We start from the raw sequence: 143,329 nt of genomic DNA, 5'->3' as shown, positions 1-143,329 counted from the left end.
CTTCCCCGAGAACTTTTAAAATCGTATTTTTTCTCCCTCTCCATTTCTGAAGGGATGTGAGCCCAGGTTCTTGCCTGGGGAGAAGCTGCTCCTGAGAGGGGAGGAAGCAGGGAGGGAGAAGCAGGGAGTGAAGGGGGGAGGTGTCGGGGTGCTCACCGGGGCGGGGCACTGGGAAGATAGCCCTGAGGGTGGAGGGAGTTCTGGCGGGGACTCTATAAACAAGAGGCAAAAGAGCAAATGCAGCCCCATCTGGCTTCCATTCACAGGATGATGGCTCCGAGCCAGGCACTGTGCTGAGAGTTGGATGTGGGGACCATCGCCCTCTGTCATCAATTCTAAAACAAACATCCATTGCATATTTTTGTATCACCACAATTTGGATGTGTCTGAGTGTTCATGCCATCTCAGTATTGACTCAGAGTTCAATTGGCAGCACTTTTAGAAATCTTTCTGCAGTGGTACATAAGATCATGGAGCATCTTATAACTGAGGGCACCTTACATGTGCACAAGTCAGGTATTAGCCCATCTCACAGACAAGACAATTGAGGCCCGGAGAGATTAGGAGACATGCCGGAGGAGGCCACACAGCCACTCTTTGGACTTGAAACAGGCTCTGCCTGGCTTTCAGTGGCTGATTTCCAGTGGGGCAGGAGTTGGAAGTCCCAGCCCTGCAGAGAGCAGAATGTCCCTTCCCCAGGCAAGTCTGAAGATGGAGAAGGGTCGTTGCAAAATCTGGCCCAGTCAGTTGGGTGCTAGGATGGGAGCGGGTGAGAGAACAGAAGGGCACAGGACTGGCTGGTCTCAGGTCTGTGGGGCACCTCCCACAGCTCATTTTTTTCTTTGGCACCCAGGATTCTCTTTTTTCCCCTGCTCATCCCTTAAACATCAGCTGATTTTCCCAAGCTGCCTTTGAGTTCCATGCATTTTAACTCAGAGTAACCAAATTGTTGAAGGATATTTGCATGGGGTCTTTGTCCTTTGAATCAAGAGTGACTCATTCTTTCAGAGAAGCACTGGGGAAGTGGAAAGAGGCTCAACTTTGAAGTCAGGTGCACCGGGATTGGAATCCTGCCTTTTGCTGCTTTTTTTTTTAGCAAGTTGAGAAGTTCCTTAGACTCTGAGCCTCAGAGTCTTCATCTGTAAATGTGAGTAATGACAAATACGTGGAAATACTGTTGTGAGGATTTCATGTATGGAAAGTACCTGAAGTGTGGTAGGAGCTCAGTAAATTCAAGGTACTCCTCTATTATTAGTAGCAGTAATATTGCTATGGTGATGATGGTGATGATGAAAGACACACAGGACCTTTCTCCCCATTGCCTCACAACTTTGACATTCTCCCCAGGCCCTGACACCCCCTGTGCTCTTGGCTTTCTAGTTTCTGGGTTGAGGTCCCCTTTTCTTGTCATGGGTTCGGCCCTGACACTGTGATCGACACAATCCCTGCTCTCACCCGGCCCTGCCCTCTCTTGGGATCCCCTTGAGAAGGAACAACTCTGCGTTGTGGGGGCCATGACTGCCCCCGGCATCGGCTCCCCCATCACCCTCCCTCCAACATCCGTTTTAGCCCCTCTGCTCCCAGCTTCCCTGGACTAAGGGTCAGCACTGGCGGAGAGAACTGTTCAGCCTCCCCCAACAGTCTCTGGGCGTGCTTTCCTCACTGAGGCCCCCATGCTGGGGAGGGAAGGCACTCACCTTCCCCAGGAGGATCCCTGGGCAGATTAAGCTATGGCCCTTGCCCAGGTGTTCCTGATACCCTGACATGCCCTTCACGATGCTCAGGCATCCTGGGGTCCAGATCCCAGGCCCTCACTTGGGACTGCAGCTCACATGTACCACTGCAGGTGCTCAGCATAAGCCTGTGAGGAAAGGACTCTGATTCTCATTTCTCAGATAAAGAAATGGAGGCCCAGAAAGACTGAGCCTCAACTCCAAGCTCACATAGCCATGGTGTGGACATGACCTAGATTTGAGCTCAGGGCTAACCTCAGAGACCTCATGACCTTATACCCAGAGGCTCAGATCAACTGCCAGGGCAACTGTTCTTTGACACAGAATCTCCCTAAAGCAGGAGAAAAAGGGGGAGGGGTTGAAAGACCACTTTGGAGAAAGAGCTCATGGAGGAAGAACAGATTGGGAAATCCAGCTGCTCGGGGACTGGACAGTGGCCGCTTTTCCATGCTGAGAGCCGGGCCCTCAGCCGTCTCTGAGTGTGGGTGGGAAGTGCACCGAGAGTCCCCACCTTGTCCCTTTTGGTTTGTTCCAGAGGAAGGTCTGTGAAGCTTTTGCTGGGAGCTCCCACAAACGTGCTCAGGAAGAATATAACCATAGGAACTTTCTAGAAAAGATGGTTCCCACTGCTACCCTTTAGCTGGAGCTTGTAGCTCCACTCCTGTCTCTGTTTACAAACCTGAACAAAAGAGGCGGGAAAATCCCAGGATTCTTCATATAAGGATAACCATCAAATCCCAACCCCTGGAAAGTAGTAAAAAAGATTCACTTCCAGGCCAGGGACTTGTGCAGTTCCAATTCTCCTGTTCCCTTTGCCTGAGATGCCCTCTCCCCAGCCTTCTCTATATGGGGCAATCCTAGACTTCCTTTAAGGCCCAACTCCCATGTCACCTCCTGCGATGCCATTCATCCCAGGCCCTTCCAGGAAGACGCGAGTGCCTCCTCTGAGGTTGCAGGTGCCTTTTAGGAGCCTGCAGAATTCTCACTTTACTTCTCTGTCATCCTCAGCAGCAGCACAATGCTTGGAATACAGTAGGTGCTCAATAAATGCAGGTGGCATGAATACATTTATGAATACAAACCCATTTAGCTTAGTTTCTGTTGGAAATTGCAGAGAACCCATAAGTTAGCTCTTCGCATCAGCCGTGCAGTACATCTCAGCTGAAGATTTATGACGGTGGCCGTAATATCAGTAGAGGAAACGATTGCGACCAAGGTCTCCACTTGCTTCTGAGGCCTGGATAGAATCTGGTGAGATTTGGTCCTGGTAGCCTTGTCTTTACTGCCCTCTTGTGGCCAAAATGTTGCTGTCACATCTGAAAAAGATTGCACTGCAGCCACAGAGAGGGAGATATTTTTGTTTCCTGGAACAGTTTTTTGGATCCCTGAGCCTTTTTGATCCAGTCCCACATACCCTGTATGTATCTGTGATCCTCCTTCCAATGGCTTGAAAATATGTTAAGATAATGCTAGATAGATAACTAATAGGGCTTGTGAAAGTGAAAAGTGAAAGTCTCTCAGTCATGTCCAACTCTTTGAGAACCCATGGGGTATACAGTCCATGGCATTCTCCAGGCCAGAATACTGGAATAAGTAGCCTTTCCCTTCTCCAGGGGATCTTCCCAACCCAGGGACTGAACCAAGGTCTCCTACATTGCAGGTGGATTTTTTTTACCAGCTGAGCCACAAGGGAAGCCCAAGAATACTGGAGTGGGTAGCCTACAATACCTTCTCCAGCGGATTTTCCCGACCTGGGAATTGAACCAGGGTCTCCTGCATTGCAGGAGGATTCTTTACCAACTGAGCTCTCAGGGAAGCACTTCCAATGGGCTTGATTGGCCTTAAAGTGAGCATCAGAGACTCCAAGCGTCCACCAGCTCTGGTTTAGCACTGTGTTGAGTAGCTGGCTGTTGAAGGAAAGGAAATGACACGGTGTGTGTGGCAGATTTCTGCCCTCAAAGACCCGACAGTCTATTCGTAACACGCTCACCGAAAGTGAGCAGTTCACCGCACACTGATAAAATCATAAAAATGCCCGTCAACCTGCCAGTCAAGCTTCGAGATCAGACAGCCCTGGGTGTATATCCTGGTCCCACCACTTACTGCCTAGGTGGGCTTGAACAAGTTACTTCACCACTTCAGACATTTCCTTGTCTACAAAATGGGCCTAGTAAGAGTTCCTCCTTCACAGAGTCAAGATGATTAATTGAGACAATGTGTGGCAAAACCTCAGCATGGGGCCTGGCACAGAGCAATCCCCCGTAAGTGTTAGCCATTATTGTCATAGATAAGATTTTTAATTGTCTCATGCAGATAGAGAACAGGGTGGGATGTAATAAAGAGTGGGATAAATACACTCCTAATCATAGCCTTCTCAAGGGCAGATCTCCTTAGTGTTTTTAATTCCCAGAGCCCTTTGTAATAAGGTGTTTATTAATATGATAGTGCGTTGATTGCAAGATGACGAATAGGGTTGCCTTGACACAAGGCTGCATGGAATAGGCAGGCTATCATCTCTGGCTCTCGCCAGAGCCTGTGTGTGCCCAGTTGCTTCAGTCATGTCCGACCCTTTGGGACCCCATGGACTACAGCCTACCAGGCTCCTCTGTCCAGGATTCTCCAGGCAAGAATACTGGAGTAATGGTTTGCCATGCCCTCCTCCAGGGGATCTTCCCAACCCAGGGATCAAACCTGCATCTCCTGTGTCTCCTGCATTGTAGGTAGATTCTTTACTGCTGGACCACCGTGAAAGCCTAGCCAGAGTCCACTGGTTTCAATTTTTCCCTTCTTTCCTGTGGCAGACATCACTAATTGATCATTTGGGCTTTCACACTCATGGCAGACATTGCTAATCAATCATAGTGCATGCAGGCGCGCGCGCGCGCACACACACACACACACACACACACACACTCTCTCTCTCTCTCTTTCTCTCTCTCTCTCTCTCTCTCACATTGACCATCTATATGACCTCAGAGTTCTCGTTACAGAGCTCCAGGCAGTTACAACAATTAAGCTGAGTGGGAAATGGAGTCTAACTTCCTTTTCTAAGACTTGACACAGGGGTGGTTGAAGACCACCAGGGAGGGGAAGGGCATCTTCGCCAGAGGGCGTGAAGTGAGCTAAATTATGAGTGGGAAGATAGATCTGATAGGAAAGAGGGGGCACAGAGGGTCTGCTCTCTGGGACTCTGAGAAGACTGCCGCAGTTGGCAAAGGGACTCTCAGAAGGTTGCTGGGCAAGTGTATGCGATCACGTCCCTTGAAGGCAAGGCCTCTCTGGCAGCTCATGCCAGCCAGCTTGTGAATGGGCCTGGGTCCTGAGAGGAGGTGAGGATGTCTGGAACTCAGGACAAGGTGCTGATGGAGACAAAGGCCCGGGATGCTGGGAAGGCAGCTTTTGTGGGCTTGGTGACTTCTGCTACATCAGGAATGAAGGAAGTGATGCCAGGAAAGCTGCTTCACTGACCTTGAACTCTGCAGGCTGGGAGAACAATGGCACCTCCAGCAGGAGTAGGGGTGGATGTGCTTTATTTGGGGTGAGGGGTGGAGTCGGAGGGGCCTTCAGGACTGCCAGTGGCAATTTCCTGTGGCCAACTGGAAAAGAGAGATGGGAAACAGAGCGGCAGATATTAGAAAGGAAGAGAGAAAAAGGTTAATGCTTTACAGGTCCAGCCTCATTTTCACTCAAAGCAGTTTGGGCAGAAAATGAAAGCTTTCATTCAGAAAGAAGATAAACTGGGTAAAGGTCATGGCTTAATTAAGAGGCATTTGCGGCAATCCGGTTTATTCCAAAAGATAACTGCGTATCTGGGTCAAGTGTCCTTTTCACAATATCACCTAAAATGAGGAGGAAAAAAGTATTCTTTGGTAATACAGTAAGTCTCATACACAGGACCCTGAATGTCCCCGTTGCTAAGAAAGAAAGTATGTATTTAACTGAAATACTCCAGTAATCAGAAGAAAGGTCAGAGGGACAATTCCTTTATTAGGAGACTCCATTTCCTAATGTGAAATAAAGTCACTTGGGCTCAAAGGTCAAACAGACCTGGAATTGAACCTCAGCCTCACCACTTCCTAGCTGTGTGACCTTGGACAAGATACTTAACCTCTCTGAACCTTGGTTCCCTCCTCTGTAAGATGGAGATGATAATAGAGGACCTAGTTCATAGTGCTGTTGTGGTAATCAAATGAAATGATGTATATGAAGATTTGGCCCAGTGCTTGACATGTAATAAGCACGGAATGTACAAAAGTTATCTTTTTAGCCTATCACCTATCTTTTTTTAGGAACAGATTTTAAACAAGCAGCTATCATTTTTGCTTCTGATATGATTCCTGGGAAGTCCTCCAAGGGGACAAAGACACCCCATGCTAATAGGAACCAGGAGTGTATATTTCTTCATCCATTGCATTGTCCAAGAAGTGGGAGAGGCTTCAGGAAGTCTGTAGGAGTTTCATGGCTCACAAGTCATGTTCCCTGGGCTTGTGCCCCAGGGGGGGTCTGAGGGCTCTTCTGTCTGCTCTCATTTCCACACATCTCTGCACAGCACAGGTGTTCCTGAGGGGTCACCTGGACTTGTGCTACGGCCCCTTGACCCATGCGTGGGGATGCCCTACCAACGCCAAAGGAATGTCCTTGACCCAAGGCCAGTAAGCAAAGACAGATTCCTTACTTGACCCCGGGCCTGTCCCTGAGGAGACCTTGGAGAATTCCTACCACTGGTGGCCAGTAGCAGACTAAAACTGTGAGGTTCTGAGAAGTCCTAGCTCACAGGTGGGAGTGTAAGGTAGAAAGGCAATTTGTTGTTGGAGGGTTAAATTCACAGTGAAATAATGCTACCTGACATTTACTGAGCAACTAATGTTGCTGGAAACCATCTGAACCACGTACTAGTAATAACTCGCTCCGTGCTCATTATGGTATCTCCATTGTATAGATGGATCACTGAGGCCCAGACATGTTAATAAACTCCTCTGAGGACTTGTAGTTACTAAGTGGCAGAAGAATGATTTGAACCCAGGAATCCCGACTTCGGAGCCTGTACCGTTAACCACTGTGTTATATCAATAGCTGTGTCCCAGGCGGGGCTCCATACTGGATGGAGGGGAAGGGCCCAGTCCTCTGAGGAAAGACTCTGCTGGCAAAGAAATTGCCCAGAAGTGCGGCTTGCCCAGGCCTGAGCCCACCTCGGCGGAATGTTCTGCCTGGTGTCAGTCTGCAGGACAAAGAGTCTTTCCATCAGATGTTCCCGATAGTGAGTCACCCTCAGGAAGCTGCTGGACTCCCTTCAGGCTCCTTTCCCTTTGTTCCTTTGTTCCTTTCCTGGGCCTAAATAGGACACATTTTCTCCAATTCCTATATTTACTCGTATGATCGTCTCATCCCCCAGCAATTTTTAAAGCGTGCGTGCATGCTCAGTCCCTTCAGTCGTGTCCGACGCCTCACAACTCCCTGGACGGTAGCCGCCAGGCTCCTCTGTCCATGGGATTTTCCAGGCAAGAACGCTGGAGTGGGTTGCCATGCCCTCCTCCAGGGAAACTTCCCGACTCTCCTGTGTCTCCTGCATTGCAGGCAGTTTCTTTACCCACTGAGCCACCTGGGAAGCCCAACAATTTTTAATAGGAAAGGTTAAAGTTCCCTGTGACATCCTCCTCCTCCCAACTCTAGGAAGGCAGCTGGGAGCATGGTAGCCAAGGGGTGTGGTAAATGACTCCTTGTTGAAAGTGTCACCCAGGGGCTTGACCTGTGTTCCCATCTTTGCATCTGCTCTCAGGAAGCCTGGAGGAGGGGAGGCAAGGTTGGAGTGAGGGGAAGGGAATGATGCTCTCAGACTCTCAACTTCAGGAGTAGGAACAAAAGGGTTCCTTCCTGGCTTGGGGACACCCTAAGAATAGTATTTGTAACAATATTCTCTTGCAGCCACTGGTATAAAGGTATGATGTTGATTCAGGGTCTTGGGGCAAACTGTAGGGAGAAATGCTAGACACAGAAATATGGAAAGGTGTCTCAGGTCACATCCTGTTGTGAACTATGCATACAAAGCCCAAATGGACACAGTTCCCAGGGAACCTCTGGAAGACAGCAGAGGTCAGGTCCCGGGCTGGAGGCCCATACAGCTCCGGACTGCTGTTTGGAAGCTCACGGAACCACGGGGCCTCTTCCTGCTGCCCACACTGGGATGACATTGGCCAGGTGACCCCCCTGAGGGTTTGGGAGGAGGAAAGTGGCAGCAGGCACCACTCAGGTGCCCCCACCAAGTGAACTGCCTGATGACCCTGAACCCAAGTTCAACCAGCCCCATTTCTCTGCTCACACCAGTTCTGGACTGGTGTGCTGGGTGGGACTTGCCTAGGCTGAAAGTGCAGCTCCACTCCTTCTTGGGACCCTCATTCCCACCATCACCCAACCTACTCGAACCACACTGGGTCATGGAAACAGGGGGACACTAGGCCCTGCCTGCCTCTGCTTTGAGGGGGCAGGCAGCATCTCACGGAGGCCCTCATTGGAGGCAGATCCGTCTCAGGAGGGTGGACCAATCGTTTGTTAGCATCAGCTCATGTTCTCCTCCGAACAACCTGGCCAGGAGGGGATACCCATATCCCCACTGTCCAACTGATGCCTGGAGGAGTGGACAGTTACCAAAGGTCCCAAAGCCACGGTGTGGCTTTTTCATGAAATCCCACAGCAGATATTTGAATCCAGGTCAATCTGACCCCAAGCCAAGCTCTTAGCCCCATGCAGAGTTGAGCCCAGGCGGACACCTAGTATGTGCATCTTGCTTGCTTATTTCTGATTTCCATTTATCCCCATCTCACACCTACAAGAGAGGACACCATCCGAGAAGTCATTAATCACACCTCAACAGCCTTCTTTAACATCATGTGGGCTCTGAGTTCACGTTGGTGACCACTATGGGCACAGACTCCGTCCTCTTTCGGTCAACAGGTTTCTGAGCATCTAAGGGGGCCAGGCCCTATTGGAGAAGCCGGGACTTCAGCAGTTAATTTAGTGGACAAGGTCGTGTCCTCAAGGAATATGAGCTCTGACGAGGAAGATGGGCAGCAGGTACAGAATGGGGAGGGGTACCATGGGGAGAGTAAGTCAGAATGACCATGGGGTGCCCTTTAAGGTGAAAGGTCAGGGAGAAGATGTCTCCAAGTGACTGACATTTGAGCAGAGACCCAAATGGGGGAGGAAATGAGCCACATGGATACCGGCGAGGGGGAGGTGCAAAGAGCATTTCAGGCAGGAGAAAGGGAAAACACACAGTCCCTAACCAGGGAACAGCTGGGGCACCCGAGGACCAGCAAGCGTGGGGTGAGCAGGGGAAGAAATGTTGGGTGAGGCGGGATAGGTGGGTGAGGAAGGAGCTGGGGTCCCAGTGGGCTCTGAGTGAGACTGGAAGCCATTCTCTGTTCTGGTGACTTGGCAGGCACTCCATCTCTCCTAGTATAGACCAGTGGTTCTCAAGTGGGAGCCATTTGTCCCCCATCCTGGGATGTTTTGTCTAGAGACGTTTTTTGTGCTAATGGAATCTAGTGGGCAGAGGGCAGGGAAAATGCCAAACATCCTAAACTACACGAGACAGCCCCCTCCGTCCCAGCCTAGGATGATCTGACCTAGGACATCAACAGTGCTGAGGCTGAGAAAGCCAGGTAGACCCAGGAATGAGCAACATTCTCTTAGGAAGAGGACAGGGACCCACAAATGCAGCATCTGAGTGCCCCCTCCTGCATAGCCCCCACGCACAGTCACTGTCCCCTGCATCACTGCCCGTATTTTCTTCTCAGCTCCAAGAACCACTTCTGGGCGGGGACACACTCCAGGCTACTTCCTGTTGCTTGGTGCCTGCTGTGTGTCTGCCCCTCAGGATGATGAATTTTCTGTGCTCAGGGCCATCCGCCTGAGGACGCAGCCCTGCATCCTGCATTCTGAAGTGCAATTTATTAGACCTAATCCCCGTCTCTGGGTGAACTCCGGGAGCTGGTGATGGACAGGGAGGCCTGGCGTGCTGCGATTCACAGGGTTGCAAAGAGTCGGACACGACTGAGCGACTGAACTGAACTGAACTGAACTGAACTGAATCCCCTTCTGGGATGACAGTATATCTTCCCAGTAGAAAATGCTAGGGAGAAGGATATGCCCCATTATTATTTCATTAGGACACCACTGGGTCTTCCAGAGTCCCCGAGTAAATACCATGCTTCTCGGGTGAATTAGACAAGAAAGAAGGGGACCCTGAGAACTCAGGACAATAACCACAGATTTCCATGCATGCATCTCTTCTTATGACTAAATTCCTCCTTTCCACCTCTTGCCAATTTTGTTCTTCCATGGCGAGGGAATAGAAAAAGATTTTAAAGGAAGCATCAAACATGTACTCTTCTCTCAACAACGTGAGTAGAAGATTCAAACACTAGTGTCAGCAGCAAAGGTTTCTACCTCAAAACTGGTGATTGCGGTTTGCCTCTAAAATCAGCATGATGGAGCAGCTAAGGCAGACATTCTCTTTGCTCCTTCAGCTCAGCCGGTCTACTCACTCAGGGTGAGGAGAAAGGCATGGAATTAGCAAGACACTTCAGCCTCTGCTCCCCCAGGAACAGCTGGCACGCTCTCAATCACTTGACTTTGCCCTTAATTTTCTGCTCCCCCTTCCAAGTGGGTGGGTCAGCTCCAACAGGCTCTAGATGGTAGCTTGTAAGGTCGTGTGGTGTGTGTCCTCAGTCACTCAGTCATTTCTGACTCTTTGCAACTTCATGGACTGTAACTCACCAGGCTATACTGCCCATGGAATTCTCCAAGCAAGAATACTGGAGCAGGTTGCCATTTCGTTCTCAGGGGGATCTTCCTGACCCAGGGATCGAAACTGTGTCTCTTGTGTTTCCCACATTGGCAGGCAGATTCTTACCACTGCACTACCTAGGAAGCCCAGGTTTTAAGGTCATTTTAAGATCACTGGACTCTAATTCCCCAACTTGATAAGGTAAATTCTGTGTTCATTTCGAGTGTTTGTTTCAGCTCAGAGATACCTTCTTCTGGGATGTTTCTTTCCCATCATATAGCATGAAGTCTCCAACTGATTTGATTTGGGAATGACCCATGGACCTTTTGGAGAAGGCAATGGCAACCCACTCCAGTACTCTTACCTGGCAAATCCCATGGACGGAGGAGCCTGGTGGGCTGCAGTCCATGGGGTAGTGAAGAGTCGGACACAACTGAGGAACTTCACTTTCACTTTTCACTTGCATGCATTGGAGAAGGAAATGGCAACCCACTCCAGTGTTCTCGCCTGGAGAATCCCAGGGATGGAGCGGCCTGGTAGGCTGCCGTCTATGGGGTCACAGAGTTGAACACGACTGACATGACTTGGCAGCAGCAGCAGCAGCAGCAGCAGCAGCACAAACCTTTCTTCTTCTATTAATAATACCATGAAGGACTCACACCTTGCTCAATCACCAGTCATCATCCATTTTGCAGCTTCACTCATGGCTATGGGAAGCAGCTGGACCAGGAATGCACAGCAAAAGGACTGTGGTTTCAGAACTGTGGGTTTGATCCTAACACTACAGCTTAGTAACTGAGATACTCTGGGTAAGTCATTTCCCTTCTCCAAGCCTCAGTCTTCTCATCTGTCAAATGGGTATCATTGTACTTATGCCATTGCATTGTGGTGAGTGACAAAACGATGTATGTGAAAGCAGTTTTCACACAGCAAGGGGCCACTTGGATGTTAGGATTCCACTCTGATATGCCATTTTGCTGTGAACTGTTAAAACAAGAAGCAGTAGGATGATGTGAAGGGAACTAACTCTTCCTCCCAGGTGAAGGGCACACGGAGGGGTGCTCTCTGCATCGCTCTCTGCATTGCTGCCTCCATAGCAGGTTCAAGCTTCCGTGTTTGAACATTCCAATGGCCAGTCTTTCCCCAGAAAGAAGATATCCCACAACATAAGACAATAGGAGGGAGAACCCATGCCTTCCCTTTTCACTCCACATCCGGCCATATAGTCACGGAGGAAAGTTCACACAATAAGTTTTGAAGTCAGTTCTGTTTAGCTCATCAATAGTTGCTTCCTAGGAACGATTCCAAGCCTGAGAAGCACTTTAAGCCTTTTTAAGCTCCAAAGATTAGGATGAAACGGGGACGGGGGTGGGAGGGGGGGACAGATAAACAACAGCGCGGAGAGCATTCTCCATGTAGACAGAAAAGGAGATTCCGTACTTGGGTGAGATTAATCCCCAAATTGAAACCTGCCCTGCAATTCTTTGTGAGAAAGGAGAGTGGAGATAAGAGAGAGTCCCCCTGGCAAAGCCCCGCATTGAGCCGTTTGTGGAAACAAGACCGTCCTTTCCCTGCAGCCAGAGGACGGTGAGATGCGCCCACAGGAGACAAATAGAGGATGATGCTTCCTTTGGACAGTTGGGGCAGCACAGGAGGAAGAGGAAAAGGAGCAGCCTCCCCAAGTGTGATGCTCGAATGTTCTGTTGCACCAACAAGGTGTCTTTCCTTCCCAGCCTGGAGGCCACGGACCTGCCTGATTGCACACCATTCAAAGCATAGGCACTGGGTTCTGCCAAGACTCAGGGGCAGGGTGGGCTGGCGTTGAGCAAAAGAACACTCACAGAGGATCTTAACACGTGCACAAACAAGCCACTTCTTGCAGTGTGCCTGATCCCAAAACCCTGGCCATTTCAATTCCAAAGAAATCCAAGCCCTGCTTGAAGGCTGAAGGTGGCCATCAGAGGCGCTAACAGGATGAAGCATCTGAAGGGGAGTCCCAACAGGGTGGATGGCATCTGACCCAAAAGGAAGGAGTGGTTCCCTGGGATTTGCAAGAGAAAGCTGAGTGCTTCCAAGGGAACAGCGCACATTCGGAGACATGGCTGACTTAAAAACAGTCACAGGAGTTCACAGTCATTCCCATATAAGCTGGACTGTCACGTCTGCAGGTAGGAGCCTGCCAACCCCAGGTCTCAGGAGCATGAACGGGACATGACCCAGCTCACAGAGGGCCCTGCAGAGCGAGGCTGAGGGGGAGAAGGTCCAAGGATGGCGCAGGTGCTGCTGCTGCTGCTAAGTTGCTTCAGTCGTGTCCAACTCTGTGCGACCCCAGAGACGGCAGCCCACCAGGCTCCTCCATCCATAGGATTCTCCAGGCAAGAGTACTGGAGTGGGGTGCTATCGCCTTCTCCGTGGCACAGGTGACCTGGCCCCAAATCAAGAAAGAATAGGAGAAGAGTCATGGTCAGAGGGGAGGGAGATGGCTCTTGGCTACAAGAAAAACTGCTGTTCCCCCTTCTGCGTGAGGCTTTGAGGACTGCCAGGTGGGATTTAGACCCACCCAGGAGCCCCACGCAGACGCTGGGAGATGGGAACCTGGTCTGCAGGTCTGGGCAGGGCTGTAGGAAGGAGAGAACCAGAGTGTCACGTCAAGGACCATTCGGGGAAGGTAACCTGAGATGCTCCCGTGTCCTTTCTTCTCCAGGAACCGGGCGCACAAGGAAGGACAGCTGCTGATGGGGGTTTGGGAGTCTCAGCGCAGGTCCATTCTGACCCGGTTCAGGGTCCTGGGCTTCTCTGTAATTAATTCCCTTCCCAGAGTCTTATGGTGAGGAAGGGCTTGCACCCCTGTCCCCAGTCTGAGATATTCCCAGGAGTACTAGGAGAGAGTGGGATGGGAGGCGGTGTGGAACACACAGAAGAGGCAATGATCTGTGCAGCTAGCCTGGGAACCGGGAGAAGTACGCTGATGGAGAGTTATACAGGCTTAACTTGGTTTCCAGCATATTCCATCTGACCTAGTTCCCCTTCCCCTCTGCAATTTTACCTGTCTTTATCTTTTGAAAAACTAAATATATGAATATTTTAGAAAGCATAAAATATTTTTAAATGTTTATCAAAGCCACTTTTTTAATTTTAAAAAAGTGTATCATGTCATGTATCAGAGTGACTTGGATACAACTAAAAAAAAAAATAGCACTCAATGGCTTATGAAATACAACCGTCCTCTTTCAAGCTCAGAGGCGACTTCTTTTTTAATTTTAAAAATTTTCTCCTGCTTTTAGTTCTTCTGATGACCTTCTTCAGATATTCTGCTTCCACAACCACTTCTTGTTTTATGGATTATGAATCTGTTGACCTCCTACTCAGATAGATGAGGGTTGGGTTTTTTCTCTCAGGACACACTCATCCCTCCCTCTTCCTTTTCTCTAGTCAAACTAAATGAAAATTCTTGTTTCCTCTATTTGTCACATTTATCTAAGTAACACATTGGTTTAAACTGTCTATATGTATATTGTTTAAAAATATGTACTATTTACATGGAGCTTCTCTGGTGGATCAGTGATAAAGAAACTGCCTTCCAAGCAGGAGACCTGGGTTCAGTCTCGGGGTCAGGAAGATCCCCAGGAGAAGGAAATGGCAACCCACTCTAGAGTTTTGCCTGGAAAGTCCCATGGACAGAGGAATCTGGCGGGCTACAATCCATGGGGTCACAAAAGTTTTGGACACGACTTAGGGACCAATGGAGAAGGCAATGGCACCCCACTCCAGTGCTCTTGCCTGGAAAATCCCGTGGACAGAGGAGCCTGGTAGGCTGCAGTCCATGGGGTCGCTGAGAGTCAGACACGGCTGAGAGACCTCACTTTCACTTTTCACTTGCATGCATTGGAGAAGGAAATGGCAGCCCACTCCAGTGTTCTTGCCTGGAGAATCCCAGGGACGGGGGAGCCTGGTGGGCTGCCGTCTCTGGGGTCGCATAGAGTCAGACACGACTGAAGTGACTTAGCAGCAGCAGCAGTAGGGACTAAACAACAGCAACTATTAATATTTACACACTCACGTCTATGCCTGTATTTGCTTCAGTGTCTTTTTTTTCTGTTTCATTGGTTCTTTCACCGTGTCTTCATCTACATGATCTCAAAATAGTTGGTTGGCTGGGTGGAATTGTCACGGTTTTGCTACTGTCCCACAGGGAAGTGAGAAAGAGAGAGTGACGTGCGTGGGGAGCTGGTGGACCCAGGTCTAGTAACTGGCCCAGATAAAACGAAAGGATCATGGTCCACCCCCGCTTTTGCTGACACACGCACCTGCCAGAGGATGCCAGGGAGGCGCAGTGGTGTAGACCTCTTCTTGCCCATGTGGACCCTCTTTCAGGATTTTCTCTCTTCGACAGCCAGCTCCTAATAGCTGGCCTTTCGTCCCCATTCCCTCCGGGAATAGCCACCTACAGGCTAGTCGGGAAGTCCCCCTTCGCTTTAAGAAGCAGCTCTCTGCTTCCTGCCCGCTTCAGTCATGGGTTCATCCAATATTCACTGAGCAACCACCTCTGCTTAGACACTGAAGACAAAGATGTGTAAAAGACACACAATGCCCCTGAACTTTGGGACGGGGGCTTAAGAGGCCAACAGATAAACAAACTGCATACCGTGAAAGTGCCATAAAGCAGGCATCCCCACCCTCCAGGATAAAATGCCCGATGATCTGAGGCGAAGCTGATGCAGTAATAATAGAAATGAAGTACAAAATAAATGGAATGGGTTTGAATCATCCTGAAATCATTCCCCTCACCACCACCCCTCCCAGTCTGTGCAAAAATTATCTTCCCTAAAACCAGTCCCTGGTGCCAAAAATGCTGGGGACTGCTGCCCTAAAGGATGTTGAGATTGAAAATCATGGACCTTTTCTTCTCTAAAGAGACATGCCACCAGGCATCTAAGCTGAGCCAGAGCTTACAAAGGAGCCAGGTTCATAAAGAGCAGCCTGTAGGGGGACCCCAAGAGAGGAAAGTGAATGTGCAAAGGCCCTGTGGCAGTGATGAGGAGCAGAGTGTGTTCAAGGAACTGAGAGGAGGCCCTTCCGCTGGAGCTTTGTGAGCAAAGGGGAGAACGGTCTGAGATGGGGTTTCCAGAAGGCTTAGGCTGGCCATGTAGGGCCTGGTTAGACAAGTGAGGACTGGATTGTAATCTAAGTGCATGCAGAAGGCGTGAATATTTCAGCAGGGGAGAAATGTGATCCCATTTTTGTACCTTACAATATCCTTTCTGGAGAACGGACTGGAGGTGTCAGTGGGTTCCTCTTCATCAACCACTGGCATGGACATCCCGTCTTTCTTGGGGCAAGGAGTCCATATGGCCTTCAGATGTTTTCATCTGTGGCCAGCAAGTGGTTCAAGGATCTAGGAGGAAGGAAGATGCTTGATGGAAGAGCCATTCAAACCAGGGTGTCTGCTTGACCACATTTAATATGGCGGCTCTCACATCACACATCAACGAAAGGTGTGCCAGTCTTGAGTGGCATTGCCCCAGGGGAAGTGGAGTCCTCTGGGTGGGAGAGGCAGCAGCCTGACTGCCTTCTTTCCCCAGGATTTCAAACTGGGAATCAGAAGACTTGAATTGCAGCCAAATGCATTTCAGTCCTCTATTAACATTTTTTTTTTTATCACCTGAACTTTCCTGGGCTCCCTGGCTCCACAGTAGGGGTCCCCATGTGATTTCTGCCAGGATCCACCCCCACTTTCAGGGAACGGGATTTGAGGCGCTGCCCCTCCACTTTTCAAAGCCTTTCTCCTGGTCATCAGAGAGTGTCTGGTCGGGGCTGGGCTCTGTGAAATCGGGGACTTTCTCCCCCGCCCCCTCTCCCTGCCTCTCTCCCTCCCTCCACCCCTCCACTTTTTCCTCTCCTTTATATTGAGTTATCTGTTCAGAGAAAAGCCATCTCCGGGAGCTGCCTGGATGGGATCTTGTCACCCATCAAAGCTGCAGAGGCTTTCTCGGGCCCAGCTAGTGGTGTCTGTCAAAACTTTAACAGCTGCAGCTTTTAGAGGCAGCTCTCCCCTCCTTGGAGCTGTAGTGCAGGAAGTGTTTCTTGTCAAGGCCCAGTGTGGGCTGGTGTCAGCCTGCTGGCCTGGCAGTTAGGGTCATGGTTTGCTAATGAAGTAAGACTTGAACCAGCCCTCAGTTCTATAAGGCTCATTCCTTGGTGAGCAAAAGCTTTAGAATCAAACTATGTTAGTTTACATCCTGGTGACACTGGTGACTAGTGGTGAGATGGATGGCAGGCAGTTTAACCTGAGACTCAGTATTCTCATCTGTAAAATGGGACTGATGATGGTAGCCTCCTTGTCACAGGGGCCCTGAGAGGATGAAATAAGTTTAAAATATATGTAAAGCACTTAACATGGCAAATAGATGGCGGGAAAATGGAAATAGTGGCAGATTTATTTTCTTGGGCTCCAATATCAGTGTGGATGGTGACTGCAGCCATGAAATGCTCCTTGGAAGAAAAGCTATGACAAACCTAGATGTATTAGCATATTAAAAGCAGAGACATAACTTTGCTGACAAAGGTCTGCAAAGTCAAAGCTATGGTTTTTCCAGTAGTCAAGTATGGATGTGAGAGTTGGACCATAAAGAAGGCTGAGCTCCGAAGAATTGATACTTTTGAACTGTGGTTTAGAGAAAACTCTTGAGAGTCCTTTGGACTGCAAGGAGATAAAACCGGTGAATGCTATAGGAAATCAGTCCTGAATATTCATTGGAAAGACTGATGCTGAAGCTGAAGCTCCAATACCTTGGCCACCTGATGTGAAGAGCTGACTCACTGGAAAAGATCCTGATGCTGGGAAAGATTGAAGGCAGGAGGAGAAGCGGGCGACAGAGGATGAGATGGTTGGATGGCATCACCAACTCAATGGACATGAATTTGAGCAAACTCCAGGAGACAGTGAAGGACAGGGAAGCCTGATGTGCTGCAGTCCACAGGGTCGCAAAGAGTCAGACACGACTTGGAGACTAAACAGTAACAACAACCCGCCTTTACCTCCCTGCCTCCAACCACCACCCTGGGGCCAAACCTGCCCAGAAGCCAGAGGGCAAGAGAGTTGATCAATGTAGTTCCCTTCCTGGAAACTGAAGCAGGGGAGGCCCAAGGAGTGGGCGTGAGAACAGGCACATCCGCAGGCAATGTGCATATGGGCGCGTGTCTCCACACTTGGGGTGTGTGCAGTCTGAGCTGCAAGCTTGTAAATATAACATCTCAAGAAGTCACAGCAAGACCCTTTACATAACCTACCCTAGTTCATCTTCCCCAAACCCTTCTCTATAAGGTCTGGGGAAGCTGAGGCTCCTAGTGCTTGATGAATTTAACATCATTCAAGTCCTAACAAGTGAATTCAGAACAGCAGGCGGGTCAGTCTCACCCAGAACCAGAGCTCCCAACCACCGTACCACCCAGCCCTGCAAAAGCTTGAGCTCCTCCTTCCATCAAGACCAGGGTTGCATTGAGAAGTGGTTGAAGGGGCCCATGTCAGGAACAAAGATCTGTTCCTTCAGGAAATGCCCCAGGGCAGCCTCTCCCCCATCCCTGCTTTCATTCTTTCCTCTCTGTGTTCTTTACCACTTGAAACTGCTTCCTCAGCATCACTCCATCAGGTAGCACAGGAAAAGTATGAAGAATCAATTACCCCCCCAAATAAATAAATAAACGGTGGCTCTGGGGAAGACAAAATATTGAATCCTGTTCAGATAAATGCAGCATAAATTGGTTTCTGACAACAAATCCAAATAATTGCCCTCCTTCTCCCCCGCCCCTCCCTAAGGCTCCAGGCAAGTCTGAGCAGGTCCTGGGCAAAACAGTGAGGGAGTGGGAAGGACCGCAGCCATTCCATCAACCTGAAGAGTAGACCCCCCAGCTGGGCCTGTTCTTTCTCAGCATCAAAGACCAGGGTCTGAGATGGAGTCAGCAAGCTTTTGGCAAGCCAGCCATCGAGACAGCAAAATATGCTCACTTTTGTTTTCCTTTTTTGCCGAGAGAAAGGGGATGGGAGGGGAAGGATGAGCTCTTGTCGTTTTTATAATGAAGCAGTTGGGCCAGTACTAGCAGGAAGTCCAGACTCTGCCCACCTTGAGCCCTCCCACTATGGAATTGTGTAATCTTCCCGGAAGCTTACTCAATCCAAATTGGGAATCAGCACAGGATCCAAAAACCAGGAGGAGAAAAAGCTGGGAGCGGAAGACAGAGGTCAAGAGCTGGCCTGTGGATGCGCTTTAATGGGACACAGACAACGATGACCAACACAGGTTTAAAAAAATCGTTGAAATATCAATGTACGGCTAAAACCACTACAACATTGTAATTAGCCTCCAATTAAAATAAATGAATTAATTTAAAAAAATCATTGAAATAGTTGTCAACATTTAGAAATCAGAAAAACTCAGGATTTCTGGCTTCTCTTGAAAAAGCTAACTCTCTGGCCACACCAGGCCCATAGTCCTGCTGCTCTAGGATGCTGACCCTGGGTGGGGTTCCCCCTGTTCCCCCAGTCTCCACCAACCATTTTGCTTCCCATCCTGAAGCTAAGTGTTAGCTAATATCCATCGCCATCCTCAGGCTGTTTTCCTTACACATCCCTCATTCCATTCATTTCAGATTTCCTGCCTGGTCTCTGCAGGCATCTACATCAGTAGCCCCAGACTCATCCTGTTACTGCGGTTCCTTGCTTCCGTCCTCGCCACTTGCCAGCAGTTCCTGAAGGGCCACACAGAGCCCTGGACCTGCCAAAGTCTCTTCCCAATCTGATTCCACCGGAAGCCTCCATGCAGACAAGTCATCTACTCTCGTTCCTTGAAAACGCGTTGCCCCTCCTGCCTCCTTTGCTTGGGTATCCATACTTTCCCTACTTTTCCTTTAGCCACTAAATGTTAGGCTCACTATCAGTTTTCTATTGCTGCCATAACAATCTGTGGCTTAAACAACACAAATTTATTCCTTGGTGCTTCTGTAGGCCAGATACCCAACATGGGTCACCAAGGGCTACATTTAAGCTATCAGCAGGGCTATGTTCCTTGCTGATCCCTACTTTTTTTTGCTAGCTGTCAGCTGAGGATCATTTCTCAGCTTCTAGAGGCCACTCATATTCTTGACACATGGCCTTTCTCTCCCCTCTCCTCTTTTTTGAAAATATTTTTTTGATGTGGAGCATTTTAAAACTTTTTGATTTTGCTGTAGTATTGCTTCTGTCTCATGTTCTGGTTTTCTGGCCACAAGGCATATGAGATCTTAGCTCCCTGACCAGGGATCGAACCCGTACCCCCTGCGTTGGAAGGCAAAGTCTTAACCACTGGACCACCAAGGGAGTCTTAACCACCAGACCACCACGGTAGTCCCCTCTTTCTCCATCTTAGACATCTGACCTCTCTCACAACTTTGGGCATTTTTTTTTTTTTTTTTTTGGCCCATCCCTGCAGTGTGCAGGATCTTAGTTTCCCAACCAGGGATCAAACCTGGGTCACAGCAGTTAGAGCCCAACTCCTAACCACTAGGCAACCATGAGACTCTTTTCACACTTTGAATCTCTCCTTTTTCTTCTGTTTCATCCCTCTGACCCAGAAAAGAAATGTTCTCTGCTTTTTAGGACTCATGTCTTTAAGAAATTGGGTAAACCCAGATAATCCAAAATAATCTCAGCACCTCAAGGTCCAAACCCTTACACACATCTGCAAAGACTCTTCTGCCATACAAGGTAACATATTCACAAATTTTGTGGGATTAGGGCATGGACATCTTTGGGGGGGCCATTATTTTTTCTATCTTTCCATTCTATTCTATTTATTTACCTTAGAAGCCTAATTTGTCTTACATGTTCTAAAAAGTCCTTCTTAACAATGTCTCTTCTAAACTACTGTGCTGTGTGACTTTGAGAGAGTCACGTTATCTTTCTATTTCTCATTTCCATTGGGTCCATGATATGCTGGTAAATTTTTACTAGGTGACTCTTGAGTGTGGGGGAGAAGCCCTGATTTATGGCGTTTGCCAACTTCTGTGATCTAGTTCTGCATGGCTGATTTTAAGCTACCAATGTGATGTTACCGAATGCAGAATTGGCAAGAGATGTGGACAGCCGACTCTTGTGTGCTAGTGTGAGTCAGCTTCCAGGACTCCACTCCTTGGGTATAAAATGAAGAATTGACTAGCTGATCAAAATGTCATTGATGAGTCAATAATTTCTTAGAATAGGGAAAACTTTTGATATCTCTCTGCAAGTGTTTCCCTCTGTGGGGCCGGTGCCATCTCCAGTGTAAATGTTTTAAAGGTAGAAGAACATATCAGAGAACTGATTTTAAAAGAAAGGGCTGGGGAGAAACCACCTAGAAAGAGACCCAGAGACCTCTGGTATCTGTTGGCCTCAATGTGATCACAAAATCCCAAATCCAACCACAAAATGAGTTTGTTTTTAGAAAATGTATGATTTTTTTCTATAAACAAATTCATATTTATTATTATTGTTTTGTGATTTCTGTGAGCACATATTGCCAAGTGAAGGATTCAGATGACCAGCCTCAGAAAAGAATCATTAGGATATTATACAAAGAACCTTAATAATTTTCTCTTGTAATATGTGCATTAATTTATGATTGTTAAATTTATTGATTTAAGGTCGCCTAAGAAATAATAGCTGCATTTATTGAGCACTTACTGTACAAAGAGCTTCTGTATATTATCTAAGCCCTTATTGGCCCCAACTGGTTGAATAACCAAACAATCTCAGATCACTGGGTGAGAAAAAATAAGTTATTGGGATCCAAAACCCAACCCCTAGCTCCACTGTTCAAGCACATGAACGTCAGCCCTCTAGAGAGACTCAGCAGAGATCTCCATGGGAGCCAGCGGGAGGGTTCAGGCTGGAGCCAAAACCAGCAGGAGCATGCGTACTGACAGCGGAGACCAGCCTGCTTCTGAAAGAACCAGTTTCCATGGGCCCACTGACACATGCTCCTTGTATTCATTTGCTGTTGCTTCCGATTACTCAGGGATGAAATGGACTCAGACTGGATCTGGGGCCCTGGCATCTCCAGCGGCATCACTGCTTCTTTCTAAGCCTGCCTTCATCTCTCTTTTCCCTTTCTTGTCCCTGTTCCTAAATCCTTGTGAGATCCCATGCCCTTAAAGTGACAAAAACACATTAACTTCATATGGAAAACAATTATTGAGCGCCTGCTGTGTGCCGTACACTGGAAATGCAGAAGTGAGAGAATCACAGGCTCAGCTCCAGTGTCCCCAAGAGTAACATATGCTCACGCTCCATCGCATCTGACTCTGCGACCCCATGGACTGCCATCCTCCAGATTCTGTCCATGGACTCCTCCAGGCAAGGACACTGGAGTGGGTTGCCATTTCCTCCCCCGGGGGGATCTTCCTGACTCAAGAATTGTACTGCGTCTCCTGCTTTGGGATTCTTTAACACTGACCCACCTGGGAAGGCCCAAGAGTAACACACCAGGGTCTTAAGGTCATAAACTTCAAGATGCCACAGAAATCCTCAGGGTAGCAGCGGATTCCAACTTATAGGGGAAGAAAGCTTCCCCTAGGAGGTCTGTCAAGCCGAGATATAAAAGAGAAAAGGGTACAGTTTTCCAGGCACCAGAGGTGTGGAGACTCTTCTGGCCAGGGAATCACAATTGTAAATAAATGAAGGCATGGGCACTTCTGTGGCTGGAGCTTAGGGTGTGTGTTTAGGATGGATATGAGGGAAGTGGGATAGTAGTTGGGAACAGAGCAGGGAGGTGAGGAGAAAGCGAGTTGCCAGAGGCCAGTTTAGCAGGGCATCCTGTGTCACGTGACTCATCCTGACTTTGTCCTGCAGCCAATTAGGCACCACTGATGACTTCTAAGCGGGTTAGTGGCACAACCAGATCGGCATTTTAGAAGGTGGCTCTCTGGCTCCATGAAGTATGGATTTGAGGGCTGGGCTGAGAAACCTGATGGATCAGCTGGTAGAGGATCCACCCGCAATGCAGGAGGCCTGGGTTCAATTCCTGGGTTGGGAAAATCCCCTGGAGAAGGGAAAGACTTCCCACTCCAGCATCCTGGCCTGAAGAATTCCGTAGACCGTATAGTGGCAAAGAGTCAGACACAACTGAGTGACTTTCACTTTCACACTAAATTAAAAGAGAAAGAAAATGTGCTTTGGAAAGATGTCAATGTCAGGCAGGGTCTAGAAAATACACATTTTGGAGAAGTGTTCAGAGGTCTGCCTTCCCCTAAAGAGAAAAGGATTTTGAAAATATAACTGCACCCTCTATTCAGAATACTGGCAAGTCTATACAGAAAAGAACACCCAAGGATCAAGATCCCACTTCTCTTTCAAGCTTTCTGTTATGTTGAAGGGTGGAGAAACCTTCCAACATGTAAAATGTATGCAGAATTTTATTCAAAAATGTCTAATAAATCAAAGATGCACTTAGAGTAAGAAGCATTACACAGCCCAGGTGACAGCTCTTTGCGAGGCTGGAGAGTCAAGGGGCATACTGTGTTTCTGTAGAGCTGATTGATGGAATGGGAGAGATTGGGGGGAAAATACACTCTCTGCCATAGACAGCCACTGAACAGAGGAGATTTAAAATGAAAGAGGAAAGGTCGAAGCCTCAGTGAAAGACTAAAGAAAGGAAAGAAGCACAAATAGATCAGCTGTTCTGTGAAGACCTTGAGGTGTTTAATACTTAATGGGTTGCATTGTGTTTGGAGGGTATACAGTTGTACTGCATCTCAGTGGTTTTACATTTTTCCAAACCTTATAGATCACAGGAGCCAGAACTACCAATAACCAAAGACCAGGGATCCCTCTGGCAAGAGGGAAGGAGCTCTGGATTTGGAGTCCATGGTGACCCCTTGCCAAAAGAGAGGCTTCTGGCATCTGATCTGGCATGGCTGCCCACTGTCTCCACCAATCCATTCACCCATTCAGCCAATGAATAAATACTGACACACCATACCAATGGATGTGAGAGTTGGACTGTGAAGAAGGCTGAGCACCGAAGAATTGATGTGTTTGAACTGTGGTGTTGGAGAAGACTCTTGAGAGTCCCTTGGACTGCAAGGAGATCCAACCAGTCCATTCTGAAGGAGATCAACCCTGGGATTTCTTTGGAAGGAATGATGCTAAAGCTGAAGCTCCAGTACTTTGGCCACCTCATGAGAAGAGTTGACTCATTGGAAAAGACTCTGATGCTGGGAGGGATTGGGGGCAGGAGGAGAAGGGGACAACCCAGGATGTGATGGCTGGATGGCATCACAGACTCGATGGACGTGAGTCTGAGTGAACTCCGGGAGTTGGTGATGGACAGGGAGGCCTGGTGTGCTGCGATTCATGGGGTCGCAAAGAGTTGGACACGACTGAGCGACTGAACTGAACTGAACTGATACCAGACTCTGGGGCAGAGGATAAGTTAGGCCAATAAACACGACAGTCACATGGTCTTCTGGAGAATACTGTGTGTCTGAGATGAATGGAGAATACTGTGTGTCTGAGAAGAACCCACAATGAGGCCAGATCAAACAGTATCTCAGTAAGAATTTTGGCTTTCATTCTAAGTGCAAAAAGAAAATACCCAAGAGTTTAAAGCAGGGGCATGATGTAATCTAGATTAGGCTTTTCTACAACAGTGGTGCGTATATGCTCAGTCGTGTCCAACATTTGTGACCCCATGGACTGTATCCCACCAGGCTCTTCTGTCCACAGAATTTTCCACGCAAGAATGCTTGAGTGGGTTGCCATTTCCTACTCCAGGGGATCTTCCCAACCCAGGAATCAAACCCTAGTCTAGCATCTCCAGAAGTGGTGGTGGATTCTTTACCACTGGCCACCTGGAAATCCATTTTCTACAAGACATACTGTTATATGGTAGAGAATGAATTTAAATGGAGTGGGCTGCAGTCCATGGGGTCACTAAGAGTCGGATCCGACTGAGCGACTTCACTTTCACTTTTCACTTTCATGCATTGGAGAAGGAAATGGCAACCCACTCCAGTGTTCTTGCCTAGAGAATCCCGGGGACGGGGGATCCTGGTGGGCTGCTGTCTATAGGGTCGCACAGAGTCGGACATGACTGAAGCGACTTATCAGCAGCAGTAGCAGCAGCAGGAGTGAAGACAGAAAAAACAGTAAAGGGGTTTTGCAAGAGATTAGGCAGGAGATCAGGCATGCTTAGACTAGGGTGGGCGGTACTGGAAGGATTTGAGATGCATTCTGGAGGTAGAAACATACTGATGTTTTGGGATTGAGGAAGGAGAGGGAGAGACAAATGCTGATTTCCAAATTTCGAACTTGGAAAGTCATGTGTACACTGATGCCATTTTCTAAAATGGAGAGGATTGGGAAAAGCTGTTGATTCTTCCTGTCCTCCAACTGGCATTTCTTGGACACCTACTATCTGCTAGAGACACAACACCTGCTTCTGAGAGAAAGAAGCAAATCTATGTCATGGGTTCATCCAGACTCTTGGTTTGGCATGACAGACAGAGACCCTTCACGGGTTGATGCTGACAGACCACAAGAAATTCGAATCATCAGAGAGACCATGAGTTTCACCATCCCGTTTTCTTAACTCCCACTTGTGTTCATCAGATCATAAGGTTAAAAAAAAAAATTGACCTGGAATTGGTCTTGGGAATTCTTTTTAATTTTTCTTATGAAATTGATTTAAGTATCATGAAAATGATGCCAAATGATCAGGGCTTTCAATTTCCTTTGGCCAAGAGGGAGCTTAGCTATCAATTTGTAACTTGGCTTGCTTAATAACTATGTAGAATTTATGGTTCCTATAACAGCATTCTGGTTTTCTCCTTGATATTGATTAGCTCAACTAAACATCTGTCATTGTCTATCCCATGGATCCGGATCAGTGTGCCCATGTTTGTGGGTCCAGCCATCTCTGACTAAACCAAGTATTAACTAGAGATGTTCATTCAGAACTTGACTGGGCCATTCAGGTTTCCTGAATTGGATATTTGAACTGAGGGATATGGGGTAAATTCCCAGTTAATGATGGTAGAAGTAGGTGTTCTAGAGGGTACCACCAGATCCCCAGTTCCCAAATGAAGTCCCCTTTCTCTCAGAGGACAGATATTGGCTGCCAGGGGCTCTCAGCTGAGTTCCTCTCTGAGAGTTACTCTTAACCAGGGTTGCCTTGCCCAAGCTCAGCCCTCTTTCCCAGGGTTCACCCCCATCCCATGACAAGATGGTCCCAGTACAAAGTCCCAGTCCCCTTGGCTCATGGCAGGACAATGCTGAAGGCCATCCCAGCTCCGGAGCAGTTCATGAAATGGGTCTCTGTTGTGACTGCCTTACAGCCCAACCTTTCCCTCTGCCTCCCTCCTTCCTCATGGGTGTTGGTCCTAAGAGTACTTCCCAACAAACTCCCTGCCCACAAATCTCAACATCTCTGTTTCCCGGGAAACCCAACCTAAAACAAATGGCTGCTATTGCTAGTGGCAACAGTGCCATCCCTAAGAATAAGTAATTGTAAGGAAGACGCGAACATGGAAATTGGTGAGGCAATGGGCAACCTCTGCTTTTAGACATGTTGTTTTCATCACTAAGTTCCAATGTGGCTCAGGGTTAAGGGCAAAACCAGCACCCCAAGAGTCTCCAGTCCATGCAGTAGGGTAGGAAGAGCTTCAGACCTGGCTCTTCCTCAAGATCTGTGACCCTAGGTGCTGTGTTTAACCTCTCTGAGTCTCTTGAGTTTCTTTATTTGCAAAATGGACCAAATCACCTTGCAGGGTAGTTACACAAACTGTATGAGCTCAAGATTGTGAAAGCACCTGTAACACAAAAACTGCTCCATAAATGCTGGTTTCTTTTCACAAACAAGGTGGGCGGCACCCTAGTATCTTTCAGGTCAGAGAATGGGGTATGTGGTATCAACAAGTTTACAATGACCTGAACATACTAGACCATGGTAGGGGGTGTGAGGTAGACTGGGGGAAAGTTACTGCCCCATGACAAGTTAACAAGCCATCCCCTATCCCCCCAAAAGAGAGTGCCCCTGATAGTGAATGGATCAGGTAGATGTCTTCAGGAACAACAGGAAGGAGCAAGGACACGTCCCTGCAGGATGTCGTCTGTGATTAGGGATGACCTGAAGAATTTAGCCAAAGATCAGCCACGCGACTCTGAGCGGGGATGGTCCTGGGAATATAACTTCATGAAGCCGGCACCTGGTCTGTCATCTGGCACATAGTAGGTGCTCAATAACTTCTTGTAGAAGGAATGACAAATGATCTTTAGTCCCCCACCCCACAAAGAAGTTCTGATGATTCTGGGATTTGGGAGGAATGATTTCTGAGTAAACACTCTGACTTCCCTCGTAACCCAGTTGGTAGAGAATCTGCCTGCAATGAAGGGGACTCGGGTTGGATTCCTGGATTGGAGAGATTCCCTGGAGAAGGAAATGGCAACCCACTCCAGTATTCTTGCCTGGAGAATCCCATGGACAAAGGAGCCCGGAGTCAGTGGGGTAGCAAGAGTCAGACAAGACTTAGCAACTAAACCGCCACCACTAAACACTCTGAGGACAGCAATGTCATCAGCCTGGGGCCCCTCCCACGTTTACCCAAGTGTCTCCATTGTTTCCAGGGCCCCTCCAGTTGTGCAGTGCTCTGGCCTCATCTTCAGGGCTCTCTCCTAGGGTCGTAGTCCACGACTATGGTGCTCTTTTTTGTAAATACGGTTTTATTGAAACATAGTCTTGCTGTTGGCATTAGTACCATCATCCCTCAGTGTCTGGGGAGGATTGGTTCTAGGACCCTCTGTGGATAACAAAATCCATAGATGCTCAAGTATCCTATAAAAAATGGTGTAGTAGTTACATAAAACCTACATGTATCCTCCTATATACTCTAAATCATCTTTAGATTGTTTATAATATCTAATATAAATGTTGTTGTTCAGTCACCAAGTCATTTCTGACTCTTCGTGACCTGTGGACTGCAGCACACCAGGCTTCCCTGTCCCTCACCTTCTCCTGGAGTTTTCCCAAATTCATATTCATTGAATCGGTGATGCCATCCAACCATTTCAGTGGTTAATACAAAGAGCATGCTATATAAATAGCTGTCAGTCAGTCAGTTCAGTCGCTAAGTCATGTCCAGCTATTTGCAATCCCATGGACTGCAGCATGCCAGGCTTACCTGTCCATCACCAACTCTCAGAACTTGCACAAACTAAATAATTGTAGATGCTATGTAAATATTGATCATTGCTAGCAAGCAGCAAATTCAAATTTTGCTTTTTGGAATTGTCTAGAATTTTTTAAAAAAACATTTTTGATCTGTGGTTGGTTGAATCTGCGGATACAGAACCATGGGGAGTGCTGGATGAGTTAGCTGCAGCTGCTTCTGTGTAAAAATGGCAGAACTGAAGATTCAAAACATAAACTGGAAGTCTAGAAAAAAACTAAGATTTTTACTATCTAGCACTTTCAGAAGGTTTTTGACCCCTGTGCTAGAGAGAACAGTAAGACAAGAGTCCTCCCGAGGATACAGTCATTCTGTCCCTGGGTTGGGGATTAGATTCACTGAACACAGGTCCTTTCATCTCTGAGGATCTGGGGGCTCAGCAAGTAGCATCCTATGAAGATACTTTTCTGATACTAAAGCCAGTGTGTTTTGCAAAGTCTGCTCAATGCCAGACACTGCATTCAATGCCTTACCTTTATTCTCTCATGTATATTTCACGGTGATGCCATGAGGGAGGAGCTACAGCATCCCTATTTCACAGATGAGGAAACTGAGACTCAGAGAGAGTAAATGATTGGCCCACTGTCCAAAGCAGAGATGTGGCTGAGCCAGAGCTCAGGTCAATTTCAAGTCTGGGCTGCTGTTCTTACCCCCATGCCCACTACCTCCCCATCCTGAAGGCCTAGCAGGAAGAGCTATTACTTGTAAATAGTAAACATGAAGCAGGTCAGTGCAGGCCCAACAGATGTCATATAACCCAGTCCATCAAAGGCTGGGTCTCCAGCAAGGGCATTTTATGAGGGCTACTTCCCTTAGGGTGGAAGAACCAGCCTGCTAGAGAACCAGAGTCCCAAGGCCTCCCGGGGCAGGACAGACATTCTCACCAGCAACGTGTAACCCTACACGTGAGAAAACAGCCCCCAGAGCGCTAGAGAATAGATTGACTTGATCACATCTGAAACCTCCGCCGGGATGAGAGGTGAAGTCTCATGTGTTTGGACTTAAAAAACAGAGATCACAGATAGGTTTGATTCAACTTCCCCGATAAAGCCATATCACATGATAAACTAGGCCTTTTGTCCCACCAAATTAAAAGGATTAAGCATCTTCTAGAGAATTCTGTCTTTCAGGGCTACAAGCAGAAGTTTATTCGGTTTCACACTGTTGTGATAACAAAACTTTAGGGAACTGAGACAATATGTGGGAGGCCTGCAGTTATCACACAAAGAGCACAATTGTCCACTTTTTGCTTGAGATAAAAGGAAGGGTACATGTCAGGGAAATGAATCCAGATTCTATTAGTGAAGGTGAACAACAGACTCACCAGGTCACTTCCTGTTGACACAGGAAGAAAAGCTTCTGATTTGTTTTCTGGGAATCTCTCCACAAAGTCAGAAGGTCACTAGTTCACATGAGGCCGTGGAGGTTAACAGAAAAGCGTATGTCACGTGGGTGATTCAGTGATTCGACTTGTCTGAAATGTCCATTTCCGCCTTTTACAGTCTGAGCTGATACTATGAAGGCTCCAGCTCTGAGTCTGGAGAGCAGCAGCCTCTTTGTGCTCACTGCCTCTTTGACCCTTGCTCCATGACCAGACAACCAGTAACGCTGTCTACACCCTACAATGACCCACTTGGCCCCTGTCACTACCATCGCCACCTCACAGTCTGTGGAAGGCTCCAGTCGCAAAGATTTCTGTCCGGTCACCTTGTTTCATTCTTTTCCAGAATTCTTCTTTTCTTCCACTTATTAAAATTAACTTGCTTACCCTTTCATGGTCTGCCTAACTCTCCCTTCAGTTCAGTCAGTTCAGTCGCTCAGTCGTGTCCGACTCTTCCAGCAAGAAAGTTCCTAAGAGCAAAGTTCATGTCCAACTATCCTGTCCCGGTGTGGCCAACGCTTGCTCACAGCAGATCATCAGTGGGTAACTGATGAATATTCATGTAGTGTCCATGAATAAATTGAAGGATGTTTACAAGTGTGCCAATGCTTTGCCTTTTTTTTCATACCCTGTTTTCCTTTTCACGTTGAGTTGGCTATGCTATCTACAGTGACTGGGTTAAAAAGTGTCCAGCTGTCACTGTAAGAAGGTGGGTATTCCTTTCCTCATTCATTCATGGTGTATCTATTGAATGCCTATCATGAGCCAGGCAAGTGCCAGGCATCCCTACAAAGAATCCAATCTTGAATAAAACAGAGTGCCTACCACACGAGTTTTCAGTCCAGTGGGGGCGGTAGGGAAACAAATATTAATGGAAGAGTAATATAGGTATGCAATTGCAACCTTGATAAGTGTTGTGAAAGAAAAACGCACGTAGGGCTTTTGAGGAAATAATGTTTGGGACAGCCCTGTTGGCCCAGTAGGTCCCTGATTTGGGAGGATTCCACTGCAGAGCAACAGAGCCCGTGTGCCACAATTCTGAGCCCCCATGCTGCAACTACTGAAGCCCAAGTGTCTACAATCTGTGCTCTGCAACGAGAGGAGCCTCCACAGTGAGAGGCTGGCGCACCACTACAAAGAGTAGCCCCTGCTCACTGCAACTAGAGAAAACTCGCATAAACCAGCGAAGACCCAGGACAGCCAAAAATAAACAAGTAAATAAAATTAGGTCGAAAAAAATAATAAAAAAATTTTAGAAAGAAGTAATGTTTGGGCTGACATGGGAAAGTTGGATTAACTAGATGGGTACCTAAATGAATTCGCTAAAGAGTGATCAGCATTGGAGTTAGGATGAGAGTTAGGAGTGGAATAAGGCTGGGGCTTCCCCAGTGGCTCAGCAGTAAAGAATCCGCCTGCAATGCGGCAGACTCAGGAGACACGGTTCAATCCGTGGGTCAGGAAGACCACCTGGAGTAGGAAATGGCAGCCCACTCCAGTATTCTTGCCTGGAAATTTCATGGGCAAAAGAGCCTAGTGGACTTCGGCCCATAGGATCAAAGAGTCGGACACAACTGAGTGAGCAAGCAAGAAAGATTGGGGATGAATAGGGGAAGATTAGAGATCTTTCCCAGGAAACTGTGCTTGTCTTATAGGGATTCGATGAATGTTGACCAGGAATGAATTGCTGCCTGCCTAAAACAGAGTGGAGAAAACACAAGTGAGCAGAAGACAAATTACGGTTTGTCATTTTTTTGGTAATTTGCTCTTTTTCAATGGTTTGCTCTTCAAGGACCATCTTTCTCATGACTGGGGCACTGACTTTGGTCTTCTCCTGGGCTACAACCTGTGGGGCCCTCCATGACCAGCAACCTGGCTTCTGAAGGTAGAAGCAGCCACACAGGAGTCTAAGCGCATGTCCAAGTAGGGATGGCAGATGGGTGAACAGGTGAGCCAGGTGAGCACCTGCCTTGGTCATCAGCAGGATTTTAGACCCTGGATTTAGGACTCAGATGAGAGGATTCCTGGAGCCCTTGCATAGATTACTGTGGGCAGCTAGGTGTTTACAGAAGCTCACAATGATGCCTATTAAAGAGATCAATTGTATCCAAGAGCACCCATGCTTCACAGGCAACTGTTGCTTTATGATGCTACCTGCAATCAGTGTAGGTGAAAAAGGAGTGTAAGAAACAATTGGCCCTATATATGAGCACCATGGGCACTTTTTCCCCTCTCTTGATCAAAGAAAGACTCTAATGAAACGGAAAAAAAAAAAAAATTAAAAAGTTAAAGCCTTATGTAATGAAATTTAAAAGAAAACTTTGAAGCCAACTAGCAATCGTGGGCAATGCTTCAAAGGGCCTGGAATCAATGTTTGTCAATAGCAGTTTTGCATCCTTTAATTTATCTTTCATGAATATAAAGCGTGATGTTATTAGGAGCCTATCCATGCCTTAATTCTGTTTGCGATTTGATGAATCAGATCTCTATTAACATTCTGCTCAAGTCAGCAGTGTCAGAGGCCTGTGGCAGGAGCCTCACTCTGGCCAGGCTTTTATCCTGCAACCGAGATGCTAGTGAACTGTGGGGCCTTCTGCACTGAACCCTTGGCAATCCCGCCCCCACCCCCAGGAGCCAGGGGCACTTTATCTCTGCTGCTTTCTTTGGAGACTTTCTCTCCAGAAAAGAAACCAACCCCATGACTCAGCCCAGCCCCAAAGTTACCATTTGTTTAATCAAGATAGTTGGTTTGCAAAACATTAAACATTAAACAGTATTTGATGCCTAGTTAATAATTTGCATCCTCTTCATTTGTTCCTGAATCCTGGGAGACTGACATTCCCCCCTCCCCCCCAAAGGCAGAGACAACAAAAGAAATTGTATTTAGAGCAAAACAAGAGTTCTTAAGCTACAAAGATGTTTGCCAGAATGTCTGATCTCCGTGTTCTCCTGTTAATGGTTCTGGCGGGAAAGACAGCCTTCGGGGTAAGTGTTCTTTTCAAATATCTGGTGTTGAGAGGCTCTGAGGTTATCAGAAGACCAGACCAGCTGGGCCAGGAGCAATGAGAAACTTGAGTTGTGAAAGACTGCTGTTGCCAGGTCGAATATGTCCTGATTTCAAGCGCTAATGCAGGTCTTTCGTGTCGGTTGCTATTAAGTGGCCAGTTCTATGAAGCCATGCAATTGACTTGCGCCATCTTGGAGCAGTCTCCATGAACACCTTCCGGCTAAGGGAATCGGAGCCAAAAAATCCACTGAGGCAGCATGTTTTGTCTGATATGAACCCAGAGATCCCTTTGGGAAGCCACTGAAAGCTACCAACTCTTTCTCTGTACATGCTGACACGCATACGCAGTTCTCCAGCTTCTTTGGGGGACATTAGGGTAAGAATCCCCCTACTTTGACCCTAGAGGAGGATCCTGCTGGCAACAGCTTTACTTAAATGGATCGAATTTGGAGAGAAGCTTCGCAAGCAGGACTTTTTCTCGCATCAACCTGTGACTGTGGCTGTAGTTGACAGGGCACAGAGGTGAGCAGGGGCCTAGGAGGTTGTGGTGAGTGAAGAAGGAAAGTGACATCAGCGGGTCTCACACGGGGCACTCAAGACATTGGGGAGCAGATGAGGTGTGGTGTTGTCTGCTCCTGTTTCGTGCCCTTGTAGTCCAAGAGTGTTAGCTGGGTCTGTGGGCATATGAGAGGGGTCCTCACCAGACCTCACACCTCTTAAGTTCCATGCTGGAGGCGGTCTGAGGTGGGAGTGTGGGCTTGGAAGCCAGGGTTTGAATCTCAGCTTTGCCACATTCTGGGTGTGGAACCTTGTGCAAATAACATCATCTCTGTGAACCTCAGTTTTCTCTACTGCAAACCAACTGATAATCTCCCCCAGATTTGCAGAGGGTCGTGACTGATTAAGCGGGGCAATGCATGTGGCTTTCAATAAATGTGAGCTCTTTTCCCTTGAAATTTCCAAGGTGAACATGAGTTCTTTATAAAAATCAAAGAAGGCTCACCTTTGTTAGGGTGGAGGGGGGTGGTGAGTAACGTACAAGAAAGGGATGAGAACTGAAATAACAGTCATCATATTAAATACCTTTGCATTTTATTTCCAGTTTCACTCCATAGAGCTTTTCCTGCAGGAAGCAGATTAGATTCTAGGCTTTCTGATTAGCATGCCTTCAAAACAGCAGCTTCTCCTCCCCTTTTCATAAATTGTACACGGACACCTACCTTGGTACCATATTAAGCTGCCAATGACTCATCTCGGAAAGAATTTTCTTTTCCACTGATAACTTGTGTATGTGTGTGTGTGTGTGTGTGTAGTGTGGCTGGAGTGATCAGTCATTATCAAACCCTCTACATCACTGATTGCTATTGAATGTCTGAGGCTAAGACCCTACAGAAATAGCACAGGTCTAGAGAAAAGCGATGGAAATTATCAGAGACTCACAAAGGGTCCAGGGAAAGTACCACTCAGAAGAAATTAAATCCTAAAATTTGCAGGCAAGGAAGAGAGTGGATGCAGTCTGTTTGAAGTTCAGCAAAAGATAACGGTCTCCCCAAATTCTTATTTTGCAAGCCCTAGTGAATTTTTAGGGTTAGCAATGAAATTGTAAGTCAATAATGGATAAAAGAGAAAATACGAGAACTAGCCTTTAGGCAACAAGCTTAGTCAATTCCAAAGAGAGGATTCAGGGCTTTGGAATGTTTTCTTACTCCAGATGCCTGCCAGACAGGTGACTGGGAGAGTGGCTTGCATTCCATAGGCCAATACAGAGATACTGGGGAAAGTGGCCAACTCACTCAGATGTTTAGAAAGTCTGAGACATCACCAGGAAGAAAGGAACCACAAAGCCAGATGGATGGGGTGGCTTCTGCCCCAGTGTAGATAAAGTAAGAATAAACTGCCATTTAATGAGAAATCCTGTGTGCCGAGCGCTGTGCTTTTGAGGGATTGGTCCTTGAGTTCTCCAGAAGAAAGAACGAAATAATGCCGTTTGCAGCGACATGGATAGACCTAGACATTGTCTACTGAGTGAAATAAGTCAAACAGAGAAGGATAAATAGCATATTGCATCTTTTATACATGGAATCTAAAAGAAATGATACAAATAAACTTTTTTAACAAACAGCAATAGGCTCACAGACTTAGAGGATGAACTTATGGCTGCCAGGGGGAAGAACGGGGAGAAGGGATAGTTAGGGAGTTTGGGATGGACATGTACACACTGCTATATTTAAAATGGATAACCAAGTCCCTACTGTATAGCACAGAGAACTCTGCTCAACGGTATGTGGCAGACCGGATGGGAGGGGAATATGCGGGGGAACAGGTACGTGTACATGTTTGGCTGAGTCTCTTGGTTGTCCACCTGGAACTATCACAGCATTGTTAATCAGCTATACTCCAACACAAAATAAAAAGTTTAAAAAGAAAAGAAAGAAGTACTGTTATTGCTCCCACTTTGCAGATCAGGAAACTGAGGAACGTGTTCTCAAACTAGGAGGCGGCAGAGCTGAGTCTTAGACTACGGCTCGTTTCCATCTGTCTGGATAAGGTCTCTTGCCTGGGGCCCTGGCTAAGGATGAGATTTCTTTGGTCCATACAGCCTCCAGTATTTTTGTCTGGAGAATTCCTTGGACAGAGGAGACTGGTGGGCTATAGTCTATGAGGTCACAAAGAGTCAGACACAACTGAGTAACTAATTTTAGGGGGGGCTTCCCTGGTGATTCAGATGGTAAAGAATCTGCCTGCAATGCAGGAGACCCGGGTTTGTTCCCTGGGTCAGGAAGATCCCCTGGAGAAAGGAATGGCAATCCACTCCGGTATTCTTGCATGGGAAATCCCATAGACAGAGGAACATGGCGAGGCTACAGTCCATGAGGTCGCGAAAGAGTCAGACACAACTTGGTGACTAAACAACATATAGCCTTAGGGGTATGATCCTTCCTAGAGGGATGGGGGGCTTTTAGACCAGGGGCCCGTTGCTGGGTAAAGCTTCAGGCACAGATTCCATGTGCCTCTGAAAGTTTAAACAAAAGCAGTTGCAGGTCTCTCATTGCTGCCCACTGGAGAGATGCCCCGAAACCCACCTGTGCATTCAGATCATACCACAAATATTATGATGACTTCTCTGTGGGCTCATCTATAACTTAGGTTTCTATTCAGGTATCATGATCCAAAAAAAAGCGTGGTCAAATATTGCTATAGATTCCAGGGAATCCTTCATAGTGCCTTCCTGGTCTGGTCTAGATTTGTTTTCCCTTGCCTGTCAGTGTTGAACACCTGTCCCCAGCACAGGGGCTGCCCTGGTGGCTCTGTGGTACAGAATGCCTGCCAATGCAAGAGAATCAGGTTCAATCCCTGGGTTGGGAAGATTCCCTGGAGTAGGAAATGGCAACCCACTCCAGTATTCTTGCCTGGGAAATCCCCCGGACAGAAAGCCTGGTGGGCTATAGTCCACGGGGGTGCAAAAGAGTTGGACACAACTTAGCGACTAACCGACAACAACGAAATCCCCAGGACATCTCGTGTTGTTATTCCCATTTTCTGAAGGAGAAACAAGCCCAGAGAAGGTGACCTAACTTCCCAGCCAGAACTGAGACGCAGCTCTGTCCTGACTCCTCACCCATCACAGGAGGTTTGCTCGGCTATGTGCATTGTCCCTAGGCTTTGACTTCTTTTCCTGCTGTGGTTCTCAGGGTGACTTGGGGAGCCCCTGGGCTCAGCTGTAATGCAATTTGACTTCTTCCAGGGTCAGAAGCTAGAGGACAAGGCTTGTCAGGCTTGCCCTGTTTATCTCAGCTCATCCTCAACAGGAGGCTTTGCAATTAAAATGCATGTTTGCTCCCATTTATTAGCTTTTTAAACCCCAGAATTTAAACTCAAGAACTCTAGGGCTCCACAATCCTCTTAGGTAGAGAGTCACAGAAATATCTGCACAGACAAGAGGTTGCAAATTTGTGGCTTGGGATACATGTTGCTCACAGCCCATGTTTCATTTGGCAGGTAAAAGTTCAACCTGAAGAGTGTTTTCATTTCCTTTCGATTGCTGGTGACATTTGAGAATCAGGACACTTCATATAATAATACAGATCCCAGCTTTTCCTGAAAATCAGACATTCTAGTAACACAGGCTTCCATTCTTATATGACACCGAGGGGACAAGGAACTACCGCTTCTGGTATTAGAAACTGGAGACCCCGGGTCCCCCAGGTCCCAGCATGCTCTACTTTTGACACTGTCTTTGTTCAACGGGTGTACATTTCCTGTCCAGTTCTACCTTGGAAAGAGAGAGACAAACAAGGAAAGAAACACAGAGAGCAGGCTTGTCTGATTATTGTTCAGAAACACTGGATGCGGAAATATTAGTCAGTTTCGGGTGGTCAAGTAACAGGGCTCCTTGTCTGATTAATTCAAGAATCCATAACCACATGGCCCCCAGGACCAAACAAGGGCTTTGACAAGAAGACACAAACCGCCCTTTTCAAAGCCTCAATGCTCCAGAATGTCGGTCTCTTTCAGGCATAGGAGACATCCCTCCTTCATGCTGTAACCCATTCAAAGTCTTATGGAAAAGATAAGTACTGATTTGCACTGCATGTACTTATATATAAAAAAAACAACCTGATCTTAAGCACAAGTCCAACTCATTAGCTTTGGTAGTGTACGCTGGTATTTAGGGAAATCAGGTCGCAGGAAATCGTATGTGTGTGTAAGCACAGATATATTTATATTTTCAATTCATTAGAGTTTCCTAAATGCAAAAGCAATTCTGCTGTCACAGAGAAACAGCATGGCAGAATATTTGGCAGCCGGGATTTTAAATAAAACATGCTTTTTCTTCATAATTAATATAACAAGGTTTCCTGGCTTAGGACTTGGCAAAGATCCCAGGAAAAATCGGGGGAGGGGGCTGGTGTGACGTGCTTGTGACCCAACGAACAAATTCCAGGAAGAGTTTGTGCTGAGCAAGCTCTCTTCAATCACTTCACAATGTGGGAAAAAAAAAAAAAAATTAACATATTGACAACAATGGCTAATAATACTGTAGCAAGTATTTATTAAGCTTCTTAAGTCTTTGCTCTGTGTCAGACATTGTGTGGTTTATATTACCTCATGTATAGCTTCCCCACAGCCCCATGGGGTAAGCACTGCTGTCATCCTCATTTTACAGATAACAAACTAAGCTTTAAAGAAATAAAATAATCTGCACAGATGGCTGCCCTGTGAGGTTACAGAGCTGGGATTCAAACCCAGGATGGCTTGATGCTGGTCCCAAATTCATAACTTCCGTGTTAGAGGTTGCTGCGACAAACACTACCCTGAAACGACTGAGACTTTCAATGTGGAATGGGACGTGCCCAGAGGGACAGTGGCCTCAGATTGCAGCTTCAGGCAGGAGGAAAAGTCACTCCCACCTGGGAGCTTCTCCAACAATCCCTGAAGCTTTTCTTTCCAGCACGAGAGGGATCAAGTCTTGCTAGATGGCTAGCCCGTTTGCTCAGGGCTTTCAAACCTTTAGTCGTGAATGAATCCATCTTCAGAAATTTTGCCAAAGCCCAGGCTAGTTTCTTAATACTTTCTGTCAACCTGAATAGATTTGTTTTGAAAGGAAACTGTCACTACTATAAATTGGAAAATCAAAGAAAAGGAAACAATGATATTGAATTCCAACTGGCTACAGCTGTCATTCTTAAACTCTAGGCAGACCTCTGCTTTCTCCTTGGTAGGAGGGAAGATTAGGAAGAGTGGCTCAGATGGTAAAGAATCTGCCCGCAATGAGATAGACCTGGGTTCCATCCCTGGGTTGGGAAGATCCCCTGGAGAAGGGAATGGCAACCCACTCCAGTATTATTGCCTGGAGAATTCCATGGACAGAGGAGCCTGGTGGGCTACAGTCCATGATCTCACAAAGAGGCAGACATGACTGAGCAACTAACACTTCACTTCAGAGGAGAAGGACTTACCAGCACCACCCAAGTCTGTCTTTGTTATGGGATTGGGAGAGTTTACGGTAAAACTGAGAAGGAAATGGCTTTCTCACGCTATGTTTTGACGTGATGTCTCTCCCTGGCCAGGCACCACCTGAATCAACTTGGATACTAGCAGCAGTTCACATGCCACACCAGGGAAAACACAGACATAAAGACGGCTTCGGGGATGGAATTGGTTCCCATTTGTGGGAAGTTAGTTTCCTGGGAAAGTGAAAAAAGTGAAAGAGATAGTTGCCCAGTTGCAGCTGACTCTTTATGACCCCGTGGACTATAGCCTGCCTGCCAGGTTCCTATGTCCATGGAATTCTCCAGGCAAGATTACTGGAATGGGTTGCCATTCCCTTCTCCAGGGGATCTTCCCAACCCAGGGATCAAATTCAGTTCTCCTGCATTGCAGGTGGATTCCTTATCATCTGAGTCACCAGGGAAATCCACCTCCCTGGGAAGCCCTGGGCTTTTCCTGAGAACTGACTGGCGGAGGAGGGGAATATCGGGGCTCGTGCCCATGTGGTGGGCCTCAGACACAGGGCCAACCCACTCTTCTGTTCGTTCATTTGCCATTTCAGTGGGCTCCCAAGAGCATGATCGCATCCAGAAATGACTGTTTTTCTCCAACCTCCTTATACTGGATGGTCTCATGCCCGATCCTTCGGCCCCCTCCCTGCAAGCTCCTGCGATAAGCCATTTGCACCAGTATCTCTCACCAAGTGCTTATCAGTTGTGTCCGACTCTTTGCGACCCCATGGACTGTAGCCTATCAGGTTGCTCCGTCCATGGGATTTTCCAGGCAAGAGTGCTGAAGTGGATTGCCGTTTCCTTCTCCAGGGGATCTTCCAGACCCAGGAATTGAACCCGGGTCTCCCGCATTGCAGGCAGATGCTTTACCATCTGAGCCACCAGGGAATCCCATGAGAAGAGCAACCGACTGCAAATGCTGTGCAGTCCAGTCCGCAGCTACCTGAGCAGAGGTGCTGTAGGTGGCTCCGGGTCGGGCACAGGTGACTGCCTCAGAGTGAAGGGATCCGGCCTTGACTTCCTCCCTGGCCCAATCCACTCGTGTCCTTTCAGGAATGCATCATCCCACTGGGCCTGGGCTTCCTCCTGTGCATGTAAAGGGTCTGGGCCAGCTCCTCTTCACCTCCTGGCTCATCACTGTGGTCCTATAAGCAGCTTTGCCCAGTCTCCCGAGGAGGAGGACACCCAGAGGGGCCACTGGCTGCTGCTTCTCCTCTGGCCCCAAATTTTCCCATTAGGACCTTCCCTCCTTCCCTCCAGCTCCAGATGAAAGCAAAGCTGCAGTGAGGCCACTGCTAGGATAGCATTGCGCATGTGCAATGGATAGATTGTTCATGTGCTAAAGCAAGGATGAGATTTCCTTTGACCACAAAGGACGGAGTGGCACCACTTCACACCTATCAGGATGCCTGGGACCCTTTAAAAACGACAAATAGCAAGTATCGGTGAGGATGTGAAAAAATCAGAGCTCTCATTTATCGCTGGTGGAAATGTTAAATGGTGCAGCCACTGTGGAAGAGCATGGTGGCTTCTTAAAAAGTTAAACATAGAATTACAACGTGATCTAGCAATTCCACTTCTAATATCAACCCCAAAGAATGGAAATTAGGGACTCAAACAGGTACGTGTACACCAATGTTCAGAGCAGCCTTATTCATACAGGCAAAGGATATCACAACCCAAGCGTCCATCAGCAGATGAGTGGATAAACAAACTGTGATATGCCATGGAATACTATTCAGCTATAAAAAGCAGCAAAATTTTGATGTATGCTACAATATGGATGAAGCTTGAACATATTATGAATAGTGGTGACATAAAGCCAGTCATAGAAGGACACAGATTGTATGGTTCTACTTACATGAGGTACCTAGAATAGGTAAATTCATAGTGACGAAGTACAATAAAGGTTACTGAGGGCTTGGAGGAGGAAGGAAGAGTTATTTTTTCCTTTTTAATTAATTTCTTTCTTTTTGGCTGTGCTGGGTCTTCGTTGCTGTGCACGGGGTTTCTCTAGTCTTGGCAAGTGGGGGCTTCTCGTTGCGGTGGCTTCTCTTGTTGCAGAACACAGACTATAGCTGCAAAGCCTTCAATAGTTATGGCTCTTGGGCTCATTTACGCCAAAGTACATGGAATCTTTCCAGACCAGGGCTGGAACCGGTGTTCCCTGTATTGCAAGGTGGATTCTTCACCACTGGACCACCAGGGAAGCTTGAGAGTTATTATTTAATGGATACAGAGTTTATATGTTGGGAATGATGAAAAAGTTTTGGCTATAGATAGTGGTGATGGTTACATAATGCTGTGAAAGTAATTAATGCCACTTAATGGAATACTTAAAAATGGTTAGAATGAAAAATAGTACGGTGTATATATTTTACAATTTTTAAAAAATGGCTGAGGCTTTGCATAACTGTTCGTCTCAGGACATAGCTTATGTTTGCGGCAGGGGCCGGAGCAGAAGGATGGTGTGAGGGAGGCGGCAGTTGGAATGGTGACTGGCAATGCCTGTCCTCTGTCACCTCCACCTCGTACCCCAACACTGAGCCCTTGCTCCAGCAGTGGGGACAGGCTCTGCTGAGCTGTGCACTCCTGCCCCTGGCTCGCTTTCCAGCCCAGCAGCCTCACATGGCCACAATGCAGTTCTCTCCAGCTGCCTTTGGGAGCAATGCAAATCCTTCCCTGGTGCGTAGTGACATCTGGTCTACCACCAGGGCTTGGAAGAACATCCAAGGAGAAAGAGATGGCTAGGGTATGAATTCCAATCTTACCTACCAGGTGAAATGTTGTTCTGCTATTGGCTCATTCTAAGCCGAGGTTCTAGCCCCAAAGGTCAGGTCTAGCCCTAGCTCTTTGCTCTACTGCTTCCCAGTCGTTTGAGAACATATTGCTGTTGTTCTTGCTCTTCAGTCGCCCAGTTGAGTCTGACTTTGCGACACCATGGAGCAGCACACCAGGCCTCCTGTCCCTCACCATCTCCCGGGGTTTGCCCAAGTTCACGTTCATTGCACGAGTGATACTGTCCAGCCATCTCATCCTCTGACCCCCTCTTCTCCTTCTGCCCTTGATCTTTCCCCGCATCAGGGTCTTCTCAGTGAGTTGGCTCTTCCCATCAGATGACCAAAATACTCGACCTTCAGCTTCAGCATCAGTCCTTCCAGTGAATATTCAGGGTTGATCTCCCTTAAGATTGGCTGGTTTGATCTCCTTGCTATCTAAAGGACTCTCAGGAGTCTTCCCCAGCAGCATAGTTCAAAAACATCAATTCTTTGGCATCTGCCTTCTGAGAAAATGTCCTAATAGTTAATTCCTGGAGACCATCAACACAGACTTTTAGTCTCTGCTTTTTTGTTTTGTTTTCTAGAAGGTTTAGAATTGTAAAAGGTAGAGAAAGAGCCTGTGTTGAAATAATCACTAGATTAAAGATAGCACAGAAGAGATCAGACCACAATGCCCTCCACCCTCAAGAAGATTATGCTGTAAGTCACAGGATCCCTCTCTCTGCGCCCCTCCCCCCCCGCCACCTTCCCCTCCAGCCATCCTTAACCTAGAAGACACCATATTATACTCACTGGTGACTGGGTTAGGGGGTGAGATGTTAACATTGCTAGTAATTTGCTTCTAACTCAGTTTAGTTCAGTTCAGTTCAGTCGCTCAGTCGTGTCTCTTTGTGGCCCAGTGGACTGCAGCACGCCAGGCTTCCCTGTCCATCACCATCTCCTGGAGCTTGCTCAAATTCATGTCCATTGAGTCAGTGATGCCATTCAACCATCTCATCCTCTGTCACCCCCTTCTCCTCCTGCCTTCAATCTTTCCCAGCATCAGGGTCTTTTCCAATGACTCAGTTCTTCACATTAGGTGGCCAAAATGTTGGAATTTCAGCTTTAGGATCAGTCCTTCCAACTGGGGAAGGCCAAAGTCCTGAGGCATGGATCCATTGTGAAAGTCTGATTACAGATGGACCAGCAGTTGGGTCTCAAGGGGTCTCACTGAATCTACTGCAAAACGTCTACCTTTCCATGTGCCAGAAGTAGCCATTCCTAGCCCTCGCAGAGGAGCTGGGGCAGTTGTGACCACTCAGCCATGGTGAGAATACCCATGATGGAAGAAGCAAGCAGTAGCTTGTGTGCCTTTCGATCTGGGTGGAGATGTTTGCTGAGATGTGTTTGTCACAGTGAACTGGCTGAGGCTCCAGCTGACTTTTGTCCCTACCCTGGATGTCCCTGGAGCCTAGCCACCCTTTTTGTGTCTGCCGGGTCTGAGCTAGTCTGGGTAGGACCTGCAAAAACTTTCCAAAGACAGGGGCCCAGTCTCTTCGCCAGACTGAGTGCCCTGCCTCTCTTCAGATTAGGTGGCTCTTCTACTTTCTTCATTATCAAGCTTGCAGGCGGTGCGTCCCTCGTCCCTCACACAATGGCTCTGGCATAAGACTGGCTCCATTCTACTCTGGCTCCGGCATTTACTAGCTGAGTTACTATCGGTAACTTAACGTCTACAATGGACATAATTATAGTAGTCCAATTATCGAAGATTATGCGCAATAAAAGAGACAAAAGGCACATAAAACATTTACACAGTCCTTGGCAGCTGTCAGGTCTTAATAAACGTGAACTGAGATCATAGTTGTCCCCTCCTTCTCCCCCATTCTCCTTGTTTTGCACCAGTGATCTTCCTCTTTGGATTTACAAGTCCCAGGAATAAGAATTCTTATCCTTTCCCTGTCCCTCTGTAGAAACAGAATGGATTATTGGGATGAAAGTAGGTAGATGCTGTCTATTCACAATCCCCATGCCCTGCCATCACCCAGGTGAGTTACAGGATCCAGGTGTATGGCACAAACCACTGGCGATTCTTGTGGCCTTTCTGGTTTGGTCCAGCCTGGTGTTGTGACTGCCAGTAACCACATTTCCACCACAGCCTCTTTTCTGCGGGTGGATCCAGTGATTCACGAAATAAGTGGGCCTGCTTCGGACCCCTGGGACCCCTTGACATCAGTCCAGGGTGCACAGCTGGGAGGCAGCTGCTTCAGACTTAGAGCCCGTGGGATCTGAAGGGCCCCCAGCTTGGGAAGGTCCTGCTTTCTTTTTGTTTAGTTTCCATTTGAGCGCCAGGTCCGGTTCCATCTCCTGGGAAGGGCAAGTCTGCCACCTGCTGGCCATGAGCAGTGCAGCACCCAGCTGTCCCTCAGGCTCCAGTTTTCAGTTAAAATGTAGGGCTCTGGCCTGGCATAAGTCCTGCAGGTCTGGATGAAGGCCGGTAGAGAGGTACAGGCCCTGGCCTCCAGACAGCTTCATGGAGGGATGAAGAGACAGACAAAGGATTGGTTCAAGGCTGAGCTGACTGGCTGTGACGAGGATAAGATTGAAGGAGGGGGTGACATTTGTTCCAGGGTCCCCTTATTCCTCTTCTCTGGCACCTACCTGGCACCCAAGCCTGGAGGTATCAACGTCAGACACTCCCCAGGGCAAGAAACACCCTGAGCCCTGAACCTGTCATTCCTCTGCCGACCTGCCCTCACCTCTCCAAAACAGGCACACTCCAGGCAGCAAATGACCTCTGTCTCTGCATCCTTTCTCCTCCCCAGCTTTTTATTTTATAGTTTGTCAGACCTCTAGAAAAGTGGAAAGAATAATACAGTAAATATTGTTCACCCAGACACATGCAACACTGATCACTTGTCATAGTTGCTTTCTGCCCTGATTTTATGTACATACAATTGCTTAGGCTGGTTTGTTGGTTAGTTGGTTGGTTTGCTGAATCCTTCACAAGTAAATTGCAGCCATCCCACTCCCTGCTTCAGGACCTTCTTAGAACAAAGACATTTTCCTATAAAACCACACTTCCATTATCACACTCAAGAAATTCAACATTGACACAATAATACTGTCTACCCTAAGTCTATATTCAAATTTCCCGATAGTTCCAATGATATCCATCAGGGCTTTTTTAAAAAGAAATTTAGGATCTAATCAAGGATCCTTTGCTGCATTTAGTTGTCAGGTCTCTCTAGTCTCATTTAATAAGGAACAATCTTCCCATCTTTTTCATCTTTTATGACATGGACAGGCTCGCAGAGTTGAGGCTAGCTGTTTTGCAGAAAGCCCATGGTTTTTGTCTGTCACGTTCTTCACGAGATTCAGGATAAGCATCTTTGTCTAGACTATTGTGCCCTTCATACACCATGTCAGAAAGCATTCTTTCTGCTTATCATTTTACCCCAAAATGACGAAAGGGGCTACAGTGAAACAGAAAACTAAAGCTTCTGCTGGAGGTGGAGGAAGCAAATATACAAAACTGCCTAGACTGGGTACCAGGAAAACGCATCATACTGACAGCAGCTTCCTGGCCACTGAGAACCAAAGGGAAGCCTGTCAGAAGACAGAACTCCTGGTTTCTAAGTCAGAGGTCAGCAAACCTTGCCTGTAAAGTTCCAGACAGGAAATATTTGGGACTATACTGTCTCTGTCACAACTGTCTTATCATTATAGCATGGAAAGAGTTAAAGTCAGTATATAAGCAGGTGGGAGGGGCCATGTTCCAATAAAACTTCATTGGCAGAAACACAGTCTGGCTTCAGCCTCAGGGCTTTTTTTTTTTTTCTTTTAAATTTTAGCTGATCTCTGATTTAACTGAAAGAAAATATTCCACCTATTAAATAAATAAAACTTTCTCTTTTTTTCTGGTGTACTGCATTTTAAAAACAATGGAGACAACAGAGGATGAGATGGTTGGATGGCATCACTGACTCAATGGACATGAGTTTGAGCAAGCTCTGGGAGCTGGTGATGGACAGGGAGGCCTAGCATGTTGCAGTCCATGGGGTCGCAAGGAGACACGACTGAGCAACTGAACTGACTGACTGCATTTTAAAAGCAAAGCAAACACTATTCCTACCATTATCGATTTTTTCAGCAAAACTATGTTGAGGCATGCCATATGCCAAACACTGCTGGGTAATGGCTAAATACATCAGTGGTGAAACAGAAAGAGCCTTGATTTTCTAGAGAATCAGAGTTTGGTGTGAGCAACAGATAACATGCAAATAAACAGATATAAAATTATAAGCTTTAATGGGGACCGTGGAGGAAATGAATGGGTGCAGAGACAAAACTATTGGGGTGTGCCGTACTGATGGGGGAGGTGGGGAAGATGCAGAGAAGATGGCATTAAAGCTGACGTGGCGGCAGGGGAGGAATGGTGGGGCAAGCTATCTGGGCGGAAGGAACGAGCGCAAAAGCCCCAAGGAGGGAAGAGCTCGGCTGGTGCCATTTTGAAGCCAGGTCTGGTTGGAGCATCAGGAGAGAAACAACATTTGGAGAAAAGGGTCTGGGGTGAGGTCCATAGGTCATGGCAGGTGTTTCTATTTTGTTCCAAGAACAGTGAGAAGCAACTGGAGAGTTAAAGCGTCTGTCCATCTCCAACCTTAAAGAGCTGTTGTGTGAGTCGCTTAGCTGTGTCCAATTCTTTCCAACCCCGTGGACTGTAGCCCACCAGGCTCCTCTGTCCTTGGGATTTCCCAGGCAGGAATACTGGAATGGGTTGCCATTCCCTTCTCCAGGGGATCTTCCCAACCCAGGGACTGACTCTAGGCCTGCTGCATTGCAGGCAGATTCTTTACCCTCTGAGCCTCCAGAGAAGTCCACGGCAATCACCTAGACATGGGCGTGAATGTGGATCCTCTCACAGTTGTGTGACCTCTGGAACTCAATTTCCTCATTTGTGAACAGGCTAATAAAAGCCTCTTTGTAGGGTTGTTGTAAGAGTTAAATGCAGCAATGTATAGTCAGGCAGAGAGACACACAATACCTGGTGATCGGTGTAACTAAGAAGATGGTCAGTACCTAGGCAGCCAGGTTTCCCCATGAGAACAGGTAAGCGAAAGCACTCTGCATCCATCCTGGGGAGAAGAGTGATGTTTCAGATGCTCAGCCAGCACAGGAAGAGTGGGGAACATGGTCAAATAGGCCCTACCACTCTCTCCAATCCACACCCCCACCCCCCCGGCCATCGGAAAGTACCCAGTGCTGCTATGCCCTGGCTATGACCCCTAAACAGCCCCTTTTGGCTCACAGGAGCTCAGGAAAGAGCTCAACCAGCTCAGAGAACTCAACCTTGCTCTCTGTGTCATTTTCTCTTTCAGTTCTCCCTGCTGTCTTTTCTCACAGACCCGGACCCAGGTGAGTGTGCAGACTGCCCTGGGGCTGCCCACCCCACAGGCTGGTTCTGGGATGGAGAAGAGGGGTCTGAGTGTGCGTGTGCCCCCAGGGTTCCAATGTTTCGGAAGTGGCTTGGACCCCTTTGAGGATTTCCCCAAAGAAATATACTCCTGGGTGTAGATAGCCACACAGTGCTTCACACAATTTTTAGTTGACTGATGTTCCGTCCCAGGACTCCAAGAGCAAAACTGCAGAAGTAGTTAAACCCCTTCATTTCACAGAGAAGGAAACAGGCTCAGAGAGGGGAAGCAACCTGCCCCAGGTCACACAGCCTACTAATGGCTGAGATAAGACACTTTGCCTTGGCAAAGGGAGGATGTCTTGAGCAATGGCTCCAGGCAGGCCAGCCCTGTGCTACCTTACTCTCTCCACTCCATCAGTGGGAGGCCGGCATCTCTCTGTGGAGACGGTGGTGTCACGTAGGCAGGCTCCAGGCTGGCCCATCCCTGCTGATGGCCTCCCACCAGCAGCCCCACTGGGATGCTCCTCCACCGGCTTTGTTTCCTCAGTGTGCTTTCACACAAGCTCTTGTCTCACAGACACACCTGCCACCTCTCACCTTCTCCCCATCCTGTCTCCTCTGTCTGGTACCCTGGGCTGCGAGCAGAGCTGCTCCTTCCTGACATCTGGTCTGCTCTGGGTCTCTGTCTCCAGGTCTGAGTCTCTTTTGGCTGCTCTGAGACCCAAGGGAGTTAACTCCACTCACTACTTCACTGTGGGGGAGAACGCATCCCCCACTGGTAGTGCCCATGTTGGTCACCCGCAGAGGACACGAGCCAGGCACAAGGATACTACAGTCATGTCTCAGCTTTGGATCAAGGGTCTCTTTAGAGCAAAGATGGCACTGGGTCAAATTCAGCTTGACAGTCAATATTCTCTGGCAGCAAAGCCCCACATGGGCAGACAGACTTGTGTCGGCTCAAGGCAAGCTACCTTATCCCACCCCAGGTGCTTAGGGAATGTTTGTGAAATTGGTAAGAAATATACATGAGTGTGGCATGCGGGGGTTTGAAAGGATTGGGGTCTTTGCTCAAAACACAAGACAGTGTTGAATTCAACAACATGTAATTCCTTGGAAGGATCATATTTCAGGGAGGGCTCTCTCGGATGGCCAGACCAGCAGTGTCCACACGTGGAATCCAGGAAAGGTCCAAAGTCCAGAGATGGGACGAGCTGCCCCCACCCTAGCCTTCTGCACAAAACTGCTCAGGCACCACTGGATGGGCTGCTGTAGTCTGAGTGCCCAAGAGACAGAGCTGCAGAACTGAGTGGTCACACAGAGGAAGAAACAGGACATTTAAGACTCAAGGGACCTCACTCTCCATGTATTTGAAAAGCAGCCCCACCCTTAGTCCATGAGGTAGCCTTTGTGGGAATTAAGAGGGGTATTTACCTCAACACACTTTACTGCCACCTGCCAGAACGTTGCAAAAGACATCTACAATGACTCTAAGTTTATGATGCCCTGGATTGTGCAGTGAACAGCGTAAAGAACATGGACTATATGCAGTGGTTCTGCTGAACAGACGTCACAGAAAAGGGACTGGATACATTCTATTCATCCACGAAGCTCTCAGTTTTAATTAAACAGATTGGAAACTATAGTGTCAGATTTGATCTGCGAATAGTAGATCATCAGAGTTCTCAAAAAAAAAAAATCTCAATGGGCTTTGGGGCTCTTGGAAAATAGTGCGTTCTCCGTCCCTGGTGGTATTCAAGCACAGGCTGAAAAACCACTTAATGGACATGAATTTGAGCAAACTCCAGGAGACAGGAGAGGACAGGAAAGCCTGGCATGCTGCAGTCCATGGGGTCTCAAAGAGTCAGCCACGACTTAGCGACTAAACAACAAAAACAGGGAGTGGAAAGAGTGGAATTTAACATGCTGAGTTTCTGGGCTTTATAAGAACTCTGCCAATGGCTTCTGAGAGTTCAGTGAGTAGAAGAAGGGACCTTGGAGCAGGCCACCCACAGGTTCCCGAGTCCCTCTCAAGGTGTTCGGTCAGCCTGTGGCTGTGGAATGGGGTGAGATGTCGTGACTGGGTCTGTCTGCAAAGAACAGGTTAGGTTCTAAAGACTCCTCTGTTTGTGTCTGATTTAATTTCATCTGAGGGTTATACTTTGATGGAATTTTGTCAGATTCCCCGCTGTCTTTAGACAATGGTGGGGCCAGAGATACACTGTGCTCATGTCCACGGGCAAGCTGCTGCTGTGGTTGATCCTGCTGGAGTCAGTGCGTGGTGAGGGCCTGGCTGGCACAGACAGGGCCAGGACACAGTCCCCAACGGGTGGCAGAGGAGGTGGCCATCAAACAGCACAGACTCTGCCCATCTCCCCAAAGCAGGTGACACGACAGCCCACAAGCCTATGGAAATGCCTCTTCAAAGGCGGCTAGACTGGGCCCGGCAACACAGGCTGAGCGCATCCATCAGCTGTCCTGCCGCCTGCCAGCAAGGGTCTCTGCTGGGCTTGCCCTGTCAGCCGGATTGAAAGCGTCAAATGCAGGCCGACAGGGCTGGGGTTTGGGGGCGGCCCTCGGAGGAACGGTTTGTGCCACAGTGATGGATGGTGCCAACAGGGACGGCGTTCCAGGGATTTCTACTCCGTTCCACACATCTGGCGAGCTCTTTAACCCAAACAGCTGCAGAGCCCCATCCCAGGAACTCTGGAGTTTTTCTGTAGGGACCATGATAATCCCAGTTCAGGGACCTGGAGCATGTGCCAAAGGAGATTCCCAACGCATGTTACTTCCTAGAAGCTAAAACCCATGGACTTGCAGGAAACACAAACCCACAAGAGGCTCCTGGGCTCATAAAAAGCAAACTAGACTTGGAGTCAGGTAGACCGGGGTTCTAATATCATCTCCTTCTGCCCTAACTTTTCCTTTTCTGTAAAATAGAAATAAGAAGACCTATGCCGTAGGGTTTTGTTTTGTTTTGTTAAGGTTAAACAGATTGTGTGAAATCACATTTATTTAGTATAGTCAGCAATACATAGAAAATAGTGAGTGTATATTAACCTCTTATTTGGATTATTGGAGTTAAGATACTCTTAACATTCTTCCTGATAAATTCTAAAAGCAGACTCTGATAATTAGACAAATCCACAAGAGTTTCTTTTTATACCTGATGTGAAATGCTTCTGACAGCTGCCCCATTCTTCCTCCAAAGCTTTCTCCTTTTCGGTAGACTAGAGAAAGTTTCTGATAACCTGTATTTGAACCTGGAGTGATTTTTCAAAACCTACCAATGGAACCAAATTTCATGCCAGGCTGCATGCAATCCCTCTCTCCCCAGGTGAGCCCTTGGACAAATTTCTATACTCCTGTCAAGCTCATCAGGCACTGTCTTCACCAAATATCTATGACCCAAATCGCACAGTTTCTCTCCTGAATTCTGTTTACTCTAAACCAGACAGACGCCATCTTTGCTGGCAGAGCCGTGTGCCCACTGTGTGTTGGTTGATCAGAAGGAAGGGAGGCTTGGCCACCAAGGGAAAGCTTAATCTATCAAATACACATGTCAGGGGCTAATAGGGCTCTGTGTTGGGCACTGTGTTGTGAAAAAGAGAAACGGACATGGCTCTTACTCTTAAGAAGCCAACTATGTAGTTGGAGGAAACAAATCAGATAGACCACGTTAAATACGAAATACAAGAGCTATGCCCTCTGAGACTGAGCCATGCAACCTAAAATTCTGCAATCAGCTGAGCCATTGAGGAGTTTTAGTATCTAGAAGTTGTATCCTACCAGCAATTGAATATTAATCAAGCTATGTGGGTCTGTTTGTTATTACTACATGATATAGTCGGCCCTTGAACAATCTGAGGGTCAGGGATGCTGACCCCAGTGTAGTAAAAAACCTACTTTGTATGCCCCCTGCCCCTAGCTTAACTTCCCTGGTGGCTCAGCAGTAAAGAATCTTCCTGCAATACTGGAGACGTGGTCTTGATCCCTGGGTCATAAAGACGCCCTGGAAAAGGAAATGGCAACCCACTCCAGTATTCTTGCTTGGGAAATCCCATGGACAGAGGAGCCTGGCTGCTGCAGTCCCTGGGGTCGCAAAGAATCGGATACGAGTGAGCACACACACAAACACACACACACACTGCCTTGCTTAGCAAGACTATAATTCAACATCTACGTGTTTCATTCCCCCCTTAGCTTCACTGAGGGGTGAGCAGGCCTTGTAAATAGAGCTGGATTCAAGTCAAAACCCTCCAACAGACATTTCATCCATCCCTCGTCATCTGGAAAAATCACACCATTCCATCTATCTATAAAAACCTCCCCTCATTTCCAAATATCCGCAATGGTCTAACCAAGATCAGCCAGTCTGCCCCTCAACTTGTGGGAGTGATGGGAGAAATTACAGGAGCAATTCGAAGGCGCTTATCTATAAACACCTGCTGGAAAAACAAAAATCAATTCTCCGAAGAAAAAAGAAAGAAAGAAATGGGGCCATCGTCTCATTACCAAACCCATTGTCTCTGCAAAATGTCAGTTTGAAATCTTTCATGTCAAATTCAGAAAAACATTTTTTTCCCTTCACTCTCTCCCTCTCTTTCTCTACTTTATCAAGCTAGCTGGAAAGAAACTTGATTTGCTCCAGGAAGACAATGGCCTTATCTTCAACCTAGATCCTCATGCCTGGGAAGGTGGCCTCCTCTGGGAGCATTTTCATAGTGGGGAAAAGCGGCTCGAGCGAAATAATGAGGAAGCAAAGGGAGTCTGGACTTGACACTGTGATAAATGAGGTGAAACTTTGGCAAGGAACCAGAGTTGGTGTATTCAAAAAGGAAATAAAAAGATAGTCCCATTTTAATGGGAAATATAAAACAGCCATTGTGCAAAAGTCGATTTTTCAAAGGCCAGAGAGATAAAGACTATCAGGGAATGACTGAGAGACCAGTAAGATAATGTGATTGATAATCAGGCTTGGGTAAAGTGGCATCCTCCGAGCCATCAGCTGGCTCTGTGGGAGTGCCTTTTCAAGCCGGCTATCTGCATTTGCCCCTACGTCATTATCATATGCATCTCCGGAGGGCTTTCTTGCAGCTTCAGCTTGCCGACTTGCCACACTCCTGCCAGCTGGCGAGAGCAAAGTCAACCCTACTTCTCTTAAATCCCAAACTTCTCTCTGTCAGCAGCAGAGCTACCAACATCTTCCAAAGCCCCAGACAACAAAGAGCTTGGGCCCAGCCTTACACACACCTGCTTTCCCCAATGGACTGGTCTAGTGTGAGATTTACCACCACGGCCAAGCCCATACACTGTACTTTCTCTCAGTGGGCAAGATCTGTGAACCTTCTCAAGGTTGTTCTTGCGTGATTCCTAATTAACAGGCTGGATGTGCAGTGGGAATGACTGGACTCCTTTGACAAGGGTAAGTGTGAATTCTGAGGCAGTGTGAGAGGCCTGTTGAAGACGTTGAGAGTGTGCACTTTAGAGGTAATGCAGAGATAAGCTGCCTTCGTTCATAAGCTACCATCTAGTAGCGTGTGACCTTGGACAAGTTACTGACCTCTTTTAGACTCAGATTTCTAAGTTTAAAGCAGAGATAATAATACACTTCCTAGATTTTCAGGAGGATGAAACGGGATGATTCATGTAAAATGCTTAGTGCAGAGCCTTGTACATAGTAAAGACTCAGTAAATATTAACGGTTATGATGACTATAGAAATAACTTGGGAGCAGTTTGATGCTGTGACCGAAAGGGAGGTGGCAAATTTCTTTGACTTGATTGAGCTGAAGCGACTGGTAAAGTCCCACTGAGGAATTTCGTTTATAGAACCACCCAACAAGGCACCCCAGTGCCCCTGGATCTGACCCTGGGCAGATCTTATATAGCAACTTGGAGGATTCCTGGACCACAGTCATCTTCCTGTTACAGATGAGGAAACTGAGGCACCAAGAACACAGTTGGCTTGTGTTCCAGGTCATGGTTAACGAAGAACCAGAACTTGACATCTTCTGCCCATTTCCAGTCACGTGCTCTTGACCTTGCCAAATGCCAGTACTGGATCACTGGGTCATAACCACCCCCTCAAATGAGAATTCACAATGCTTGACCCCTTCTATACACCCTATCAGTGTCAGGAGCTGAAAAGACACAGGAAGCCTCTTTTAGGATCTAGAAATCTTTGGAAAAATGGAGTTTTCAGTGAAATAAAATGGTGTCTTCTTTAAGTCTAACAATTAGGGTTTCTTCTGTCCTGTTCCCACGTCTGTAGATTGGACTCCTGACCAGTATGAGTACAGCCAAGAGTATTATAACCAGGAAGAGAATGCCAGCAGTACCCCTGCCTATTCTGACAACCCTGACTGGTACTACGAAGAGGATGGTGGGTACCAAAGCTGTTTGGGGGCCCTCCCGAAAGGAGAGCAGCCCATCTAGCAGAGAGTTTACATATGACCACATGCAAGGGCTCGCCCCCTCCTCTCTGAATGGCATCATAAAATAGGTTTTGAAAAAAGTTATTTAGAGTGGCTTTCTTTTTTTTTTCAGTTAGAATCATACACTGTGAAAACTGGGGAGGTTGTTGGAGACCATCTCTTCCACCCTCAAATGACAGGGGAAGCAAGTGAGGCCACGAGAGGAGCTGACTTGGCCAAGATTACACAGCAAGTTAGTGCATCGTCATTCAGGTCTCCCAACCCTATGGGTTACAGTCATGTTCAAAGTCATTCCCAGAGCTTTCATGACATGCGGGTCCTAATTATGCAGAAGAATTTCATTTAGCATCAGGCATCAGACTGTAGCTAATGCGCAGCTGGCACTGGGGCTGCCCTTTCAGCTGCGCTGTTTTCCTTTCTCTTTTCACTCTTTGGAAGCTTTGCACAGTTGTTGGGTTGTGTGTGTGTGCATGTGTGTATTCACACATGTGCTTCGGCCACCTTTGTTTTTGTTTCTGTGGCTTCTCAACCCACGCAAAGGGAGAGAAAGGAAAATGAGAAGCTGGGCCTGAACACAGGCACGTGACTAAACCAGGAGAAGGAATGGAAAGCACTTAGCAGCTGGAATAAAAGCTGTGTAACTGCGAAGTGGCCTGGAAGGCAGGGCCAAGATCCGGGGCATCAGGGGAACATCAGAAGGGACCATCAAAACAAGAGCCAGGCCCAGGGATCCTAGTTCCTGAACCAAAGAACAATGTGTGTGAACAGAAGGATAAAGAATTCCCCAAGGGAAGATCCATTCAGACAACCATGAAAAGCCAAAGGCACAGATGAAATATGACAAAATCTAACTGAACAAGTAGTTGAAGAAAGATGAAGGCCACTGGGTCATTTCCTCCTCGCCGTCAATTCTTCTGTCCCCCTCTTGCCTTTGGTCTTCTTTCCTGATGTTCAGAAGGCTGGTGTTTCATTAGGGGTGGGTTTTCGTTCCCCACTCCTGACCTCCACCCCTGGGCACTGGGAGTAGGGGAGGTCTTCAGGCTTGTGAAATGCCTTCAGCATCAGAGACAGACCCCGTGGCACTCCCAGCGAGACTGGGAGGAGAGAGACAGTGATGACGGGAAAGGGGAGTTACTCCAGGAGAAAGGCCCATCCAAAGCCAGGCCGAGGGAGCCAGGCATGGTTCCTTCTCGCCTCTCCTCTTCCTAACCCGAAACCCTCCCTCTGCCCTTGTGATGGCAGTGTTCCTGGCTCCTTAAGGGCAAAGCGTGTTTCCCCCTTTCCCTGATCACTGGCTCTGTAGTTCCTCTCTTGTTTGGGGGCAGGAGGCAGAAATCCCATGAGCAAAGGGGGGCGTCTTGCCTGCTTTTCATTGCAAACCTTGACCTCTGCCCGTGTGCTTTAGACCCATGCCTGTCCAACCCCTGTACACATGGTGGGGACTGCCTCATCAGGGGGGCCACCTTCACGTGCCGCTGTCGGGACCCTTTCTCTGGAAACAGATGTCAGAATGGTGAGTGTACCTTCGCCAGATCCACTCTTTCCTCCAAGGTGAATATCAGGCACTTTTTCCTGCAATTCTAAGCAGGTAATGAAGGCTCTCAGAAATCCCATGGAATGGCTGAAAACCACACATATTACATTATGCATAAAGGATTCCTCAGCCTGGTCAAGGCAACATCTCCCTGAGTCCTCATCGCCACGTGTTAGATTGGACTAACACGTCCATGCCACAGATGAGAACACTGAGGAGATAAGAACTGGATCCTGACCAGGGCTTATTAGTACTGTTGTTTAGAGTGTTCAGACCAACTTCAACAGCAAAGTGTTCTCAAATAGGGAAGCAGGAAGGTGCTCAGGGCGCACAAGGCCCAATCCTGTTAGAGAAAGGGGGACCAGAGTGCACAGGGAACACGGCCACACATCTAGTTGGGAGAAGAGCAGGAATTAGAGATCCGGGGCCCGATTCCAGCTGGAGGCTCTCTCTTCCTGCCATCCTCACTCATGAAGACTCTCATAAAAGCTGTGTCTGCCTTTAGTGACCTCTTGTGGGCATAGCATGAGGTGATAAAGTATTGGGAATGGAATTCTTATGGGCCAGTTATACCCTTAGAGAGAACCTGGATTCTGTCCTATCTAGTGACCATATAACTGAGGGGGGCGGAGGGGGAGACAGTGAGGGTTTTGAGGTTGACTTCTTTTCTCTGTGCCCTTTTCAATTATTCCTACCATTTAAAAAAATTCATTTATTTATTTGGTTGTGCTGGGTCTTAGTTGGGGCATGTGAGATCTTTCGTTGTGGCATTCAAACTCTTAGTTGTAGCATGTCGGATCTAGTTCCCCACCCAGGAATTGAACCCAGGCCCCCTGTACTGGAAGCATGGAATCTTAGCCCCTAGGCCACCAGGGAAGTCCGTCCTATAATTTTCAACCCTACAAAGTCTAGATAAATGCTTCAGGATGGTTTGGGATATCAGGCACAAGCACAGCATCTGAGTTTATCCCTCCACTTCTTGGAAGAGTGACCAAATTGTAAATGGAACATAAAATCAGCTATAAAGTGGAGAAACTCAAATTGCAGATGCACTTGGAATTTTTGAAGTTTTAACATTATCAAAGTGCTTATAAAGATAGAATAATAAAGGCTATGAGCACTAGGAACTCATAAGGAACTGGGAAGCAATCATCCATGACCCAAGGATAAGGGAAATTTTCTGGGGGTGGGGGGCTGTGAGGGATGGGGGATGGGGGGGGGTAGCATAGTGTTTCAGAACCATGGACAAGGGCACATGCTCTACCAGTCACCATCACTACCACCCCCAGGACCACCTCCTAAATATTGTACTGTGCAGGTACCTCTCAATGTAAAATGTGCCCCAAATAATGTCCTGTACTTTGGCAAAACTTCTCTATTGATCTCCCACAGTGCAAAACAAGTGCAAAAACAACCCATGTGGCCGGGGAGACTGTCTCATTATTCAGAGTCCTCCTTACCACCGCTGTGCCTGCAAACACCCTTACAGGGGTTCAGACTGCTCCAGAGGTAAGCACTGGAAGCCTCTTGTATGCTAAGCTCTCTCTCCCCTGACTTATGCCTGGAATGTCAGTATCCTACTGTGTGAAGTCCAGATACCAACCCAAAGTTTTGGTGGCATTCAAGATGGCCCTTTTAACTCAGATTTTTTAATATTCATTATCCCTGGAGAGCCCAGTGGGAATTGACCAGTCTGTGTGCTTTCCCATTAAAAAAAAAAATCATCTTGAAACTCACTTCTAGGAAGTAAGCCCCAGTCTATTCCTAGAATGGGTCATGTATATTTTTTCACTGCTGTGAGTCGGGCATTGTCCCAGGAGGTTTACATTCTCTCTCACCTTCTCCCAAAAACACTACAAGAAAGAGTTTTACAGATGAAGAAATTGAAGTTCAGAGAGGTTAGCTCACTTGCTCATGGTTACACAGCTATCAAGGGGCAGAGCTAAGTTTCAATCTAGCTCAGACTGGCCCCAAATTCCTGCTCAGTCCATGCATCTTGCTGTTCCTTACTGAACCCATCTACTTATATACTCATTTTTGCTCGCCTCCATCATACTGTTTCACCCATGTCTGTTTACATTCTTAAGGTGTGTGTGTATGTTTACTAGCAAGTCAGTGGGTCTCTCTTTCCCCTTTGGTGACCCATCTTCTGTGAAAGGCTGGACACAAGAAAAATGCCTCCAACATCTCCTCATCAGCTCAGATGTAGCTGCAACTCCTCCTAAAGGGCCTTCCTGGACCCACTCCCTGTGTTTACAGTGGTTCCTGTGTGCAGGCCAAATCCCTGCCAAAACGGTGGCACCTGCTCCCGGCAGAGGCGGAGGTCCAAGTTCACCTGCGCCTGTCCTGACCAGTTCAAGGGGAAGCTCTGTGAAATAGGTATGGGTCTCTACCACCACTTCTCCAGAATCTCAGAGCCACACAGGAGGCCTCTGGAATCCTTTATCTGTTGGGGACTTGGCAGAACAGGATTCAAGTCAAGATTCCCAAGCACTGCTATTGCCTCCGCCTTCCAACCAAAGGGCATAGGGTGTGTCCTGCTCCGTGTAAAGGATGCAATAAACAGGGATATATGTAGGCAAGTCAAATACATCCGGGCATCCTTGGTCCTCAATGCAGCTCAGTGTACCAGTTCTTGTTTGAGCAAAATTAAAGAATTCGGTTGCCAACCCCCACCCCCATGAGATTCTGTGTTTTTAAGCTGGGTTGAAGGTGGAACATTCTCAAGCCACCTTCTTTCTGGGACCTGTGGTGAAATCTCAGGGTGATCAGTATTTAGGCCAGTCCTCTCATGCCTGACAAGTCCTTTCTGGGCGCGGCACGCCAGTTCGTCTCAGTGCTCACGTTCTTGCCTGCTCTCTCCGAGGTCCTGATGACTGCTACGTTGATGACGGCTACTCTTACCGAGGGAAAGTGAGTAGGACAGTCAACCAGCACTCGTGCCTTTACTGGAACTCCCACCTCCTCTTGCAGGAGAAGTACAACGTGTTTATGGAGGACGCTGAGGCCCATGGGATCGGGGAGCACAATTTCTGCAGGTAAAGCTCACCTTCCTCTCAGCTCAGCCTTGGCTACTTGTCAGGGTGAGGATTTGTTTGTCCCTTCCCCTTGCTCCTTCCCTGGTGGCTCAGATGGTAAAGTGTCTGCCTACAGTGCGGGAGACCCGGGTTCAATCCCTGCATTGGGAAGATCTCCTGCAGAAGGAAATGGCAACCCACTCCAGTATTCTTGCCTGGAAAATCCCATGGACGGAGGAGCCTGGCAGGCTATAGTCCATGGGGTCACTAAGAGTCGGACACGACTGAGCGACTTCACTCACTCACTCACTCACTCACTCCCCTTGCTCCTAGTTTTCCTGAGTCAGCTTAGAGATTTTGAAATGGAACACTGAAACTCATCAGCTTACTATCAATAGGAAGATTTTCCAACTCAGTATAGGTTAGGTTACGCTTCTGGTAACAAACAACCCCAAACCCCAGTGGCTTGAAAACATCAGTGTTTATTTCCCATGCATACTGCACGTGTCATGTCGGTTGGGTAACTCCAACAAAGTTACTCAAATATCCAGGGAGGGCAAGGAGAGCCTGGAAAATGGAGGATGAGATTCTTACTACCTCAGCCTAGAAGTGACACGTTATTTCAGCACATGTACTTCATTGACCAGAAATAGTCACATGGTCCCACATAAACTTCAAGGGAGAAATGGAACATCAAAGGAGAAAATTTGGTGAGCCTTACAGTCTCTGCCACAAGGATGTGCAGGCTTTCCCAGATAAGAATAATGTTATTTCCATCCCTGGTGATGACTAGTTACCTTCTTCCCCATCGGCTGCCTCCATACCATTCTGTCACTTTCCTCTCTTTGCTCATTGTCTGACCAAGGCCAAGGACATTCTATATGGTCTCCATATAGAAACAGGGATTTTGTGTATGGCTTTCAACTGGTTCCATTAAGCAGAGGGGTTTCCCTTGCACAACACACAAGCTCCCTTCCACTTTCGTTGACCTTGAGCTGTTCCTTCCATGGGATTGTCTGCAGGGTAGCCTCTCTCAGAGAATTCTCAAGCTCAAAATTTGGAACTTTGGGCAAAGGAGCCCTTCTCTCACCCTGTTTCTGTAGTTACTTCATGTTCCTAACAAAGAAGGATCTTCAATAGGGATCTTATTTATTTTCCTGCAAAACAATTTGTGTCTTGTGGATCTGGCATAAAGTTTGTGAACTACTCTCTGGTTATTGAGATTTCCCTCCAGAAGTTAAGGCTTGGTCCCAGAGCTATAACCACGCTTATATGCCAAGCTTTGCTAACCTGTTGGAGCAATGGAATGGAAGTTAGCTCTGGGCATGGCGGGGGGCAGAGGGTGCAAGAACTTGATGTTCTTTTACCCAAAGGTCCTTTAATGAAGTCCAGTGGGTTCACCAAGCCTCAACCCCAGCTTACTTTGTTGTTTGTTTTTCTTCAGAAACCCAGATGGAGACAAAAAGCCCTGGTGTTTCTTTAAAGTAAACAATGCGAAGGTGAAGTGGGAGTACTGTGATGTCTCCGCCTGCTCTGCCCCAGGTAAGACCGTGGCTATCTGGAGGTCTGGTAGTGAGGAGGTGGTAGATACACAGACATTCCCGGAACTCTCTCTCTCTCCCACCCTTACCCTCCCTCCACACCTGCTTCACCATTTGCCATCCTTGTGGCAACCCAGCTCCGGGACCCTCTGCTCTCAGGCCGAGCAGACCTGGGCAGCTTTGCAGACTCAGGCCTCCTGGCTCCCAGTCAGTGCATTCAGCAAATACCGGTCACTTGCGTGCTGTATGCCAGGCGCTGGGCCAGGCCTTCAGTGCACAGTGGGGATCAAACATTGGCTGGGTCTCCACAGCCTCTCAGGATGCAACACGGACTGAGTTCCAGCTTCACGGTCTTTCTAAAAGTCTGCCTTTGTCCACTTCTCTGCCCACATCTGAAGCTATGCACCCTCCTGCCCTGATCAGTGGGATTGCTTCCCTGAACAGTTTCATTTTGGTGCCTTGGCTCTATCCCATGTTTGCTGTTGTCCATATCTAACCATTCTTTGAGAATCACCCCCAGTAATCACTCCTCCTGGCTCAAATGGTAAAGAATCCACCTGCAGTGCAGGAGATCTGGGTTCAGTCCCTTGGTCAGGAAGATCCCCTGGAGAAGGGAGTGGATATCCACTCTAGAATTCTTGCCTGGAGAATTCCAGGGACCGAGGATCTTGGTTGGCTCTAGTCTGTGGGGTCACAAAAAGTCAGACATGACTGAGCCACTGTCACTTTCAATCACTCCTCCAGAAAGTCCTACCAAGTGATCTACCAAGTGAAACGTTGCCTTTCACTCCTTACAAACCTCATGAAATAGATCGGGCACCACCCATACATCTCTTGTTGCTCTTTCATTTGCTTGACAATTATCTGTGCAAATGTCTCATCTACCCACCTCTGTCATCTGGGTATCTTCCCCAAAAAAGCCTTCAAAAACCTATGTGTACATTAACATAGCTAAATACATACCTGGAGGTCAGTGAAGAATCCGCCTGCAACGCATGAGACCTGTGTTTGATCCCTGGGTCTGGAAGATCCCCTGGAGGAGGAAATGGCAACCCACTCCAGTATTCTTACCTGGAAAATCCCATGGACAGAGGAACTTGGTGGGCTACAGTCCATAGAGTTGGACACAGCAATTAGACTACCAGAGATGGATTTCTATATTGATACTCATTTGCACATGTTTTATTGAAATACTCTTGCTATACAGTGTTAATGTAAGTTACAGGTATACACTAGAAGGATTCACAGTTTTTAAATGTTGAACTATATTTATAGTTATTATAAAATATGGACTATATTCTCCCTGTTGTACAACAAAATAAACCCCCTGTAGTTTATTTTATACCTAATAGTTTGTACCTTTTAATCCCTTACCCCGTCTTTCCTCTCCTCTCTCTGTCTCCCCACTGCCAAGCACTAGTTTATACTCTATATTCAAGTCTGCTTCTTTTTGTTATAGTCTCTAATTCGTTGTATTTTTTAGATTCCATATATAAATCATACACACTGTTATGTATTTGCATGCACATCAAAATAAGAAGGAAAGCGCAATATCTTCATCATTAATTCTATAGGCTTGCTTTATATTAATCAATGTGCTCAACAATTTTTTAAGGGTATGTATAAGCATGTAGGTTTTTTGTTTTATTTTTTTCTCACTATACCAAGTGAACTTGTGGGATCTTCCATCCTCGACCAGGGATTGAATCTGGGCCTTTAGCAGTGAGAGCATGGAGTCTTAACCACTGGACCATCAGGGAATTCTGCCAACAAATGTTAATTGCACATGTGCCCATCCTGTATGCACCAGTACAGTCTCTTAGCCCTGGACACTAGCTCAGCTTCTAAGGCAGAGTCATACCTCTGATAAGGTCCTTCTGAGAACCTAGAGGGAGGGTGGAAGTGTGATTTATTTCTCTTGTGTTTCACAGACGTTGCCAACCCAGAGGGAAGACCCGCGGAGCCCTTGACCAAGTTTCCTGAGTTTGGGTCCTGCGGGAAGACTGAGATAGCAGAGAAGAAGGTCAAGAGGATCTTTGGAGGCTTTAAGAGCACGGCGGGCAAGCACCCGTGGCAGGCATCCCTGCAGACCTCACTACGACTGACCGTCTCCATGCCCCAGGGCCATTACTGCGGGGGGGCGCTGATCCACCCATGCTGGGTGCTGACTGCAGCCCACTGCACTGAGTAAGTGCCTGCTGGGAGTAGAGGCCAAGGAGGCCAGAATCCCCAGCGGATGCTGGCCTCTTCCCATCTGATCAGCATCTTGACAGCTCTGGCAGGACTAGGGGGTCTGATCTAGCTCCAAGGGCAAAAGCATGTCTCCTTAAAACCAGACAACAGAAGAAAGCTCCTGTGTGTAGAATGCTTACCACGTGCATTACATGTGTTATGACAGTCAAGCCTCAAAACTGCTTAATGACCAGCAGGAGAGCTCTGTGAGCAAGACCATGATTACATGGTCTTGAGGATGCCACCAAGTGAGAAGTCAGGTCATCTGTCAAAGGTCACACAACTCACGGGTGTGGCTCCAGCCTCTCAAATTCCAGGACTAGTTCCTGATCATCACACTTTCCCCTTACAGGATAAAAACCAAATATCTAAAAGTGGTACTTGGAGACCAGGACCTGACGAAGACGGAATTCCATGAGCAGAGTTTTGGGGTGCAGAAGATTTTCAAGTACAGCCACTATGTTGAAATAGACGACATTCCCTACAACGATATTGGCAAGTCTCTTCTCTTCTATCTTGGCTTTCCCGTTTCTCTTGTCCTGGGTGGATTTCTCTTCTGATAGAAAGTTGAGGCTTGGTTCTGGAAGGTGCTCTAAGCAGGTCTTTCACAGGCCCTGTTAAGTAGAGCATTTCTTCCAGGGCGTTTTAGTTCTGAAAAGTCTCTGTTAATGTTGCAGATAAATGTGCACAAACTTTTAAACTGAGGGGAAGGAACATCCTACACGAAGAATGGTGTGCTGTGCAGAGCTGTCTTGAGTCCCTACTCCCCCACTCCCTAACCAGTTTCACCCTTCTAAGTCTCAATTCCCTCTTCTGTGAAACAGGGACACTGATGTCTAGCTGTTCACTGCCCGTGTGCTAAGTGACATGATGTACGTGGGTCCCATGTACATCTGGCACCTGGTAGGCAATGATGTACTTAAGCTTCTTGCTCCTTAGTTCTGTATCTTATTTCTTCATTCACACACTTCTCACTCTCCCTCCTCAACACTGTGCACGCGTGCTAAGTTGCTTCATTCATGTCCAACTCTGTGCGACCCTTTGGACAGCAGGCGACTAGGCTCTTCTGTCCTCAACATCTTTCCCCCCTACTTAAAGCCTGTTTTTCCAAAACGGTATTCGAAATGATTTCAAACTCGGTTATTATTTCTTGGTATTACTCTCAGCCTGAAGTGTTATGACTCCTCCCCAGGTGAAGGTTAAAAGCATGAAATGATAACAGAAGAATTTGGGGTATTGGGAGTGGGGTTTTCCTACAACCACCTTCCAATCAAGCTGAAGCTGATGCTTCTTTGACAGAGAGGGTTTCGTCACCCATTTCCCCTCTCTCTACCTAGCCTTGCTCAAGCTAAAGCCAGTGGATGGTCATTGTGCCCTGGAATCCAAATATGTGAAAACTGTCTGTTTGCCCGATGGTCCCTTTCCCTCTGGGACTGAGTGCCATATCTCCGGCTGGGGTGTCACAGAAACAGGTGAGTCTGGCCATGCATTCTCCTGACATTCAGGTTACTTGCATCCACCACACAAGAAAGGGTCACATTCAGCTGCCCTCCTGGACTAGAAATCAGAGTTATATTCAAAATGACTTATCAAAAGAAAGAGACTGCCCCAGCTTTCTGTGTGTGTGGTCAGTCATGTTCGACTCTTTGCAACCCCATGGACGGTATCCTGCCAGGCTTCTCTGTCTGTGGGACTTCCCAGGCAAGAACACTGGAGTGGGTTGCCATTTCCTACTCCGGGGTATCTTCCTGACCATCTCTCTAGCTCTAGTTAAATCTCATCACCTTCGCAGTCTCCTCTGATCTCCATATCTGTCCTTGGCCCTAGCCCCTAGCTCCTTGACTTTCACCAAGCATTGATCCTGCATCCATGGAGATTTTCCTCCTTTCCTAGGCAGATATAGTACTGACAAGATTATGTTGTTATTGCTCAGGCCCCAAGTCGTGTCCAACTCTTTGCGACCACGTGGACTGCAGCATGCCAGGCTTCCCTGTCCTTCACTATCTCCCAGAGTTTGTTCAAATTCATGTCCGTTGAGTCGGTGATGCATCCAGCCGTCTCATCCTCTGCTGCCCTCTTCTCCTTTTGCCTTCCTTCTTTCCCAGCATCAGAGTCTTTTCCAATGAGTTGGCTGTTCCCATCAGGTGGCCAAAGCATTGGAACTTCAGCTTCAGCATCAGCCCTTCCAATGCATGTGCCCTGTAATATGGAAATTGGGAAGTAGTATCTTCAGTGTCTCTCAAATACTCAAAACAGATTTCTCTCCCTTCCAATCTTGTTCTTAATGATGGAAAGCAAAGATCATCTCAAGTAGGCTTCTCTCCCTGTCTCCTAGAAAAACCCCTACTGCCTGAACTTGGGGCAGGTGGCTGACTTCTGGTGGGGCAGGTTCCACCCTGGTCTCTACAGTGGCAACGTCTTTTCTCTGACCCTCAGGAGAAGGGTCCCGCCAGCTCCTGGATGCTAAGGTCAAGCTGATCAGCAACACGATATGCAACTCCCACCGACTCTATGACCACTCGATCGACGACAACATGATTTGTGCAGGAAACCTCCAGAAGCCTGGACAAGACTCCTGCCAGGTCGGAGACTTCACATGGCATTTGGAGAAAGCAGGGCCTTACACAGGGGCACAAAGGGCCCTTAGAGCCCCGGGCAGGGAGGAGGGGAAGAGACCCACTTGCCATTCGGTCAAGGTGGGCACATCTGTCCTCTGGCAAACCTGAATCCACACCAGACCAGGAGGACTCAGCATCAATACTGTAGCAGTCACTTTGCTTGCTGTTGTTGGATTTGATTCTGACCAGTCTGGTGAAGGATGTCACTGTTACCATTGTACTGATGCTTAGAGAAATTATCTTGGTTCACAGCTCCTGGGTGTAAAGTGCAGAGCAAGAACTTGCTCCTCTCTGTTAAAATGTGAAGAGGGTGTTTCTGCCCTCAGTGCTGGGCAGCTTGTCTGCAAATCCCAATAAGCAGGGGACATTTGCAAAGACCAGTTGTTAGAAAGAGAAAGATGAGGGGCCAGAGAATTCATAATATTGAGTCACCATTAGGATTTAAATGTGTGTGTGTGAAGGGGGAAGGTGATTTAGCCCTAATACACTAATTGGCTGAGTGGCTCCTCTGTGGCCAGAGCCCATTTAGATCCTGCCTAACACCCACCCCCAGACAGGACTTTGGGGGACAAGCATGGGCACACTCAAAACCTGAGTCCCTCCCTACAAAGAAACTCAACAGTGATCTGCAGCTTCGAGCCTGCTTTGGGATGGGAAATCACGGTCACTCTCAGGGTCTGTGGCTCTCCTCTGACCCTCTGTCCTTTCCCAAGGAGCCACAGGTATCTACCTACTTAAAGGAAGGGTGTGAGCAGATGGGAGTGATTTTCCCTGAGTCCCTACAAGATGGATAAGGAAACAGATTGCAGGATTTTAAAAAGACAGTCAAAGGTTTGAAACCTGCTTCTGTCCTTTACTTTGTGAACTTTTTCAGTCACTGAATGGCTTAGTCAGCTTGGACTTCTATATAAGTGACCGTAGACTGGGTGGCTAAACAACAGACATTCATTTCTCACAGTCCTGGAGGCTGGAAGACTGAGATCAGGGTGCCAGCACGGTTCCAGTGGGACCCTCTCTGACTGCCAACTTCTCAATGTGTCCTCGTGTAACAGAAAGAGAGAGAGCTCTCTAGGTCCCTTCTGCTTGTATGCTGAGTCACTCAGTTGTGTCTGACTCTTTGCAACCCCAAGGACTGTAGCCCACCAGGCTCTTCTGTCCATGGGATGTCTCAAGCAAGAATACTGGAGTCAGTTGCCATTTCCTTCTCCAGGGGATCTTCCTGACCCAGGGATCAAATCTGAGTTTCCTGCATTGCAAGTGAACTCTACACCAACTGAGCCAAAAGGTTTCAACAAGGGCACTAATCCTGTGCATGGTCCCCACCCTCCCAACCTAATTACCTCCCCAAAGCCCCTCCTTCTAATAAAACATTAGGCTTTCACACAGGAATTTGAGCAGGGCAGGGAGGACACAAACATGCAATCTGCCGCCCTCAAGTAATTAGCCAACCTCAGGTGTCTAACCTATAAAATGGAACTAGGGTATCCATAAAATTGGGAGATTGTGGCTAAGATTGAAAGAAATAATTCATTAAATATCCTACCAGGTGTGTAAGCAGGAGCAGATATGTGTGTGCGTGTGTGTGTGTGTGAGCTGTCTTTCTCATTCTTGCCCTCCCCACCATCCTCCTCCTCTCCACTCTAACTGGGGATTTAATGTGAACCACGCACTCTCCCATAAGCCTTACAAGCCTTAGTCCTCACAAGAACCCTCGGGTGGGTTCTGTTGCCACCTATGGTTTATAGTGTGAGAAATGGAGGCCCCATAGGCCAGCAGAGGGACAGCCTGGTTTGGAGCCCGGTAAATCTAACCCCATAGACCCTGCTGAGCATCATGGCCATGCTGCCTCTGAACCTCATCCTTCCTGACCAGTGTGTGCCCTGCAGGCCCTGGAAGGTGCTCTATCCAAACAGGGCATCTGTCCAGCCCCTGCTAGGTCCTAGGATGGAATGAGAAGTCGAGAGCCCCTTAGTAATACCTGCATCACTGAGTCATGGTGGGTTAGGGAGTCAGGGTGTGACCTGGGCCTGGCCCCATGGCTTCTCTGCCAAGCCCTCTCTGACTTAGGACACAGGTTGTTATCTGCTTCTCTCCCTTCAGAGCACTGCATCGTATGAGGCATAGGAAGAACCTTGTTGCCACTTTCCCCAGGGCTGGCCGACAATCCCACCCTCACCCCCAGCGTCCCCCCATGGAAGGCGGGGGTGTCTCTGAGTGCATGCTGAACCACAGAGTGGTCTCTTGCATCTTTTCCCACAGGGCGACTCTGGAGGCCCTCTGACCTGTGAGAAGGACGGCACCTCCTACGTCTACGGGATCGTGAGCTGGGGCCTGGAGTGTGGGAAGAAGCCAGGGGTCTACACTCAAGTGACCAAATTCCTAACGTGGATCAAAACCACCATGGAGAAGGAGGCTAGCTTCTGAGGTGTCTCGTGAGGCTCATAGCCCGCCCTGTGAGCACCCAGACAAGGCAAGGCCCTGTGGGCAGCAATGGACGCCCCCTGGAGCCTCTGAGTACACAGGCTCTAAGCAGAGACCACTGCTGCCCAGCCCAGGGCACCCGGGACCAGCATGGCCCCCGCTTCCTCAGGCTCCCTCCTGGGAAACCCAGAAATGAGAGAATCAAGCTGAAGTGCATGACGTTTGCTTCCCTTCCAACAATCGTAGCTTCTAGAAAATCAGTGTTCACAGCCTGCCTTCACCTGGGACATTGGCAAGTGTGAGCTTTCAGACGGCTCAGCATCGGTGGGGGTCACCTTTATGTCTTTATTCCTCAGACACTCAGGGTGCACAACAGGGCCAGCCACCCACCGCTGGGTGTTAAACAGAGAACCAAACACAACATTCTCCACCCATTTCCAGGGAGCTGTTATTTTAATAAAGGAGGACTAGGGCAGGGGTGCCATTTTCAGCTGGCTCCGACTGAAGCCACATCTCTGGCGTGCAGATTTCTTCTCCAGCTTCTCTCCCAAGGACCAAGGGTGGACGCCGCCCACTCAGAACAGCGGGGCCTTCCTTCTTTTGACGTGCAGAATCTCGGTGGCATCTGGGTTTACAAACCCCCTCTGATCATCTCCAGGCTCCACAGCCTCTGGCCCCCCCTGCAGAAACCAAACACACCTCCCTGAGTGAAGCGGAAGCTCCCACAAGACAAGCTGTCTAAAAAGCTCACCCTCTCCTTCCTTTCCTCCTTCTCCATCCTCCCCAAGAAAAAGGAACCTCACAGCAAGAAAGAAAGAAGCAGAGCCCATCTCTCATTTAGACGGGGCACCTTTCTTCTGAACAAAGTAGGGTTCAAAACCCAGACTGTGGTAGACAGCGTGGCTCTGACCCCATCCGCACATGTAACGAGCAAGCAGTTGGCACAGCCTGGCCTGCGTGGCCAGGATTGATGTAGCCCCGGCACACTCGCCTCCGAAGAACTAATGGCTGTGACTTCAGAGAAAACCCCGCAGGAAGTTTAACCCAGGTGTCATCCGCCTGGTCATCTCAGACCCATGAAATTAGGCACCTTGCCTGAGCTGCATTGCATGCGTCTTTAGAGCCAGCTAACCTTTGGCCAAAAATAAAGTTTGAAAAGAAACAATTGAGTTCGCCTTTCCCCCCGTGGCCTTGCCTGCCAGCCCGCTACTTACGTAAGCCCCTCGGAGACCCAGGCCCCTCGCGTTGGCCAGCTCTGCAGCCCGCCGAGCCATTTCCACTTTGTAGGAGCCAGGAGGTGTCCAGCCAATACCTCTGGTCAGGTTCAAGTCTGATTTGTACTTGACCTTGGGGGAACGAGGGAGGCACGAGGAATAGGTCAGGAGGGCATAGAGTGAAGAGGCTTAAAAAGGCTGCCCTGGGGACTATGTTGTGAGTGAAACCAGGACGTGGGAGCCAAGCAGTCTTACGCAGGAGCTCCTCGGCACTGAGGATGCACTGCGCTGGGAGTCAGGCCAGCACAGCGCTGTCCCCTGCATCCCTCTACTCAAGGGGGCTGCAGTGAGGGTGGAGGGTCAGAGATCTGGTTCAAGGCCGAGCTCCTTTCTAGACCTGCTCTGTAACCTTAAGGAAGTCATCTCCCATTTAGGGGCTTCAGTTGCCTCTCAGAGATGAAGGGCCCAGGCTGCTGATTACAAAGATCCCTTGGAAAGAGTGTGTACGTGCTAAGTCGCTTCAGTTGTGTCTGACTCTTTGCCGGACTGTAGCCCATCAGGCTTCTCTGTCCACAGCGTTTCCCAGGCAAGAATACTAGAGTGGGTTGCCACGCCCTTCTCCAGGGAATCTTCCTGACCCAGCGATCGAACCCGTGTCTCTCACATCTCCTGTACAGGCAAGCAGGTTCTTTACCACTAGCGCCACCTGGAAAGCCCCGGAAAAACTAAGGCACAGCAGCCAAGACGTTGGGCTCTCACATTAAGCCATATGGGGCTCAGATTCCAGACCTGCTACTGATCGCCATGGGATCCTGAGTAAGTGACTTCACTGCTCTAAGCCTCCGGTTCCCCGTCTGTGAACCGGCTGGTTGTGAGAGCCACGAGGCACAGCATGGAAAGCATCTGGCACGGAGCCTGGCCCGCAGGAAGGGCCCGATACGCTGGGATGCTTGTCATTTCTTCTGGGGCTATCATGTTAGGTATCCTAGGTTCTATCTCAGCTTGGCTCCTCCCTGAGGGTAACACAGGACGTGGGATTATGGACACCTCCGGTGAAGAGAACCAGAGGCAGGGCCTAGGCCCGAGGGGAGGGCAGCTCACATCACTCTGCAGCCGGTGGGCCTTCTGCGCATGTTTCAGGCCCAGCTGCTCTGGGTCGCAGGTGGGCTGGGGCAGGGGCTGCCTGTAGTGCACGTCGCTGGCCAGCTGCTGGCTCCTCTTGGCCTGGAGGAAGCTGGGCTGGTCTGGGCGGCTGTGGAACTGGGACCGAGTCTTGGCAAAGTCCTTCTTGTACTCGTTGTCACTCTGGAGTCTGCCGACGCTGAGGAAGTGCCTCATCCTCGGGTCGTCGTGGATGCTGCGGTACCCAATCTGCAGGCCCCGGTCCCGTAGGAAGGCCTCTTTGTACAGGAACTGCAGGGCAGAGGAGCAGAGAGGTGGTCACGGGTGCCCCCCTTCCCTCCAGGGCCGGCCCTCGGGATTCTCAGCAGGAAGCTCAGCAGTGGGTCAAGGGCACTGCTTTGGATTCAAGTAGGTCTGGGATCCAGGTTTCCCTCTGTTTCCTTTAGCTGTGTGGCCTCGGGTCAGTTACTGAGTCTCTCTGAGCTTTGGTTTCCCCACTTGGTAAAATGGGTGTGTGAACCTCCACCCCACAGGATCTTAAGAGGATTCAGCGAGACGGGGCTGAGCTTCGTGTCCGGAACAGGCTCACGTCCACCCAGTGGCAGCTGACGATACTGCTGTGGTAACAATTTAATCCAGCAGCTAAGGAGTGACCCATTCTATGAGCAGCCTCTCATCCTCTGATTCTTTCCAGCTTTCAGGGACCCAACTCAGTGCTGCTCAAACCATGTATAGTGAAAACCGGGATTGATTCACTTTGTTTTGCTTTTTAAAATTTCCAATCCATCGAAGTCCAGTATGTGGTCCTTCTGCCTGTGACTGCACGTGTGTGAAATCACTTCGGTCGTGTCTGATTCTGTGTGACCCCATGGACTGTAGCTGCCAGGCTCCTCTGTCCATGGGATTCCCCAGGCAAAAATACTGGAGAGGGTGGCCGTGCCCTCCTCCAGGGGATCTTCCCCACCCAGGGATCCAACCGCATCTCTTATACCTCCTGCACTGGCACTCGGGTTCTTTGCCACTGGCACCACCTGGGAAGCCTGTGATTCGTATGTAAAAAGTACCAGGTTCATTTGATAAACCCAAACTGGCTTCTATTCTACTCAGCCAGAGGAGTCCACCCATCTCAGGCTTGGAGGTCAGAATATCTCATTGATAAAAGTGTTGCTAAATGCTTGGTGTCTGTACTTGTTTCACTTCGAACCAGTGACAAGTTGTTCATGAATGACCATGTATCTAGTTAGTAACGTCTTCCCATCTAGTTAGTGATGTCTACCTCTTCGATAATAACAGCTGCCGTGTTTTGTCCCCCTTCTCTGTACATGACACTGTGAACCATTTTGGTTACATTCCTACATCAATCCCAGGCTTCCCTGGTGGCTCAGCTGGTAGAGAATCTGCCTGCAATGCATGAGACCACGGTTCTATCCCCGGGTTGGGAAGATCCCCTGGAAAAGAGAAAGGCTACCCATTCCAGTATTCTGGCCTGGAGAATTCCATGGACTGTATAGTTCATGGGGTGGCAAAGAGTTGGATACGACTGAGCAACTTTCACTCTCTCTACATCAATCCTGTCACCAATAGAGATAAGTATTAGATCTCTATTTCATAGGAGAAATTTTAGTCCAGAGGATTTAAGCAACTTGCTCAAGACCACAGAGCCAACTCCTAAGCAACTGAGACAGGATCTGAACTCAAGTCAATCTAGGCGGGGAAACCCAATTTCTTTCTATCCCTTAGTGCACTTCAGCTTTGAAAAACAAGGTCCCTGTATTGAAGGTCAACAAATCAGTCCTCTGCTAACTGATTTCTAGTTTCTGCCCACATACATCAACGTTTAAGAATGCCTCTCTTGAAGGAGAGGAAGTAGAAATAAAACCTTCCTTAATTCCAAATTTCTGGCTGAGATGCTAGAAAATAAGGCCAACTTTTATTCCTTTCACTTGAAACACTTTTTCAGCTTTGGTTCCCAGTGGTCTGTCTGTCAACAGAAAGGGGAAACCAGAGTGACACCTATCAGCAACAGAGGCAGGGAGAGAACGTGAGGTCTTACATCACTGGCGATCTCCCTCGACGCCCGTGCCGTCTGGAATGGGATGGCATCCAGCCTGAAGTCGTAGCCGCCTGCCCGGGTCTGCTCCCAGGAGTGTCTGTAGACTTTCTAGTTGGGGAAACAAAGAAATGAGTGACAGGCGAATGGGCAGCTCCATGCCTCCATGTCCGCTAGTTCTCAGAGGGAGTCATCCCCATACAGGTACCCTTTGTCTTGCTGGCACCCAGATGGCAGAGCCCATGGCCCCATGGCCACCTTGAGGACCTCCCCAGCTCTGGCCATGACGGGCTTTGGCTCTAAACGCCCAGCCTGAGCATCAGGCCCTGCTCTTGTGGGTCTCAGGGTCTGGCTGATTTGCTACATCCTGTGGGCACCAGACGCCCCTGTCCCCCTTCCTCCTGTCTTTGCTTTCATTCCAGCACCTCAAGTTTGCAGCTTCCAGCTGCCAAAATGCAAAGTTAAAGAACCCTGTTTCTCCCCACACGCTACCAGTTCTATTCCTTGGGTCCTGGCACCCTTATGCTCATGGGCTCCACTCACTTCCTGGGGGCCCCTGGGCCACCTTGACACCACGTCACAGCATCCCTGTGAAGCGTGCTGCAGCCCCCATGCCCTCCTGGTGTCTGCACCGAGAGGAGAGCCTTCACCTGAATTAAATTGATCGTCAGGAACCTGACCGAGTTCCTGACCCCTGCATTTCACATCGTCCTCTTTTATTTCTCCGCCTTTCAAGTTGTTCTTGCACACCCTCCGGGAGTCTGTAATCACATCCTCTTAGTCCTCAGGTAGACCCACATCACCTACGGAGGCATCAAAACCGCCCGCGCCTTCATGTAGCTCATATATATTTTTTTCAAGATAAGGGAATGGCTCCATGAAAGGAGTCATCTGGAGATCCCAGCGGAAGGCTGTCCTTTATTCTGTCACAGAGAAGGGAGACAGCAGGCGAGGCGCATCGCCAGCAGATGACAAAGTGACAGCCCCAGACCGTTTCGGTCGCTCACGCATCTCAGAGCCACGGCAGGTCAGGGAGCCCTTAAGAACCTTACTTTTGTCACTTGGAAATAGAGGTCAAGGCTGAGACTCTGTTCTACAGGGGATTGGGGGGATTAAGCAGAGGAAGAGTGGCAGAGAAAAAGGCAGAGTGCCCTCATGCCACCCCACAACCGAGCCTGGAGCTAGAGGGGACCACGGAAAGCTTGAGCCAAGCGTGGTGGAGCTCACTGTTTGTTAAGTCCTGCGGCTCATCATCTCCTTCACCTTCATCACTTCTTCCAGTCCCAACATTACAAACCAGAAGCCAAATGCCTACTCTGTTGATGCACCTAGAAATACAGGACTAATCATCACTAAGGTCATCACCTCATTGGCAGATCACAAACAGGGCCCAAAGGATTAGATTTCCTGGGTCGTCGTTGAGTTTAGCGGGCAGGACTGAGAGGTGTGTAGAAGGCGAGGCAGAATTCAGATCATGACAGACAACCAGCCCCTCTAGCATTGTGTTTCCTTGTTTTGATGGTCCTACAACTATTAGACTAGGAAGGAGAGTCAAAACCCTGATCGTTCCCTGGAAAGGGGTCTGTCAGCGCCTTCCTAATAAGATTCTCCACCAGATCTGGGCTAGGAAACGACACCAATCTCTTCACAGCATCAAACTCCAAGGTCACCCTGCTTTGGTGTCAAGGCACCCCAGCCTCCGAGTCTCTGTAACTAGGGGTCAACTCAAGTGTAAGTATGGCGCAGGCGCTCAGTCCTGGCCGCCTCTTTGCCATCCAATGGACTGCAGCCCCCCAGGCTCCTCTGTCCATGGGATTCTCCAGGCAAGAATACTGGAGTGGGTTGCCATTTCTTCCTCCAGGGGATCGCCCCAACCCAGGGATTGAACCCACCCGTGTCTCTTATGTCTCCTGCATTGGCTGGCGGATTCTTTACCACTGCACCAGATGGGAGTCAACTCAAGGGCAGGCCCAAATTGGGGTTCTGCCCGAGGCGCTGGCTCCCCGTCTTCCCACCCCACCTCTCCCTGTAAACTATTTGCCTGATTGTCATCGCTTCCTCCCTGAGTTTTTTTTTTTTTTTTTTTTTTTAATTCTGTTGAGGTTTTTGCCTTGCCACTGGGAGTCTTTAGATTCCGCAGGCTCTTTGATTTGGAACCCTGGGCGTTCCTCTTCTTTATCACAGTGGGCACAGCTTTGCCCTCATCCTCACACATTAGAGTCATTTGATTTTTAGTTATTTCGGCTGCCTTGCACATCTCAATGGCTTTCTTTGCCCAGGAAGGTCACTTTCCCTCCACATCTTCCTCACAGAGCACTTGATCCAATTGTGCGTATCCTCCACGCCCCCGAAGAAGTGCTCTTTCAAAAGAGGTTCGTGAGTCCTCCATACCCGCGTGCCCTGGCGGCTAATTTCAGCTCTGGGACTCTGCAGACTGGCACCCCTTGTGGAAGGAAGGATGCCTCTGCCGCCAGCCCGGGGTGGCTGTCCTCCTTAAGTCGGGTCCCTGAAGGACTGGTACTTCTATCCCAGTGTCCAGGGCAATGGGCCTCCAGGAGTTCCTCACATGGAGGCCTAGCCTTCCCCCATCCTTGAAGCATTAATGAGATGGATGTTTTGTCCAAGCTCCGCTGAGGGGGAGGTCCCGCTTCCCCAGATGGAGGTCAGCCCACCAGAGCTGCTGTTCTAAAATTATCGCCTGCGCATCCCTCAAAAGCATCAAATGGTCATAATAACTCATATTTACAAAGCACCAGCACATTCACCGCGTGGGATCCCACAGGGCTTTACAAACGCAACAAACTAATACACACGCTAACTAGAAGGCGCCTCTTGCCGACCCCTGCGAGGCGGCTGCCTCTGGGGTGAGCAGCAGCAGCTGTTGATCTGCACGGAGCCCCAGGACACAATGGTCGGGCCAGGGCGGGAAGAATGGCCGGACTCTGGGAGGCCCCGCGCGGCCCCAGGCCGACACACTCAGCCTGTGTTATTCTGATCTGACAGCGTCTTTTGATTCTGCCGCCTCGGTACCTGTTATCCCAGGATCACAGCTTTGCCGGCAGAGCGGCCGCCTATTCTATTACGACCAGGGGCCTCCGACCCCTGCCAACAACAAGCCCGGGCTGAGGAAACAGCATCTTGGAGATGCATGCAAAGGGCACACATCCAAGGGAACAGACGTGTCGGGGGCCACAGCCTCAGGCACAAAGGAGCGGATTGTGTTTGGATCCCATGGACTACAATTGCAGCGTCTTTCTAACCTGCAGAAAGCAGAGAAAGCGCCACTCGGTCTCCAGACTTACGAGGCTCTGAATGGCTAAGGAGAGGAGTCCGGGGAACAAGCAGAGCAGGTGTCTACACCCGCGGGGCCAGGGCACCGCTCCTCTGACTGGAGCCCAGCACCCGACTGAGGTCTTTGGAGTCATGCCCAGCACTGGGCTGCTAGAGCTGGCAAGACCACAGGAGTGGGCTAGCCCAGCTCCATCCCCATTTTGCAGCTGGGGAGACTGAGGCCCAGCAAGAAAAGTGGCTCAAAGTTATACATGTCACTTATCCTACTCTCAGTCTAGGGTGCTTTCTGTTCCCAGCTTCCTTCCTAGGAATTCTTTCTAAAAAAAAAAAAAAAATCCCATCTGGGCACAGATCATATTACAGAAATGGGCAACACCACATGAATGGCCGGTTCACTTACGTCGCTCAGATGCAGGGCGTTGAGGCGGGCCCTGGTGAAATCGGGGTGGTCGGGCACCAGGGTGTACCTGTGTCGGGATTCAGCATCCCCTGACCTGTACAGGCGCTGCAGGAAAGAAGGCTCACAGTAAATGGGAACCCACACTTGCTGCAGTCAAAGGTGAAGAGGGGACTGATGCCCTTTCCTGCCCCTCCCACCCCAGGGTGCAGAAGCTATCCTGCCCTTGGAGAGCATCCCTCCAGACGCCACCCAGGAAGGGAGGTGCCCGAGTGGCCAGGGTCAGGTGGTGAGGAGCTGGTTTTAAGTATTTAAAATATTCATCAAGTTTTGCTCGAAAAGGGTCACAAACCATCATCCTGGGTCACTGTACCTGTGTTTCACAAACAGTAAAAGATGGGTGGATATTTCAGAGGATCTTTGCAATCAGGCATTTGCTCAAGCTTTTTACTAGTAACAAGATGTCTCAATGCCTTTGTTACTAAACATTAATAAAAATAATAAAAAGACATAACAGCTAAAAAACCTTAAGTGCCTTAATATCTCTTAAGAAATTTAAAGTTTTCTTAGTCCACCCTGTGTCCCAAGAAGACACAATTTTAGAACTCAAGCTTTCTCTTAATGGCTATTTTTAGGGCAGTGATATAAGGACTGGAAATAATTTTAGGAGGTGGTTGAGTCTCATCATTTTAAAGAGGAAATATAATATTTAACATTCCAACCCTTTCCCAAATTCAGTTTGTGTTTTGCGAACATGAACTGGTCAGTACCACGCTTGGACTCTGTGAGCACGGGGCAGCTTTGTCAGTGTGCAAAAATCCAATCCCTGGAGGGTTTCAGAGAAGAAAATATGTAATTTCCTACTCTCTTCAAAATTAATACAGGAGAGAAGAAATGGGGCTAAATGATACAGTAGAAAGAAGTTCTTTATATAGCTGCTTTTTTTTTTCCTAATTGGCTTATGTTAAGGTTTAATTCCATTGTCATCTATGGACAATTTAGATATATATGATCTAATGTTTGGTAAGAATCCATCAATAATACTTGTATTAATTACTATTGTGATGGTTATGAGTCAAACTAGGGACATTTATTGAGGACTTACTATGTTCTAAATACTTGCTAAAAGCTTCATGAAATTTTATTTACTTCATCCTAATTTAATTCACTCCATCTTATGAAATGGTTGCTATCATTATATTTCTTTCAAATAAGGGAACCATGGCCAGAAGACATTAGCAAACTGACCCAAGATCACCCAGGTAAGGGACAGAAGGTTTGCGCTTACATCTTAAGCACTGACCACTGTGCAGCCCTACCCACTATTAAGCCTGGGATGAGTGTGCAGAAGATACCCACCTCATTGCAATGCATGTAGCTGTTCTTGGCATGAACTAGGTCCGGGGAGTCAACCACTGTGGTAAACTTGATGGTGTCTGGTTTTTTACGGTATTTGGTCTGTAAGAGAAAGACCAAGATTCTCAAGAAACAATCAGAGACCATGCATTTTTCTGGGTGCAGCTTCACCCTACCTACTCAGTACCAGGTGTATCGATGACATGCTTGGGAAAGAAATCTCTCTTCTTTGTGGCCACCTCACCAGCATACAGAAGAGATTCAAGCTGCCTCTGTGATAAGGACCATTTTACAGGTATTTCCATTCTTGACAAGAGAGGCTGCAAAATGCCAAAGCTCATCACAAGAAAAGGAGTTCAGGAGACGGAAGGATTCAGCCTTAAGCCGGCCCTGCCCAGACCCTATTCAAGTAGGTTCTGTTATTAAGGAACTAAAGAAGGCAGTGCTGTGCTCTCAAGGAGTTCCCAGGGCAAGAATCTCTGGGTCATCAACATGGTGGGAGTTCAGTTAATGCAACCATCTCTGGGCAACTTTTAACACCCTCTGAAGTCAGGTAACCCTAGGACATTGAACTGAGTAAACTCAGGAGACCGGTGGCAAACCCTCTCCTTACCTCCATGAAAATAATGGGTCCGGTTAGATCATAACTGTGCATAACACATTTGTTGGTCATCATCTAATGCATCACCCCTCTTTCACTGCCTGATTGGAACAAGCCTTTAACTCCCCAGCAAGTGAATTCACTGGGAGCCAAATCTTGTTCTATCTTGGGATTTGGTTGCAAATCGCCCCTGAAAGAAATCGGGAGTCCAGTGCCATGGGGCCCTCCCAGGCTCTCCAGTCCCTCTGCAAGCTCCCTCGTCAGGAGGAGATAAACGCCAGGTTGCGTTTGTGGTAGCGTCAGGTTAATGATACCTCACTGATGAGTTCTCCGGCTTTCTTTGCACTTTCTATCTGTGGGGAACTCAGCGCCAGCCATCCTGTCCCCTTCATGCCCATCAGGTCCGACTTGTAGCGCAACTGTGGGAAGAAAAAAACACTGGCTTTTACCAGGAAAGGGTTGCAAACCATTGGGGCATCCATAAAAATGCTTCATCACAACATTCGATATCTTCATTTGGGTGAGTTCTGCATGTCACCAAGGCAAACTATTTGAGTTTGTGCATTCCACCCAGAATTAAGTAACGGATCATGCGTAAAATACAAGCAGGTCCCACATGTAAACTGGCTGGATTCCAAGCAGAAGGTTGTGACCTACGGGAATGATCCCTTAAGAAAGATCTGAGATATACACCCCAGCCCACACGTCAGCCTTGATTATTTGGTTTCATTCTGGCAGTGAGGCGATTGACCGCCTGCCTAAACAGAAACGTTTTACACACTTTCAGTGGATCAAAGAGCTTTGAGCTCTGGATCAAACCTGCTGTGACTCAGGGCAAATCACTGTACCAAAATGTGACTCAGTTTCTCTCTGTGATACCCGAAGGTCATGACAATCCCTCTGTTCTCATGAAAACACCTGAGAGTCCTGAGGGGTAAAAGATACTCTGCGTGTTAGATTTGTTTTTTTCTTTGCGGTGGTGGGGGAGGGGGAGTTCTTTGCAGGACTCTCAAAACTGCAACAAACCTGGCTACAAGTGGGGAATGGTGTGTAAACCGCCTTAATATTTCCATGCCTCAGTTTACCCCTCCTCCTACGGTTACTCAGGATTTGCCTACATTGGACAATAGGCTTAAACTTTATCCATTTTTCTCCTCTTAACGACTCGGAAGATCAGAACTACAGCATCAGTTCCAGGAAGAAAATAGTAAGTGGGGTTTTAAGACAATGGGCCTGATTAGGAATCTCCTGAAATGTTTGATCTTATTACCATTCCTTGATCTGCCCACCATTACCTACATCGAGACAGTCTCTGAAAAAGCTTTTCTTCCTCTCCATATGGAAATGTTAGGCATTTTTAAAGGAAGAAAAAGGACTCTCTAAGGAAATGTGAAATTTGGAACTAAATGAAGTTGCTGGCATTTCTCTAATTTAGATACAAGCTCTGCGGTAACGCAAAATACCCACTCCTGAAATCAGCCTTTCGGCCTTTTTAGTTTTCTTTCATTTCAGGAATCACAGTGCTCCTCACAGCTGGCCTCAAAGAGGGTCCGTTTCTGATCTACTGTCTGCTGGTTAAGGCCCCTGAGCAAATTCCACTCTGCTTTCCAACTGGTGAAGGGGGACATCACTCGGGTTTGGGAGCACGTTTCAAAACCCCATGTCAGTGAAATTGCTTTTTATACCGCGATCTTTCAGTCTACACCAGCAAAGCGTTTGCCTTCCACTCTGATAAAGAACAGAGAAAATTGGATAAATTTCTAAGTTAGAGAGAATAATCCTACAGGGCCTCTTCACAGCCGGGCCTTGCTCCTTTCATAAGTGAGATGAAGTGGGGGCGCATGCTTTCAACTTGCCTTTTGTTGAGCTGAACAGTGCGAGCGCAGGTGAGTCAGAAGGCAAGACGCAGGTTCCCCAAAGATCTGACTGCGCCTCCGACTCGCTTATAAATGGATTGTCTATTGATATTTCTGCTCCCAGCCCCGCTTTGACTATTCACACAGACCCTAAAAACAACACGCCTGCCCCAGACCTCACCATAAAAGGGGGGGGGGGTAGGAGCAAGGAGGGTAGTTGAGGAGAATCGGCCCAAAGAAGGTTTCCAAGAAGGATTCTAAGATAATAAGAGATCTTCTCAGGCTGCCCAGCTGTATCTCGCTTCCCCAGGTGGCAGCCTCACTACTTGCCCTTGTACATGTGAAGGCCTGGATGCCACTTTTAGAGTCACACATGAGATTCCTGGCATCCCCGCCCATTCTGGAGATGCACAAGCTGTAGCTTTCAAACCTTGAGCTCTAACAGGAATCACATAACCAGGAGGTGCGCCCAGGAGGTGGCCAGGGGAAGAGGTATATTTGTCATATTAATAATAAGAATCACTATAACAACTATCTTGCAAAGGGTGTGGTTTGCTTCAGACTCATTTGGGCTTCCCTGGTGGCTCAGACGGTAAAACGTCTGCCTGCTAGTGCAGGAGACCTGGGTTTGATCCCTGGGTTGGGAAGATCCCCTGGAGAAGGAAATGGCAACCCACTCCAGTACTGTTGCCTGGAAAACTCCATGGACAGAGGAGCCTGGTAGGCTACAGTCCATGGGTCGGACACAACTGAGCAACTTCGCTTTCACTTTCATTACCTCATTCAGTCCTTGTGCCATTCTCAAAGGACGAGCTCTCATTCCCAACTATAGAACAGTCTGGGGTGTTAAATGCTTGCTCAGATTCTCAGACGAGTCACCAGCTGCTGGCCTCTGGGATCCTGCGCAGGTGGTCCTTAAGAGAACCCTCAAGAGCCAGAGCGCCTGGGTTCTTAATCTAGCCACCAGGGGGAGCCAGAGAGCGCTAACCCCAGAGTGAGGAGCCCAGAGCTGGGCTTTGCCTCTTAACTAGCCATGTGGTCTTGAGCAAGTCATTTCCCTGGCAGCTTATGACCCTGAGCAAGTTCCTGAAGATTTACAGTTGCGTTAGTTACCGCAACTGTAAAAATGGAAGTACTTACAGTACCTACCTAGATACTACATGAGATCGTCCGTGCAAAATCTTTAAATAAATGCCTAGCCCAGGATAAGCATTCCGTACTTCTTAGGTATTGTCTCTGTCATTGCTGTTGTTTCTGATGGGGAAACGGAAGCCGGGGAAGCTTAAGGAGTCTCCTGAGGCCTTGCAGCCATAAAGGCTGGGGCCAAGACTGTCCCCTTGACTGTCCCTTCATGTGCTTTGCAGGATGCCTGCAGCCCTTATGTGAGGTCACGGAGAGGAGCGTGGAGTGGCAGATTTGGAAAGGACCAAGAGGTGACTGAACTAGCACCCCCTGGTGGTGGAGCACAGCCTGGGCAGAGCACGTGTCTCAGATGCATCCCTGAGGTAAGCACAACTTTCCCAAGTCTTCAGCAGTCACAGCCTTGAGGACCCTCCTGCCAAGGGTGAGCGCCGAGACCCACAGCTTGCTTTCCGGCCTGGATGGGAGAGGTCAGGAGAACGACTGATGGCTACGGGAGCTACTGCTCCTGCCCAGAACTCTGCTGAACTTCGTGAGCTCACAATGAGCCTTTGTTTCCTTTTCAGTAGAACATAATGGCACCCCACTCCAGTCCTCTTGCCTGGAAAGTCCCAGGGATGGAAGAGCCTGGTGGGCTGCAGTCCATGGCGTCGCTGAGGGTCGGACACGACTGAGCGACTTCACTTTCACTTTTCACTTTCATGCATTGGAGAAGGAAATGGCAACTCACTCCAGTGTTCTTGCCTGGAGAATCCCAGGGACGGGGGAGCCTGGTGGGCTGCCGTCTATGGGGTTGCATAGAGTCGGACACGACTGAAGCGACTTAGCAGCAGCAACAGAACATAACCACATGGAATTGGATTTTCAGTGATGACTGCAAGAAAACAAGCCTCCAGACCAGACAGACATTCTGGGGGTCTGCTATTCACAGGATCTTGGGGCCCAAGACCGCCCAGTTTAACACACCTGAAGTTTCAAAACAATGCATGAAGCCCAACATGGTCATTCTCAAATCAGGCAATAAATTCTCAGCACAAAACATATCGCATTTGGTAAAGTGTAAGTCTATGACTGCCAACAAGTGTTTCTTGGGAAGGACACTCTTTTTTCCTTGTTGCTCTTATTTGTGTGTGTTAAAATATCCTTTCTTTTCAGAAGTAACAGTGATATAAATGGTAGCTTGAGGTAAGAGTTGGTTTTTGGTCTTTCTCCTTACTTAGTAAAATAGTCTGATACTATGATGATGTCAGCATTAAAAAAAAAACATTTATCTATGAATCCTGAAATCTGAGATCACCAATAAATCAAACATCTTTGCTTTTCCAGTAGAAACACGAAGGCCTAGAAAGCCAAGTGGCTGCTGCCAGGCCCCCAATCTCCGCACAGTGGCCTGTCCTGTCCCAGGAGGTTTATTTTCTCCCCGGAAGAGGCCACCAACAGAAGGGTCCTGGGCTGTACTCTGAGTCAAAGTAAGAGCCTCTTCTTAGGGACCTCAGGGTGGCCTGCTAGTAAGTAGAAGGCTTTCTAAGTGGGTCCTGGGCTGTGCTTCAGCAAACGCATGCCCTGCTCCACGCTCCCCTGGCTGGTGCCCACTCAGTACTACAGTCCCAGCAAATCTTGATTCATAATTAGACGACTGTGGCATTCATTAAATCACCGCATCATTGTTGTCATAATTAATCATCAACTGGGTATTTCAACACTCTGCCTGTGCCATATAACTAAGCTTGGAGCAGTCACTGCCCTGAAGGCCCCCAGAATCAGAAGGCTTGGTGGAAACCATAATCCTAACAGCTCACACCCTCTGGCATATTCCTATGGACCATGCACTGTCTGTGCTCAGCACAGTGCATCATATAGACAGCCCTCAACTGAGAACAGAGTTCTCGTCGGGTACAGTTTTGTCCCCCGAGGTGCATTTGGCAATATATGGAGACGTTTCTGATTGTCACTTTGAGGGGGTGCTAATGGCATCTCGAGAGTAAAGGCCAGGGATGTGGCAATGCACAAGACAGGCCCACACAACAAAGCATCCAGCCCCAAGTGTCAAAGGTGCCCAAGTTTGGAAACCCTGATATGGATGACAAGGGTTCATGTGACTACGGTCTCATGAGACCTGCTCTAAAATCTCACGAGAGCACCTTCCTCCCAGGGGAGCTGTGGGGCTGGGGGAGATGGTACACATAGGCAAACATGGTGCAGAACCTGCCATGGGCATGGGGCCTGGAAGTGCTGACCACGACCACATTTTCATCACTACCCTGGCCCTCGTGAGGGAACCGAGACTTGGAATGGCCTGGAACTGACTTCAGAGGCACTGAGTCTGGAGACGTTCACTAAGGGTGGGACTTAATGCCCCTGCATGGGCCAGGATGTCCCCTCTCTGGGCCTAAGCATCCGCACCTGCATCACAGGAAGCGTGACTCCCCTGATCCAGGAGGGTGGCATGGTTGAGAGTGTGGGTTCTGGAGCCAGGCCTGCCTCAGCCCCTCCCATGTGACCTCATCTGTGCAACAGGAGGAGCAAGGCCCTCACCCCGAAGTGCTGGAGTGAGGGTGCCATACTGGTGAGCAGTCAGGGAACGGCAGCTTTGGGTACAACTCTCCACCTCGCCTCAGGGACGCCCCCAGTGCACACAGTTGGGCCCTGGGTCTCTTTCTCGGACCCCCATCCCATCGCCTGGGACATCCTCACTCACGCACTCAGGCACTCACTTCAGTCCAGTCCCAGATATGCTGAGGCTGCTGCTGCCCAGGGTCTTTGCTCAAAAGTCACCTCTGCAGCGAGAGTGATCCTGTCTTTGTTGTTGTTCAGGTGCTAAGTCGAGTCCGACTCTGCGATCCCATGGACTGCAATACACCAGTGCCGTCCTTGTCCCTGTCCCTGTATGTCACTATCCCCCAGAGTTTGCTCAGAATTCATATCATTGAATCGGCAATGCTACTAACCATCTCATCCTCCTTGGGCTGCAAGGAGATCAAGTCAGTCAATCCTAAAGGAAAATAGCCCTGAATATTCATCGGAAGGACTGATGCTGAAGGTGAAGCTCCAATACTTAAGCCACCTGATGGGAAGAGCTGACTCATTGGAGAAGACCCTGATGCTGGGAAAGACTGAAGGCAGGAGGAGAAGCGGGTGACAGAAGATGAGAATGACCCTGTCCCTCATTTTTTCACGTTGCACACATACACTTACCTGGCCTTCCCTGCTGGCTCAGATGGTAAAAGATCTGCCTGCAACAGGGGAGACCCAGGTTTGATCCCTGGGTCGAGAAGATGCCCTGGAGAAGGGCATGGCAACCCACTCCAGTATTCTTGCCTGGAGACTTCCCATGGACAGAGGAGCCTGGTGGGCCACAGTCCATGGGATCACAAAGAGTCAGATGTGACCGAGCTAACCCTTTCACACTTTGACACACACACCCCGCTTCCCTGCTCTGTCTCCACCTGACGCACCACACAGCTCACTCGTGATGCATCTCCTCCCCACAGACTGGAAGCTCCCTGACACCAGGAACTTCGGGCTCTTTTGCTGACTGCTATATTCCCAGGGCCTTGAGGGATGCCTGTGGCATGACAGGTGCTCTGCAAATATCTGTTGACTGAATAATCCCAACCTAGATGATACAGATCAAGCAAGTCATTGATGAGGGGCAGGGGATGATGAAGGGATCTGAAGGGCTAAGGAAGAGGCAGGGATGTGTACCCAGGCCTGGTGGGAGGAAGAAGGTCGGGGACTGGCGTGTGATCCCCGGACTCCCTACCTCACTCTGCAGGGCATGAGCCTTCTTGGCCCAGGCCATCTTCAGGTCCTCGGGCAGCGCCGTGAACGCATGGCACCGTGTCCTATAGTCAAGGTCGCTGGCCAGGGCCTGGGCCTTCCTGGCGTGGACCAGTGGCACCATGTCCATGGGCAGGTGGCACTGCGCTCTGCTGCCCGCCGCCTGCCTCCTGTACTGAAGCTCGCTCTGCAGCTGGCCCATCCGCTGACAGTGCTGGAGCCGGGGGTCGTCACTCACGCTCTGGGCCCCGATCAGCCGTCCTCGCTCCTTCACAAAGTCATGTCTGTAGAGAAACTGGAAGGGGAACCAGGCGGTCAAGGGCCGGCGTTTGGCCCACTGATGTTCTGTCTGTGCCTTTTCCTCGCGGTCACTAAGAAAATCACCTGTTCTTACACGAGATGGGGATGATTATAAGAAATGGCACAGTGAGGCTGGCCGGAGAGCCTGCTTCCCCCACGCTGGGGGAGGAACAATTAAAACAGTGCTCCCTTCCTCCCATCTAATTAAAACCAGATCCTTAGAACCAAAGCGAGGGCCCGTTCTCCTTACGAGTTCTATGGCCAAAAGGAATTTATCAAAAAGGGTGAAAGAGAAACTTGTGCTTTAGCCCCTCACACTTGGCAAAACATCAAACCCAAAAGACAGGATCCATTTATTTGAAGTCTACATTTTCTGCGATTTGTTTGTGGGAAAGAGAAAGTCACCTTCATGTCCCAAAGCTATGGACGCTATGAGTCGAGTGGCTGAAACACAGCTGCAAACCCTACCGCCGATGTGGGAATCCACAGAGCCAAGAGGGGACTGTGCTACGGCCACAGTACAATTTCTACTGCAAATTCTCTTTCTAATTCTGGGTGGAGTTAGAAAACAGTTCACACATTACAGGGGGATGGTTGCCTAGATGCTACAATTAGAAATAAATTGTAATCTCCTTTCTGCTGGAGATCTTTGCCTGCATTTAGCTTCTGATTACCAGGGCCTTTCTTTCCCTCTCTCCATCAAAGAATCTCATTCATAACTAATATATTCCGCGGATGACATCCTGTTTCACATGGCAAAAGATCTGCTTTAATTCAGGGAAATCAGCCGTAGACATTGTTTTACATGAAGTTAACAGAAATTAGGCAGAATGGAAGGTCGTATCATTCAACTCACATCACTGGCTATGTCTCCAGAGACTCGAGCCGCCTGGAAGGGCAGAGCATCTATTGTCAGCTTGTAGCCTTGAGCATGGAGATTCCTCCAAGACTCCTTGTATTTTGCCTACGGTAGGAACACATGTAGATTTTCTTAAGAAAACAAAACCAAAAAAATTACATGACTCCATGAACAAAGGCTACCCACTTCATTTGTACTGTGGTGCTGCAGAACAGATTTCTGACAAGCAAAAGCTTTCAATTTGGCAAAGAAAATCTCATTAGCACCCTCCCGGGAGTGGGCTCTGACACACACATATCAACACATCTGGGAAAAGGTACGTTTAACATGCTTGTCGACCAGATACACGGTTGAAAGTTTCTGCGAATGCCAGCAGGGTCACTGTTATGTCCCATCACAGACAGAGACTTGGCCTTGGAGATCATCTCAACCTCAGCAGTGAGAAAGGCTTACGTCACTCAGATTGGCCGCGTTTGCTTTCGCTCGGACAAACTCGGGCAGGCCCAGGGTCATTGTGTACTGATGTCTCGCATCTTCTCCTGCTGCTTTATAGAGGCGCTGGGCAGAAGGGGGAAAAAAAACCCAAGAAGGTAAACGCTGTGCATTTCTGCAGGACTGGAGGTCCCTCCTTTGCAACTGGGAAATATGTTTGTAAAAGGCCGTTCGCTGTGTCATGGACACACCCTCAGCTTGGGGAATAAAGGTAATCTTTCATGGTATTTCCCTGGAGGTCCAGTGTTTAAGACTTCGCCTTCTAATGCAGAGGGTGTGGGTTCAATCCTTGGTTGGGGAGCTAGGATCCCATGTGCCTCACAGCCAAAAAACTAAAAACATAATTTTTTTTTTTAAAAGCAAGCAATATTGCAAAAAATTCAATAAAGATTTAAAATGGTTCACTTCAAAATTTTTTAAAACGTTGAAGGAAAGATAGTCCTTCATCAGTCAAATTGAGTGCTATGAAAGGAATGCATTAAAAAAACTGCAAGTTGCTTGTGACGGGGTTCAGGACATGCTACCCCCAAATAGGGTACCTTAGCGTAGCGCATATTTTAAACAGAAGGAGTCTGGAAGTAGCAGGAGATGGAAGACCTCTCTCTGACCTTCCCCCCTGAAGCAGGTCACAGGCCTCCTGGGGGAGCTGCCCACCCTCTGGCGGAGGGAGAAAGGGGCATCTGATATCTGAACCCCCGAGGAACCCGAGAGGCATCTGAACAAACAGACCTCGCTCAGTGTCCCCCAGCTTCCCACCCTCAGCTCACCCCCTTTTGTTCTGATACACCTGCCCACGATCTTACATTTCTCATCAAACCTGGGGTAAAAACGCTCAGGTTCAACGGTTCCCCCTGATCTCCATTTCCTTACGAAGATGCCTAAGTCCCCTAAAGCTCATCCTAAATAAATGTGTATGCTTTTCCCTTGCTCATCTGTCTTTTGTTACAGAGCCCCAGCCGAGAACCCAAGGTGAGTCAAAGAAAAGATATTTTTCCCTGCCCTCTACTTTGCTTAATAATAGCGGGTTGGGGGGTGGGGGGCAGAAACACCATTAGGGATACTGTTATGGTTCTTTCCATTGTATATATATATATTTTTGCTGAGGACACAGTGTAAAGATAATATTAATATCTGGGAAATTTAGGAGCCATTCTGCTGGTTGGAAAGGAGGTTCCCAAGCCCCAGTCTGCGTCCTTCACTAAAGTCCCAGGATCCTCCCACGGGCAAACACACTAGTGCTCCCGTGCAGGGCCTCAGCCGGCATGAAAACACATGCTCTTGTAATTAGAAATGGCCTGCGGTTGCTGAGTTCTCTGAGGCCAGAGGCCACTGAAGGAGGCATTACTATCCCACAGTACCCCGATCACAAAGCAGGCAAGATAGGTTCAGTGGGAATCTTAAATCGATAACGTCGCTACAGAGTCCTTTGGGTCTTCTTAACCCAATCTTGGGGTAAGTGTGGAAACTAATATATAAATACCCAAATCTCAACTGACTTTCAAAAGCTAGGGTCAGAAGGGAGAATCTGAAAAACTCATTTCATTCTCTGCCAAGCTCACTTGCTATTTCAAACATGTCAGAGAGCCACTCCGAAGAGGTAGAGCTGGAACGATGATTTGACGGAGTGAAGAGTTTCTCCCTTGGGCCCCCTCTGCTCGACTATTACAGTGAGAATTGGGTAAGTGGGGAGCGAGAAGATGGGAAGGCAGAGAACCAAGAAGCCTGGCAGACTTTACACTGTATCAATCACCGTCCCTGGACAACCACAAATCCTCCCCAACACCATCGTCGGAATGACGATGGAAGAAGAGTTAGCCAATATCTGCCCAGCCAGGACAGAAAAATGACAGACCAGTACTTGCCAAACTTTCATGTGCAAAGCAAACCTGTGAGGGTCTTAAATGACCTCGTGGATTCGATGGCTCTCAGGTGGGGCCTGAGGTTCAGCATTTCTAACAAGCTCCCAGAGGATACTGATGCTGTCAGTCAGTAAATGCATTTGGGGTTGGGGTGGGGGGGCAAGACCACAGACTTTCTACTGGGCCTTTTTCCCTTCTGGAAACCATTTAGGTTTCATCTAATGATATTCCTTTCTTTCCATGCAAACATGCATGCTTTCCCCCGCTCCCCACCTCCCCCGTCCCACAAATATTCATACTTTTTTTTTAAACAATCTAGCAGTTTTTTTTAAAGCCCATCCCGAAGTCATCCGAAGGTTTTACCTCGTTTGTAATCTGGTTGCTGAGTTTTGCATGAGTGAGGCTGGGTGTGTCTGTCACGGCTGTGTACTTGAGCGACTGGGGATGCTGACGATATTTACTCTGAAGTCACACACAGGAGGGAATAAGAGGACTAGGTGAGGCGCAAAACCAGAGGAAGAATCGGCTCTTTAAGCACTAGTGATAAACCCTCGTTTTGCGAAGGTTGCCAGTCTGTGACCCAGAATCCAGTCCATCACCCGCTCTTGTGACCTCAGAACTCAGTGAGATGAACAGACAGGGAGGAGGAGGACCGACGGAATTGGAGGCTTATTAACAAGAAAGGGAGAGCTAGTCCTTTGCCACGAATACGAACATGACTACTGAAATTCATGTTTTGCTCCCCAATTTCCTTTGCTCACTGAAGACCCTGGATTCCTCAGCTTTGGGGGTACATGGGAAACAATCGTTCAGCTTAAAATAACCCACATGCCTGCACACCACCCCAGGAAAAGGGATTCGATAAATCGGCAGTAGCCTCAGGCCTCTGTAATTTTTTTTAAGTTTCCAAAGGGGATTCTGATGCACCATGAAGTTTAGAAACCACTTGCTTTAGAGATTTCATTGGAAAAGCAAAGCACAAAGTTAAATCTCGACTCCCACTGTGAGGCCCATTCTGCTTGCTCAGAGCTTCTAATCAATCAACGCATAAGCCATTCTGAGGCACCCAGGCTGGACGCTGACCGCCTTTCACTTCCAATGCCTTCCATTATGCCAGTCTACTGGGAACGGAAGTCCCAGAGCCCTCCCAGGGGCGGGCAAGATTCCTCAGGAGTTCAAAAAGCTTAGAATTCCAGACTTCTATCTTTTTACCAAGAAATTACCACCAGGCTCACGGCAATGATTTCATATACAGCCAACAAAGAAGCACAGTGCTCAGAAGACTGTTGATCCTCTCAAAAACTAAATGAGACAGGTCTCAGTATTCCCATGTGACTGATTAAAATATTGAGGCTCAGAGAGGGCAGGTGACTGCCTTGAGGTCACACAGCAAATGAATCACCATCTGTGTCTCCAAAGCCTGCTCTCTTTTCACAAGGCACTCTTCAAAGGGATTCTGGGAAAGTACATCTTGCAAACCAGTGAGTAATTCCTGTATGGTATTAATACAGGACCTGACCCGGAATCTGCAAAGTTGTCTTACGTGGCACCCTGTCTAAATGGAGAACAGAGTAAGGGGAGAGGCCGGGTGAGTCACCACGGCTAACAGTGTAGCATCTAATTGGCCGTAGTAAGACACAACTGACAGTTGTTTAATCTCTACTGTGGAATATACCTGACACCCCCACCCCACCCTGGGCCCCCAGTTACCTCACTGATGAGTTCAGAGGCTCTCTTTCTCCCTTCAATCTCTAATGTGCCTGGAATGACACAGGCAACACCTCGCATAAAGTTCAGGTCCGACCGGTACAAATTCTACAAGGAATCAGAAAAACCAAGCTTGTCGAGCAAGGAAGGACCCACAACAGACAGCATCGCAATTAGAACTCAAGGCCAAACCAGCCTCTCCAGACACATAATACTCAGCGAACGCACACAGGCTTCTGAGTAAATGCTCGTTAGGGAAACAAAAATGTAGGTCAGAAGAAAATAATTCTGCTGTCACTCGTCTCTGTAGCTGTTAGAGGGGTGCTCAGCGGATTTTTATTTTCATGTGGGCTATCAAAAAATAATCGCTGGAGCGCATTGTGGTTAGAAAGTCAGCTGTCTTGGGGCAAATGTGGAAATGATTTAATAGGTCTTCAAAACAAACCCCAGCAGCAGAGGGTGGCATGAATTAATCATGGGTTAAGAAAGAACTAATAAATGAATCCAAATAATCTGACAAAGCCCCGAGTCTGTTGGGGTGGGGGCAGGGGCGGGGGTGTAAACCTGAAGGGTCTGGGCTGACAGTTTAAAGAGGGCCTCAAATTCACTCCCCTTCAGCCACCAAGGCACCCCCTGGGCATGGCTCCTTCCAATTGCTAAGGCAATGAGAGGCAGGGACAGTCAGGGCTCTGCTCAAGTGACAAACGGGCCCCTTAGCTGAGCGTGGCGGCTCGCTAGCTCCTCCAGCTGCTCCTGGGTTCCTGACAGTTTATGTCAGTCGTAAACGCCGCACACGGGCAGAAAATTCCAACAGATGACAGCAACCCAGATCTGGGCACCACTCAGCTCTCAGGCTCTGCCAAACCAGAAAGCAGGGTTTTTTTGCGAGGGTGGGGGTGGTGGGGGAGAGCTTGTTTTATTTCCAACTCAGGCCCATTACTTGCAAATCTCCCAGCAATGGAAATGGAGCAAGCTGGGGGATAAGATGAGCACCAAAAAGGATGCTGCTGTCTGCTGGGAAGATACACCCGGTAAGTGAGGAAATTCTTCAACACTTCTCAATGTTCCCAGGCCTGTCTGCTTAAGAAAGCGGGCAGCATGAGCTAGAAACGTACTTGGGGGGAGTGTGAAGGCCTCGGGAGACTCCTTGGGAGGACCCAGGGATGGTCTCTGGAGCCCTGATTTCCCTGCCCTCTGACTCACTGGCTCAATGGACATGAGTTTGAGCAAACTCCGGGAGATGGTGAAGGACAGGGAAGCCTGGCATGCTGCAGTCCACGGGGTCGCAAAGAGTCGGACGTGACTGAGCGACTGAACAACGACTGCCCGACACTCTCCTCTGCCTGAATTGGGTTAGTTCCCAAGGGGCTCTGAGCACCTCTCCTGGCAGACCTCAGGCCTCTTCAGAAGATGGGTGACCCAGGAACATATGAGGCCCCTAGAGGAACCCCCAGCCCAAACTGGGCCAGAGGCAACACCACTGACAAGTCCTGAACATGCTAAACCGTGAGCCTCGAATCTCAGCACCCCCTTTCTCATTTATAGTTCTATGATCTCGCATGAGCTATTTAACTTCTTTGAGACTCACTATAGTGTCTCTGTAAAATGGGGATAAAAACTATTGGGTTATTCTGAGTATTAAAAGAGACAGTGCTTGTAAATGCAATGCCTAGAATTCAGCAGAAATACTCAATAAATTGGAGAAGGAAATGGCAACACACTCCAGTATTCTTGCCTGGAGAATTCCATGGTTAGAGGAGCCTGGCGGACTCCAAAGGGGAAAGTTAAGTCCATGGGGTGGCAAAAGTCGGACACGACTGAGCAACTAAACACACACTTAACACACTCAATAAATTGTTACTATTATTAATAGATTTATGTCACTGTGCTTATGAAGAGCAAGGCAGGAACAACAGGGTAAGTGCTTCAAAATAAACCCGAGGTATAGGATTCTTCATCTCTAGAGCCCCCACCGAGCCAACAGGAGTTTGTGGGTCACTGCCTCACGGTCAAATTTAAAAGGAAAAGAGCTCGAAGAGAGAGGCAGGTCCCCTTACCTCACTCTGCAACTTGTGAGCTCTCTTGGCGCAGCTGAGCCTCAGGTCCTCGGCCAAGGACGTGTACTGGGGGAGCGGGTGTCTGTAGTCCTGGTCACTGGCCAGGGTCTGAGCCTTCTTGGCATGCTCCAGGGTTACCATGTCCAACGGCAGATGGAACTGCGCCTTTGAGTGTTCAAAGTCTTTCTTGTAATTCACCTAGATGGGCAGACAGATCGACAGTTATTTCAAAGCTGCCGTTTGCATCAGGGCCATGAGGGAGAACAATGTGCAGCGACTGTCCCAGGTGAGCCCCGAGGGGTGTTCTTGGCAGGGCCGGTCCTCCGTTCTTATGGGGACTGGCTTAATAAGCAGGACTCCTCCCTAGGTCCTGCCACTCGCCACTCGCAGCTCTTGGCGGTCATTGATTGGGATGACCCAGGCTCAGGGTTCCCTGACTTGGGGAAAATACAGAAGTTCAAGGGGCAGATAAAATGTCAGTGGTTCCCTAGTTCAAGTCGAGACTGTCTAGCTTTCGAAAAGCAAGAGAAGGCATGGCTGAGCTGCCTCCGGCTCCCCAGCAATTCTTATCACCCTCTCAAGTTCAGACTGAGACACCGGGGTTTCTCCTCGTGTGCTAGCTGATGGAGAGCGTCTTCAAACATTAAACAATGACATCCTAGTAAATCTGGGAACCGGGAGCAGTGGGCGGATGCTTGAAAACCCAGTTCTGAGGGATGAATTCCCAAGAGCCCAACATGCATCCTGCAGCAGGAAGGGGGAGGCCTGTTTGTAGACCTCAAGCTCCACCCCAGTCCTCAGAGGAGCTGCTTGAAGACCCTCAAAGCTCATTCTGGGCTTTCTGGGGAGTCAGATGCATAATCGCCATCTCTTCTTCCTCCAGCCTTCTCACTGCCCTCCAAGCTCCGCCCACTCCTCCCTAACCACCCACCCCACTTCGCTCATCCTCCCCCAACCCCTAGAATAAAGCCATGGACAATTCATGTCCAATCTCACCCCAGTATGGAAAGTGGAAAGCAATATTAAAAACAGGGAAACTGAGGCAGAGAACATGTAAAGCTGTGGAGAAAGCATGCAATGGAGAGCTGGCTCCATGTGCAGCTCTGCCCCTTTCCAGCCAACCTTGGGCAAGGGACTGAGACACTCAGGGTCTAGCTTTCCTTATCAGTAACCAGGATGAACAAATGATGTTCCTAGAAATAGGCTGATGGTTAAATGAGACACTGCGTGTTTAGTCCTCTACTACATGTCGGACATGTATTAGATTTCATCCTGGCCATTAGCCAACTCACATATGTGCAAGGAGATACCATACACATGTGTGCCAGCACCCAGAGGATCAAAGCCAAGGGGTGCAAACTCAGATGTCACCAGGAGCCAGTCAGGTAGCATAACTGAGTGAAGGAGGAAGTGGGTGAGCAGGGCTTGGCTGCATGACCAGGAGGGCACAGATCCCTTCTAAACGGGGCTCTCAATAATCAACTTCAACGGTAGCCTTGAGGAACCCAGGCCTGGCTTCTGCACAGAACTTTAAAACTTTCATGCCAAGTTTCCCATTTTGAAAAGTCTACAATTAATCTTCTCTGCAGACCCAACAAAATACCTCTGCAGTCCAAAATCCAACCCACAGGCCTCCATTTGTGGCTGCTGGTCAAAATGATAGAATGAGAGAATCAAATAATGCTCAATCTCTCACTTGACCGAGGAAGAAGCTGAAGCCCAGAGGGGCCAAGGGTCCTGACCATGCCACCCAGCTAGCCGGGACAGAGCCAAAATCCACAACCAGAAGGACACAGGACATCTGTGGGCTGTGCGTCATCATTAGCTTTGGGGGTCCAGGCTCCACCGAGTTCTCTCCCACTTACTTGGCTCTGCAGAGAGCTCGCGTACACTGAATGCGCAAGGCTGATATCATCTTCCAAGCTCCGGGAGCCGAGCATCTGCCCTTTCATTTTCTCAAATGCCTCTTTGTATTTGTACTAAAGGGAAAGAGAGCGGGAGAGAGTAACAGCTCAGGGACAAGGGACACGGAATGGAAGAGGTGGGTATTGGGCAAAAAAATGTTTTGTTCTTTTGACAGTAACTGGGTGAGTTAAAAGAAAAGGCGCGGGAGTCGTCAAAAGGCCTCTTCTTTCATATGCAAGCCTCCCAATGACTAAAGGGCTGGGATATGAAATGGCAGGACATGAGAGCGCTTGGGCGGCCCAGGCTGGGAGGAAGGTGGGTGCATTGTTAACAGTCTCTTCACATGGACTGGCTTTAGGAAAGCGCTTGGCGGAGGGTGCGTTTCATCTGCCCGGGGTCCATATTTACAGTCCAGCATCAGCTTTGTACCCCGGCTAGGGGATTTTTTTTGTTGTTGTAAGGCATGTTCTTTCTCACCGGTCGTTATCTGATTGCCCTGACACAGTCAGTTGGGGATAGGAGAGGATATTAGCCACAGGCAAAAGAAGGCAGGGGTTAGGGGCAAAAGGAATACAAATGGGTGAGTATTAAACATTGTCACAGGACTGTGAGTGGAAGCTCACATCACTTATGATTTCGCCAGAAGCCTTTGCTGCCTGGAATGGAATGGCATCCAGTCTCAGTTTATAGCCACCGTCCCGAAGTTTGCTCCAGGATTCCTTATAACGTGTCTGTTGAGAAGATGGGCACCAATAAAGACCTTTCCTAAATTCCCATGATCAAAACGAGAATCTGGTTTCTTGTGGAGTGCTGCCCCCAATTAAGAGACGACTGTGGTCCAGCAAAAATCAACCGAGAGCTGGAATCTGTCTCATGTCCAGTCTTGGAGGGGAGTGCCGTGGGGCTGGGGGGGGTGGTTTAAAAGGCAAGAGCTCTGGAGTCAGAATTAGACTGTTCTGAGCAGCAAGTTGATTGGAAGAAGGAGGCATGAGGCTGGAGGTGCACAGCTCCTGACAGAATCATCAAGATTCAACTGTCTCCGCTGAAGACGAGGCAACGGGGGTGCTGACAGGGATGAGGGAAGGAGAGAGCTCAGTCTCCCAAGTCTCTCTTTGGCTGGATGTCTTCACCTATATTCTGAGGCTATAGAATATAGCTTCTATATAGAAAATAGGGCTTCACCTATATTCCAGCCCCTCAGTATAAATGCCCTTTGTATGAGGGAAGTTTCCCTAGTCTCATCCTTATCAGTGTGCTTGGCTCTTCTGCACGACCAGCCACATAGTGTGCAGGGTCCAGTGGAAAGGAAAACATGGGGCCCCTTGTTCAGGAAACTTGCATATTTCAGTGACAGCAGTGCATTAAACCAAGAGCGGGAGCGCAGGATGCTTCCAAGCACAGGTGCGGCGCCACTGTGCAGGTCCACGACCTCCGGCAATTAAAACCAACGCCCCCCTCATCAGGGCTTCCCTGGTTGCCCACATGGTAAAGAATCTGCCTGTAATGCAGGAGACTCAGGTTCCATCCTTGGGTTGGAAAGATTTCTTGGAGAAGAGAATGGTTACCCACTCCAGTATTCTTGCCTAGAGAATTCCATGCACAGAGAAGCCTCGTGGGCTACAATCCGTGGGGTCGCAAGGGGTCGGACACAACTGAAGGACTAACTCTCCCTTTCCCTCCATCAGCCTCACCTCGCTGATATTCATGGCATTCAGCTTGGCCAGCAGGACTTCAGGGAGGTCAGCAGTCTGCGTGTAGCGATGCTTTAGGTTTTCTCCTTGTTCTCGGTACAACCTCTGTGGATGCAGAGAGATTTTGTGTTAAACCCAGAAGCCTCCCCCACGCAGCCATCAGCCAGGTTACCCTCCAGGAGACAAAGGCGCTGCCGCTGTTCCCCGCCGTGCCCCCCACCCCGGTGGAGACAGGATCTTGGGTGTCCTGCCTCCTCCCGGACGGCACAGTGATCCTCCACCCGGTGACATGCACGTCACTCCCTCCCGAGTTCTTCCCAGCCCAGAACATGACAGGTTGAAACCTGCCCTCTCAGTGAACACTCCCCTTGGAGCACACTGCTGAGATTGGTGTCAAGTGAGAGAATGAGGTCTGGTTAATCTCTAGGAATTTCATTATTCACTATGAGCTAGGAGAGGACATGCAGCTGAGGATGAGATGGTTGGATGGCATCACAGACTCAATGGACATGAATTTGAGCAAACTCCAGAAGATAGGGCAAGACAGGGAAGCCTGGTGTGCGGCAGTCTATGGGGTGGCAAAGAGCTGACACAACTGAGTGACTGAACAATAACAACAAGGAGAGGACCTCAAAATACAGCAGGCACAAGAGAGAATGGTCCTTCCAGAGCTGAGATTTTCCCTGGACCTACCACCATCCTCCCCCTATCCCTGCCACCGCAAGGATTCTTATGCTAATTAATAAGCCTCTTTCCGGTGGGTTGGGTGGGTCTGGGGCTCTGTCCATCCAGATCTCTGATCTGGGCTTATGATAATTCTAGCAGTGAGCAGTGACACACGGAGTTGGCATCCACCACTGGAGAAAGTTTCTAAACCGGGCTTTTCCATCCCAAATCTTATTCTTATTAGACGTGTCCAAGTTTCTGCGTATCACAGCAGTGCCCCCTAGAGTTGGTTAGGATAAGGAAAATGCAAATATTTTTTTTCTCTTCTGACACAAGTTCTTGTTTGACCATCTATGTTTCTCAGAATTAAATTTGCTTCTGACAGGCTGATTGTCAAGAAATAATAAATTTCTAAACCCATAAGTTTGTAAACCATCCCATAACATATTCAGATAGGCACTCGAGCCATCTCAGAATGTCTACCGAATATGGCACAGCAGGAGTAATTTCTTCAATTGGGAAGCAAGGGAGATATTTGGCAACTCCTCCCCACCAAGGTATGTCAATTTCCCTCGTGGCAAGTTAAAAGGTTTGAAGATATTTTAAAGGCCTGTCTGTCCTGTGCAATGACTCAGGGGCCCCCTCTCAGAAGAATCAGCCAAACAGGGCTAATCCTGCCTTAACGTGAATTTTTAGAGGACCTCGTCATTCTTCCCAGTCTCCAAGAAACCCTGCGCTGAGAGGGCAAAAGGCCAGATCTTGGTTTCACTTTATAAAGGGAAGATGGGAAATGGCTTGAAAGTTAGTCTAATGTACATAAATCAGATCCAAATCACTTTTGAAGTCTTTAGGGGAATTCAGAAAGCCAGAATTCCTGCCCTGGGTCCCAAGAAACCCTAAGCATTCCAATTCCTAAGTATTCCAATCATCAAGAATTTCACCCCAAAGTCCCATTTCTGAAAACAATGTTTCAAAACAAAAGGAAGGGGAAAAGGCCTTGACCACAGACAAACCCTGGAGACATGCAAATGGGAAGGAATGAAAGCCGGGGGCACTGGGGTGGTGGAGCCCCACTTGGCAGCTAAGAGCAGCGGTAACACCCCATTTGCATCCTGATGAAGAAGCACCCCCGCTAAGGTGAGTCTCAGCAAAGGATAAGAAGCTCCTTCATCCTTAGAACAACAGAAGGAGCAAGCCAAGAACCCCTCAGCTTCAATCGCAGGGTTGAAAGAAGAGCCCACTCTTAGAGTCATAATGTATATACATTATCACTTACATCCACTGCTTGGGTATAACTAATTCTGGCCTGGACCATCTCCGGAGTGTCTTTAATACTGGTAAACTTCAAAGCATCTGGATGCTGCCGGTACTTCTTCTGTTGAGCAGAAAAAGATCAAAGCTGTGAATTTTGTGCTGCTCTTTCATGCCATTTGAAAGAGAAAATCATAGGTTGCTTGAGATTAGAGTGAATTTGTGAACATAATTATTATTCTGCTTCCTCCATCTTTATATCCTAGGTGCCTTCAGGTTAATATTTGTTTCAATTTAAGAATAACCTCATGTCAATTAACATTAAAGTATTTCTACCTGGTGCAAAGAAAACATCTCAAAATTAGGTTATACGGGTAAAATACTGTAGGACACACACTTAGGAAAGGATTCTTTATGTAGCCTTCAGATACTGTCTTGCAGTTGTTTACATACCTTAGTTTGGGTCTCCCAAGCAAGAAAGAACATTCATAGTTACATTTATCGTTGAAACTTTCTAAGTTCCTTCCACAAAAGAACTTGGAAGAGATTACCACAGTCAAAACCGTTACTTTAACAGTCAGTGACCATACAAACCGATTCAGTGAACACATGCAGTAATTCTATAAATGTTATAATAACAAGAAAAAGAGTGCTATTATTGAAAGGAATCATCAGACAATTTGAAAGAGACTGAAACAATAAGGGTTACAAGAAATACAAATGCTAACAAAGTCTGAGATACCCAATTTTGAAATATTCTGACAATCATGCTTACATTAATTCTTGTGGTTTTTTTTTTTTTAATCAAAGTACAGTTCCAGGAGAGTAAAACAGTTGCTTTCTTAATGGAATTATGAAGTATATCCTTTATCCAATCAAACAATTATTTTAGAAACACTTCCTTTAGGTTGGATATTTGTATACTGGATTATCTTAAGAAGACAGTTAAATGTCCAGCTGAATGTGGTCCATCGTTTGTTTTGTAAATAAAGTTTTATTAGAACACACTTGTGCTCATTCATTTACATGTTTATCTATGGCTGTATCTGGCTACAATGGCAGAGGAGAGTAGTTACAACAGGAGCGGGGTGGCCCACAAAACCAAAAATATCTACCATCAGGTCCTTTACAAAAAAGTTTGCTAACTCCTGGTTTAAACGACACGTGTGTGTGCATTTGTAGCTCTTTCACAGAGCCTGGCATTCCGTCTGAAAACTAAGAAATCAATTCAGTGTGACGCTAAACTGGAAACATGCCGAACTGGAATAAGATGGTTGGAAAAGTTGCTGAAAGATGTCCTTCCTGAAGTCTGGAGACCTGTATAAAGCATGGAGAGTCCCCTGGAATAGGAAACGGCAACATGCTCCATCTCCTACGCCATGGACAGAGGAGCCTGGTGGGTTACAGTCCATGGGGTCGCAAAGAGTCGGACACAACTGAGTGACTGAGAACACACAAAGCACGGAAGACAGGCAAGTTTGTTAAATAAGTTTGCAAAATGGGGTGGAAAATTAAGACCCCTATAGGAAGGATGGTTCCAAAAAGGATCCCTTGTCTTCCAGACTTAAATACATGAAGGAATCATCTGAAAGTCTAAATGATGTGTACAATGGCCTTTATTTTTTATGAGTGGGTCCTCTATGGAGAGTTTGGGAGCATGAATCTTCAACTATAAATGTGTTAATTTCTCATGTTCACTCTCCTAAGGGAGCTTCTCCTTAATAAGACTGAATTAGTTAATACTTAGAGCAGTACAATCTCTACAGAACTCCCAGTGTCTTCTGAGCCTTAAATGTCCACTAACATTTCTAAAAATTATGTCAATCAGAGCAAGGCCATTTTTGAAATCAGCTCTGTGACACACTGGGCTTCCCAGATGGTGCTGATAGTAAAGAACTCGGCTGCCAGTGCAGGAGACATAAGAGATGCTGGTTTGATCCCTGGGTGGGAAAGATCCCCTGCAGGAGGGCACAGCCACCCACTCTGGTCTTCTTGCCTGGAGAATCCCATGGACAGAGGAATCTGGCAGGCTACGGTCCATAGGGTCGAAAGAGTTGGACACGACTGAAGCGACTTATCATGCATACACTGTGACGTGTCAGATGACTGGAATGCTCGCCCATGGGGAAATATCAATGCGTGGCAGGTGTGCATACACTACAGGTGTCTTTCTGCTTTAATTTTACATTTAGGAGGACCTGGGCCCACACACTGTCCCAGGCTGCTCACTGTCAAGGTTGAAGTCTCCTGGGGCTATAGTCATTATGTCTCCTCCTCCCCCAGGAACATCCAGAAAGACCAGGCTGCTGAGCAAGTGCCTCCCAAAGCAGACATTACAGAGTGGATTTGGCTCATCGAGGGTGTGCAGCCTCTCTGTGAATGTGAGACAAAGATGACTCTGACGTGTCCAGCCCAGGGGCAATCACGCCACTTGGCAACAGTGTCCGGAGGCATATTTGGTTGTCACGACTGGGAAAGACTGCCATGAGCGTCTAATGCTTAGAGGCCAGCGATGCTGCCAAATGCCGTGCAAGGACCAGGAGAGCCCCACAACAAAGAATCATCAGAACGTCCACAGGGCCAAGGTCAAGAAACGCTGACCTAGTCTTTAAAAGATCTGCTCAAGGATACTGTCCTAAAAAGGGAGGAAAGGGCTCCTTTCAGAAGCCTGTGAGTCCAGCCAGGGTGGCTACAAGTAGCCAGCAGTGAGAGTCAAACAGAAGTGAGACCCTCCAACAAAAAAAGAGCCGTGTCACATGTTCGACACCACGTGAATATTCAAAAACTGTTTACACTGCCTGCCTCAGAAAGAAAGAGGGAGAAAATGTGCGTGAAGTCACCAAAGGGCTTTCTCGGTGCGATAAATGTGTCTTTTTATCATCTCTCCCGTGTTGCTTCATTAGAAAGGTAAGTTGGTGGGGAGCAATTGAGCTCTGTTTGATTGTCATTATTATTCATAATATCATTTGTCACCCACTTTGTTTTTGCCAGGGCTCTCTGGGCCCCTACTGGGGTGTGTTTGGTATGTGGTTTTCCTCTAATTACCGGCCCTAGTCTGGGTTTGGAGGCCTTTCATGTAGCTTTGCCTTTTTCTTTGCCTTTTGAGTGGAAATTATTTTAATTTTATACAGAAATGCCGCACGCCTAATGCAGCCAGGCCCGCCGCACGCTGTCAGGGAATCTCACCTCGCTAATGAGTTCTCCTGCCTTCTTCGCCTGCTCCACATTTAATGACCCGGTGGCGACCCAGCCCGTCCCTTTCATCCACTTCACATCTGCCCTGTATTGGTTCTGACAAAGGAGAAAGGGGGAAAAAAAAAAGGCAGGCCATTGTTGGTGTGCAGACATTTAAAGGGCTATTAATGGCTCCCCGATGCCACCTTGGTGCCAGCTGAGTCAAATTAGATGCCACTTTTGTCTTATCCATTTCTGCACAGTCACAGGTAGGGCTCCAAAATGTAAATTAATCTCTCCCTTAATTGGAGCCGACCCGCGGATGGCGGCTTTGGCCCCACCCGACACTGCTGGGGGTGAAGCTGGATGGAGGGGGGCCCCCATCAGTCGCATCCCTCATTACAGGTCCACGGCAACCTCGGGAAGACGCGCGGCCTCATTGTCTGCCTTCCCTGGTTTCTTGTTTAAAGTGACATGCAGGGGAGAAGAAAATGAGAATCCACAACGGAACCCGGGTGGGAAGCTATCTGAGGGAATTTCACAAGACATGCGAGACTTCCCACGGTGCCAATTCCTTCTTAAGAACCTCAGCGCAGGGCAGCAGGGGAGGGATTTCTCATTTCTTTCTTTGCCATGGAAGGAGTAGTAGTTTTAATGGAAAATCATTTATATGGACATATCTCTGAAACTAGCAGATCACCTCTCCATCCTAAACAAGCTCTACCTGGAAGGGTGTGTCTGCACTCCCCCCACCCCACCTCCAGGGGTGACAGTCTGGCTGTTGCTGACCTGTCTTTTCAGTTCGCCAGTCAATCGGAGATGAAAGAACACAACCGGGAAGGGAGAGAAGGCTTGTGGAGGACTAGCAAGCTGCGCTTTCTAAACATGGGACGACTGACCTTGGCCTGAGTACCACGAATGCTCTCTCCACGGGCAGGTCACAGTTAAGAATGTCACATACACATCCCCCGGCTAACCCAGCAATAAGGAGAAACAAAGATAACCTATGTCCGTCAGAATGCCAAGAAGAAAAAGGAAGCTGTATAAATTTCTGTTCGGTAGTACCGAATCTTGCCTGGAGGATCCCAGGGATGGGGGAGCCTGGTGGGCTGCCATCTATGGGGTCGCACAGAGTCGGACACGACTGAAGCGACTTAGCAGCAGTACCGAATCTAAAATGGGCATAGTTCTGAGAAAAATTAAAGCACTAGGAAGCTTAAACGTTTCCACTGAGGGATCCAGAAACAGGTATCTCAAAGTATAGACTATGTCCTGAAGGGTTTGGGGAACACTAGTGCGCACGCACGCGCACACACACACACACACACACACAAGGAGCTTACATCACTCTGTAAACTGTAAGCCTTCTTGGCCCACTCCACCTTCATGTCTGTGGGCAAAGCTGTAAAGTGATGGGATGCCGTCTTGTAGCCTATGTCTGTGGCTAAGTGCTGAGCCTTGCGGGCGTGCACGAGGTGGATCATGTCCAAGGGGACGTGGCACTGAGCCTTGGTGTCCTCGAAGCCCTTCTTGTATTCCAGTTCACTCTGGAGCTTGGACATTTGCAGCGAGTGGCTCATTTGCGAATCCCCCTGGGCACCCTGAGCTCCAATGAGCTTCCCTCTGGATTTTTCATAATCCTCTTTGTACTTCACCTAAATGAGAGAAAGAGAGCAGGGGTCCCTTAGCAGATATCTCCTAAAGGAATTAAGCGTCAAGTCACACAAGAAAGTTAAAGTCATACAACAGGACCTATCAGAATTAGTGTCATAAAAATTGTGCCTCCTTTGAACAACTGATATATTTCCTTTCATCAACTATTGAAAAAAAAAAAATTACAACTCATCATTTCCCTTTACACCTGTACTACCAGAACCTCAGAACTAAACTGAAAGTTCAGCTATCGAACAGTCTTCTCCCCATTTCCTGGTGCAATTCCACCTTGTCTCTATATTATTTGAGATTACTCTTTCTGGGTTTATTTTTAAGTGGCCTGTTGCTTTCATGAAAGCCGTTTTGTAATTTTTTTTTGATAACAGCAAGAATAGTATGGAAAGTCATCATGAAATGAAAAAGACACAGAAAACCTAAAATACAACTGCTATTTCAGAAAGAAGTTCAAATGAAAGACAACTGAGGTACATGTAAATATTTAGGAGTTATGGGGAGCAAAAGGGAACACACTGGCCTGAAAAAGAAACACTAGACCTAGATTTATGAGGATCCGAAAAAAGAATAAATACGGAAGTGCTTTGAAAGCTGTAGCAGGATGGTGGTGTGTGGCATCATTTCAATACCGTCATTACTGAGGTCATCAGGAGACGTGGGCTCTACTCTCAAATCTGGCAACAAGAACAACAGGACCACTATCCGCCACGATTTATTGAACACTTGCAATGAGCCAGGGATGGTATAAATCTGTGCCACTCAAAAGTGCATCTATAGACAAGTGCTGGTTTGTGATGAGACAAAGGGCTTGTGTCATAATGTAAATCAACCACATTGCCAAGCCATTGTTTAGTTCAGCTGATATCTATACACATTTATGGGTATATTTTTGTGTATATATATATATTATTACATATACATACACAATAGATACAGAATGTGTATACACACACACACACACACATATATATATATATATATGGGTTTTTTTTGGAAACAAGACTTTCTTGATGAAGGAAGCAGTGAAAGTGAAAGCTGCTCCCCAGGTCTCCTGCATTGCAAGCAGATTCTTTATCGTCTGAGCCACCAATGTCAGACTTATAAGCTGGCCTAAGCTCCTTATCTCACATCGGACTCGTAATAGCACTGGACTACAGAACACCTAACCCACATCAATGCATCTCATTTCCTCATAACCACTTTGCAATGACCAATTTACCCATGAGTTCATTGAGATTTTGAAAGGTGAGACAGCCTACCCCAAGTTACAAGCTATTTGCTGATGGAGCAGGGATTTTACCCCGAGTCATTCCAACACCCGAGCCTGTACTCTAACCTCAGCAGGCCTCCACAACCCTAGAAAGTCAAGGAATGTCTCTGGACATCAGTTTACCTGTAAAATGAGTGGTTTGGATTACTACTCACGCTACTACTAGTGATAATACCAGTTACCACTTACCAAAAACAAGTGTGCGGCAGGCAGTGTGCTAGATACTTACACGATTATCTCACTTCAAGGTGTCATACTTATCTCCATTTTACAGATTAGAATCCTGAGGGTCAGAGAGACTAAAAACCTGCCAGGACACCTTCGAACTCGCCCAGACATAGATGTCAGGATTCATGATGCCGAGTACAAACTGGGGACTGACTTACCTCACTGGCCAGGTCCCTCTTGGCTTTGGCTGCCAGGAAGGCCAAGGAGTCAAGACGCAGATCAAACGCTTTCGCCTTCTGGTTTTCCCAGCTGCTCTTATACAGTTTCTAAGGGTAGGAGAAAAGAGATCATCCTGAAGTGAGAGGACTTCCCCTAGACTCTGTAACAACCTCTCTAGGAGGCAAACACCCATTACATCCTTCTATAGAAACCCTGAGATCCAGAGAAACCTATAGCCTGACTATACCAGGCCTTCTTGTTCCTACCTTAAGGCCTCTTGCCTTACAAGGCTTTGGCTGAAAGAAGCAGACACTGAACTCCAGAAGCCCTGGAAAATACTAAGAGTCTTCACGGAAGTCTGGTGACAGGTCATAGGTGGAATGACACCGCACAGTACACGGCAGCGCTTCTGCAGAGTCTGCTCCCCGCCTCTGCACACCCCACCAGCCCAGCAGCTGCTCCTGGTGCGCCCCTTTCTCTTTCTGAGCCCAGCCTCTAGCGCATGTGGGTCTTTCCTTTGCTCTTCCCACTTCCTGTCCTGCCCCCACCTCCAGATTTCAAGTTCTTTCTTCTACAAAGTGAAAGTCGCTCAGTGGTGTCCGACTCTTTGCGACCCCATGGACTGTAGCCCACTAGGCTCCTCTGTCCATGAGGTTCTCCAGGCAAGAATACTGGAGTGGGTAGACATGTCCTTCTCCAAGACATCTTCCCAAACCAGAGGTTGAACCCAGGTCTCCTGCATTGCAGGCGGATTCTTTACCATCCAAAGCTCCCTCCATTTCTGTGTGTCAATCAATTTAGCTTCTGTTTCTCCATCCAGTTCTACCCCCTCTTCCAAATACTTGCATCAGGACCCCAAAGACCTGGGAGACCAGCAGAAGAGCCAAGAAAGACTCTTCCTTAGATGAAAGAGAAGAAAAGTTGGAACCCCACAAGCTTTCGTGCCTAAGGAATAACTGCTCTGAGCACGCTCCTCCCTGTGCTTGCCATGTATCAGCTCACTGAGACTTCAGGGCAACCCAGTGTAGAGGGAAATAAGAGTGCCCTCATTTACCAGTGGGACTGCTGAGAGCAAAGAAATTGCCCACGGTTGCATACCTAGTAAGTGCTAAAAACCCGGACAGTTCGGAGCCAATTTCTGAGCTCTTTTTCACTCCCTTCTCTATCACTATTCTTATGTTGTTTCAACTCCAACCCCGGAATAACTACTGCCTCCTACTCCAGCGTATAGCCGATGCTCATTCCTACCAAAGGTTGTCTGCATGCGTGCCTGCGTGCGTGTGTGCCTGCTCCATTGCTCAATGGTGTCTGACTCTTTTGTAACCTCAAAGACTGTAACCCACTAGGCTTCTCTGTCCCTGGGATTTTCCAGGCAAGAATACTGGAGTGGGTTGCCATTTCTTCCTCCAGGGAATCTTCCTGACCCAGGGATTGAACCGGCATCTCCTGTTTGGCAGGCAGATTCTTTACCACTGAGCCACCAGGGAAGCCCCTCCTGTCCACTAATACTCGTGAGGAGTTTACAATGACCAGATGTACACAGTCAGCCTCACCGACACAGACACGCTGATACAGCTGGTGGGCTTTACAGATCAGGTGTCTACATACAGGAAAGTAGAGCCCTTGGCCACCCCCCACCCCTGACTGTACCTCGCTGAGATTGGCAGCATTGGCTCGGGCCTGTAGGAAGAGAGGCTCGTCTTTGCTAATGCTGTACTGATGGACGGACTGCTCATGCTCTGCCTTGTAGGCCACCTGTCGGAAGAGAACACTGGGTCAGGAGCAGAAGGCAAAGGAGGAGGTGGCTGGCTGCTCGGTTCTTCTGCGTCTTACATGGAAAATCCATTACAGGATCAGTCAGGGCAGATGCTGGCTGGCAGCATGCAGGAAATGAGGCTTAAGGCAGAATAGATGACTAGGGAATGAGCAGCAGCAGTGAGCCGCTGGGAGGAAAACGCGGCGAGGGGACCAATCTGAGAACCCCTCTAAGGTTCTCATTTTCCCTTAAAGAAAGTGAAAATGTTAGTCGCTCAGTCGTGTCTGACTCTTTGTGACCCCACGGACTATAGCCTGCCAGACTCCTCCGTCCATGGGATTCTCCAGGCAAGCATACTGGATTGGGTTGCCATTCCCTTCTCCAGGGGATCTTTCTGACCCTCGAACCTGGGTTTCCTGTATTGCAGGCAGATTCTTCACCATCTGAGCCATCAGGGAAGCCCCGTTTTCCCAGGAGGCATCAACTTCCCCAAGCTGTTCCCATCCACAGTGTCCATGCCACACAAATGACCCACTAGAGGGCTAAGACGAACATGGACTCCTCATGTGGGAAAAATAAGAAGTATCTCCTGCCTCCTGCACCCCATGGTCAAACCGAGCACATCCACAGGGAGCGACACCGGGAAAGTGAACAGTGGCCAAAAAGGCAGCATGAGTGCGCATCTTCTCCATGGAAACCGAATCACTCCTGCTCTTTCTCTCTTCCCTTCTCTCCCACTTCCCAGCCTGAGTTTCCATGCAGTGGATTTCTGCTGACTCTGAATTCTGTTTATTGCATCCTTTCTGGCAGGTGTATCTGGACCTTTAGAAAGGAAAGCTAGGAACGTCCTGGCCAGATGGCAGCAACTATACCTGCTCAGCTGTTGATCCCCAACGCGTAAATAACATGTGGTGTTTCACTGTGCTACCTTCCGCATTTCAGTGCAAGTGGGCGTGACGTGCACCATCTCACAAGCATAATGCTATCCTCCTCTAAGATAACCCTCTACAGGCTCCAGAATTCTGGAGTCCTTGATGAGGGAGAGAGAAGGAGAAAGAAAGAAGAAGGAACTAGGCAGGATTGAAAACTGAAAAGGAACAATGTCAGTTGACATCTGTCTTTAACAACCAGAGGAGAAATATGGCGAGTGAGGTAGGGAGGCCTGGAAGCCCGTGGAAAGCAGGGCCCAGCCTATTTAAAGGGAAGGCTCCTTGGCTCCTGGCTCGTGCCTGGGCAGCACCTGCTGTGGTCCCGGAGGTTCCCAGGCCCATGACACAGCAGCTCGGAGGAGAAAGGGCAGCCCAGGACTCACCCCGCTCTGCAGTTCCTGGCTCTTCTTGGCATGCTCCATCTGGGAGCTGTCGGTCACACTGGTGAACTTCAGCTCATCGACCCTCTGCCTGTAGTTTTTCTGTTTCCAAAGAAAAGAGACTCGGAAGTATTAGATAGGGCTGTCCCCACCATCACATACATGCAAACACCCACATACTTTCTGTGACCCAAGAATTTTCCCAAGGGGGATGGTCCAGCTATTCCTTTAGCTTAAAGAGGACCACTCAGACCTGAGACTTTCAGCCTGGCGAGCTTGTTTTAGTCGCTTCTGCTGAATGGGGACTTGAATCTTCCCTTCAGTGAACCCTGTGTGTCACCGTGAGCCCTGGGATGGACCCATTTTGTAAACCTAGATCTGACATAGGAGAGCTGAGTGGAGGGAACTTGGACTTGATAGCCAGGAATCCTGAGGTCCAAATCTCCCCCAACCTCTTTCTGGTTTCACGGCCTTGGGCAGATCCTTGGATCCCCTAAGCTGCTCAGGCTTGGACTGTACAATGTGGGAAACAATAGAAGCTGCTTTACTGCGGGTGGTGCAGAGGCTTCAAAGCCTCCCTTCCCACGAGGGGAGTCCTTGGGCAGAGTAAGTGATCACTGCGCTTGCAGTCACTGTTATTCACAGTACTGTCAGGATGTTCCAGGAAGTATTGTGACAGGAAAGGCCAGGAGCCACATCCAGAAGGCAGGTGGCCAGGTGGGTTCCGCCCTCACAGCTCTCCGTGTTCCAGATTACTGAGGGCTTGTCTTCCTCATGTCCCCATCTCACAGCTGCAAAGCCACTGGCAAAAATTACACGTGCTAATTCTGTTCCCCAACGGGGACTTCTTGTCCTTCTCAGAGGTTTAGTTCCTCTGGCTTTTCCATTGGAGTTGCCAAAGCTGATGGGAAGGGAAGCCGCTGAGAATGGCTTATTGAACAAAAACTTGTGGGGAGATCACAGGTGAGCAGAGCCCCCAGTGCCGTCAGCAAGAGGATTGCTGATACCAAATGAAGCACAAATAAGGATTGGAATATTGAAAGTTTCGAGCTTCCTCCCACGAGGAAGAAAAGAAATTCTACAAAAAATATTCCAAAGAGACTTGTACTTTCCCTTTCTCATTAGAGCATGCTGAATGGGAAGACTCCTTCACCACATAATCGAAGGAAGTCACGTTGCCTTTCCATGGTTGGAAATCCCTGGGTGTCCCAGCCTCTGCATTGGTCAAATCAGAAGTGCCAAGTGAGGAGCGAAGAACCCACCCTGCCCAGGGCAGAGCAGGGCTATGAAAAAGGTAAAGGAAAGGGTATCTTCCTGGCCCTCAAGGAGCTTAACAATGAGTCAGCACAGGAGAGAGATGGGATCAGCATGCCTAAGGCAGAGGGTCCCCTTACCACACCCCTGTCCAAGACAAATGGGGCTCGGCTTGTTCCACTTGGATTTCAACTGGTCTCAAAGAAGTTAAGTGATGGGAACCCTCAAGGGTATTCTCTTCTCTCTACCTTCCTTATTCAAACACCCTAACCTTGAATGTGTCTGTGTCTGAGAGAAGGATGAGTACAGTGGATAAATAAAAATAAATTAGAAAAGGTGCTTCGGGAATCCAATAGTTTAATTGTCCAGAGCTGGTGCATTGGAGCAAAACATTGCATACAGATCCCAGCTCTGCTACTTCTGGAAATGTAACTCCGTCTTACCTTCCACCTATGTAAAATGGGGATGTGAATAGAATAATACTAGTGTCTACTCACAGAGGAGTAATAAACGTGAGTGATAAATGAACCATGGGTGTGTAACACACTCACAGTCAGCAATGAATGACAGCACTGGTTGCATAATTATTATCAGCCTGTAAACGGCAGCTGTTATCAGCACTATGATTACCATGTGCAAGAAAAATGCCGACTCAGCCTTCCTGCCACCAAAATAAGAACCCCCTTTGAAGATCTCAAACGGGGTTCCTGAAATAGTCACATTTGCAAATGAAATGTCCTTCAAAAGTCCTCCTCTGCCTGCTGCCAACACCAGCTGTACATGGAGTAAAGAGAAGCACAGGCTTGGAGCCACAGGGATTTGGGGAGGATCCTAGCCAACCTTCTCATTTCTATAAGAGAGAAGGAGGATTGGAAAGGTTGAATGACTTGCCTAAAGTCTATGGTGAGTTTACGGCACACAGATGGTGAGAACCGTTGTTGTCCAGTCAATTAGTCTGACTCTGCGACCCCATTGGTTGGCTTCTTACAAATACCTCCCAGGAAGCATAAGGGTGTAGAAAGCTAGTTCAGGGTGAGCTACACGTGCAAAATGAAGAAGTACTCCCCTGTCTCACTCAAAAACTAAGCCTGGGGGTTGAGGAGAATTCAGAGGGAAAGATGGCTCTCCGGGGTCACTTGGGCTGAGAAGGACGAGAAGCCAGGGGCTTGGGCTCAGGTTACCTCGCTGACCAGCTGTCCGGCCTTCTTGGCTTGTTCCAAGTTGAGACTACCCTCGGTCAGCCACCCGACCCCTTTCATCCACGCCAGGTCAGCCTTGTACTGCAGCTGCAACAGGAAGACCAAGCTTAATCAAGACACATGGATGCGGACTGGGAGAAGTTAACGGAAACTTAGGAAAGCGCTCACTCCTGCGTTTTCTTGGCCCTACATCTTATAGTCAGGCAGAGCTCTGCTGGGGGGTGAAGCCACTACCCACCCTGTAAGCAGACGAGGCTAATTCTACCTTAGTTCTGAAACACCACCACCTTCACCAAAAAGGAGGGCTTTTCAGACTTTTTGCCTAAGGACTTTATCTGCCAAGCTGGTGTACTTCCTGGATGTACTTGACAACATTTACCAGCGTTACCACTTTCAGCACTTGCTTTTCTCTTTGCTCGTCCCATAACCAACACACCTTGACTTTCACAATAGCTCTGAGACCCAACCCTCCACCCTCTGGTCTCCACCGTCTTGATTCTAACTCCATCTCTATCTCTACCTCCCCGTCCATCCTCCCTGAGCCTGGCACATCTCCAGCAGTTCTTCCTGGTCTGGAGTGGCCTAACAGACTCATGGACAAGTTCTAACTCACTCTGAAAGTGTCACCATATCCAGCTGCAAGAGCTGCATGGGGAGAACGGGATAAGAGTCAGAGCTCACCTCGCTCTGGAGCCCGTAGGCTTTCTTGGCCCAGAGAGTCTTCATATCTTCGGGCAGCACAGTGTATTCATGCAGTTTTTTCCTGTAGTCCAGGTCACTGGCCAGAGCTTGGGCCTTCTTAGCATGCCTGATGTTGACCATGTCCATGGGCAGGTGAAAGTGGGTCTTACTCTTTTCAAAGCCTTTCTTGTATTCAACCTTGAAGGCACCAAAACACACTGTATTACTGGAAGCCTGCCTTGGCGGGAGTGACATGAAAACAAATGCAGCAGAGAAGCCCAGGCTTCCATGAGGAACTGGTACTCTGGGCAATGCCACCTGTCTGTCCAGAGCGTTAGATCCGAGTCCTGGCTCTGCCAGGTGGTGGCACCTGGGAACTGAGGTTTCACACTACTTTGACTCTGCGAGAAATGCCTCCTAACTCTTTTCACCCAGCTGCTCTAGAAAGAAAACACTCGATCCATGGTTTCTGTGGAAGCTTTGAGAGGCAAATATAGCAAAGTGTGAGCTCCAGGGTCAGCCACGCTTGAGTTCAAATCTGATCTGAACTTTGCCAGCTAGATGGCCTCTGGGAAGCCACATCACCTCTCTAAAGGCTCATTTTCCTTGGAGGGCTACTGTGAAAAGTAAACAAAACAGGAGCCGAAACCCACTTAGTGCAGGGATGGTATACAGCAAACACCTGATAGATGTTGGCAATGAGGATGAATGGTGGTGATGATGATGGTGATAGTGTGATGGTGGTGATGATGGTGTGATGGTGAGGAAGTGTGGTACAGTAGAAAAAGTCTAGGAGTAAGTTAGGAGTAAGTTAAGAGTTCTTAACTTCTAGGGTCTAATTCTCTATTCCTCAGCCACTACCACTGACTACATTATGACTTAGGGCAAGGCCACCTTTTTTGGCCCCACTTGCTCCAACTACAAGTATGCAAAATCAGTTTTGTTCTCTGTCTAGACTGAAGCCAAATGTTCAGTGTCTCTGTATACTTCATGACTGAGGACATTAGAGGGCTTGTTCCATAGGGCACATCCAAAATGGTTATAAGATGCCAATTCTCTTTTTCTACTCAAGCCCTGGTTCCTCCATGACTCATCAGGTCATCATAACTGACTGCACCACCAAAGCTGCGTAAGCCAGCCTCACCATCGTAAAGCAGAATTGACGACCATGCCTCCTTTTTGCCTGTTCGGCATTGACAGGGAAGTCTTAACTGGAAACCAAACCTGACCCTTTTGGCAGACCACTCCTTTCCCAAAGGTTTCTGCTAAGGGATACATGCCCAGGTCAACCCCCTGCCACTATAGTTGTTTACAAGCACTGCCATTTTGAGTGGCTGGAACCTGCTGCTGCTGCTGTTGCTGCTGCTGCTGCTAAGTCGCTTCAGTTGTGTCCGACTTTGTGCGACCCCAGAGACAGCAGCCCACCAGGCTTCCCCATCCCTGGGATTCTCCAGGCAAGAACACTGGAGTGGGTTGCCATTTCCTTCTCCAATGCATGAAAGTGAAAAGTGAAAAGTGAAAGTGAAGTCGCTCAGTCGTGTCCGACTCTTAGCGACCCCATGGACTGCAGCCTACCAGGCTCCTCCGTCCATGGGAGTTTCCAGGCAAGAGTATTGGAGTGGGGTGCCATTGCCTTCTCCCGGCTGGAACCTAGATGCCCCAATTGTTGGCTAAACAAACATCTTGAATACCATTTGTGTTTGGACGAGAGGATTCATCCAGGACACCACCTCAATAAACAGAATGCTTCTATCTAACGCTCCCAACATAATCAAACTCCATTAGAGAGACACCAGGTATGTGTTGTTTCCTCTTACAGCCCTGGTGTCTCACACAATATGTTGTGCAGAGTAGTTGTTTAGTAAACATTTCAGAGTGAATAGATGTGGCCCAGCATCCTGAACCATGAACAGCAGATGCTGGTCACCCTTAGAGACCACACACTTCTCATCTACTTCAAAGAACAGTAGTCTTTGCCAAGATAAAGGAAGAAAACATTTCCCACATAAGCCAGGAAAGAAATTACAAGCGGAAGTGGAAAAAAAACAGTCTCAGGTGAAGCAGGCTGGGAAAAACTTTCACAGCAACACAGCCCTAAGTGAGGGGGTTGAGGAGTAGAAAAGATTTTACCTCACTGCTCATCTTGGCAACTTGAAGGGAGTGCAGCAGCCTCGAGTCTGTAGTTCCTAGGACTTTGCCTTTCGCTTTTTCATACTCCTCTTTGTATTTAATCTGGAGAGATAGAGGAAAGTCAACTGTGAGAGATAAACTTTGCCATGGGAGGGACTGTGGTTAGTGCAAGGGGGGCCATGTCTAAGTGACAAGTGCAAGGGGAACTATTCTGAAAAAACACCTCCCAGTCTTTCTCAAAGCCAGTAGAAGATGAAAGCGTAGCAATGGTTACAATGTTAACAGCCATTATTCTTTTCTGCGAGACCACTGATGTTTTACTGGAACCATTTTTTATGCATTTCTGAGTTAATGAGAGAAACCTACATTGCTTGCAAGCTCTCCGGAAGCTTTGGCCGCCAGCAGAGACATGGCATCCAGCTTCATCTCAAATCCTTTCCCCTTTGTCTTCTCCCAGCCTTCTCTGTACTTAACCTGACAAACAGAATCACAGGTGAATGGGAATCACTGAGCAGTCTTGCCAAAAGTTGAACAGAAGTTTTTAAAATTACAAAGTTGGCACCTTCATCTGTTTACAGAGCAGAATCTTGGCTGTTACTACCCAAGTGATAATAACAATTATTAACACTGTTAATTCCCTCACTGTAGAGCCATGTGGGGCAATGATGGGATAGGACAATGAGAAGACCCATGGGTTCATCCTAACACTGTTGCTGCCTGACCATGTGACCTTGGACAAATTACTTCACTTTTTTGGTCCTCAGTTTACCATTTGCAAAAATAATATCATTTATCTGTCTAAGGGGCTTTCCATGTGGTGCTAGTGGTAAAGAATCTGCCTGCCAACGCAGGAGACATAAGAGATATGGGTTCGATTCCTGGGTGGGAAAGATCCCCTGGAGAAGGGCATGGCAACCTACTCCAGTACTCTTGCTTGGAGAATCCCATGGACAGAGGAGCCTGGTGGGCTACAGTCCATAGGGTTGCAAAGAGTCAAACACAGCTGAAGTGACTTAACACAAGGGTGGCAGTAAGAATATACCGTATACATAAGAACAGATACCCTAAATGCATCAAGTGCAAACAGATACAGGGTATTGTTGTTGCCATGGTAGTAACACCTGGCTCTCTGATACCAAAGCCCATGCCACCAACTGTGTCTCTGCAATAAATAACTCCAAGGGGTTATATGAACATAATATATATGAATAATTCCATATATAATGCCTATCCCAGTGTCCAGCACAGAATAAGCATACAAAAAAGATTATTTTCTCCATTTTAAAATTTTTATTAAAGTATAATTTATAATAGTATGCCAGTTTCAAGTGTAAAGCAAAGTGATTCAGATATATGTATAGATAGATAGATAGATATATACATAAACATTATACATACATATCCTTTTCAGTTCTTTTACATTATAGGTTATTACAAGATATTTGGTATAGTTCCCTGCGCTATATAGTTCAGTTCAGTACAGTCACTCAGTCGTGTCCAACTCTTTGCGACTCCATGGACTGCAGCACACCAGGCTTCCCTGCTATATTGTAGGTCCCTATAAATCACTGCAGACGGTGACTGCAGCCATGAAATTAAAAGACGCTTACTCCTTGGAAGGATAGTTATGACCAACCTAGACAGCATATTCAAAAGCAGAGACATTACTTTGCCAACAAAGGTCTGTCTAGTCAAGGCTATGGTTTTTCCAGTGGTCATGTATGGATGTGAGAGTTGGACTGGGAAGAAGGCTGAGTGCCGAAGAATTGATGCTTTTGAACTGTGGTGTTGCAGAAGACTCTTGAGCGTCCCTTGGACTGCAAGGAGATCCAACCAGTCCATTCTGAAGGAGATCAGCCCTGGGTGTTCTTTGGAAGGAATGATGCTAAAGCTGAAACTTCAGTACTTTGGCCACCTCATGTGAAGAGTTGACTCATTGGAAAAGACTCTGATGCTGGGAGGGATTGGGGGCAGGGGGAAGAGGGGACAACAGAGGATGAGATGGCTGGATGGCATCACCAACTCGATGGACGTGAGTTTGAGTGAACTCCAGGAGTTGGTGATAGACAGGGAGGCCTGGCGTGCTGCAGTTCATGGGTTCGCAAAGAGTTGGACACGACTGAGCGACTGAACTTAACTGAACTGAACTGATTGTTCACCTACCCCATAGATGGTAGTGTGCATATGTTAATCCCAAACTCTTAACTGGGCTTCCCTGGTAGCTCAGATGGTAAAGAACCTGCCTGTAATGCCGGAGACCTGGGTTCGATGTCTGGGTTGGGAAGATCCCCTGGAGAAGGACATGGCAACCCAGTCCAGTATTCTTGCCTGGAGAATCCCATAGGCAGAGGAGCCTGGTGGGCTACAGTCCACAGGGTCCCAAGAGTGGGACACGACTTAGCAACTAAATCACTACCTCCCAGGTTAGTTCCTCTTTCCTTTTTCCTGCCCTACAATTCCCATTTAGAGTAAGAAGCCTAGTCATAGCCTCATTGTGACTCCTGGGAGAATCTGGTGATTAAGTTTTGTCTTCTTCAAACTTAAACTTTTTACTCACACAGCAAAGCACCACCTAGGAGTCATCAGGATGATGATGGTGATGATGATGAGTGTGTATGAGTGTGTGTATGTGTGTGTTCCAGTATAACCATACACATGCATGAACACTGAGAATTCAATTGCTGTGATCAATTTATTCTCATGAACTACCACATGAGCAGCAACATTCAAAATCATAACCTGATGGGTGCCTCTGACGAACCTCTCCATGAACAGAGGATTGCCTGGGCCCTGTTTGCTGGACTGCTCTCGTCCCTTCATTTTCACATCGGTTTATAGCCCCCACCGTGTTCTCACCCATGCTCCTTGCTCACCTCGCTAAACAATTCTGCATTGGTTCTGGCCTTCACCAGCTGAGGGACGTCCTGGGGCAACGTGTAATTCAACTTGTTTTTCTCATAGTCAGCACGGTAATTCACCTGTTGGATGTAAAATAAACCCGCAGGGTAAGCACATGGTCTTGACATGGCAGAAGGAGAACTCTGGAGAGAATGCGCTCTTTTTCACTCTCTTTTTGTAGGCCTGTAGCCGAAAAGGAATTTCTGGAAAAGGCATTTCACAAGGAAGCCTGTAATTTTATGAATGTTTTAAATTAACAGACGGAAGATGCCAAATGAAAAGTCAAACAACTCAAAGGCATGCTCACAGTTACAAGTTTGCAAAAGACTTCCCTGCGGCTACCTCACCCGCTGGTAGCACTTGAGGCTATGAAACTTGTTTTTTTAAACTTCCTGCAATGCCAAACCTCTCGCTATGTGCAGTTAGATACTCAAAGAGTAATTATCAAATGTCTGCCCACATTGGAAACAGACCATCTTAAACCACACACAAAAACAGCCAACCAGACATTTTATGATTCCCAATGGAAGAACACGGCATCATATGAAAAGCAGTCTTGCCCCCAAATTAAACCTGAGCCTGACCAAACCTAGAGATCCAACTATTATTTTGTAGGCACTGGAGGCCAGAAGAACACAGGTGCAATCCTCACTGGGATACAGTCAGCAAAGCTCAGATGTGGGAGACTTTATAGGATAAACAGTTCAGTTTCTTCCACAAACAACTTGCAAGAAAAGAGATAAAGAGGAAAACTTAAAGATGAAAAGAGTCTTGAAGACATATCAACCAATCACAAAGTGTGAACCTTATCTGGAGCTTGATTCAGACAAACTGTAAAAAAAAATAAATAACTCTATGAGACAACTGGAATGCTGAATGTCACCTGGACATTGGTGATGTTAAGAATTTTTGTTCAATTTTTGGTGTGATATATCAAAATTGTGTAAGTATGTTTAAAATTAGTTTTATATTTTAGAGATTCATACTAAAATATCTGTAGATTAAATTATACAATACCTAGGATTTCCTTCAAAATAATATGGAAGGGGACAGTGGATGTGCATACAGAAGCAAGACTGGCTACGAGTTAATTCATTGAAGCTGAGTGACGGCTGCCTGGGGGTTCATTATGCTGTCCTTTCTACTTCTGAATGTATTTGAAATTTTATAAAATAAAGTTTAAATCAAAGAGAGTGATTTCTGGACTCTCCTAGGGGTCCAGTGATTAAGAATCTGCCTGTCAAAGCAGCGGACATGGGTTTGATCCCTGGTTTTGGAGGATCCCACATGCTGCGGAGCAACTAAGCTGGCACATCACAACTACTCTAGGGTCCATGCTCCGAAACTAGAAAAGCTACCGCAATGAGAAGCCCAACGCTTCTATCACCACGCTAGAGAGTAGCCCCTGACTGCCGCAGCTATAGAAAGGCTGCACGCACAGCACAAGGAAGACCCAGCGCAGCCAGACATAAATAAATATTAAAAATAGTAACTTTTAAAATGAGCCATCTCATGGTTTTAACAGGACATATGACACCATCAATGGAAGTCATATCTTTGGGGAATCAGATATCCAGAACACTGCGAAGCAACTGCAAGTCCCCCACATCTAGCCGGGTGGAGAGGGTATCACTTACGTGACTCAGTTGCTGGGCATTGATTTTGGCTTGAACAATCTGAGGAGTGCTGGTCACAGAGCTGTACTTCAGCTTGTCGATGCTTTGCCTGTAGTTGACCTGGATGCAGAGAGGCACAAGGTGTCACCTGCACTTTGCTCGAAGATTTCCTTAGCTCCCTCCCCCTCAGCCCTATGGAGCCGTGATTCTCAAATGACCAAAGAAAAACCCGAAGATTCCAACTGGAGATCAACAGACACTCCAAGCCCACTCCAAGATGGAAAAACAGCCCACTGAAGAGTGAGTGACTGAACAGGTGGTCACCAAAAGAGTTCAACTGAATGGCCAGGGAATGGAAGTAAGGGTGATCATCCACTTCGCTAATCAGAGAAAGGAATTTTAAAACCTACCATCTGCAGGCTAGGCCTTTTAGTCAACTAGGTTCTGGATCTGTTAGTCAGATCACTATCAAACATCTCACACATGGTCTTCATGCCTCTGTTTAATTGCCCAAAGCCCAGGGCCCCACCCAATATCCTGCACAGTATGGCAGCTTCTTTAGGCCTCCACACTCCACTTTCCAGCATCCCACTAGCTCTTACTTCTCTGTCCACACTCCACCTACTGCCTCTGACCATGATCTCATAGCAGGGGGCTGTGCCCTCACAGGGGGCAGCCTTGCACTTTTCCACTATATCCTGTTTGTCTAAACCAGAGTCTGATGTCTGTCATCCTACCCACTTGCTGTCACCTCCTGTTGCCACCTCCCTGGGTGACAGCTCAACCCTGTGAGTCACAGACCACTAGCTGGATGGCACTCGTCTTGGCTCAACGTCTGGCCTCATTGTGGGGGAGTAATGAGGAGTGGTGGGGACTGTGGCAAAGGGCAGAGCTACTGCTCAGCTCTGGGAGATAGTGATCTTGATTAAATGGGACTCAGAGTGGCCAGACAGTCCAGTTTTCCCAAAGAAACCAGAAACCCATATTATTATGTAAGTTCTTTCAATTTTAAACGCTGAGAAACAGTTCAGTATTTTAAAACCCACTGACCCAAGGGAAACAGACCCAGTGCAAAGCTTGAGATGGCATCTCTTCCTTGGACTGACTACATTCTTGCCTGTTCCAACAGGAGCTAAACAATAATTACGACTGAAAAATAGCACTTACTATGTGCCTAGCACTACTGCAAGTGCTTTACATTTATTTACACATTGAATCTTCCCAACCACCCTGTGGGGAGCACTGTTATCCCCACCTCACAACATGAGGCACAGAGCCCTGAAGTGACTTGCTCAAGGTCCCCAGCTGGTTTCAGAAAGTGAGTGTTAGTCACTCAGTCATGTCCGACTCTTTGAGACACCATGGACTGTAGCCCACCAGGCTCCTCTGTTCATGGAATTCTCCAGGTAAAAATACTAGAGTGGAAGCCATTCCCTTCTCCAGGGGATCTTCCCCACCCAGGGGTCGAATCCCGGTCTCCAGCATTGCAGGAAGATTCTTTACTGTCTGAGCCACCAGGAAAGTCCCTGGTGTCAGGGCTAGGGTTCAAATCCCAGCAGTTGGCCTCCCAAAGTGGCTCCCAGACTGCAGACTGTAACTGTGGTTTTGCCAATGCTGGTGTGCTTGGAACTGTTTACAGGTGAGCCAGGGGTGCCCTATAACCAGAGCTATCTCTGCTTAGAGAAGAAAACGCATTATGACAAATTAGGAAACAAACAAACCAAACAAACAAAAGACTTATACAGTAGCTTCCAGAACAAGATCTAAGAAGAACAGAGTGTTCCAGATACTAGACCGCAGAATCTTTTGTTGGATTCGGAGAAAAGGGACAGCATTGCTTCATTCTATTTAGTTAACAATTCAAGGAGAAAAGTTTTTGCACATTTTGAGTTTCGGACCTGGGGTATGTAGAAAAACTAGGCAATATGGTCATTTCAATGTCAAATATTAATGAGATTACACTACAGTAGCTTCCTAATGCACTAAGTCAGAGGGAAAATTATCATCTCATAATAGAGTCTAATAGAATTCAGAATTATGCGTGATAAAATGTCACAAAACTGTGTTTTTTAAATGGCAAATTCCTTCCTGATAATTCTGCATTAAGTATGTTGCAGAGCACAATTACTTTCCTCTGCAGGACATAATTAACACCCTCCATGATTAATTATATCTTTGCAATATCACAGATGCTTGGTCAGTGCTTCAGTCTACGTTCTGAAAGGTCCCTTTGCTGAGGGTAGAGTCTCATTTTAATGCTATTAGTGTTTTTAAAATCCATCTGAAAGGAATGTTCTCTAATTAAGGGCCCATGCTTGTTTATTTAATTTCAGGGCTACCTGACCAACTTTAAGACTACCAGACAGAAAGAGAGACCACAAATATAAATGGATTCCCAAACTTCCTGAAAACTAAAGTCCTACATCAAGGGCAGTAAAAATTTTCACACAGGAGCCAGGAAAATAAAAAAAGCAAAGCAGGTTGAGGTGATAGAAGAGGTGGCCACTCAGTCCCCATCCACTGCTGCCATGCAGGAACTAGGGCCACAGTTCCTATGTGAGCCCACAATTTCTACATATCGTTTCAAAAACAATTCTTCTTAACGCTGTGTGGCCACACCAAATACCTCTGCAACCTGGATCTGGCTCATGGGCTGCCAGTGCAGAATCTACCTCTGCTTCCAATTAATATTTCTAATCCAGTCTAGTTTAATTCATCTCTCAGACTTCTCCAGGTTGAGCTGACTCTATTTCAGGTGGCTGGTTTGATCCACTGTCTTATATAGGCAAATGTAATAGCAAGACATGTTATAACAGGACTGCTGTTATAGGACCCTATATAATAGTTGTAGGACCCTCTCTCATTTCATCTGTGTTACTATGCATTGTTTCTAGAATTCTACTGTGAAGGTGAAAGTGTTAGTTGCTCAGTCATGTCTGACTATGCAACCCCATGGACTGCAGCCCGCCAGGCTCCTCTGTCCATGGGATTTTCCAGGCAAGAATACTGAAGTGGGTTGCCACTTCCTTCTCCAGGGGATCTTCCTGACCCAGGGATTGAACCCCAGCCTCCTGCTTTGCAGGCAGATTCTTTATTGACTGAGCTACTATGGAAGCCCACTCAAAGAAAGAACTCACTCAGAAGCCCACTGTGAAAAAACTCACTCAGATTTTATGAGATGCTCTTGATTCCTCAAGTTTCTCAGAAAATGTATGCAGCCAAAAAAGAGAAACCTGGCTTTGGTAGCCAAGTTTTAACTTGAATTTCATTAGGGTGAAATGAGTGAGTCAATGCAACCGAACTGTCTGGGAAAGGGAGAAGCAAAATGGGGGCGTTTATATTCTACTTCCCATCCCCTGCTTTATCACACATTTGAAAAGCCTCTTTCATCCATCAAGCTGTCATTTGCCACTGACTGGCCTTTGCTGTCCTGTAACTATGTTAGATGCTGGAGATGCCCAGCGGAACGTGACACTGCTCCTACTCGGAGCAAAAGGGAAACAGCTGCAAAGACCCATCTACCAACAGCACAGACCAGGTCAACGGCTGGAGCTGTGCTGACTCCAGAAGAATGTGAAGGAAAGTAGCCCTGAGCACTCAATGGGCACAAGTTGAATGAGATACTAAATTATTTTTGTAAGGTTTTCTTTTTGAAGTGGACCCTTTTTAAACTCTTTATTGAATTTGTTACAATATACTTCTGTGTTATGTTTTGGTTTTTCGGCCCTGAGGCATGTAGGATCTTAGCATCCTGACCAGGGATCCAACCCTCACCTCCTGCACTAGAAGGTGAAGTCTTAAACACTGACCACCAGGAAGTCCTTACACTATATGATTGACTGGAGATAACTCTCACTGACAAACATGAACTGACAACTCAGTTCTAAACCACCTTGTGTACTGTTTAAAACAGCAGATAACTTCTACTGTTTCCCTTGTACGTTTCTGTATTATCTAAATTTTCTGTAATCAACATGTAGTAAAATTCTTGTAATTAGAAAACAATGAAATTAATTAATTATACACATTTCATTGGCAACAAACCAAACTATAAGTAAATCCAATCACTGCTGTAATATTAAATAATAAAATTAAGTTATTTTCTTAATCTTAAATTATTTTATTTAATATTATATAAAATTAAATTTAAAAATTACACTCATATTTCTCCTGGGGAAAATAATTAAGTGCTCCTGGAGAAAATAATTAAGCCAATGCTGCCATTTCCTCTCAACTTATAACTATTTCAGTTTACTTCCTCTGGTCCTCAAACATAAAACTTAAAAAAAAATAAACCTCATCACTGCTAGCAAATAATTACTTTAAATGTGCCTAGCAGCAGATATAGGTCTCAAATTCTAAGAGGTGAAATGGAACTTTGAGATATTTCCAAGATGAAACCAGGGTTGTCTCTGCCTTATGTTGGAAATCCAAGAGTTTCCAGACATGTATATACAAACCTCCTGTTAGAAAAGAGTTACTTTTTCTCAGTCCCTTGTGTCTCCTAAGAACTGCTGTACCCTGTTTCTTTCTATCTAGCTGACTAACAATCACTCCATTGGAGGGAAGTGATGAGGAATAAAGGTCTATTGGGGAAGGACTCACATCTTTCAAGGGAACCAGTTTCATTGTTGTTTGATAGGAAGGGGTAAGAGTGGCCGGGTAGTTGTAGTCGACAACATCATGTTTATAATCAGCCTTGTAGGCGATCTGAAACACAAAGAAAAGAGCAAGAAAAGAGAAATTAGCCCCCACTTTCTTGTGACCTTGTTTGAATGTCATAAAAATATTCTTTAAATAACCAGAAACAAAATTAATTCAGTTTCATCACCTCCAAGGAAAATTAAATTACATTCACAGTTTTGCCTTTAATTAATTTGAATTCTTCTTCTTAATTAACCCAAAATTAGCTAACTTCATCTGTAGCACATTTATTTTATCTTTCTTATTAATCATGGAGTCCCTTGTAGATTTTTTTGTCAAAGAAAAAGTATTTGCATACAAGTATACAATAAAAGAGCTTCTTGGCTAATGCCCAGAAAATAAATGAAAATTCAAGAGTCTTCAAAGTACTTGAAATTTTTTTCTAAAGGTCAAATTGACTTTCTCAGGCAGATGAAATTTGACATGTGTATGTTTTAATAACGAGATCAACTTCTTCTTGGTGTCCTTTACTTCCAAGATGTACAATTTGGCATTTGCAAACGTGTAAACTGAATGAAGGAAAGTTATGACCAACCTAGACAGCATATTAAAAAGCAGAGATATTACTTTGCCAGCAAAGGTCCATTTAGTCAAGGCGATGGTTTTTCCAGTGGTCATGTATGGATGTGAGAGTTGGACTGGGAAGAAAGCTGAGCGCCAAAGAACTGATGCTTTTGAACTCTGGTGCTGGAGAAGACTCTTGTGAGTCCCTTGGACTGTAAGGAGATCCAACCAGTCCATTCTAAGGATCAGTCCTGGGTGTTCTTTGGAAGGACTGATGCTGAGGTTGAAACTCCAATACTTTGGCCACCTCATGCGAAGAGCTGACTCACTGGAAAAGACCCTGAAGCTGGGAGGGATTGGGGGCAGGAGGAGAAGGGGATGACAGGGGATGAGATGGCTGGATGGCATCACCAACTCGATGCATGTGAATTTGGGTAAACTCTGGGAGTTGGTGATGGACAGGGAGGCCTGGTGTGCTGCGGTTCATGGGGTCGCAAAGAGTCAGACACAACTGAGCAACTGAACTGAACTGAACTGAACTGAAACTGAAAGGACAAAGCCAGAGATTAATAGATCACATGCTTTAGCAAAAAGAGGGACCTGAGCTACCTTGCTATCCCACTGTCTTGAGCAGTGCCTGGACACAGAAAATCTACAATGAACACTAAGATGGAACGAATGAATAAATCAGTCAACCAACCAACCAACCAATTTCAAATAAATCACAAACGCTTTGGAAATCTGAAGCATTTCAAATGAGAATCACGCTCATCCATTTCTCTTTATCTCTCAGAAACTGAAAGTTTTTGTTACACTGGATCAATTACAATAGATCTAAGTACTCTTCAAAGCAGAGAAAGCTGAGATTAATACATGGAAGCTTTTGAAATTTTTCAAGGATTTTTTACCTAGCGTTGGTTGTATTGATTAACATTTAGAAACTCTTTGAGGTCAGTCTTTACACAACAAAACACTGACTTTTTTAAAGGGGAGGTTGGGAAAGAATTGGCTGAATTCTTCTTGCCCTTTCTCCCTCCACCCCAACAGACCCCGAGGACATGCAGGCCCTTCACAACAGGACTCACATTGCTTGCCAGGCTTCCAACTTTCAGAGCATGGAGCATCCGTTTGTCCATCCCGACTCCTTCATAGCGGCCTCTCATGCGGTTCTGGTAGTTTTCTTTATATTTATTCTACATGGGAACACAAAACCTTCAACAAAAGTATTCTCTCCCCAACTCATGGAAGACAAACGACTCATCTTAATGAGCTAAATCCAACATATAAATGATTAAATAGAGCCTATTTATGTATTCAGTGGGTCAGCGAATTAAAAATAAGACAAACCTAAAAAAAAATTAGAATTCAGGAAGTTGGGGTAAAACAAGCTTACAAGCAAACATAGGATCTGATGCACAGACAGCACAAAATGACCTGATTTTTTTTTTTTTTAACATTTTCAGTTGTAAACATACCAGATTTTTCCAACGTGAAAACCTATCATATGAACGTGGAGCTTTCCAAAGACAAGCACTGATCATATAGGGGCTGCATGCAACCCCATGCCCCCAAGCCCCTGTACTGCATGCTATTACCACTCTTGCTAGATATAAGCATAAAACCTGAGCTTTGCCAAATTCTGCACCTTTTACATGACACACTGGCTACTACCGCAACCATGTTAAGTAACTATATTATGTCCCAAATGCAGCTTACAAAGAACGAAACAAGAAGACAAGAAGTCACAAATAGAAAAATCTAGTACTTTCTAATAAAGCTACATTAAAATCACCTACCTTGGGAGGCCACTGAGTTTCCAGGCACTGAGAGTATTTTAACAGAATACTATTACTCTACATCAGATATAGTTCTACTTATCTCAGTTAATCTTCACAAACACTCTATGAGGAGGAAGGATTTATTATCATCCCCATTTTACAGACAGGCAACATGGCTCCATGAACTCAAACAACTTGCCCAAAGTCGGCCCCTTAGCCAATTATGGAACCAGGCCCATCAGCTCCAAAGCTGGTACACTCAACTATGGCATGTATGCAAAAAAAAAAAGAAAATTCTTTGCTAAGCCTTACAAAGTCCCACATGATTTCAGATTTTACTACTATAATCAACTAAGTAGAAGTATAATCATATAAACCAGTCTTTGATGTTCTCAAGGATACATCCCCAGACTTTGAGAATTTCCAAATTTGCAAATGCCACGCCAGCATACATCTGCTCAGCTGTAAGATGGGGAAATAACACCTGGCCCTCCAGGTGACCGTGCAGGGTAACTGAGATTGTGTACTAATTTAAGAAGCACAAAGTCAAATTGAGAGGGAACGCTGCATGCTCAGCTAGGCTTCCTCACCAGCATTTGCCACTAGGATCTGGATACTGTTTTACATGAAGGAGGCAAGAGGGCAGATGCAGCCCTGAGGACTCAGGGTCAAGTGCATGCTGGGGATTTAACACTCCATGGACCAGCCCCAGCAGGCAGTCTCTACCAGCACTCATAGTATCTGTGCCTAAGAAGCCATGCTTCTCCAAGACATCCAGATGCATTCATGTCCGCAGTCTCTTAGGAGACCACGAAATTCAGGTCATTAAAAAAAAAAAAAAAAAAAGGCCAAACAAAGGCTTAGGCATTAAAAACTCACATCACTGGTGAATTTTGAAATCTTGCACACATTCCTGAATTGAGGCGTTTCACAGTAGTTGATACTATGACCTTTACTACTTTCCAGATCCTTCTTATACGCCACCTTGGAAACCAAAACACCAGATGCACAAGAGAACCAAACCCGAAGTCACTCTTGAAAATGTCACCAGGGCTCAACTTAGGATATTTTTAGAAAACTTTCAACCGAAGATTTTAAAATAGCAGGCATAGGCTACTGTAGGTCAACAATACATGTTTTCCTTTCAAATAGTTAATAAGCAAATAATCAGTTTGGTTCTGGATATTAACAAATATACAGTCCCTTTCAAGAGTAAATACTTTAAGATTTTTATATAGCTCAAAAAATGGCAAAATAGTTTTAGAAATCAGGACAGTGGTCACTTCTGGGGACAGGTGTCTGGGGGGATGTCAGGACTTCTGGTCATGTTGTTTTTTGATCTGATTGCTTATTACAAAGATGAGTCCACTCGTGGAAATTCTTCCTACTGAACACTTATGATGTATGCACTTCTCTGTATATATACTTCAGTAGAATTTAACCAAAAAAGTTACTTTACAAAAGAGTATAATAAATGAGACCACACATAAACACAGAGTGCCTTCTAATTTTAAATGGCTAGTTGAGCTCCTCTGGGTAGTTGTATGTAAGATGTGAGGTCATTATTAAATAGACTCCAAGTCACTCCAGGTAATTGGAGAAGGCAGCTGAAGGCTAGTTACCATTAATAGAGGCAGGGCTGGTTTGTCTTACTAGATAAGCATGAGGGCAAAAAGAAATGGAAGGTTCCCTTGTGATGCTTACCAAAGGAAACACAATTTATTATCATACCTTATAAAACATTTGGTGGGAATATGCCTCTTAAAGCTTGCAGGATGCATCATAATGCTTATAATATGATATAAAATGAAAAAAGGCACATAAAACTGTACACACAGTTGAATTCTAACTCTATAAAAATGTTTTTATATTCATATATTTGTTTATAGTATATTCACATAGAAAAGGGCTTCCCTGGTAGCTCAGATGGTAAAGAATCTGCCTGTAATGTAAAAGACCTAGGTTCGACCCCTGGGTCGAAAAGATCCCTAGAGAAGGAAATGGCAACCCACTCCAATATTCTTGCCTGGAAAATTCCATGAATGGAGGAGCCTGGTGAGCTACAGCCCATGGGATCAAAAAGAGTTAGACACAAATGAGCAATTAACACTTTCACTTTCACTAGAAAAAGGCCAAAATGGTAACAGTGTTATTCCTGGGTCTGGTTCTAGTTCTGCCCCTAGAAGTCTATCGGAACCAGAGCAAGACACTTGACTTTTCCAGGTCTATGACAAAGCCAGGGACAAAAGACTGCAAAGACCCCACCTAGATCTAATGTTCCATGAGTCAAAACGCAAGATTCAGCAAACTTTTTCTATAAATGAGCAGATGAGTAAACATTTGAGTCTTGGTAGGACATGTGTGTCTGTGTGCGTATGTGTGTGCGCACTGAGTCACTTCAGTCGTGTCCAACTCTTTGTGACCCTGTGTGCCACCTGAGAAGCCCTGTACGATGTACATCTCTCTATCAATTCTTTCCGTATCGTTCAAAGGCAGATACACGATGGATTTCAATAAGACTTCATTTCTAAAAACAGGCTGTGGGCCAGATTTGTTACTCAGGTTATAGTTTGCTGACCTCTGGCCTAGAGCATAAGAATCATATGGATAATTTGTTTAAAATGCAGGTTCTGGACTTGCCTGGTGGTCCCATGGCTAAGCCTCCAAGTTCCAGGCAAGGGGCCTGGGTTCGATCCCTGGTCAGGGAACCAGGTCCCATGTGCAGCAATTAAAACCTGACACTGCCAAATATACAATTTTTTTTTTTAATGCAGGTTCCAAGAGCTTGGCACCTATCCACTATTTCTAAGTATCTGACATTTCTGAAGATGGCCAGGAAATGTACACTCTTGTGATTCTGAGTAGCATCACAGGCTAAGGCACTTTTTGGGATAAAGGACTGACTCTCAGGGAAGAGAAGAAAAATCTTTTAGGATTTTTGCATATCCTTTTTTGAGTTGCAGACAACTTGTTAGATGAGTCCTATGCATAGCCTGGCAAGAGGCTGACAACTCAAATGCCTTCAGGGTCCTGATAGGTGATGCGAACAGAGAAGAAGCTGCTATAAGAAACTCAAGAACAATAAAAAGGATATGGGGAACTAGAGGGGATATTCCCTTGCAAACAGCCCTGGTAATTCTAAAATTCCTAACCCCTTGGCAGGCCAAACAAAACACCGTCTCTGGCAGCCAGGTCTGCCTCTAAGGCAAGGGGAATTCATACAGCACATAGAGCTTCTTGGAAACCTGACTACAAAAATGAGAGAATCAGGGAGGTTCCATGTTCAAAACACTCCTCATCTTTGATGTCCACTCTATAAGAATGACATATGGTTATGAAGGTTGGTTCATCCAAATTCTGGCAACTAGAAATCTACTACCAGGAACTTTGGAATATCCACAGCCCTGTGAGAATTTCAGGAGGAAACTTCTGAACCATCAGAGAAAGATTTAATTAGTTCAGTTCTACACTCTGTTATGAATTGCTTTTGACTGTCTATTCATTCTTTGGCAACACGTGTGTAGTTCATGGGTGTTTGGAAACACGTGTGTAGTTCATGCGGCGTTAACACAGAATTTTTCATTCTGGGGTCACCCCCTCACTGTCTGTCGGAGTCAAAGGAAGTGACAGCACACAGATGGGACCGTCCCTGTACATACCTCACTCACGAGCTTGTTCACGCTCTGAGCCCGCTTCAGAACCAAGTTGTCCTGGGCTGGGAGGGAATGATAATGAGCAGCGCCCTTCATCTTATTGAAGTCCTGCCTGTATTTTATCTGAAAGAAGCACACAAAGAACAACCAGAGCTGTTGTTTTCATTCTCCAGGAGAGAAGTTACTCCCCATCTACTCCACCTTTCATGTCAACATTTATTCAATACAATTTTCTGGAGGAAAAAAAAAATCAATGGGTTTTTCCTCCTCTAAGTCCCTGAACCACTCACTCCCTTTTAGATTAAAATATTACTGCCCCCTTTCACATTTTTTTACATTTTACATTCTAGTTCTACATGAAGAAAGGTCTCAAAATGACCATACCTAGAAGTATCATCCAAAAACCCATTCACCTTTGGTTTTAACAACCATTTCTCATCCAGTCTCGAGTGATGAATGTGTCCTTTATTTCCCCTCTCAGGCCAAAGTGCACTTTTCTAGGGAAATGGTTAATAACTGAGTAGGAACGAAGTAAAGGAGAAGGGCAAAGGGGGTATGGGACGAACGCTGGGCCTCTGATGATTGATCAAGTTCAAGTTGGTGAAAGATCTTCAGTGTGTGCACCGCTTTACCAAGTGTAATAACTTTACCAAGTGTAATGAGAGCTTGTCTTTCAAGGATGGCCAACTGGCTAACATCCTGCAAATAAAAATTATTTTATCAACTGGGTTACACCCAATTTGATAATCATACTATTTATTTTAATCAGCTATTCCTCTTGAGTGCTCAATTTCTAAAGTGGGTTATTTTGCAAAGACTCTCCCAACTCCATCTTATCTGGCTAGACTGTATCTGCGCTTGCTTCAGCTGACCTCAAGTAAGTTATGTGGTTTGTCCATGTCAATCTCCTTTAAAGCAGACAAATGTGACCTAACAGTATGAACCCAAAGAGCAGATGTCAGAAATCTGGACAGGAATTGAAGGTTAACGTTGTGCTTTGACTCAGCTCTGAAAAATTCAGCTGGGTGTAGGTTTCAGGAAGCACCGTCTCCAGAACCTCATTTTTCCTCTGCTTCTGTGGCTCCATGGGTTGTTCCAATGAGGTACTTACATCACTAACGAGTTCGTTGGCTTTCTTGGCGTTCTGATAAGCTGGGGTGATCATGGCTGGGAAGCTGCCCTTTCCTCTGTGCTCGCCATACTCTTCTGAGTAACCCTGCTGGGTCAATCGAAAATTTTAATCAGGGGACTTCCCTGGTGGTCCAGCAGTTAAGAATCTGGGGACACGGGTTCTATTCCCGGCCTGGGACCTAGGATCCCACATGTTGTGGGGGCAACTAAGCCTGCGTGTCACAACTACGGAGGCTGAGCGCAGCAACTACCAAAGCCCAGATGCCCTAGAGTCTGTGCTCTGCAACAAGAGCAGCCACCACAATGAGAAGCTCATGCACGACAGCTAGAGAGTAGCCCCCGCCGCTCACTGCCAACAGGGAAAGCGCTTGAGCAGCAACAAAGACTCCGTGCAGCCAAATAATTGGTTACTTTAAAAAAACTTTAATCGGTAATGCTCTACCCCTGGAGCGGGGAGGGGATTAGCAATGATCTCTCCTACATCTCTTGTTCTTACATCTCCTGTTCCCATGGAGGCCGGTCCATACTGAACTCTCCTGTGTTCACCCCTAAGAGCAGCACATGTGGTCATTGAGCTGGTGGACTCTGGAGGCAGACCCACCTACTATTGTCCAGCACACTTACTGGGGTCAGCACTAAGTAAACGGAAATGATTGTCATTGGCATCATCATTTCCATCAGATAAGTTAAGACACTGTAAGAGTCTCCTAGGCCCGAGGAGTAATCATTTATTAAAAGACACCAGGAAAGTCCCTCTGTCTTCCAGAGGTCTTGAATGCTACTGTTATCGGACCTTTTGGCAAATCTATGCAGAGAGGCACTGATATCCCACAAACTGCATCCCCCAGTGATGGATTCATTTCATTTACCAACAAAGGAAGGTTATATAACGATTTGAATTTTTGATATTGGGAGGAAAAGCTTTCAAATTTCCATAAGATGATCTCAACTGGGACCAAATGTATATTTCAAACTAAGTATTACAATCTGAGACTTGATTTCTTCCTTCTTCCCCACATCACCCAGCCACTCCCATAAAGGAGTACCTTCCTTCTCATGGAGCTGTCCTCATGTGCTAAGTCGCTTCAGTCACATCCAACCCTTTGCGACCCTACGGACTTAGCCCACCAGGCTCCTCTGTCCATGGGATTCTCCAGGCAAGAGTACTGAAATGAGTTGCCATGCCTGCCTCCATGGGATCTTCCCGACCCAGGGATCGAATCCAAGGCTCTTATGTCTCCTTCACTGGCAGGCAGGATCTTTACACTAGCGCCACCTGGGAAGCCCCACGTCACTGGTGTACACCTTCCCCGGCCATCAGGAACCAGATGTACTTCAAAAGTCCATCAGATGCTACCTTCTCTCCGGGGAGCTCCTCCCTCACTCCTGGGCCCACCCCAGGCAGAACCAGCTGCTTCCTTATCTGTGCTCTCACAGATCTGAAACCCTTAGTGTGTTCCCCTGGGCTTATGACCCCATCTCATTCTGGCCTCCTCCGCGGTGGGGCTGCCCGGCTCCAGCAACACGGTTCAGAGTCTGGCACACTACTCTCTTATATGAAACAGTTGGGTCAAATTAGAATGCCCAGGGTTCCTTTCTACCCAGTAATGACAACTGCTTAGCCTAAGAGCTCCTTTTTGGTTGGTTGCCAGAAGGTTCTGGGCCACATGAAGTAAGTGAAAAAAGTTAAGCTAAAAAAAAAAAAAAAACAAAGACTCAAATTCTTTGGTAGCCTCCTTTTGCCCTTTCTGCTTTATGATTTGGAGTTGGTTTGCAGCTTTATTTTAATGTCTCTGTTTATATGAATATATGTTGTCCATGTAAATTTTTTTAGTATGTAAATCTTTTTGAGACACTTAATCCTATTGGGAAGATGACTCGTTACAAATAATAGATTACATGGTAAAGTCCATTAACCTAAAAAATATGCATTAAAAAGAGTGAACAGCTTTGTCGTTTAGGCATTACAGATATTTATTGTTCATCTGACTGCCTGTTTCTCTCTCACTGCCCTGTACTCTCACCCTGACACGTCACGTAAATCAGTGAAATACCACAGGGGATGGAGTCCTCTTGACCGACAGCTGCTGGTGGTGCTATCAAACCAGACCCACTTTGATTCTTATATCTGTTATTATCCCAATTCCATGTGCTGTGTGCTCGGTCGCTCAGTCATACCCAACACTTTGCAGCCCCATGGACTGTAGCCCACCAGGCTCCCCTGCCCATGGAATTTACTGGACTGGGGTGCCATTTCCTATTCCAAGGGATCTTCCCAATCCAGGGATTAAACCCGTGTCTCTTATATCTCCTGCATTGGCAGATGAATTTTTTACCAGCAGCGCCAGATTGGAAACTTCAATCAAAATGCCCTAATAATCAAGGCTCCACTCCGGCACTAGGAAGTTACGTTTCATCACTGTGTATAGAAAGGCCTAGGTACACATAAGAAATTATATGTATGTAATAACAGTGGTAGATAGGATGGCCCAAATATAGAACAAAATATTTTCTGCTGAATATGGAAGCCAAGTATTTTTAAAACTGACTTTGAAAAGTTGTCCAGAGCATCTGAGCAACATTTACAACATAAAATCAATAAAAACATATTTTGGGGTTTCCCTGGGGGCTCAGTCGTAAGGAATCTGCCTGTCAATGCAGGAGACATGAGTTCAGTCCCTGATTCAGGAACATCCCACATGCCGCAAAGCAAGTAAGCCCACACGTTACAACTATTGAGCCTTTGCTCTAGAGCCCACGTGCCGCTACTGCTGAAGCTGCACGCCCTAGAGCCTGTTCTCCGCAACAAGGGAGACTGCTGCAGTGAGAAGCCCGCACACTGCAGCTAGAGAGAGAAGAGCCTGCACGGCAACAAAGACTCAGCACAGCCAAAAAGAAATAAATAAATACAATTATTTAAACAAATATTTTCATTGAGCTTTAAGCACTGGAGACCATTTGACTAACAATTATTATGGAATTTAATAAAATGGCCTTATAAATTCAAAATCACACATTTGTGTTCAGATAGATATTTGCAAAGGGACCAAAACCTATCTTTATATTCATTCAAAGTTTCACATGAATATACCCCCCAATAGTCAGGAAAGACTGAAGGCAGGAGGAGAAGGGGGTGACAGAGGATGACATGGTTAGACGGCATCATCAACTCAATGGACATGAGATGGACAGGGAGGCCTGGCATGCTGCGGTTCATGGGCTTGCAAAGAGTCAGACACGACTGAGCAACTGAACTGAACTGAACTGATAAACAACTCGGTTTTCTGAAGAAGAGAAATCAGTTATGTTTCCTTTTGTAAATTATATATGTCAAATAAGTCACATGTGTTGTAAAGTCTACTCAGTGCCAAAAATTTTAAACAACTGTCAAATTAAGAAAAAAAATCAACTAAGCCCAATTGAATGTACTCTTCCAGTACACATATTTGGTCTTCCAACATTCTTTACTTACAACCATGAAAAAATAATGTTCCATTTTCCCCTTACAACAGCTGTCTAGTATTTTCTAGCTGTCTAGAAAATACAGAGGGATGTGCAAATGAAATTAGCTTGTAATTGTCACTCAGTCTTTTTACATCTTGTCAAGATATAGTTTATTGAAGAAATGAAATTGAGAAAAAGAGGCATAAAGCAATATGCTTTTTTTTTTTTTTAACCTCTGGCATATTGCTTTATCTGGTAACCTAGATAAGAAATTCACTTTCTAAAAAAAAGAATCCTGTTACTCAGCAAAATATTTTTCAAGACATGCATGGATCCCTTTGGTGCTACTACGCAGTGACAGGCTAAACACAGCCAGTCTGAGTCCTCAGGATTTTTCTTCAATGAATAGATGAGGATGCTTTATTCCTAGCAAACGCACCATTCTGATATAGGTCCTTAATTTTTTTTTTTTTAAAGGAAAGATAAAGTACTTAGAATTTATTTTCCCAAGTGAGTCAAGTTGAAACCTGTGTAATTGTTTGCCTGCTACTTTCTGGCTTTGAAATCCACTTTCCATAAATAGGGCAAATATAAACCACAGTCCAACCCCTGATTAAACTGTCACAGGTTGTGTCATGGGCTAGAGGGTTGCCTAACTGAGAACTGGCCATCCAAAAGGGTAGTCTTCCAGGAAGTCACTTTATCACATACCTGGCCATACTGGTCCATGTAATCCTTTGGCAATGGGCCCTCAGCTCCAGCAGCAGGGCCAGCCATTCCCTTCATTTCTCTTTGATATTGTTGATGGTATCTCACCTATTTGGAGGGGAGAGAAGGATACACCTGGTAAATTTAGCCTCTTATGCACACGGGTTAGAAGAGTCAAAATGAACATCTACAGAATGTTCTTTTTCTGCCCGAGTCTAGGGAGTGTCTCTTAGACATAAAAGGGCCTGATCATTGCTCTAGTAAAACTGACTGAAAACTCTGAAGGAAAGTTCCTTCTTGGATCCACAGTGCACACAAAAGAAGGCAGGAAGCTGGACTCGCCAGGTCTGGGTAACTTTCTGACTCCTCCCCTCACGTGGCAACATTGCCCGAGACACTTACATCACTTGCCAGCTCGTTGGCCCTTTTGGCTATCTGATAAGCAGGTGTGATCATAGCAGGAAAACTGCCTTTCCCTCTCTGCTGTTCATAGGCCTCTGTGTATCTCACCTGGAAAAAGAAATATTTTGAATCATATACCACAATCCCACCATCTACCAGGCAATCTGAGCGAGAAGATCCGCTAAGGGCTCCCGTAACACCTGCACATCTCCATCAGATCTCTTAGGCAATGTAGTAGGTTTAGCGCCTGATGGACTCTTATCTACCATGTTATTCCCAACACCCAGCTCAGTGTCTGATACATGGAGATGCTCAAGGCAGAATTCAACACATACTTGTGAGCACCTGCTGCAGGCCAACCAAGGCAAGCGGAAGCCACTCGTTAAGCTGAACCTGGATTCGTGCTTAAACTTCCCAATCAGAACAACATTAAGTTTTCCATCTTACTATCCTGTGAAGCAACTGGAATCGAAAAGGCAAATGGTACAAATTCTTTGGAAGTTCTAGTCTATAATTTGCAGTGACAAGGAAAGAATTCTTTCAGGTTAATCAGAAATATCTGGTTTGTTATTCATACCACGTAAACCTTTCTTAGGAAGAGTTTTCATGTGGTCTGTGCTAGCTGCTGAATCTGACCTGACCACCCTTCTCCATGTTAGGAAAGAGTGGGGAACCTTAAAGAAGGATCACAGGGTCTGGCCACCATCGTTGCTTTCTTTTCTTTTTGGCCACTCCACATAGCATGGGACTCCACAGACTTCCCAGGTGGCTCAGACAGTAAAGAATCTGCCTGCAATGTGGGAGAGCGGGGTTCGATCCCTGGGTTGAGAAGATCCTCTGGAGAAGGGAATAGCAACCCACCCCAGTATTCTTTCCTGGGGAAATTCCATGGACAGAGGAGCCTGGCAGGCAGCAATTTGTGTGGTTGCAAAGAGTCAGACATGACTGAGAGACTAACCCACAAGTGGTATGGGAGATCCTAGTTCGCAGACCAGGGATTGAACCCAGGCCCCCCTGCAGTGGAAGCATGGAGTCCCAACCACTAGATGGCCAGGGAAGTCCCTGGCTCCTATCGTTTCTTACATCACTTTGAAGCTGTCCACCAGCCTTGGCCCGGAGCAGCTCAGGGGTATCTGCCACTGTGCTGAACCTGGAGATGCGCTCATCATGCCCTCTCTTGTACTCCACCTGGCAAAGAGAAAGCACGGAGTCAAGGTCACACCCAGCAGCCTTTGTAGGACCTCTCCCTGCAGCTGTCCTGAAGCTACACCATTGGGCAATACTCAAGGCAAACCTATGGCAAGTCTTTCTGGCTTCCTTTACGGGCTCCTCTCCAAAAACGTGCACATGTGTTCAGTCCAAGAGAGTGCCAGGAACTGCTAAACTTGAACAAATATCCTTTTGTCTCCGGAACAATCACATGAGGCAGGACTATGATTTTCCCCATTTTACAGATAAGCAACTGGGGGAAAGAGAGGTTAAGTAATTCGTGCAGGGTCCCACAGTTACGAAGCAAGAGAGCCAGGATTCAAATCCCAATATAGCTGGCTCCAGAATCTGAGCTCTAAATCAACCAGCTATGCTGTTCTTCAGTAGGATCTGCCATCCTCTTAATAAAAATCAGTGTTCTTGATGCTTAACCTCGAAAAATTATTTGGTTCAGTTTCAGGGTGAGTGACACAGTCTTCTCTTCATTGACAGAGGAAGCACAGGCACAGAGAATGACTGATACAGAAAAGATAAGAACACAGTCTTCTTTGTAATATCATACTCAGGGTACCTACTGGCCCCAAAGAGCTCTCCTGTTGGATTTTACCTGAATCCCAGGGATTCGCTAATGACAAAAATTAGTGTAATCAACAGTGAGCAAGCACTAAGACACTCACTTGGCTGGCCAGCTGGTTGGCGATCTTGGCCCTTTGATAAGCAGGTGTGATCATGGCTGGAAAACTCCCTTTGCCTCTCTGTTGCTCACAGTCTTCTGGATACTCCTGTTGGTCAGACCAATGTCAGCATGAGAACCAACAGGATCTCCAATGAGAATGAATAAAACTGCAATAGCAAGCATCATCAGAACCGATGCAACTGGATGTGTATGGTACTAGGAAAATATTTTGGTCTCCTGGAATAAATTTGAAAATTATTCACTTGGTGATTTAAATTAACACCTTCAAATCATATTTCCCAGGTCAAAGAGCTTCCCCTTCAATGTTTACATTAAACTCTGTGGAACCTGGCACAACCCAAGGGAGGCCCCTTGACTCAAAGGCTTGTAAGATAACGCAGCAATTATTACGCAGGAGAGCTTTCCGCAACTCATCCACTAGACACAGTTCTGGGCTTCCCTGGTGGCTCAGTGGGTAAAAAATCTGCCTGCAATGCAGGACACCCGCGTTAGATCCCTGGGTCAGGAAGATGCCCTGGAGAAGGAAATGGCAACCCACTCCAGTATTCTTGCCTGGAAAGTCCTTATGGACTGAGAAGCCTGGCAGGCTCCTCAGTCCACGGGCCCGAAGTCCATGGCGGGCTCTACAGTCCATAGGGTCACAGAGTTGGACACAACTTAACGACTAAACCACCACCAGACATTTCTACAGCCCTGGGAGTGAAATATCTGTTCTTTTCTCCTCCTTACTTTGGAATATCTCTGCTAGTCTACTCTCCTAACAAAACACAGCACCTTAGCAACTGTGCTTCAGCTGCTTTCTTTCCATGTGCTAAAGAAAAGTTACTCAGGACTAACAATATGTTCCAAAGTGGTTTCTTCAAAGGACAAGGTGCCCTGGGTTTAGGGAGAGGACTAGAGGATACAGCATGCAAATCATTAAGGAATTCCATAACCTGGGGTAAAATTGTCTTTCCTACGATGAAAACCTACTAAGATCTCTCTTACGGTGCTACAGGTCCAAAATCTAAAATAGGGCATCAGGTCTGATTCTGAAGGCTCTGGCAGGAAATCCATTTCTTTGCCTTTTCCAGCTTCAAGGGGCTGTCCACAGCTCTGGGTTCACAGCCCCAAAGAGCTTCGACGTCTGCTTCTGTTGTCACATCATCTTTTCTCTGACTCTGACTCTCCTGCCTCCTTCTTTATAAGCACCCTTGTGATCACATTTGGTCCACGTTAATCATCCAGCATAATCTTCCTATCAGGAGATCCTTACCTTAATCAGGAGCTTGAGTTTAGCAAATACAAACCACTACGTGTAAAATAAACAAGGTCCCACTGGATAGCACAGGGAACTATATTCATTATCTTGTAATTAATCATAATGAAAAGAACATGAAAGAGAATATATGTGCATATGTATGTATACATATAACGGAATCACTCTGCTGCACGCCAGAAACTCACACAAGACTGTAAATCAAATATATGTACGTTTGTTCCGTTGTTCGGTCGTGTCCAACTCTTTGCAACCCGATGGACTGCAGCCCACCAGGCTCCTCTGTCCATGGGATTTTCCAGGCCAGAAAACTGCAGTGGGTTGCCATTTCCTCCTCCAGGGGAATTTCCCAACCCAAGGATCAAATCCGTGTCTCCCTGTCTCCAGCCTCTCCTGCATTGACAGGTGGATTCTTTACCACTGAGCTACCTGGGAAGCAAATCAGCTATACTTCAGTTAAAAAAAAAATCCCTATCTTCATCATACCTTTGGCCATGCATAGTAGCATATTCATAGGTTCCAGGGACTAGGACATGGGAATGTTTGGGGGAGGGCCAGTATTCTATCACAATCTTAATGAATATTCAAGCTAACTGCTAAAGTAATTTTCTAGGGCCCTTACCTCACCCAGTGACTTTCGTGCCTCCACCATCCTTACGATTTCAGGGTCTGGCAGAGCTCCTGGGCACCAGGCATTCCCTTCCCTGTATCCACTCCAATAGGCTCTCTGGAGAGGAGAAATACAAATGCATACAAACACACAGCCCACACACTTGCTTGGTAAGATCACCCTACCTACCTCACCCTCCCAGTAATGCTCACCCACATCATCAACATAAGATAGAAAAGACAGAAATTCTCTAAAAACGGTAAACTCCTCCTAATACATGGCAGGTCTCAGCTAACCAGAATGTTCATTTTTTCCAAACTAGAAAATAACCTAATCTCCTAAATAACCAAAAATTTCAGAGATTGACTGATACCATAGCAGAGTTCCAAATGTAACTTAACATTTTTTGCACATTATTGCACCAAGATGGGGCAGCGGGGAGTTGATGTGAACAGGCCATCTATCTGAGCTTAATCAGCATTATTCAGCCAACCTTCAAAAATCTGCTACCTGTTGTGTGCCAAGCGCTAGATTAAGCAATTAACACTAGGAAAAGAAAATCAAAAAAGAAGAAGACAAAGTTCCTCTTTTAAGATATGTGTGGTTTATCTAGGGAGATAAAACTAACATATGAAACAGTTAGTGATTAGAAAATGTTTGGTGCTTATATGTACTGTATTGAAGATAAACACAGTGAGAGTTTTGAAAAACCAATCTCCATGTGAGGCCCCCTGATTTGGACAGGAATTTGAGCTGGACCTCCAGGGATGAGGTCAGTTACCAGATGATGCAGAGAGACAAGGAAAAGCATCTGCTCAAGGAGGTCTGTTCCATGAAGGCAGAGATTTTCGTCTGTTTTGTGCACTGATGTATTCCAGCAGCCTGGAATAGTGCTTGGCATATGATACTCCATACACACATGCTGATTTTAAAAAGGCAAAAAAAAAAAAAAAAAAAACCCCACACACATGTTGAATAAATTCTAAGAGTGGGGACTGCCATGAGTAAAAGCATGAGGGCAATGATAGACTTCACGTGAAAGACCGTGAGGAAATGGATTTGACTGGAACTGGGGGGAAGAGATAGGGAGCCAAGTGGGCTGGAGGTACGGCAAGTTGGACAGGTTGGGTAGAACCATCCTTTGGCGATCTGAAAAGTCAGATCATTCATATGTGAAAATACGCTCAACTATACTCGCAATCAGGAAAGTTTAAATAGAAAAAAACAAGATACAGGTTGTCAAAACTTTTGTCTGAAAGTTTGTCTGGAAATACCAAGTATCGTGAGAATGTGGGAAACAGACCATGGAGGTCTTCTGTAGACAGCTGGAATGACAAGATGGATAGAAGAAAGCTTAACCAATTCCCTCGCAAAGTAATGCTGACTACACATGTCATCTGCACAACGTGTCATTCTTTTCTCTGCTTCCAAACCTGTTTCTAACTCTCGCCTCACCTCATCCACCAGTGGTTGCCTGTTAGGTGCGGCGGCCTCATCCTTGGATTTCATGTCCCAGTGAAAAACCGACTTAAACCGTTCACCATCCTCCTGGCCACCGATCTGCACAGTGAAGACGTCGTCAGTAATGTTTCCATCAGAAACGAGCAAGGTAACAAACAATACAAAACTGAATTGGGGGTGGTGGGGGGAGCGGATCCTACGTCTCAACTGCAGAGCTTCGTAACTGTATGACAAGCCACACTGCACTGTCAAGTGTCACCACCGGCTTCATCTGTACTATCAGCCAAGTGGCACGTGGATAGCACCTACTGTGTGCAAAGCTCTATTGTGCAGAGCAAATAAAAAGACAATGTCTCTACAAGCTCATCACACAGTACCAAGCATTCAGCTTAGAAAACACCAGACGTGAGAGCAGTGGTTCCTAACACTCGGGGAGCTTGTTCAATGCTGGCTCCTCAAATTCATGAGGTGTAGGAGAACATGCTTTATGATTCCACCTTTCACATCTTGATCCGTAACACACCTTGTGTTAATGTTTATGTATAGGTATGAGGTAGGTGTCAAGGTCCATTTCTTCTACGTAAAGTGTCCAGTCACTCAGGTACCATGTATTTAAAGATGATTCTTGCTGCACGGAATTGCAGCGGTGCCTTTGTTGTAACTCAGGTGACCACATGCGTGCACCTCTACTTCTCGACCTGGTATTGTTTTCCACTGAGCTGTCAGTTCTGCAGTAGTGCCAATACTACACTGAGTTAACAACCACAAGGGGCACCCTGGTGGCTCAGATGGTAAAGAATCGGCCTGCCACGTAGAAGACCTGGGTTCGATCCTTGGATGGGGAAGATCCTCTGGAGAAGGGAATGGCAACCCACTTCAGTATTCTTGCCTGGAAAATTTCATGGACAGAGGAGCCTAAAAACCTGGTAACCTAAGTCCTTTGATTTTGTTCTTCAAGATTTCTTGGCCATTCTAGAATCACTGTATGTTCATATCAATTTTAGAATCAGTTTGTCTATTTTTATGAACAACACCAGAGTTTTGGCTGGGACTGCACTGACTGTGTCAATCAATTTGAAGAGAACTGACATCTAACCATATTTTCATGATTTCACAATAGGCAAAGATTTCTTAAGGAGAACATAAGAAGAACTAACCACAGAAGAAAATATCAGGGCTTAGGTTCAAACCCAGATATCATAATGCTTGAGATCCAAGATGGAGCCCAGAAATCTGCAACTTAAACAAGTTGAAATCTAAATCATTAATTTTACAGATGAGAAAAGAAGCTCAGAGAAGAGAAGTGAACTTACTGAGATCATTCAGCAGGTGAGCAAAGCCAGGTTTAGAACCCGGGAATTCTAGTTCCCTGTCAAGGGCACTTTGTCCGGGCTTCCTTAATGCAGCACTAACATGTGTATAAGTACATAAATTGAGGAATCTTTACATGCCTTTTCACTTGGCTACTGAGAAGTTACCTTGAACACTACATAAACTCACGGCAAAGTTTCTTGTAAGCAGCTCCACTGACATTTGGGGCCAGTTTATTTCTTGTTTGGGGTGGCCTGTCTAGCTCATGGCAGGATGCTGAGCAAGATGGGTGGTCTCTATCCACCAGATGTCACCAGTATTCTTACCTTCTCAGTTTTGACCAGAAAAAGTCCCTCAGATGTCACCAAATATCCCCTAGGGGGCAAAATCGCCCTCCTTTAGAGCCACTGACTAAAGGAATCAGAATCACGTGACCAAAGTCCACAGGAATCTGTATTTTCTGCCCTTCTCCCACAGTATAGGCAGCGGGGTGGGGATGGGGGGTGCCTGCCTCCCTAGAGACCTTTCACAGGGCTCATGACTATTCGGAGGAAATAGGAAGAGGAAAAAAGCCATAAATGTTATTTGTGGAATAAGGAAGCATTAAGGGCTAAAGTTCATTCTCTGAAAGGAGAGAATCTAGATGTTCTATTCTGCTAAAAGTTCCATTCACACCTACCAAACAGGAAATTCTGTCTTAGTAAATATTTATTTATGTATTTATTTTTCAAAGAGTCATATTTAAAAAAACAGAAAAATGTTGACCAGCTTCAAATGCCATTTCACCTTCATCGCTGTAACTGAAGAATCCCTTTCTTTGCTTTTTTAATTTTAGCACGTGCACTATGAATCTGTTTTTTATTCAATTGCCGAAGTCTCCCAGAGAAGAAAAGGGAGTAAGGATGCAATACACAACATTCCCCAGGGGGGTTGTAAGATCTGGGGCCTGGAAGGGACATGAGTGTCCACTTGATTTTTCCCCTGGTGGGAAAGGAGGAGAAAGGGGTCTCAGCAGCCAGTTGTTCTGTACACAGGCACACGCACACGTGCACACGTACATACATATATGCATACACACACAGACGCACATGTGTGTGTACACGTATGCACGCATATGCATGCACACACATATTCAAGTATGTACACATGCATGTAAACACGCATCCACCATATACACACAGAGATAACACACATATATACACAGACCACACACACACAAATGTGCATACAAATGTGCATACATGTATATACACCATGTATACACACAGGTATACATGTGCACACATATTCACACCTACATACACACATATATACACTCCCCATATGCAAACATACATATTTACATACATACACACATATTCACACAGATGTGAACTAACACACACACACAGGCTTCCTGGGAAGCTCACGTCACTGCCTGTGGCTGGAAATAGAACCTGCGATAATCTCACTCCAGGTCCGGCCTGTCATACAAGTTACAAAAAGTGAACTCACCACCACTTCAAAGGAAGGGAAGTACTGCCTGATCTGTTGTAAGATTTTGCCACCCCCTAGGGACGTGGGAGGAGGCTGGCTGAGCAGTTTAGGATAGGGGTCCTAGAGCGATAGAGATCTGGATTTGTATCCATGCAACTGGCCGGGTAAAACTGGGCAAGTTACTTAACTTCTGCGAGCCTCAGCCTCCCCAACTGTAATAGAATACTGCAGAGGGTTTTTGTGAAGAATAAGTGAGATTATACAGAAAAAGGGCCTTGCAAAGTGTCTGGCACTCTGTCGAACTGAGAGTTAAATTCAGTACTGTCAATTCTGTGTTAGACATTAAGAGACAAAAACAAACAACAAAACCCACACAAACAAGCAAAAACGGATGAAAGCAAAATCCTAAAAGAATCAGCCTTCTCAGTAATGGATGGCTTGTGAATTCTTCAGGCTTCTCAACTGTTAGAAGTCAATGATAGATATATGAACAACTCTCCAAGCCTCAGTTTCCTCACCAGTAGAATGGGATAATAATAGTATTTACTTTATTGGATTGTAATGTATTAAATAAGTTAAGCAATTACACAGTTAATGTTACCTAAACTTGTTAAAAAAAATAATAAACTCACAGTTGGAGCAAAGCACTTAGTGAAATAAGCTAGTTGGCAATTATATGTAGAAAGCCATGATAAGGACAAGCTCAAGCTAAACCATCTTCTTGAGGAGGACATGGCCTGGGCAGGCAGGAGAGTCAGGACAGGGTGAGGTAACATGAGGAAGGCAGATTACTAGAGAGCCTTCCACCTCCTGTGTCATTCTCTAATTTTAGAAGCTGCTAGTTCCATCACATAAAACAACTTGCTATGGGGCCTGGGGGAGGCAAGTGAAATGATTCATCATTTTAATAAATGCAAGCGTTCAATCAATAGTTATCTGACAAAACTCTACTGTTAGGTTTTCAAAGCAGGTTGGTTAATCAATATGGCCTCCTGGCCTACCCAAACATTAGTTCCAGATCAAAATCTCTCTGACCTACCCCTACCCATGGGGAAAGAGATCTTAAATACTACCAAATGCAGAGAGATTGAAGAGTGTGGAACTAGAGGTTTCCATGTTTGTACCCAAATATAATGGGGAAAGAAAGGGCTTTGTAGTATTTTCCAACTACATATAATTTGTTTTGTGTATTAAGCACCTGGGGTATGTATGGCCTGCTGTATCAATGTGTACAGAGCTGACAGACACAAGGAGATTAAAATGGATACAAGATCCTCAGATATTCAAGCTGGATTATCCTGGATGGGCTTCTATGTTGCGGTAGGACAAATGGCAATATTTGTTACTTAAACATGCCTAGGTGTGAACCTGCCCATTTTCTGCCTAGATGTAAACCTACCCATGTTCTCCATATTTACAGAGACACTTAAAAACCTAAGAAATGCCTGAGCTAAGAAATTTTCTTTAAACACTATTTTGAAATTCAAAATTAAGTAACTTACCCCACAAATGGCCTCTGGAGGTTTCCGCACATTTAGATTTAATGGAGTGTAATAGACACTTGTAAAAGTGTTGTTCTTGGGGTTATGGCTACAAAAAGTAGATATAAATCAGAATTAGAAATGTACTTTATCCAAGATGACTGAGTGACTATTCTTAAAGGAAGAGTCACTTTTTTACATCAAAAAAACATAAGACGTAATAATTAAATTCAAGAGTCTCCAGGCAATGAGTCGTAAAGAAAGAAAAGCAAATCAAATAAATTCAACCTATTTAACGTAAACACCAAATTTAACTGGAAATTATTTACCTGAAATTATTTAAAAGAAAACATTTTAAAGCTTTCTGCATATCCATAGAAATTATACTGTTCTGCACAATCTTTAATAATTTGACATGGGGTTACAGAGGATAGATTTTGTCTTTCACTTGTAAGAGATTGAAATTTTCAACTTTCTGTCCATTGCATAAAATCCTGTGTCAGATCTCTTTAATGACTGTATGTGAGTAAAAACTTTTGAGAAGACATTTCTTGGGTTCTTGGATTTAACCCTGGAGTGTGCGATTTGAACCTCTGGTTGGTTACTTATTAAAAATATATATATATAATTCAGGAGGTGGTGGGCAGGGGCGTCAAACACTTACGCGTGACAGTATGGCTTTTTCTGGTGACTCACAAAGTTATTCACTGATAGCATCATCTTGCAAACTTCACAGTGAAAACAAGCTTTGTGCCATATCTAGAAACCAAATAGAAAAGACTGAGCAAGATTACCTTTTCTTTCACTCTCAGGAATCTTACATATTTCAGGGCGAAAAAAAAAAAAGAGCTTTAGGGATCAAATGGTGATAAAACTCATACTCGGCTACAAATTTCTGAGACAATACAAGAGATGTAGCTAGAAATTGGTAGAACTGAAGAAAAGTGGGGAAAACATCATATCTTGGTGACTCAAAAAAACCCACACGTTCATATGTAACAAGATACATTTCCCAAGTTTGTGACAATTTGCAAAGGCCAGGAAATGTCTACTGACCTGGTCTAGACAGTTGATCTTCTCAGCAGGGTACACTCCGTACCCACACCTAGAGCAAGCCTGCACATTCATCGTGAAGTCTGAAGAGAGAAGACCAAGATCGGTAACAGGCAAGAAATCCAAAGAGAAGCCGCTGTCTGGTCGTTCAAGTTTCCAAAATCCTGACTCCTATTAAATTCCTCTGGGCCCCTTGACCGTTCAGTATCCAACTTCCACTCTCCTCTGCTGACCTTCTGGTTTGAAGTCGGCGGCTGGACGGTTTTTAAAGCTGCCACTTACTCAAAGGGCTATTTTGGAGACTTGCTCGGCACGCATGCGTCTGGGTAAAAAGGTGGAGGTATTTCTAGCTGACATGTTTCTCTAAATAGAAAAGTGAACTCACAACAGCATCATGTTTATGTGGATGACCAAATCCTTGTGTATGATCAGGCAGCGTGCAGTAGTTTAACACTAGCTGTGATCATAACCCAGGAAAAGAAGCCAAAGGCACACCCCACACCCTCATACAATGACTAGATGAGAAAAGCTCGCTCTGTGAGGCCTGTGACTAAAGCAGAAGGTCCAACTCACCCCTCCAAAGAAGATGGAAAAGGATTTACTCACTCCATAGAGGGTAAATACTATATTTAAAATTTAGCCTTATCTCTTAAAAATGTTTACTATCACCTAACCATTAAAAAGAATGAAATAAGGCTATTTATAGCAACATGTATGGACCTAGAGATGCCTGAAAGTAAGTCAGACAGAGAAAGACAAATACCATATGATATCAGTTATATGGGGAATCTAAAACATGACACAAATCAATGTACCTGAAACAAAAATGACTCACACACAGAGAACAGACTTGCAGTTGCCAAGGGAGAGCTGGATGGGGGTGGGAAGGCTTGGGAGTTTGGGATTAGCAGAGGCAAACTGTCATAGATAGGATGGATAAACAATAGGATCCTACGGTATGGCACAGGGAACTATATTCAATACCCTGTGACAAACCATAATGGAAAAGAATTCGAAAAAGAATATATGTATGTATAACTGAGTCGCTTTGCTGTACAGCAGAAATTAACACAATATTGTAAACCAACTGTACTTTGATGGTATGTTTTTAAATAGATTAAAATGTTTCTAAGAGTAGGACAGAAAATTTATTAAGATATCAATTCATGTTTAGCTTCTGCAAGGATGCAAAAATAAGGGCAGATGAGAACTCTGTGAGTGTTGACCTCTGTTATCTTAGGCGGTTCCAAAAAGTCCTTGCCATCCAGGTGTTGCTTAGTCCCTTGACTCCCAGGCTTGAAGGGAACAGCGTGAAGACCACCTTTCTTTTCTTGGCTTTGTGAAGCCCCTCATTGCCTAAATGTCACTGAATACAGACCTTCCAGAAACAGCTTACAAA

The 143,329-nt window shown here is 46.9% G+C and overlaps 2 protein-coding genes across 6 annotated transcripts; one reads left to right on the top strand and one right to left on the bottom strand.

Moving 5' to 3' along the window:
- On the top strand, nt 31,954-67,279 carry HABP2 (hyaluronan binding protein 2). 2 transcript variants are annotated; one of them, XM_005698496.3, is made up of 13 exons: nt 31,954-32,116; nt 46,281-46,317; nt 52,589-52,699; nt 54,157-54,264; nt 55,678-55,794; nt 56,545-56,664; nt 57,152-57,323; nt 58,747-58,844; nt 60,775-61,030; nt 61,428-61,570; nt 62,413-62,547; nt 63,512-63,657; nt 65,953-67,279. In XM_005698496.3, exons 1-13 carry the CDS (start codon nt 32,048-32,050, stop codon nt 66,115-66,117), a joined length of 1,677 nt encoding a protein of 558 aa, XP_005698553.2. In that variant the 5' UTR covers nt 31,954-32,047; the 3' UTR covers nt 66,118-67,279. The 2 variants fall into 2 exon arrangements, with proteins under 2 accessions (XP_005698553.2, XP_017896967.1); XM_018041478.1 differs by lacking the exon at nt 54,157-54,264.
- NRAP (nebulin related anchoring protein) lies at nt 66,541-142,254 on the bottom strand. 4 transcript variants are annotated; one of them, XM_005698494.3, is made up of 42 exons: nt 141,934-142,254; nt 141,542-141,636; nt 140,899-140,986; nt 136,604-136,708; nt 135,161-135,265; nt 133,261-133,365; nt 132,458-132,562; nt 131,375-131,482; nt 130,976-131,080; nt 126,801-126,905; nt 125,696-125,812; nt 122,916-123,020; nt 121,344-121,451; nt 119,656-119,760; nt 115,072-115,170; nt 113,410-113,514; nt 110,903-111,010; nt 110,537-110,638; nt 108,407-108,604; nt 107,708-107,812; nt 105,276-105,374; nt 103,858-103,962; nt 102,207-102,314; nt 100,226-100,537; nt 98,895-98,999; nt 95,734-95,832; nt 93,792-93,896; nt 92,724-92,831; nt 92,061-92,174; nt 90,196-90,393; nt 88,142-88,246; nt 86,795-86,893; nt 84,534-84,638; nt 84,078-84,185; nt 82,905-83,216; nt 76,460-76,564; nt 75,548-75,646; nt 74,192-74,296; nt 70,504-70,611; nt 68,430-68,741; nt 67,329-67,460; nt 66,541-66,794 (listed from the first exon to the last, which is right to left on the bottom strand). In XM_005698494.3, the coding sequence occupies exons 1-42, from the start codon at nt 142,003-142,005 to the stop codon at nt 66,690-66,692; spliced, it is 5,193 nt and encodes a 1,730-aa protein (XP_005698551.2). In that variant the 5' UTR covers nt 142,006-142,254; the 3' UTR covers nt 66,541-66,689. The 4 variants fall into 4 exon arrangements, with proteins under 4 accessions (XP_005698551.2, XP_017896966.1, XP_005698552.2 ...); XM_018041477.1 differs by having other exon boundaries at nt 126,801-126,908; nt 141,934-142,176; XM_005698495.3 differs by lacking the exon at nt 122,916-123,020 and having other exon boundaries at nt 141,934-142,197.

The sequence above is a fragment of the Capra hircus genome, chromosome 26, assembly GCF_001704415.2.
Source record: "Capra hircus breed San Clemente chromosome 26, ASM170441v1, whole genome shotgun sequence".
NCBI lineage: Eukaryota > Metazoa > Chordata > Mammalia > Artiodactyla > Bovidae > Capra > Capra hircus.
This window is presented reverse-complemented; position numbering and strand designations above follow the sequence as displayed.

Excerpts from the sequence above, each read along its gene's own strand:
- NRAP (XM_018041477.1), bottom strand. The coding sequence starts at position 142,005 with ATGAATGTGCAGGCTTGCTCTAGGTGTGGGTACGGAGTGTACCCTGCT. Across the intron at positions 107,813-108,406 it reads CCTACGGGCTCCAGAGCGAG|CTGCAGTACAAGGCTGACCT; the intron begins GTGAGCTCTGAC and ends TTCCTGTTGCAG. Across the intron at positions 84,186-84,533 it reads ACGCGGCCAATCTGAGTGAC|GCAAAATACAAGGAGTCTTG; the intron begins GTAAGCCTTTCT and ends TTCCTACCGTAG.
- HABP2 (XM_005698496.3), top strand. The coding sequence starts at position 32,048 with ATGTTTGCCAGAATGTCTGATCTCCGTGTTCTCCTGTTAATGGTTCTG. Across the intron at positions 52,700-54,156 it reads CTGGTACTACGAAGAGGATG|ACCCATGCCTGTCCAACCCC; the intron begins GTGGGTACCAAA and ends CGTGTGCTTTAG. Across the intron at positions 54,265-55,677 it reads TGGAAACAGATGTCAGAATG|TGCAAAACAAGTGCAAAAAC; the intron begins GTGAGTGTACCT and ends GATCTCCCACAG.